General features: G+C 38.2%; 1 protein-coding gene across 2 annotated transcripts; it reads right to left on the bottom strand.

Annotated features, from left to right (window-relative positions):
• Positions 1-9,695: 9,695 nt before the first annotated feature.
• Positions 9,696-106,305, bottom strand: LOC114149506 (mediator complex subunit 13L). 2 transcript variants are annotated; one of them, XM_028025436.1, is made up of 31 exons: positions 104,819-106,305; positions 82,816-83,053; positions 46,314-46,398; positions 42,816-42,899; positions 31,186-31,331; positions 30,370-30,576; positions 29,404-29,568; positions 27,923-28,079; positions 27,714-27,818; positions 26,029-26,685; positions 25,016-25,235; positions 24,116-24,194; positions 23,887-24,002; positions 23,584-23,680; positions 20,719-20,933; positions 20,181-20,359; positions 18,970-19,898; positions 18,427-18,606; positions 17,923-18,152; positions 17,204-17,402; positions 16,839-17,112; positions 16,480-16,738; positions 16,204-16,392; positions 15,876-16,099; positions 13,949-14,091; positions 13,239-13,397; positions 12,748-12,912; positions 12,458-12,621; positions 11,710-11,874; positions 11,365-11,474; positions 9,696-11,251 (listed from the first exon to the last, which is right to left on the bottom strand). In XM_028025436.1, exons 1-31 carry the CDS (start codon positions 104,888-104,890, stop codon positions 11,119-11,121), a joined length of 6,345 nt encoding a protein of 2,114 aa, XP_027881237.1. In that variant the 5' UTR covers positions 104,891-106,305; the 3' UTR covers positions 9,696-11,118. The 2 variants fall into 2 exon arrangements, with proteins under 2 accessions (XP_027881237.1, XP_027881235.1); XM_028025434.1 differs by having other exon boundaries at positions 20,719-20,936.
• Positions 106,306-121,007: the final 14,702 nt, after the last annotated feature.

The raw sequence follows: 121,007 nt of genomic DNA on the forward strand, positions 1-121,007 counted from the left end.
ATATTTGATTAGGATTTGGTGCTGCTTAGTCTTATTTTTTAGATATCAAAAGTAAAGTAAAGTTTATTTAGTGACTATCTTGTGCATGAGCACTTTTTACATTGATTTGAAAACTGCAAAGTGATTAACAAAAAATAACAAACAAAATGTTCTACTGCTGAAAATATGAGACAAAAGATAATTGAAAAGATATTTGAACATAAGGCCGTGAAGACTCTATCTAAGCTTTTATAAGAAATGTAATCAGTTTTGTTGTTGTTTTTATTGTTGTAAAGTTTTTTTTTAAGAGATTCATCAGTAAAATTTACAAAGATACACATCTTTTCAGAGTTGAATGTCTGCTCTTTTTAAACTCCATTTGCTGTAGACTTTGACACAACCTGACTATTCTTCTTCTACGGCATCATCTGGAATGTTTTTTCCTGTCCAGCTGGTTCACATTAGCATTTTTGAACAACCCCACAAGTCAATCTTCTCTATTTTTTTCCATAATTTATTTTGACTTTCTTTTTTCTTTTTTTTTACAGAACTCATTGTGCTGCTATTCTTATTAAAAGTCTAAAAAACATTGTATCATCGTGTCCCATTTTCTTGCTTAATCAGCATTTTATTTGGAACAACTTGCAGCATTTATGGTACAAAACAATGAAATGGTTCTATTTTTCATATTCCTGCCTTTAATAGGCCTTGTTCATGAAACTGTGCCACTGATTTCACTACTTCAGTAAAACATACAAGAAGTTAATGTTTATATTAAAATGTTGAGAGGAGAGCAATACTAAGAAGTCACTGTATCAATGTAGTCTATTTGTGGTTATTAATAACAATAATCTAGTCATTCATAAAAAAAATATCTACTTTATTATTTTTGGTTTTCTTAAAATGTTAGATTTTCCACCTACCCTGTGTGAAAGACTTGTGGCACGCAGTCATCAAGTGGATTAATGCTCCTCATAGTTTTATATTCAACGTAAATGACGTATTGCTTTTTTTCCCCCAGTGATTTGGTGGTTTGAAAAAAAAAGGTATCCCTTTGAAGTCTGCAGAGCTTTTATCTTTCTCTATTTACACTGGCTAAAGTGTTAAGTGGAGTTCTTGTTTGGCCTGAAGGATGAAATACTCTGCAGCAAGAGATTTACAGGAAGCGAAATTGTAATTTCTAGCATGTTCCTCTCAGGCCCTTCTAACGAAAACTATTTATGTAAATGGAAAAAAGGCTAGAGATGGGAAGCACTCCCAGACAAAATCAGATGTTTTCTAAAGAGTGGCGAAAACTATTTATGTAAATGGAAAAAAGGCTAGAGATGGGAAGCACTCCCAGACAAAATCAGATGTTTTCTAAAGAGTGGCCGTGCTGAGTTGGCAGATGTTCTGTCACTTCAATGGGAGCTCCTTTAAACAAAAGCTGTCGATGGCTCTCTGGCTTGAGTGTGAGCCGTTCTGAGAGGCACATTTTTCTTGGAGCCATCTGGGAGCTGGCTGAGGATTTACTTGGATGGAGTTGTTCTACCGCAGAAGCACAGGAGAGTGAGAGGCACTAATTAAAATCAACATTGATGCCTAAGAACAGCCAATGAGCTAACGTCAGGGGAAGATATATTAAGTCCTTCAATTAAAGCAAAAAAAGAATATCAGCACTATTTGACCAAATTTAAGATGGAGTGCTTAACATAATTAAGGCTTATCTCATTGATTTGTGAAAACATACCCCATATCAATAAATTAGATTTGAAAAGTCTACAGGTTTTTGTGATGATGAAAGAAAAAAAAGGCAAAAGTAAAGCCCCAACCTGAAACATAGATCTAGACCTAAAATCTTAAAAATCTTGTTAATCAAACAAGTCTGTTTATTTTTGTTGTTGTTTGCTGCATCCTGTCTGACAGCATGACATTGAGAATTGCTATGTGAATCTGTTTATGTTAAAAGAAAGAGGATTAAACACATAGGCAAGAAACAGCAACACATGCAAAAATAACAACGACATTCCTGAAAAGCACAAAGTATAAATTTAACGTAAGATGTATTTAGTGGTAACTGCAGCACAATATAAAGTATATCTGTAAACACCTGAATCCAAACACCTATGAATGTGTGTTTGCGTGTGTGTGTGTGCCTCAGTGCACGCCATAAGAATAATTAACAACGGGTTTGAGAACCCACAGATCTATTCCTCAGGAGCCGAGGTAGAAATGCAATAGATCAGAGCAAAAGATTCTATGAGTTTTATACATAGACATCAAGTGTCACCACAGGAACATCATAACTATGGTGAAATATGGCAGTGCCACCACTATATTTTGGGTTTACCTTTCTTCAGACTCAGCTGCATCACGTTTCTAAGTTAAAAGGAATTATGAACAACTCTTAATACTTGTCAGTTTTGGAACAAAATATTTAGGTGTCTACTAGAAAGCTACAGAAAACGAGTGGTGTTGCTTTTTAGCATTGCAGTGAGTCCAAATATATGCCAAAATCAACAGGACGGTTTCATCAAAAGCAGTTTCATAAATTTAGACAACTTCTATTGTCAATGGAAAATGACAAGATCCCAACAAAACAAAATGTTTAGTTGTTACTTCATTCAGTCAGAAAGGATAAAGTGTTTGTGGTGTTCAGTTGAGGTTCAGACGACATCTTTATTTTAAAATTTCTCATTACTTTATGAGCTGAAACTATAGTTTTCCTTCACAAAGCCTAATTACACAAATGAAAGGCCTGCAACATAAACAACATAAAACTAAAATATATGAAGTCTTTGTTGTGACACTTACTAAAAGAAAAAGTACAAATGAAAACAGCGATGAAAACAATAAAGTAAAATTAAATTACCTCTGAGCACATGTTTATTTTTTTGTTATTCTGTTGTTCGTCTTTAGCTGTTTTCCACATGAAAAAATTGAGCGACCTTTTTTCCACAGTGAGACAAAGGGGAAGGTTTAATTTTGAGTGTTATAGAACAGTACTAATGATGTAATAAATCTCGTAGGTCTTCTTTCAAATTTGTTTTATTGGACACAAAAATACTCAGGAGTTAGAGTTGTGACATCAAAAGAAAATATATCATTAGGTCTATACAATCTTGCAAAAGTATCCACATTTAGACTTTAGACATTTTGCTACATAGAAACCACAAACTTCAATGCTTTCCATTAAGATTTTACGCAGTAGAGCAAAGTGAGCACATTGTGAAATGGTAGGAACACGATGCATGTTTTTATTTTTTTTTACTTAAAAATCCAGACTTTGGATTGTATTTGTACTCATGTACAAACCCGCAAATAAAATCCATTGCAAACAATTTCTTTTAGAAGTTACTTCATTATTAAATACAGACCATTAGTGTTTAATTTACTTGAAGTACGGCCTTGAGAAAATCAGAGAAGCTGTCAAGATCCCCAGTGTAACTCTGGAGGAAGCTTCAGAGCTCCACAGGATCTGCTTATAGGACAACAATAAGCCATGCAACAGACACAGCAAACGTGTGGATAAAAATGAGACAGAAAATGTAGCTTGTTGACCTACAAAAAGCTACTTCTGTTGTAAAAAATGACAATGCACATCAACCTAAATGCACTGTCTCCAAGACAGTGGTGGCAGCATTATAATTCAGTAGGCACAGCAAAGCTGGTCAGCGGTGATGAGAAAATGGATGCAGCTTATGATAAAGTTAATGGTGTACGATTTAATCGTAATTTATTTGCATTGCCACTCTTACTTTGTTGATATTTTTTGCACACAGACAGCAAAAGGACACTATTCAAAGCATTCACTGGTACTAAGCAAAGCTTGTAGAGGAACGACTTTGTACCTAACATAATACAGATATGGGACTTGTTTTAGAAATATAAAAACATGCTAACTTATATATGCAATATGTTAGCATCAATGACAGACAGGCCTTCCTTATTACAAAGTTCTATAGTTAGTATTTGTAATTATGAAGAAGAGTTGGATTAAAGTAACATGACAGTCAACACATGTTGACTCCGGGTGACATTTCAACAACAAACATGCTTACGTGTTTGATCATTTTGAAATAAATCAGATAAAATGTTGCATTAAAATATAGGTGAGGATCTTAACCTCTACCACCCACATTTCTCTAAGACCATTGAACCTTTCCTGACCTGAATGGCACACAGCAGGTCACCGATAAAGGACCCACCACGATGTCCACCCCCCTGCATGACGGCTGACTAAAGGCTTCAATGACAGACACCAGACAGAAAGCGACACACTGAGTTATAAAGTGTGTGTTATTCCTTTGCCTGTAACTTTAAAAGGATTAGAAGGCTTGATTTGCGTGAAGCTACAACCTTCAGCTGCTTATGCTTTGGTAGGAGAGGAAATAGCAGAGTGCATCGTAAGGCCCTGCAGAATTTATGTACACAAAAGATGGATCAACAGAGTGACATTAATTCTGTCCCTTCACCAAACTTTGCGCTGTTTATGCTGTTTCCTGAATCTCAAATCTGTACACACATGCATTTACATTACCACGATAATTACAAGTAGCATCAAATCAAAGCATTTTGAAATGACATATGATAAGCTATTTCAGTAAACTCTAAAATGCGACCATTTTGCTCTACGCTATTTTCCGGCATTCTTTTCAACCAGCGCAATTGTGAGTCAGACAACATGGAGTGTTTGAGCTCCTCCATTATGATCTGCTATTATGCTGGTCAATAATAATATTAGCTGTTTTTGTCTCTTAATAGATCTAGCATTAAAATAATGGTCAAGTTTTTGGAATTTAAGTTGTACGCAACAGGGTTGAGATGGGATTTTAGAACATTACTGCAAATTACAATATCTTAAAATATTATTTAAACTCCCAACTCAGCATCCAAAACCCAGATGACAGCAGGGACAAATAAACTAATCAGCTAACCATCTGTTTTCAATGTATTTGATGGAGACAGGGAAGAAATTGGAAATTTTCCTCACTGAAGATTTTTTCTGATGGATTTAATTTTACCAAGTATCAGGAAGGCGTTAATCAGCAAAGATCAGGTTCACAGGTTCTAAACGCTACGTGGTGATTTCTCAAAAAAAATTGAGATATCCTTTTGAACATGAATATGCACACCCAACTTCCTAAAAAATGTTCTTAACGTTCAGGTCATTTACATATCCCCCCCCCCAATTTTTAGGCGGACAGAACCAAAAAAATAAAGAAAAGACATTATAATCAGTCCCATGTTGTTTGCCCTTTGTATCAGATAATGCATAATGTTTAGAGGAGCCCAAGCTGTGCCACATATCCTATGTCAGACCTTTAGGCAGTATCCCAAATCTAACTGTCTATATACAGGAAGTGTTTCATATAAAAGCATGAAAGCTGCTGTCCTTCGAGGCAGTTTTACACAGAATAGTTCTTGTATCTTTCAGGGTTCCTCATTTCATTTCATGTATTTTCTTTTATATTCAACAATAACTGTCAGCTTAGGGAGGTGCACCTTGTTGAGATTTGTCAAGTATTATTTTAGGCACTCATTAAAATGTATTGCCCGTAACACTAAAGCTTCTATTCAAGTCTCAAATGTCTTCAAGGAGAAATGAATTCTGCTTTCCCTCTTTGCTGAGCCACATCATGGACACTGAGCTGAATCTATTGATCCAAGATTTTTTTTTTTTTTTTGAAGAACCTTGACGTCTAAGGTAGTGCACTGTTGGCAGGAGAGACACACTTGTAAAATGTAATTGACTTCTAATTGTGTTTCCAATGCTATGTCAAAGCGGCCCTTGGCCTAAATTGTCCAGTCTGTAGGCCATTTGGCAGCAAAACAGCAGTTGGCAAGCCACATTACAGGTGAATGGCCGTGGTCTAATAGGTTATCTGTGGAAAACACATTGCAGTCAATTAAAGAGTCCACTTCCTTCAGTTGTGATGGCCATTAGACAGGTCCACCACAACAAGTGACTCTTCAGTGGCTTTTACTCCACAGCTAGCCAATCCTTTTCAGTCATAGTGTCCTCGAGCTGCCCAGTCCCTCAAAGACATACTTTTTCTCTGGTTTTGTTGTCCACTAAGCTTTTTTTAGGTGGCTTAGAGACACAGTGTTCACTCAATGATTCTGCTTGACCCTGATGGACAAATAAAACCCTTTTAACAAGTGATTTTTTTGCTTCCACTCATCCTTAAATATTCTTCCCTGCTCACACAAAGGGAACACGGCTCTTACCTTGTTTTAGGAGGACATCATTTAGAATCATTACATTTGCACAATAAACCGATTCAAAAGTCCTTAATGTTTTCAAATTGTTATAACATACTCCAACAACCATCTAAAGCCCACATACATGTACACACAAAATTATTCTTACACATAACAAGCAACTTACTCTTACCTCATTTCCTATTTTGTAGCTATTCCGATTTTATCCACTGAGGACATTTTGGCTGTCAGTATTTAATTTTACTGCAACATGCAGCTTCCTGAAAGTTTGATTTATGATGCACACTTCCCCTTATTATTAAGCAGCTTGCACGCTGATCTGTGGGAGCTGAAACAGAAGACATTTCATCAGCTCTTGAGGTGAGCCAGCTGCGTGTTTATACTATCCTGCTGAACAAGAAAGACCAACGACATTTGATAAGATAAGATAAGATTTATTTTTCATTGTCATCAACAGATTACAACGAGATTGAGATTTGCTCGACTCGAGTTAAGATGCAGGTTATGTGTATATACATAATATACAAAGATAAAGAAATAAATAGTACAAAATGAGAAATAAATAGACATCAGAAGATGGCTGCAGCGCCTGGAGGTGTCGCAACAGAATTTACATTTTTAACAAAGTGGTGTCAAGAGTAGAAGTTCTTATGCCTTTGAATTTAGTGCCATGATTGCACTTTCTTCAGGAACTCTTCTTCCTGAAGAGTTCCTCAGGAGTGGCATTCATCAATTTTGTTTGCTCTAACAAACTTTCAGTAAATATTGGTCTTTTGCAAAGGTTGTTTCCGCATCCCAACTTTTTACACAAATAAAAAAAGAGGCAAATTGATAACAGGCCCTAATAACATGAGGTTTAAACCAGAAGTCTACACACGCCACATAAAAAGACACATGCAGCTTTTTTAAATTTAATTTTTTTTTACTGTCTTACATTAGGTCAGACAAAAGGTTTCTTGTTTTAGGTTGGTTAGAATTACAACAACTATTTCTGTTTGTTACGTGGCATAAATTTGAGAGATGGAATGTGTCAGATTTATTTATTAATACTGTTGTTAGTTTACAAATCACTGAATGGCTTCGCACCACAATACATTAAAGATCTGCAGTTGTTGTACCAACCTTCCAGACTTCTCAGGTCTTCCGGTTCTGGTCTGCTCTGCATCCCCAGAACCAGAACCAAACGAGGAGAAGCAGCTTTCAGCATCTATGCACCACAAATTTGGAACAAACTTCCAGAAAACTGCAAAACAGCTAAAACACTGACTTCTTTTAAATCTCAACTAAAAACCCACCTGTTTAGAATTGTATTTGAAATGTAATCAATTACAAATTTATTGATGGAACTTGACTTAATGCTGTGTTTTGATTATTGATTCTATGTTGCATTGTGTTTCTGTGTTTGTAATGATGTAAAGCACTTTGAAATGCCTTGCTGCTGAAATGTACTATACAAATAAAATTTGATTGATTGATTGATTGATTGATTGATTAATTTCTTAAAAATCTAAAGTTTACATACGTTTCCTCAGAATTTGGTAGCATTGCCGGCTGCCTGTATGAAAAGGGTCAAATGTTTTATGCCCATGACGTTCTGGCCCATTCTTGTCATATATTAGTGTAACTGAGCCAGGTTTGTAAGTCGCATTGCTCACATACAGCTTTTAAAATTTACCCACAAATTCTCCATGGGATTGAGACCAGAGCTTTTTGATGACCAGTCCAAAATATTTTGTTCTCAATCTACATTTAACCACTTTGGCTGTATGCTTCAGGGCCGTTATTAATTTGGAAGACCAATCTGCGCCCAAGCTTTAACTGGCTAGCTAACATCTTTAGATGTTGCTTCAATATTTCCATATAATGTTCTTTCCTCAAGACTCTATCTTCTTTATGAAGTGCTCCGGTTCTTCCTGCAGTAAAACAGTCCCACAACAAGATGCTGTCACCCCCATCCTCTAAAGTTGGGATGGTGTTCACAATGTTCCCTACAAATGCAGCGATGCTCGTCATGGCCAAACAGTTCCACATCAGATGCCAGGATATTTCTCCCAAAAAGGAAGGTTTTTGTCCCTGCATGCTTTGGCAAACTGCAATCTGCCATTTTAATTTTCTTTCGGAGTAATAACACCTTCTCACCAGCATCAGCCAGCATCCTCACAAGATCTTTGGCTTTTGTTCTGAGTTAGATTAGCACATTTTGGACAAAATAAGTTTTTCGCCTTCCTGAGCATTAAGGTGATTGGATATTCCCATCATGTCTACACTCGCATATAATTGTTTGAACAAATGAATGCGTCACCTTCAAGCATCCGAAAATTCTTCCCAGTGATTAACTAGTCCACCACAAATACCTCTGCCTAATATTGATGATTTGTTTTCAAATTCCCATCATATCAAACTAGAAAGAAGTATGTCTAAGGAGGCACCTTAAAATAAACCCTCAGGTGTGTCACCAATTAACTCAAATGTGTCAGTTGGCCTATCAGGAGTTTCCAAAGCCGTGACTTCATCACTTAAACTTTTCATCAATTTGCCATTGGAAAATTGATGAAAATTGTTTGAAAATAGTTTGAAAAGAAAGTAATGAGAACCAAATGTACCAGATGATTACTCTGTAATCATCTGGTACATAATGTTCTGATAAAGAATTCAAATTGATCATCAACGTACTAAAATTTGGATAAAGAACTTTATGTGCAGGACGGTTACTAAGTAATCATCCAGTACACAAAGTTCTAATTAATGAGACATTAAAAAATACTTTCATTATTGTGGCATAACAAATAGAAAGAAATGTGTTAATTCTAACTGACCAGATACAAGAGATGTTTGGTCTGACGTAACTTCAGACATTGAGAAAGAAAGGTGTATGTGTCTTTTTATTTGGTGTATGGACATTTCTGTTATCAAGAACTTTTGTCGTTATATCCACCTTCCAGACCACTCAGGTGTTCTGGTTCAAATCTTCTCTGCACTCCCAGAACCAGAACCAGACATGGAGAGGCATTGAGTTTTTATGATCCTCTAATCTGGAATAAACTTCCAGAAAATAAAAAAATGCTGAAACGCCAGGCGTGCCGTGGTGGCGTAGGGGATAGCGCAACCCATGTTTGGAGGCCTTGAATCCTCGACGCGGCCGTCGCGGGTTCAACTCCCGGACCTGGCGATATTTGCCGCATGTCTTCCCTCCTCTCCTTCCCCCTTTCCTGTCAGCCTACTTTCATATAAGGGACACTAGAACCCACAAAAGAGCCCCTGGAGGGGTAAAAAAAAAAATACTGAAACAATGAGTTCTTATAAATCAAGGCTAAGAACCCTCTTCTTTAGGATTACTTTCAATAGTAATAACTGGAATATAGAATAAATTCCCTTTTTTTCTGCAACAATATTTGTATATAATCCAACACTTTAACATTTGTTCCACGGCAAGTAGATCTTCAAAAAGTGAATTTCCAAATGAAAAACAATAAACAAATGTCATGTATTAAAAAGAAGCACTGAACGCAGCATCATTCTCAAGAGTTTTAATAATTTACTAAAAAAAGAGTGTAAAAGTAACAGATCACTTCCACCAAAGATAATCTGTTTAATATTCAAAGTGATGACAGATGTAACAAACGTTTGCACTTGTCTGTACGTGTGTACACTTACTTGGCAACTGGCTGGAATTCATTGACTTTTGCACATAATATCTCAAAAAACTCACAGCGGAAAAACAATAATCATAAAAATGATATGAATTACTTTAAAATAAACCAACCATCATGAAATGTACAGCTCTTAAAAAATAGCAAAAATAACCCCCCAAAAATCTGAAATGTGTATATACAAACATGCTTAGACACTAACAAATAGCAGACCGAGGGAGGCGGAAGAAACTGAGCCTTTTTGATGGTTTGCTTGACATCATCTAGGAAAGCCAATGAAATAAATGGGTCATTCTTAAAATATCTGATCAATTTGAACTATCAGCAAATTTTACTTCCTATTTCAAGTTTTGTCATTTATTTTTTTGGCTGAATATGAATACCTTATAAATATACAGCATACTGTATTTTCTGCATCAATTTAAGTTAAACTCATTAAATAAAAATGTCCGTAAGTTAAGAAAATAAAAATAGGACAAAAATGCATCATAAATGTGCGCACTTCTAAAGGGTCGGCTTTGCCCACCCCCGTCTCCATCATTAAGTGCCTGTTTGCGAGAGGTAATATATATTTTTGTATTTACATTTATATATATTTATTTAGATTCATATATATCAAATTCTAAGACATGATATAATCTGTATAAATATGGCATTTTTACAATTGCATTAAATTGACATTTCATTTCGCATCCCATGACAATGAACAGTCACTTGGGAAAAAAGGCTTTGTTTCTTTCTTTCATTGTTTTAAATATTAAAAAATAAGTCTCAATTCTTTGTAAATGTAGGCCTTACAATATAAATAACACATCTTTTTTTTTGTCAAATAGTTTCCATTGCGTGTGTATCTGCAACACTTTAGAAAGTGAGGAAAAAAGTGGCATCAAAACGCTCCCCCCTCAGGCAAAAACGTTTCCGCAACCAGCTGCAAGTCCAGTGCAGAACCGTAGAATCCATGTGTTTGTGTTGTCATGCAATCTGCTGGTTGCACAGTATGGAGTTATGTTGTCCTGCTCCGATGACCGTATTCACAGCCAGAACTCCATTCCTCAGATGCTGATGCGCTGCCCATGAAGCTTTTTTTTTTTTTTGGGTGAGCATATTTGGAGCCATCCGTTTTGCTCTTTGCACGCCACCATCAGAGTCACTACTGACCTCACTCTCCATATTTCAGCCCTGCCCATGAAATCCAAGTCTACTTCAAAGCAACAGAGGAGCACTGGCGCTCTCTGGTGGTCATAAAGAGGCACAAAAAATTGTAGACTCCCATAGGTCCACAAAGCTACAGTATGTTCAGAATGGCGTTATACATCTGGACCAGGACAGCAAGATGGACAGGCAGGCAGGACTGACGGTCTTGTGTGGCAGGCGTGCATGTAAGCCAGGAGAGGGCATTGTACTGTTCCAACACAAACCTGCAAGAGAAATATTCAGTTGTTATCACTAGAAGTATATAAAATTCTGACAATATTAAGGTTTATTTCATAGTTTAAAATCTAGACAGTGCTGGTTCGTGATATATATTTACCTTAAGACATCAGAGGTGGTCTTTGAGTCTAAGGGGTGAGGGGTCCGCTTGGTCTTATCAGATGGGATCTCATCTGACTGAGCTATGGAGATATGGTGGTGGAGAGATGCCTGGAGGGAAGAATCAAATTACAGTGTCAAATGCTTTTTCAAATGTTTTCAAACATTAAAAAAAATATATATTTCCTGCATATTTTCCCAGGGCAAAGAACCATGCACAAACACAGGAATACCCAAGGGAAATAAAGCCAGAGTAACTGGGGAGAACCGGCGCACTCATAGGGAGACCATGTAAAAGCTCAATCCCAAAAGCCCCCCAACAGTCTGCACGTTATGATTTCAGTACCTTAAGGAAGAGCGGACACTGGCTCTCAGCTTGTGGGCAAGATGCCCAGAACCAGTGAGGAAGTCCATTTGCCTGAGCGGTGGAGACGTAGTAGCCCAGAGCCAGCGGCTGCTGCTTCAGCTCCTCTGGAGGGTTGTCCCTGGACAGCAGGCGCTCTCCCTGGCTCTGCAGACACAAAGCAGAACCAGAAAAATTAGGACCTCATTTCAGCTCTTCCATTATTTATCCATTGATGATGGCATGGCCTACTTTTGTAAGCTTTTGCTATTAAAATGAGGGTTTATGTTTCTAACAAAACTACTATGAATTTTAATCTTTACAGTACGATGTAGAGGCTTTAAAATATACTCAGTTTAAATTTACGCAGTTTGTGTTTACAAACGTACCACGTGTGTATAAATAAACTAAGGAAAATCTCCATAACCTCCAGAGTAATTTAAATTTTGGCTTCCTCTGTGTCAGCATTTAATTCCCATGCATGTAACTGAACTATTGCTACACAAAATAAACAAGTTCACTTTGAAGATTTAAACTAATTCCAAATGACATTTTAATTAAGACAAGGTCACACAGCACATTACAGCCCATTAAAGTCTGGTTAAATAAAATTTTGGAAGCACATGAAAAGCCTTCTAAATTATGGGGAACTTATTTATTTTTAGTAGGCAATAGTTGAGTGTTTTTTCTAGGGATCATGTACAATTTCTATTCACTTAAATATCATTTGTATAACTGATCCCTGACTCACCCTGGTATGGTGAAAATGTGATCCCATTCCAATCCCTGATGGTGACCCAGGCGACGGCACAGGAGAGGTGTTGGGCGGTGAGTGAAGAGATGTGATCAGCATCATGTCATGGCCAATATCGTTTTCCAGTTCATCAGGGAAGGGAAGATCAGGGAACATGTCATCTGAAGAAAGAAACAAACAGCAGACAAGACTTCGAGTATCAGAATGTAAATCACTGTCCGTAGGAGCTTAGATTAATCCCTGTTTCAGTCACATTTAACACGATTTATATCATTATATTTCATTACCATTATTGTCTTCAGTGGGATAGGAGCTGGGAGCCAGCTGGGTGGTGGCAGAAGTTGGGAAGACTAAGATATGTGTGCAGGAAGCATCCTGAGGTGTGTTCAGCTGTGACGTCTGTAGGTTTAAAGCATTGCTGCGTCCAAACACAGAGCCCATGGTCACCGCATCTAGATGCAGAAAAAAAGGAAATATGATAGTGATTTTTTCTATGTTGTGCATATTTGCATGTGCCATTATTGCACATGCAATGGTGAGCAATGCTACAGATGAAATGATCCTTCTATAGAAGGATGTCACCCTGAAAAGCATGAGCACAGAGAGTACAAAATTCAGCATTAAAATGAAAAATCCAAACAAAGATTTTGTGGTACAATTAAGAAAAACGTTTAGCTCGGAACTGAATACAATTTATATTTTACGTTCACTATTAAAACTCACTGGATTTCTTAGTTATAATGAAAAAAGGAACATTTATTGTGCAGTTTCTACATACCTGGCATGATCACAAATGAGCCCTGGGGCTCCATGGCAACCAAGCAGGCACTGAGGATGGAGGGAGAATCAGCAGCTGAGATCCCACACACACGACAAGCCTCCCTCAGCTGCCGTCCAATTGATTGGAGGGAATGCTCCCCGAGGAGTGAACTCCAGTCTAGTTGGAAGATAAACTGAATGAGAAGTCTTTTTCTCCCCTTATATTCCATAATATCATCTTACATTGAGAAAGCCAAATGGCCTATAGTATCAAAGATGAACTTAGAGAGAGCAAGTTTCCCATATTTTTTCATGTACATTGCAATTTCATCCTAATTTTTTTCTTTCTAATTCTCTGTTCATTATTGAAATTTTGAAATATGCTTTTTTCACTATGACTTTATTGAAAATATTTTCCCACAAATAGGTCTATTAAAGCTAAATTTAAATATGGTAAAAACAGAAACAGAAAGACAAAAAAAAGAAGTAAAGAAATATATAAACAAGTCAGTAAGGAATTGTTTTTATTATAAAATCCCTATTCTATAATAGAGCTTTACATATACAGTACATACCTTTTGGTATTTATACCAAGCTTATACATACTTTTTGGTATTTTTGGTATTAAAACTATGTAATCCAGATAGACATAAATTATTTTTTCACTAGCCATAACTGATCACAAAAATTTTAACCATTAAAGACACTTTGTTCTGAGCACTTACTCACCTTTAAGCTCCCCATGACCCAATCTGCCTAATCGACCTATAACAATCCTCCAAGGCAGGGAGGTCATCTGAATGATGCCAATACACCACTCCCACACTTTCTGTAAACCCATCTTCCTTGCTGATACTTTAGGACGCCTCGTTCTGAAGTGAAGAAAATGTAGATATAGAGAATTACTCACATTAGTTACATTGGTTTGACATGTTGTAAAGAGCAGCATAAACATTAACAATAACTCTCTTTTGTTATGTTTCAAGCTTGGTATTATGAGCAAAAATCCAGTAGTGGTATTTGACAGGGTTGATATAACTCTTCATCCAAGGTTTCTCTGAGGTAGGTGCCGTGATGAGTTCCATTCAACTACTAAATTGCATCTCCAGTCAATGGGGAGTTAATACACTGCACTGTCATCACTGTAGGATACTACTCACATTCAGTTCACCTTGGCTAGATAGTAGTGCGGAAGTAAGCTTCTGATTTGAGATCCTTATTCAGGATTAAATTAAACGGTGCTTCACTTTTTTTTAAGTTATTTGGACTGCATTTGATATAAAGTCATAATATCTAGACTCACCAAAGATAGACAGGACTATTCTATGATGTACAGAGATTCTGTAAAACACAATTTTGGATTTGTAAAATCTCTATTCTGAAACTTAGGAAAAAGTTTCTCAATTTTAAAGTATTGAAGAGAGTGGTGCAGTTTGTAAAAGCAAAGGGAGTTTTACAAAAACATCAACAATGCTGCAAAAACATACTATTGGAAATGATTATAGCTATATTTATAAACTGGAATGTTTCAGTGTGTTCTGTTTAATCCATAATCTGGAAGGAGAAAGAACATAATTTCACCATAAAATAGCAATAGCCTATTGGGACTCATAAGATTTCTGACAGAGGAGTCCAAGAATAATTAAAATATTTATGAATGTAGTTCTTGCAGAGAGGTTCTGAAAACCTGGAAATAACAGAACGTCTTTCCATGAAAACAGTAAGTAATGCACTAAACCACAATGTCCTCTATAAACAAACACTACAAAACACTCCAGTGCAGAAAAAAACAGATGCTGCAGCCTGTTTAAGGTTTGCTTCAAAATATTTGGTCAAACGAATTAAATACTAGAAGAATATGATCTGGTCAGATGAGAGCAAAGCTGCCCTGGTTGGATGAGTGGTTCTGTATATCCCCCCAGAAAAACAAGCAGAACAGTTAAAAATTAGTAAGGAAATATGCAGGAGGGAACGACTGGTACTGTCAGACTTCATATAACTGAAGAAAGAATGAATGGATAAATGTACTTGTAGATTCTTGAAGATGAAAAAAGTATGAATTTCTAAGCAGAATAATAGTCCCAAACTCATGCTAAGTAAACTCTTAATTCGTAAAAAGTAAGTAGCTAAAAGTCTAATGATGACCCAGTCAATTAACTGACTTGTATCCGATTCAAAGTCTATGGAAAGAAAATAATTATATGGAGTGCATTGAATCGACACCCAGAATCTTAAAGATGTGAAAAATTTGGGTGCAAAACTAGATGAAAGTCACACCAGGGCAACTGCGACTAATTTCTTCATTCAAGGTCGGCCTTTAAGTCACTTCACAAAAACCCCAAAACTTTTGTACAGTGTGTTTCATAAAAGTCAGTAAGTGTGTTCAATACATATTCCAGCATTGTACCTAGAATTCATCTTGTGGATTCATTTGCTTTAATTTCTTGTAAATGTGTTTTACTTCGGTTATTATTGGCATGCAGTGTGAAAGGTCAAAGGAAAAAGGTTGAAACATATTTATTGAGAAAAACTTTGAAGTGATCAATTCTTATTTTGCCCACTGAATACATAAATATATAAGATTGCGTGCAGATAGAGGGGCTTTCCAGGGGCAACAGGCAAACAAGGACTGCCACTGCAGACAACCACAGCTTACCTATTGGGAACATCGACATTAATAACACAGGTCTCCAGGAGCTCCCCCTGCTGGTCCGTACAGGACACCAAGATCCAGCGTTGGTCATGAGACAGGCAGTATCCTACAAAGAGTACGTTGAATTTGGGTGGGACCTCGGCCCATATCTCTCCTGGTTCTGGATGCTTTGGACGGCTCGGCCCGAGTATGAAGGGTGGCGAATAAAGCTGGAGTGGTCTAGGATACTAAAAGAAAAAGGTGAAAACAGAAATATGAGTAAAAATATTAAAATATTGGTATAAGAACAAGTGAAAGGTTAGCTTAAATCAAGTTAAATTCTCATGCAGACCTCAGGGCTCTTCAGTATCGAACTGACGGTGGACACTGGGCCAAAACCAGTAAGCGACTTGATATACGTTTGCTGGGGTAGCAGCCGTCTGCACTGTGAATAGCAAGAGAAGGCCATGGAGCGGAGGTGTTGCAGGTACAAACGGCTTTCTCCACTCGCTGGCTGGAGAAGATACTGGCATGGCACCACCTGAAACACAGGCACAGGATGGAAACAAACTAAAACATGTGTCTTTAATTCAGAACTGCCATACTGCAAATCAAATCATTTTCCTACCTGTAGTACCAGTGCTGGTCTCATAGTCTCAGGCAAGTTTTGCAGCATTTCTGTGTAGCAGCGAAGAAGCCCGAGAAGCCAAATGCTTCCTGACTCTACTTCTTCACCCTCTTCTTCCTCCTCCTCTCGCCCTTCATGTCTCATTCCACTTGAACTGAGAAAAGCGTCGACAACATAAATAACAACTGCTGGTGGGTTTGCAATGCTGTCTGCTGAGTCAGCCTCAGTGGGGATGCCGATTCGTGTCTGCTCTGAGGAGCTGTACAAAGGAGCAAAAGAGGCATGAAGCTGAAGAACACTTGCTCTTGTTCAAACATAATTTAAATTGCAGCAACTACTCTGACACTCTGTCTCCTTACAGTTCAGCAGTATCCGCTGGTGTGTTCGCTGCTGGTGTGGAACCAGGCTGGCCCTTTGAATCACTGGATCCCCCTTGGGTTATTTCTCCGGGCTGACTTGAGATAGCTCCACCAGGGGTTGATGCATTTGATGCACTGACAGCACCTGAGGGTTGTTCTCCATCAGCACTCCAAGTTTGAGGCTGTCCAGAAGAGGATGTGTTGTTTACAGGAGGCTGCGGTTTGGGAGGCAACAGAAGACTGCTGTCTAAAGTCAGGGCTGCAAGCTGAGGGCCTTAAAGAAGAGAAAAAAAAAAATATATGGTTTATTTATTGATAGAAACAAATGTAAGAGATGAGAAAATAATCAGCTTATTAATTCTCACCTAGTTGCTGCTTCAAGGCATAAGCATATAGTTTAAGTTTGCTAATATTGTCACTGTGCTGCTGTCCAGCCCACTGTCCACTCAGCCACTGATCGACATTCAGCTCCTCCAGCTTTTCTGGCTCCACTTCCTGCCCAACTTGGACAAGGCCATCCTTGGATACCTTGGACAAAGAGCGGTGCTTTCCCAGACGGCACGTCTGCAGAATAATTCATTTTCACATTAGATAAATACATTACAAAAGTTGTTCATACTGTGCATTGAAAAGCATTTAAACTCCCTGAACATTTTTGTTTGTACTATGAAGTGCTTAACATAACATTAGTTGTGAACTGGCACTACAAACAGAATTTTCATATTTACTTAAGACTAAAGAGTTCTGCCAGTCTTTGCAAAATGCCCCAAGTGCAGACAGATTAGATAGGCAGCATTTTTGAAGTTTTGCTACAAATTCTCAGTGGATTTGAGTATAAACGTTGACTGGGTTGTTATACTACATCTAAAATCTTTGATTTTAACACTCCGTTATTATTCTGTTAGAAGATGGACTGCCACCACAGTATAAAGTCTTTTCCAGCCTCTTCTGGGATTTTTTTCAAGGATTAGTTAAACCCTAATTAACCAAACCCTACTCTAAACTCCTTCACAACTTCATCCTTGACCTCACTGATGTGATCATCACTCTTAGGGTTGCAGCTGCTGTTGCTTCTAATTGTTACCTCATAAACAGCACTGAGCTCCTGGAAGAACGCCTGTGATGCCGCAAGCAGCGAAGTGCTACTAGGACACACCACCACGTATGCAACGTCCCTCTGTCCTCCGTATGGTTCCAGCAGCAACTTTTCCCAGAAAGGCAAAGCCAGGGGGGACAACGCCAAGAAGTCTCGTTCTCGGTCATAGCCTAATAGCACTGTTGGAATTGGCAAGGGCTCTGGTGACTCCTCAGAACCTGAGACGAATACAGATTATTATATCAGTTTCAAGGTCACTTTTACATTTGGCATAGAAGAGGGGTTTCCAACTATCCTTCAATTGTAGGGTTGTGTTCCAGCACATCTGATCTAAACTGGTTGAAATACCTTCTCAACATGTTATCAAATTCTGCAGAGACCTGGTAATGTGTTGGAACACATCTGAGTGTAAAGCTTCAAGAGAGTGGTTCTCAAGGACTGACGTTTGAGAACCCTGGCGGTAAAAAGGTGTAGAAAAGGGCGTGAATTCACCGTAGGAGCCTCTTCCAGCCATCTTGTGGAACTGCTGCCAGGTGAGCGGACCCTGAACGTGTTGGATGTTTTCCCAGGTCCGTCCTGTCCTCTTCTTTTGGATGGCATCCTGCAGGAAGGGCTGCATAGACAGCAGCATTCGAACCATATCCTGTGATGACAACCTGCTCATGTCCACCACTTTGGAAAGTGCAAACACACACAAAAACACACACACAAGAAGGTTCATGAAAAGATGCACAAACATATTAACATTGATTTTACTGATTCATTCCAGACATGTCCTAAACGCTATGATGAGCAAATACACATTGACACTAGGATGAATCTGTGCATTCATCCATGTAAACATGCATACCCACCTACACATATGCGGGCACACATATGATCAATTGTGATCACATAATTGATCACATATGAAAAGAAACTCTTGTAAATAAATTTATACCAATCAATACATCTACTTTAATGGAATGTACTAAATTATTCTGTCACTAATATTAATACTAAATTAATTGCAAATATAACAGTCACTCTCCTTACCATTTGTGTGAGGCCAAGAATGAATAGCACTGCTTCTCACGACAGTGAGGTCGACTTTCCCTCCTGTAGGGTTATCCACATACTGCAGCCCCTGCTCAAAAGCATTGAAACAGTCCACACAAGCATCACTCGCATCTGCCCACTGCTTTTCAGACATCCAACTCTGGAGGAGCGCTCCCTTGCGGCCGTGACAAGATGAATTAATTGGAAGGTGCAACGAAGTCAGACAGGAAATTGGTTGGGAGCACTGTTCCTGAATAACAACCATGACCGATGGAGAGCCAGGACCAGTATCCTGGGACTGCTTAGCTCTGGAGTCTCCCATTGTTGGGTCCCGGCGACAAAGAGCAAGCCTCCGTTCGGCAGCTCTGCCTCCTTCAGAAGTCCGACCAAATATGTCAAGCTCATCCTCCAGGAAGAGCCCGGTGCCATGAGCCAGCCGCCGGTTCACGATGGCACTGAAGCCACACATGCAGCGGTACTGATCTTCACAAGTGGAGTCTGGGATGTACACCCCAACATCTGCCCCTTTCACATTCATGTTGCACGCACAGATGCAGCAGCTGTCAAAGTTACGATCCTTAAAGACGCTGAGGACAGAGTCTGAGAGCAGAAGGACTACATAGAGGCTGTGGGCCTCAGGGATAGGGGGCCCCGGTCTAGCTAAATGCTCCACAGAGCTAAGAGGCAGGCTGGTGGAGGGGGTAGAGACTGGTGAGCTGAGCTCAGTACCATCCTGCTTCACCGAACCTTGCCCTGAGCTGGCAGTATTAATTCCCCTCGGTGTACGTGGAGTCCGTGGAGTTGGCACGGAGAAGCGTGGCGTTGCCGGTGAGGGAAGGATGCCGGTAGTGGTGCTTACAGAGGCAGTGTTGACACTCATCTGGACATAGTCTTGGTCTGTGAGGGTGTTAACACTGGGAGTGTTCCTGTAAAACACACATTAGAGGAAACAAATAGTCAACCACCTGCACGATAACACCAAAAAGTCACATGGGTGTATATGCTTGTGCAACTGCAGCTGCAACCACATATTTACATGCATTGCACAAAAAGACAGATTATCTTTATTCTTCTCAATTCTGTGTCAAATCTGACAAATCTTCTGAAAAACTATTTCTTTCTTTCTTTTTATGCATTTTATGTAAATATTTGGTTTCAATTGTTTTCAAAAATTAGTTCTCAAAATCTTTAGGCCTATTGTTTCTTACGTGTATCCATCCTTGGTGAATGCAACATTCTGGGGATGCATGATGGGTGTAAAATGCTCCATTTTGGGCAAAAGCGCCCAGGATGGACGGTAGTAACATTGTTCAGGGATCTTGAGTGGCGGTAAAGTTTGGCTGGGAAGGCAGGAGAGCGGCGCAAACATGGAAGATCCTATCTGTGGCTGGAGAGAAAGTCAGATGTATGTTAGTTCAGGTTTTTAGGATATGTCTCTCGCAACTGCTGCTCAGGTCAGTGGTACCAGCAACAACACGTAGATGCAAACCCATAGTACCACTTGAGGGCTTAACATCCCCCCTGAAGTCCAACAGGCTGAAACCCTTAATTCATCAATTATACCTTATACAACAATACATGTACTTCTCCAAGAGTAAAATATTTATTAATAAGAGGGCCAGGGTAAGGGGTAAGGTTAAATGTCAAAGTAACTGGCTGGTTTATAGTAGCTTAAAGCATAATAGCAAAGAATTTCTGAATGGGAAAAGGACTAGATCTGTCTACTACAGTGAAAAAAGCATCTACCTTAATGTCATCCTGCCTGGGACTAGTCGCACCGTCCTCCATCTCCATCATGTAATCAGTGAGTTGGGTGGGGGCCAAAGATGGAAGGTGGTCTGTCACTCCGCTGGGTACAGGGGGCTCTTGACTGGGTGTATCTCGATATGGTGTGATGGGGGAAAATGCTGGGTGTTGCTCCAACGAAGGAGGAGTGGGGAACATTCGCTGGAGATCTGCAACTGCTAAAAGGAGACAGACATGAGGAATGAGATGAAACAGAAGAAGGAGAATGATTTAAAGATATTTAATGCAGAAGGGAAATTCTATCTGTAAAACAGTCTGGAAAATATATGGCCAATTGTATTGCAAAGATGTCTCTGAAACGTAATCCCTGGTTCTTTGATAACAGAGTGAGGTGTTTCATTATGGGAATCACCTCAGCATGACAAAGGTTACACTTTTACACTTTAGTGTAAAAGTGTAATTTTCTCCACAAAATTACTGGTGGCAAATTTGTTCCCTCTACTGTACTCTCTACATTCCCTTTTGTCTCCTAAAATTTCAGAAGGCAGGAGAATCCAGAGTGAGGGATCTTTTGCACATTTTTCTAGATTGCCCAGACTTCTGAGTCTTCTGAGTCCTCTCCCATGAATTCTTCTCCTTAGCTCAAACTTTTCTGTAGGACTTGGGCCAAGTCCTATAGAACATGTACAGTCATGGCCAAATGTTTTGAGAATGATTCAAATGTTAATATTTACAAAGTCTACTGCTTCAGTTTTTATAACGGCAATTTGCATATACTCCGGAATGTTATAAAGAGTGATCAGCGTAACAGCAATTAATTGCAAAGTCAATATTTGCCTAGAAAATGAACTTTATCCCCCAAAACACATTTCAACTTTATTGCAGCCCTGCCTTAAAAGGACCAGCTAACATTGTTTCAGTGATTGCTCCATTAACACAGGTGTGGGTGGTGATGAGGACAGGGCTGGAGATCAATCTGTCATGATTATGTAAGAATGACACCACTGGACACTTTAAAAAGAGGCTGGTGCTTGGCATCATTGTTTCTCTTCTGTGAACCATGGTTACCTCGAAAGAAACACGTGCAGTCATCATTGCACTGCACAAAAATGGCCTAACAGGAAAGAAAATCGCAGCTAGAAAGATTGCACCTTAGTCAACAATCTATCGCATCATCAAGTACTTCAAGGAGAGAGGTTCCATTGTTGCCAAAAAGGCTCCAGGGCGCCCAAGAAAGACCAGCAAGCGCCAGGACCGTCTCTTAAAAGTGTTTCAGCTGCGGGATCGGGCTACCAGCAGTGCAGAGCTTGCTCAGGAATGGCAGCAGGCAGGTGTGAGTGCATCTGCACGCACTGTGAGGCGGAGACTCTTGGAGCAAGGCCTGGTCTCAAGGAGGGCAGCAAAGAAGCCACTTCTCTCCAGGAAAAACATCAGGGACAGACTGATATTCTGCAAAAGGTACAGGGAGTGGACTGCTGAGGACTGGGGTAAAGTCATTTTCTCTGATGAATCCCCTTTCCGATTGTTTGGGACATCTGGAAAACAGCTTGTTCGGAGAAGACAAGGTGAGCGCTATCACCAGTCTTGTCTCATGCCAACTGTAAAGCATCCTGAAACCATTCATGTGTGGGGTTGCTTCTCAGCCAAGGGAGTCGGCTCTCTCACAGTCTTACCTAAAAACACAGCCATGAATAAAGAATGGTACCAGAATGTCCTCCGAAAGCAACTTCTCCCAACCGTCCAAGAGCAGTTTGGTGATGAACAATGCCTTTTCCAGCATGATGGAGCACCTTGCCATAAAGCAAAGGTGATATCCAACTGGCTCAGGGAACAAAACATAGAGATTTTGGGTCCATGGCCTGGAAACTCCCCTGATCTTAATCCCATTGAAAACTTGTGGTCAATCATCAAGAGACGGGTTGACAAACAAAAACCTAGGAATTCTGACAAAATGCAACCATTGATTGTGCAAGAATGGACTGCTATCAGTCAGGATTTGGTCCAGAAATTGATTGAGAGCATGCCAGGGAGAATTGCAGAGGTCCTGAAGAAGAGGGGTCAACACTGCAAATATTGACTTGCTGCATTAACTCATTCTGTCATTAAAAGCTTTTGTTACTCATAATATGATTGCAATTGTATTTCTGTATGTGATGACAACATCTGACATACACACATGAAAACCAGAGGGCAGCAGATCATGTGAAAATATAATATTTGTGTCATTCTCAATACTTTTGGCCATGACTGTAGACTGTTTCTCATGAGACCCAGCTGAAGTGTTTGTTGACCAAAAAGTCTGAGAAAAAGTTTTTTATCAGCATCCCTTAAAAACCAGCATTATGGACACACACATTAAGGATTCTTATGGAGGATTTGATTGCCCAAGGTGGCCCTTTTTACACCAGTTCTCTAACAGTAAACGTGAGCGAAACTGAATCACGTTTTCTTTGTTTTTTCCCATTTTGAAGAGTGGCTAAATGAAATGTCCAGTCAAATTTATACACAAAGAAAAAACATCATAATGGAGACAAATTAGAAGTTCATTGAGACAACTATAGAAAAATAAAGTATGAACAACACATTGTTTATTTACTTGCTGCTCTGGGGAATTTGATAAGGATGTTTCTTTCCTACGATAGGTTTATTTCTCCAAATAAATAAATACAAAGGGTTTGATAGCATCGAAGGTTGCGTTAGATCACAAATAATTGTTTTACACAGACAGGTAATTTGATGTAAACATTTTCCTTTATTTTTTAAAAAGATTTTTATGTCATTAGTGATTGCTATACAACAGAAGAGACAGAAGACATGCACCAAATGGCCCAGGACTGCAAATTGAACTGAGTATGTTTTACTTACTTGGAGGATAAGATACACTAACTCTTCCTTCTTTGCCACTGAGACGATCTTCTGTTGACAATAGCAACTTTGTTGAGTGTTGGTTTGGATAAACAGTCTGTAAGATATAAATCAATGATCAGTTTTATTATATAGTGCATTTTCTGCAGCAAAACTAGAAAAGAATACAATACTTTATTAACTTATTTTATTATATTTCCAACACCGATGGCACAATAAAACTACAAAAAAATCGAAAGCCTTGTATTGCCAGTAAACATCAAAATAATGTCAGAAACTAAAGGATAAAAGGGGATGTCTTACCCCTACATCTTCTTCATCAAGTATGTTTTCCAGATCTGAGATGTTGACTGCCAGATCTTTCGCTTCGGTTAGAGAAGGATTAGTTTTAGTGGGAGCATCGTCTTGACCCAAATCATCTAAAACACAAATAAAATCAGATCCAGAATTAAAATATATCCATGAGTGAGTGATGTCCAAACATGTGAAATAAAACACTAAAACATGGCAATGTTTGTGGTCATTTCCTCACCGGATTTTGGAGCAGAGTTGAAAATAGACATTGCATCTTTTCCATCAGGCAGTGAACCATTGCTGGTGATTTCCTCTCCCTAAAGAATGAGTTAGATAAGACTTTAGATTGTTGACCACAAAATAGAAAAAAAAATCGAAAGCCACAGTTTGTGAATATTATGAGTCACAGGGTGCAGCATCACAGTTCATGTTACTGCCATACAAAATAGAAATATTAATTTCAATTTTCCTTATAATTTTTTGCAAGAGTCTGTGGATTTTGTACTGTATACACTCATATCATACATGTAATTATGTCTATCCACAAACAATTACATCCCCTTCTCCTGCCACCCTAAAAAAATATATTTTTCCCCTCTGCAAGGACAGTAAGCAACAACATGCTCTAAAGAAATTGGCACAGAAGATGTACTGTATATCTAGTTTGGATTTCAGGATCTGCACCTCTATATTTTGGCCACTTGGGGGAGACAATTTTGGAATGTAATTTGAGTGTTTTTCTTACTTACACTCAGGATTAAAGTATTAATTTGTAAAACCAATCTTACACATAGCCTCATTAGCGTTCAAATGGAGTGTTGCAGCACCTGGTGAATTTAAGTCTGGTATTTACTTTCCATTTAGCTGCTTTTGATTTCACACTACCTCCTGAGGGAAATGTCTCAACCTTGTGCTGCTAAATGTTTGTCAGCACTTTCACCAGCCAGTCACTTTAGTTTATTTATTTGCTGTCACAGCAAGCAAAATTTCTGCCGTCAGAAAAAAAAAAACAACTTAGGTTTTCACTTTAGTTTTCACCATATTCAAACTGGTGAATTTGTGTAGCTACTTCCTGTGGCTTCACATAATAGTGGCTTTGAATTATTGTATTTAGCTTTTAAAATGTTTATTCTTTTACCTTGGCCTTCTGCTTGGTTTCTCGCCCTGAACCCTTGAACCTCTTGGACGAGGGAAACGGATACTCAATATCTCCTTCCTTGAAGTCATAAGGATCGTCCCCAGTTCCAGTCTCTCGCAGCGCCTCTACGCCCGGCTGCTCAAACAGGCCCAGAGCGTGGATGTGCTCCTCCACCTTCTCTTCTGAGATTTTAAATCTCTTGTGGCTCCGACTGTACAGTCTGGAAGAGACAGAAAGGAACAAGTGAAGCAGGAGTTTATTCTTTCTTTACATTATGTCCTAGCTTTTTTTGTCTTTATGGATCTTCAACCTCATGTTTGCAAAATAAGTTAGTTTTAATGCAGAAGAGCTTCACACCAGTAGCTGTATCTCTGCCATAACTAGCCTTGTTAGAGGTTTTGTCAATAAGATGCTTCCAACACTTATTTGCTCTCTTAACATCTTTCTCAAGTGTGAGGATCTACCGCAGTGTGACTCAATCCAACAGGCTGAATTGACCTGAATAGTGTGAAATCATGCCAAATGGAATGCAATAGCAATCAAATATTCAATTCTTAACTATTCATACTGTGCAAAAATAAGATTACAAATATTACATACAGTTGAAAACAGATACTTACATACACCAAATAAAAATACACACACATTTTTTTTTCTCACTGCCTGAAGTGAAATCAGACCAAACGTCTCTTGTTCAGGTTATTCAGAGTTATTGAAATTGTTTGTATTTGATAGAAAATTCAGAGAATATTTTTTTTAGATTTGTTTTGTAATGTTTTTTCAAATTTAGAAGTTTATATATAGTTCAAAGAAAATTACAAAACATCTCTAATAATGTTCTTGTTAAGTTTTTTGGCATTTAGAAAATCTAAAAATATGTTTTTATATTTCTAACTAACCTAAAAAAGGAGCAGTTTGGTTTGATTTAACTTCAGACAGTGAGAAAAAATGTTCATGGCTTCTAATTTATCTGGTTTCAATTGTATTTTTCCATCATGTGCCACATTTCCTACCTTTTAAATGCATTGTTTACAGTGGATGTTTCTGTCTCCACTTGCTCTAATTTCTCAGTGGGAAGTTCAGGGGGCCTGAATTCACTTTTGTCTGTCCTGGGAGTCCTGAAGCCTCTCCACCAGCCAGACCCACTCTCCCTCTGCCTCAGCTGAGCAGTATAGACCGCTGTTTCGCTGGTAACCACCCCCAGACCCGAGGCCCCATCTGGACATGCGAGCATGTCCACAGAGGCATCTAGAACCTCCGGGTCCTGCATCCGGGGGTGCGGGCTGAGAGTGGGCGGGAGTGGAGACATGGATGAATGAAGAAGGGACTCAGGGGCTTTTCTTTCATTAGAGAGAGACTTGGAACACTTGCAACTTGGCAGAGAGCTCAGCGGCTCCATTGGTGATTCAAGCGCAACAAGGGCACCAAGCTGGGGTCCTCCAGGTGAGTCCTGTTCCAGCGGGGACTCCTCCGTGACAGAAAGACGATGGTGAAAGGGAATCACAGCCGGCCTCTTTGACTGTTTGTCAGGCTTTTCCGGCCTCTCGCTTGTCTTGTGTTTTGGCACGGAGGTAGGGTATAATGACGGGCCTGAAGACAGTGAGGAGCTGGAACAAGGTTGAATGTTAGCTGTAGGTGTGGTGGACATGTTGAGCTTCTGCTGCTTTAACCTACAAAACAAAACAAAAACATAAAATTAAATATCCTCAACAGTAGCATAAAATATGTTTTACTGAATGTATTGCTATAAACATTTGGGTATGTTGTGGAAGAAGGGATCCTGATCATCCATCCATCCATCCATTTTCTGTTCACCCTTGTCCCTAATGGGGTCGGGAGGGTTGCTGGTGCCTATCTCCAGCTACGTTCCGGGCGAGAGGCGGGGTACACCCTGGACAGGTCGCCAGTCTGTCGCAGGGATCCTGATCAGATGACACTAAACTTCAACTTTTGGTCCTACTTAGAGAGCATAATTTGTGGTAGAAAATGAAAATCTTGTTTCCTCTGAGCGGTACGGGTTGTTGTGGTTTGGTAGGCTATTTTGTCTGTTTCCAAGAAAACCCAACTGGTGGAGGAAACACTCTCCTGAATACACCGGACCATAAAATCGTAAAGCAAACTGCGACAATCCCTGCTGTATCGCTCAATGGTAACGAAGCATAACACTACTTATCATCCTGAACAAACCAACCTATAGTATAACATTGTGGTGGCAGAATAATGCTGCAGATATGCTAATTTTCATCGGGGAAAGGAGTAACAGGTCAGGACTAATGGGAAGACGGATGGAGTCCAACTAGGAGTCTGTTGCAGCGGTGAACAATATTGTTCACTGAAGCTCTTCAATACCGTATTTAAGTTATTTTGCGAGAATAGTCAAACATTTAAGTCCCTAGATGTGAAAAGACTAGAAGAGGTAGACCCCAAAGACTTTCTGTAATTGCAGCAAAAGGTGGTTCTACAAAGTATGAACAAATTCATGCTACACTTTCAGATTCCTGTTTGTAAAAACTGTGAAAACCATAAATTTTTAGTTTGTGTTGTCTTTCACATAAAATCCTTTTTTCATATGGTAGACCGACAGCATTGCATTTTTAGGGGTGTACACGGTTTCAAATTAAATTAACATTAAAAAAAACATAACTTTGTTGAACAAAGTTATGCGGGTTTGAAAACTTCAGTTTAAACAATGTGTTACCTGGAGCAGCTGCAAGTTGTTCGTGCTCCAAGATCATTAAAGTTCCACGTAGCAACTGCGTTTGGCACTTCCTTTCTCTGTGACGCATCAGTTACCTGATTTGGTCTGTAGGGAAAAATCACATCCAGATGAACACTGGTTAATATAACCTGTCACGAGTATTAGAATAATAAGCAGAAAAGGAAGAAAGTAATTTAGAGGTAACTTACACGTTCTGAGACTGGTTGAGATAGCATTCCCTCCAGGCCTGGTGGACCACCTGGCAGGTCAGCTTCTTCCCAGAATGCTTTGGGCTGAAAGTGGTGATCCCCATGCCGCTGTCCGGTGTAGGGACATTAGAGGCCGAGGTCACAAAGCCACTGTCCGCTGGCAAGGAAAAGAACAGATACCATCCTCTCAGCGACAGAGTTTTAATCTTAGTCAGCAGTGAAAAATGTCTTTTTCACTTAGGCCCTCCTTTTCATTAATCTGTTAGCAGCTGAAAAAGTCAGGGTCGTGTGAAAATATCCAACTGGTGCCTTTTCACAATAATTTGAAGCAGAAATGTGAGAAGGTCAGAGTGTATACTATGAACTCTTGTTACACATTAATGGCTACTTCTGTCTGTTAAAGGTGGGTAGCATCATTGGATCGTTTACACATTAGTCACTTCCTCATGCTTCACACAGACAAGCCTGGAAAAAAGTGCTACAAAGGCTACACAGTATTTGTTTATTCGTGGAAAATTGGACCAGTGAGTACGGTTATCATCAAACTGTAACTCTCAGGGCATGTAATACAAAACAATATGTAATAACAATGCGACAAACCTTTGATTGACTACATACATTAACAGAAGAAAGGAGATGAACAGCACTGATTTTTCTCATGTTTAGCTTAATTCAACAGTTAGTGCTACAACTATTTGGCTTTAAATGCTCAGATGTTTCCAGCAGTCCAGGAGAGCAGCGCATACCATAGCAGAAATCTGAGTCAGCAAATGTTATTACATTTGAGACAAAGTTTATGTACCAGAAGAGCAGGTTTTGTCCTCACATGATTAAGGGGAACCAAATGTTACAAGCTAAATTACCAGTGAGTCGCATTAAAAGTAAATGTGAACAGTTTAGCAAACTGCTCCCCATGAAAAAGATAGGAGCTGGAGATTTTAATAAAGAATGTAGTGATTTGGTTCAAGCCAGAAAATTTTAGAAAAAAATAAAGCCATTTGCTTTATTCTATGTCACTTGATTGTTTTATCAAACAATCAACACCACAATAGCTTTCTTAATGTATTTAACTCCCTGTTAGAGAAGTATGTTGAGGCTGACCAGGAGAACCTCAAAAAAAGCTTGCTGTATGAAAAAATGTGTAGCAAAGTAATTAGGACAGAATCAAGTAATAGTGATAAACAGTAGCATTATTTTTGCTGCATGTATACAGCACTTATTTGATAGAAGAATCGCACAGATTGCTGGTGTATGCAAATGCATATTCTTAAATAACTTGGGGGAAAAAAGCAAGAAAAAAAATCAAGACATCCCGAGAACAAAGTTAAAAATACAATGAGACTAATTTTAAGTGGGCCTAACAAATCTGAATTAAACTAGAATTACCATGGAACAAAATACATTTAAAATACTGGATCTAGAAGTGTTTACTTCAAGCTGTTAATGATTTAAACCCTGCACCATGCATGTGTGTGTGTTACCGGAGCAGGGCTGCTCTGGTGACGTCGGCGGAGTCAGCGGCACGCTGCAATTGTTCAGCTCCTTGTTGAGGCCCAGAGCTGCAGGAACAGGTGGAGACTGCTCCACCGGTAGGTCCCCCTGGGCAATCAGCACAAAAGCAGCTGGGTAGGTCATCCTCACGCCGCCTAGGAAGGTAAGAAAAAGAGGGTTTGCGGCACTCATTTAACAACAAATTTATGAAAATCCTTAATAAATCCTTGCAAAGATAAACTGTGAGCAAAACATGCTTTCTGTTAGAGATTTATAGCATGTTCCCAGATTTCAGTATGAATGGCCACAAATGCACTCGCGCCAAGCAGTAGCTTTGTATTGCATTAATGCAAGCACAAGCTTTCTCACTCACTGCTCCGATAAAACATGATCAAATAAGAAACCTTCTACTTTCAGGCTTCTTCTGGCTTTCCTCTTTAGCTGTAAAAGCTGCCGGTATCCAAAAGAGTTTTAATTGTAATCAGGTCAAGTCAACGCTGTGGGATCAGACTGATTAGGCTGTAAGAGAGACTCCCTGGAGTTTATGGCTCAGCTTCCAGACTCTTCCTCTCTGCCTGTCTCACTGTATGCTCATAGCTTTCAGTCATCCCCCCTTCCAGGCATGTTGGAAGACTGAGAGGCTCATTGCAGTTAGAGCAGCACTTTTACTAGTTCCTCTGCTCAAACAAAGTCAGAGAGCAATCAATGAGATGTTATTGTCTCACCGTTTGCTTTGTGAAAGCAACATCACTGAAGCCTAATGTAATTATACATTGCTATTTGCATGCTGAAAGGTTGGCAGTGTTCTTTTGTATTTGCTGAAATAAGAAGGCTTGTGCAGGAGACTGTTTACTTTTATTTGGTGAAGTATCTCCCTTTGCATGCTGTATGTTCTTCAAATCTAGTAAATGTTTTTTTTTTACAATTTTGTGTGATATTTTTTCTTTTTGCCATACCTACGATGACATCCACTGCCACATGAGAGCTGCGATCGTAGGCTTGCCCGGCTTCCTTTTGTTCCTTCTCTCCGCTCCCCTCTTTCTGTGGAAGCACCATGGGATAGAAGTAGCTCCACTCCTCTATCAGCTTCAGAGCGGCGGGGTCACTCATTTTGAAGGCCTGCCCTGTTAGGGTCCCGCTCAGGCCATACGGACTCAAAATCACTGCACAGACAAGAGCAGAGCGATCAAAGACTGCAAGGAAGGAACAATTTAAAACTAAAGCGGTATAAATAAAACGGTTAAACATGATCCAAATAGGTTTCTTAATATGTTTGTGTTTAGATCCATTTTAGTATTTGCGTCAGCATAAATAACAGTATAAAGAATTTTTAATTAACTTAAATTTTATTTGAATAAGTTTATTTACTTCTATTTATGAAAGCAATTAGGAAAAAAGTACTTTCTAAACTAAGACACTTGTAGTTATCACAGCCTATGATATACATTTAAATCCAGTAATGTCAACTCTGCACTACACATGTGGTATACAGACTATGAAATATTATAAAGCAACTTTCATATTTGGTAAATATGTGGAAGAATGCATAATATACTCATCTTTTCACCAATGGCTGTTTTTTTATCTCCTTGTAACTGTTCAGCATTTTGTTGGAAAGTGCTTTATAAATAATATTAAGAATATTTTTTTAATTACAAGAGAGCAAAAGGCTAAGGTATTGGTAATTCTGATTTAAATATAAATATGTGTGTTTGGGGTGTGTGTGTGGGCGTGTGTGTGTGTGTGTGTGTGTAGGTGTGGGTGTGTGTTACCTTGCACCGGAGTGGAGGAGGTCTGTGCGAGTCGGATGTGGCGCTCCGTGATGTGGTACGCAGGCTGATGCTGGACGATCTCCACACTAGTGCACACGTTGCTTTCACCGTGCAGGAAGAAGGAGAAGGAGCAGGACAGGTGTTCGCTGCAAAAAGACGATTGAAAAACAATGGAATTAAAGGCAAAACGCATTAAAATAGTCAAAGCACATACACAACTTGGAAATCAAGCCTGTCTTTGAAAACGACTGGTAACATGGGTTTGCACTCCTGTCTTTGTCCGGTTTAATTACAAGTAAAATCACCTACACAATTTAATTAAGCTCAAATTAAAATGGAACATAATTACTTTTTAATTATGTCCAATTGAGATGAAGCAGACTGAAGATGTTAAACATGCCAGGTTTTTTAGGCTGAGATCTGACAGACGAGGGGAGCTTATCTACAGATCAGAGAACGCCGTCTGACAGCATGTTCACAAAACTCTACCACCACTGATCTCACACACATGATTCTTATTGCAGGTATAAATCCTCATTTGCGTACGACTGACTGCGATGGCTACATGTTTACATATTGCGACTCTCTCTTTATTAAACCAGCCAGAGTACAGTTCATCATGCATTGCTGTGTTTTTTTAATCAAGGAGGAGTAATTGTTGGAGCTTTATTGCAATCTATACAGCAGTGGGCGGGCTGGACGTCATTAACCGCCTCGACAGCTCCACTGATGTATATTTTTAATCTATAAACCACCTCACTACCTGGGTTTATATATATCAGAATTACAATAAAGTCAGCAGGTACTCTAATCGCTTTGTGATTACCCTGCTGCCTATGCAATATCCCCTTTGCCCTGAGGGAGTTGGACCTCCATTTGAGCTGTAATGGATCATCAAATTCAATAAAATGGCCAGTTCCACATGCGCAGCCAGAACTAAACACAGCCTATCTGTGCCCGATGTCTCAGTTCTGACTATGAAAGCCTCCAGATGGCGCTGGATTCACCCAAGAGGTTGAGAAGGCAAGGTTTTCTGCTTCATAAACACTCCTCAAGCTCCCTGAGAAAAGAAAAAAAAAAAAAAGAAAAATCCCTAATGACAGTAGGTGGTTCAAACATAAGCCTGCACAATCACAGGGAGAAGAGCACAGCTAAAGTGCATACATATGCATGCCTGTGATAAACTGGCTCTCGGGCACACAATGCTTTCTCACCCCACAGATAATATCCCAAGTGCACACACAAAAACTCAGTGGCAGTTTATCATCTCTGCAGTTCACATTTCCACAACACATGAGTCAAAAATGCTTTCAATGTCACTGCCCTCCAACCTCGTCCTCGGCGCATCGTTCCAGTCACACGAAGAGCTAAATATAGGTGCACAGGGAAGCTCGGGGAAAACAGCTGCAAGTCAAGGGTACCAATCTGCTCAGCACAAATACAAACATAAGCAAAATTAACAGGCAGGGATGTTCATCTCTGTCGCTTTTGTTTAATTTACAAGTAAAGTGAGATTTCTGTGGACTCATAGAGCTTCAAGACATTCAGGGGGTCCAACAAATATTGCATTTCAATTTTTTTCTTAAAAACATCCAGACATAAAATAAGATAGCTGTTTTAAATATTTAATATATATTTTTTATTATTTGGGAAATATTTCAGGCTTACAGTATGAAATCTGTACAGACTGTTGGATTAATGGATGAATGGATGGATGGATGTGCAGTTGTCTGTCCTGAGTGACCTGTAGAGAGTGTCCCACCTCTCGTCTAATTACCTCCAGTCTCGCCCCAACCTTGGGCTGACAAGTAGGTGTACAAATTGATTGGAAATTTTTTCCAAATCTTATTTTTTTTCTGACGTTATCGAGCCCTGGAAAATCAATTTTTAGACTTTTCAGTTGCTTTTTTTTCAGATCTGAGCCACTGATGGGTTGAAAATATTTTTTGCATAAATGTAACAATAATGCAGTGAAAATTAAGAATTAATAAAAAATGAATCTCTTTCCCTTGTTGATGCTTGCTTATTTATGTGAGATGTAAGTGTAGACAAAGACTTTAGGGTTTGAGTCAGATTGTTCCACTAATGCTACTGTTTGCAAAAAAATCAATGTTACAAGTCTCTCTGACAATGTTTACACAAAGTTTATGTACGCAATTACAGCCAATAAATTCATAAAGTCAACACTAAAGCACGACACTAACTCGTTTATTTTTTTTAACTGCAATAAAATGTGACAATTTGCAAGTCAGTGAAAAAGCAGAGCTACAAAAAGCAGCATCAAACTGCAAGATGACCCAGCTGGGAGATTGATGCTCCCTGTCCTTTTACAAAGGGCATTTTCCTGCACAGTAAGCGGGTGTGAGTGTGTGGACACACCGGGCTCCACACGTCCTCTGGGGGGTTTTGTTCAGTCGGCAGGCAGAAGTATGTGTGTGAGAACGGCAGACCAGGGATGTGTGTCTGTATGAGTACAGGTATTAATAAATGAAGAGGAGAGATGGCTGAGACATAACTAAGGGTTGACAGTACAGGAGAAGATGGGGAGGAGGGATGGATTGTGAAGAAAGAGAAGGAAAAGACAGCAGGACAAGAAGATGGAGACATGGGGAATTAAGTCAGGTGGGGGTATGCATGAGCAGGACGGGCACAAAATGGGAAAGTAGGGAGGAGTAAGAGGAAATTAAAGAGATAAGGAAAGGGAAGACCGGAGGAGCCAGACCAAAAGCAGTGTAAGAGACAGAGGAGGAAGTGAATAATTCAGTGCCACACACTGCAAATGCTGCACACATATCGATGAGATCAGAGTTTTAATAGGAGGCTACTGAGCATGATTTTATGGTGAAATCAATCAGCTAATGTAGAGGTATAGGGGAACACACAGACATTTTACAGTCTGTGTGAATCTGTCACTTGCTCTGGCTTCATGATATCTGCAGGCTCCGTCTTGAATTTTGCATACTGAACATTGTGTGCAACAAATCTACCAACAATGCCACGCTCCTGAAACTAGACAGGTAAAAAGCAAGCACATATCCAGCGGTCAGAGCAGCACGTGGGCAAGAAGAGTGGCTTGCATGCAGTGCCTTACAAAATGATCCATTGAAACATTTGACATGTCAAAAACCTCAATAAATTTACTTAGGATATTATGTGATAGAACAACATAACATTGTGCCTCAGTTTCAAGTAGAAGGAAATAGATCATGTTCTTTTTTTTAAATATATGCTAATTTTATATTTCCAATTATATCCAGGCCCTCAATGCTGCAAATGTACTTCCAATGTAATTTGTTTAAGGTCAACTTAAACATGGATAAAAATGTACAAATTCTTCATGCATGATGTCCCAAAATTGACCAAGAATCGGTTCTGATGGATCTATTCTTTGCATATCTGGTGAAGCAATTCAATCAGACATAAAAAAAAAGTAATGAAGAGATTCTGTATATTTATCAAAAGTAATATGTATTTTCTATGAAATTACATTAAAAAAAACTAAGGGTCATATTTATGAATAACTACACTACACTAATAATTATTCATTATTATTTTTCTAATAATTTATGTAAGTAAAAAAAACACAACTAAGCAACAATTTTAGCACTAATTCTACTTAGTACTGTAATCAGAGAACTTTTAGGAATAAAGTACCTTAAGATGTTCGGAGTTAACAAGGGCTCACAGCCTAAGTTGGATGCTAATATTTATCTCTATATTTTAATTTGTAAATAGAAATAATAAATGATACAAAGTGACAACTTCGTATTATCTACCTCTCTTTTCAGAAGAGACACTTTTTGTTGGTCACATAAGATCCTAATAAAATATATTGGAGTTTGTGGTTGTCACATGAGAAAATGTGAATTTAAATGGGTAGAAATACTTTTGCTGAACATCACTGAAAGGGATCGAGAACCAACGTGTGTCTGTTTAGCAAAGGAGGTGATTAAGGTCTGACGTGGATTATTAAGACACACAGCTGCACAGAAAATAACTGTTAAAATAGCAAGAAAGATTACTAAAACAGCAATCCACACACTAACCATTAGGATTACACACAAGGCTTATATCTCCTCCAACAGACCTATCTTAATCTGATGGCGCGATAACGGTGCTCAGCTAGCAACCACAGCCATGTGAACTAATCAGGTATGATAGTATTTTATCTGGATTCTCTTAAATCTGAGAGGTTAATCTGCTTAAACTGAACCTTGAGTGTTCCCCCGCCATCAGAGGAGCAGCTCCGTGAGTTATCCTCTTCCCTCCAGCTAACCCTTTTCCACACACACGTGTAGGACGCTCCACTGATGCTTGTGGACCATTGTGGAGGATGTTTACACTCTTGTAAGCTCTCGTGAGCAGCATGTGTACACATCCTATTGAAACTGCTTCCAGAGTGCCCCCACGATTGTTTAATTTATTCCAACACAAACAGAGCACCAACATGTAGACTCATTCTCGGGCTTAGTGCAGGAGAATCTAAATGCTACTGCATGTACACATTCTGCAGTATGCAGAGCATATCAGAAGCAACATAAAGGCAAAAGCATTAGGTTTGATGTTTTATTCAAGGGCTCCAGGTGGCTTTGAGGAGGACTGTTACCACAATGTTTATGCTACAACTAAATTTATATGGTTTCACAATAATAGGGAGCCAAGCTATAGAATAAAAGAAGTGCAATTACAGATTCAAGTACAGAATTCATGAAATTCAACATCCATAGGTTTTTATTTCATATACAATGCCTTCCTGTCCCACACAAAGTAAAACATCTCCACAGTATGATGCTGACAAAACTATGTTTCCCTATCTGGCCATGTGCAAAGACACTCCATGTTTTTGGTTGATTTTTAGCCACACATAGCGTTACACAGACTGCCCAGTGAGAGACAAACTGGTGGTGGAAAACCCAGTAAAATGATATGCTCAGCTGCCATTGTGAATGATAGCCTGAACAGTATTTTGTCAGATGTTGAAAACTTAGGATAAGACATTAAACTAATTTAATAAGACTAATTTAAATTTCTCCACAACTTTCTCCCTGACCTTTATCTTGTGTTCCTCTGTCTTCATGATGCGGTTTATTCACTTTTATTCTTTGACAAACTACTGTGGCTCTCACAGAACATTTGTGTTAATACTAGGACAGTTATGCACTTCATTGACCTAATAGTGGACTTTTCAAGGTGATCTTATTCAGTTATCATCTTGATAAGTGCACAAGCAAATGCATGTGGTGTTTATTGGATTTCTTTTTAAAGATACACATCTTCCACTACATTAAAAAAGACAACTTTAACTTAGTCTATCACAATGTTTTTATTTGCATAAAATAAAATTACTTCTTTCATAATTAATTGTTGGTATAGTTAGTCTCATAGGATCCTAATCAAAAACAATGTCAAGCAGTTTAACAACATTTGCAAGGTTCTGTATTGTTGTAATTTTAAAAAAATGAAAAGGATCTGGTCATGTCTCTGTGACTTATCATCATTCTCTATTCTGCTCTACATATTTTTTTCTTTCTTATCTTTAACATCTTTAACACAATAAAGCAAAGGTTTCAGCTATCTTTGCAAAAATGCAAGTTTCAGCACCTTACATGTCGACTCCTCAGACTCTCAGAACATATGAAAGAGTAAATGTAAAGGCACCAAATTTAAGAAAATCGTGCACTCATGCAAGAGTTGTGTTGAATTAATAAAGACAATGATTAAACAACACACACTAACACCTCTGCAGGAAAGATTGTGCTATGTCAAGTCAATCACTGAGCAATTGTGCAAACCTTTTGCACAATGAAAGCAATCATCAAATTCCCTGGGGATTGTTAAAAGTGGTGTAACTTTTCATCTCTATTCTTACAGTCACACATTATATCCAGTCAGTCACCACCTTCCAGTTCATTCACTCAGCAGCTACTTATCCATCCAGTCGGGCTGTCAGTGCATCTAGCAATCTGTGACTTGAAGGGGCATTTTTCTTGTCTGTCACTTTTCTAATTTAACCTGTCTACAACCGTTCTAACCCTTAATTACACTGTGACTTAAAGCTTACATGTTTTTACCAATTGGCAAATTGTCCTCACTTTCTCCTAATCACATCTGTCAGATTAGCATTTATTTAAGACTTAAAAGTGTATATCATCAGTGAAATTCTTGTTTTAGATAACATATTAGAGTAATGGAACACACAGAGTGAGATGCGGAAAATTAGATCTTTAAAAAAACCTTTATCTCTTTTTCTTTTGTATGGGGAAATGTTTTTCCTAAGTTTCTGAATACACCAGCGAGCGCGGAGCAAAAAATACTAAGATGAGCAAAATTAGGCCAGATAATTTTTTTTCTTTTTTTGCTGGCATGAATACTTTTCAAGTGAGTTCTTACAAGCTCTGTCTAGCTTCCTTTCCCTCCCGCCGATCTAAATTTATCATGGCATTTGTTTTGTGCAAACACAGAAGAGCAAACAAACAGCACCGACATCAATGAAGTTATTCCACAAGTCTAAATGAAGATGCTGTCTCTGTACCTGCGGTGTAGCAACACTGAAAAAATTAAAGACATGCTGTTGTGACAGAAAGCACACTAGATTTTTAAAATATAAAAATCTTGGTGGCTGTTTTATGATTTTTTAAAATTAATTTTATCATTTTATAATTGAAGAAATTTGTAAAACCCCAGTTCTGTCAGGTCAGCAAAGAATTCCTGAGATTAATAAAGCAAAAACAAAAGGCAGCTGCCATGTTTTTCATAGCAGAGAACAGGTCTGTTACTCTGAACTACAAATATTATTTATGCATGAGTTTATGGCCATTAGTGAAATGAAAGCTGCAATATAAAAAACACTGAGCGTTACACTTGGCATGCAAAGAATTGACTGAACTAATGAGGGAGACAGACTCTAATACATCCATTCAGCCGTCTATAGTGATGATTAATTTACGACCCCCCACCTTCTCTGATCCCCACCGCACCACCACCCGTCTTCTCCCTGCTCCCCCCGCTCCTCCCCTCTCTGATGCCTCGTCTCCCCATCCTCACTCTGCATCCCTGTAACGCTCTCCCCCTACTCGTACGTTCTTCCCTCGGCGTCTGATGCAATGTGTTACCAACCCAGAGAGCTTTCCTCCCATTCAGACACAAAGAGAGAATGAGAGTTGGGTTGAGAGGAAGGAGTAAAAGGGGAAAGCGGGGGGCGGTTGTGGTTGGGGAAATCATCTCCTGGATCTAACGCAACCTGCTGTGCCCAATGGACACAAACAAGATAAACACCTGATAAGCCCTGACAAAGACAGCTATGCCAAGGCACTGAAACTGGCACGGGTGTGGAAGCATGGCATGAATGCTCGCATCAATACGCCCCCTAATGGGGAGAAAGGGCACAGTGTAGAAGTAGAAAAAAAAGAGACAAAAGAGGTAATGAGATAAGAAGTCATTGTTAGTGAGAAATGTTCCCTCGTGGGCTGAAAATATTGCTGGTCGGGAATCTGGAGGTGTTCTCACACTCTCAACTTTGGGGCAACTTTATAACAATAGGAGCAAGAGGCGGTGTGGGAATATGAGTGGAGATAACAGGTGGATAACAGCACTTCTTTTGTGCCACTGTGTGGTACAAAAACGGTGTTGTAATAAAAATTCATACTCTTCACCTATGCAACGCACACACATGATTCAGGTTTGTTTTGGTGGGAGCTCTCAGGAACATTTCTGTCTTTCTCTCTCCGTCTCTCTTCCCATCTTTGCCTTCAGGATGTTCAATAATTCACACAAAAAAAGCAAGTCTGAATCGTCTCAGCAGGAGGCATGCAGCACATTCCGGCGGAGCTTTCGAAACGAAGAGGAATTAACATGATGTACAGAAGTCTCACTGCCACACACACAAACACATATAAAGGCCTGTGAAACTTCCAGAAGAGTCTCATGTTTATATATGCGCATACTCATGGAGGTGTCTTCTACCTTAATACTTTCCACTCCTGTTGCTCTATTTAAATTCATATTTTTCATGTATTCCCATGTTGAGATATTTCTGATTATCTCTGTCTCAAAATCCCTTCTACAGAAAATTAGAATATTGGTTGTACTTATTATTTCTTACAGCATTTTCTAATCTTCTCTAAAATAAATTAAAAGCTTTATAGTCACAAGATGACAAAGAACAAAATGAAATCTGTACGGTTTAGCTAACATAAAACATCCATGATTAATGAATATTGTCTTGGTTTTGTTGAGTAATAAACAAAGGACATTGCAACTTCAGGTGACAGAAACTTCACTCAAATAAAAAGGCTCACAATGTTATTTTAAATGTGGTTAGTAATCATGGAAAAACACACTTTCACTCAGGATAGAAAAATAATATTTGCATTGAATAGCCAGCACAATAAATATCCAGTGGACCATTAATATTCACTGGGGTTAGGGACCACAAAATTCTTAGCTGCCTATTTTATTAGCTCAAACGCCAAAGTAACTTAATATGCATCAACACAAACAGCAAAAACTGTCTTAGTGCTACTGCAGATGTTAACATCTACAGTCTTCCTTATCTCCATTCAAAACAGCAGTAAGATAAATGAATAGCATTCCTTGATTGGCTGCTTTACAAATGGCAACCAATAGTGTCGACCAGCATTGTGCCTAGGTATTTCATTTTCTTTAAATTATTTTAAACATGCCCTGCAAATGTAAGTTTTCCATGGATACTTTGGAGTTACATTGAGAAATCTGTGAATACGTGAATATGTGAATACTGAACTGCAAACTGGTTGTATTTCACTGTCCTTACATGTAACCCTCGCCACAGATTACACACTGTCATTATTCAATTATATTATTAAACTGAGGTTCAAATGGAGAACTTTTTGAAACACAGAGGGTGTGATCTAAAAATATTCCAAATAAGAAGTGCTAAATTACGTGAGCAAAAGAAATAATCCACGTATAATAAATGGACATTTTGCAGGCGATCTACAAGAATTGCATGTGCAATCAATTGCCCTGTTTCAATTTGAATTTTGCATGTTCTACTGCAAGCCACATAGTGTGGCTGACTTATTTAAGCCAGGGATGTGGCAGTAAGACAACACCTAAATAATACAGGACATAGGAACTTGAGAGGCAGGACTGGGAACCACTGTTTTAAAATATCCGGCCCTGATACCCTCCAAAAAAACCTTAGATATATGCAAACTGTATGAAATCCTTTAATTAACCTCAGATGTACTTGATTTTACACAATCAGATAAAGGTGTTTTTTGGTCTATGATGGTAATTATTATCTACTTTTCCATGATAAGAGCATGTAACCTAAATTGGATCCCCTTCAGACTGAATTCATTATTGAGCCCTTGTTGGGTTAAAGGCTACAAGTAATAAAACCACATTAAGAGCCTGAAAGACAGCAGTTAAAATTTTAATAAAGCTCCAATAAACAATTTCTGAAGTAATTATTCAGCTAGTCCTCTGTCCTGGTGTCCCTCATTTGATTCTTTGTAAATGTGATCAGACTGAGCGGAATGTTATGGAAGACTAGGACACTTTCCAACTCAATTAGTCATACCTTTCAGAAAGAAAAAATATAACCTTCATGGATTTTGCTGTTTTGGTTAAACTACATAAAAGTCTTATATGCTCTGTGTTGAGGAGTGTTTACGACATAATTAACAGCAAAGGCTCATCCACAGCTCAGTCTATTAGAGCAGGGTGGGAGCATGAAAACCTTGTTCTGTCTGCAGCCGCTTCCTCCAGCTGCTTCTGGGGTATCCCCAACTGCTCTGAGCCAACTGGGAGATATAATCTCTCCAGCAGGAGCTGTGTCAGGACTGGGACTCCCTCTCCACCGCTAAGGTATGTAATAGCAACCGCATCACAGCAGGAGCTGAATATAAACTCCTCCATCTTCATACATCTGAGAGGCTAGAAGGGCAAATGTACCAGCCATTACAGGCCATTATTATTGCATGAAGTCGATCAATTAAAAAAGTAGATCAAGGTTTAAGTGTTGACATAAATCCTCTTAAGTAGATAAATTTGCGGCTCCCGCAGCGTATTCCCTGGTTTTATGATGGGCTTGAGATTCATCCCTTTTTATACATACTTGTATATACGCATTCAGTGGGCCCTTCTACCTATTGAAACTCCAGCAGTCAATGCAATATCTGTTCAAGTTTCTGCCTTTCTTTGCTTCAGTCTGAAGCAGATTTCACCCAGACAGTGCCTTCGTAGACAGAGATGTCACCATCACATCAGCTCTGCACACCAAATTCCCCAGATATAAGCTGAACAAGTGACAAACACTCTCTCTCGACGTGTCAGGCAGTGTGCCTAAATCAGGGACTTCCACCTGCTCTCGGCTGCTGAACCTCACTATGCTAAGGCACGTCACGGCAGAGTGCAATCGTGTCAGCAACTTTCTGCAGAGACAGACCTCCCTGTGCATCACTTACTTTGCACCATGCATTGATAACAAAGATAATATGAAATACAGTAATTCTTTAAAGAAGCGCGTGGCTTTGCTGCCTCTAATCAGTGGTTGTTCTTGGCATGAACCACCTCTTTCTGTTATTCCTGACACGGTCAAACACAAATCCAAACAAAATAAAACTTTTATTTGCGTAACATCCTACCGATAACTAAGCTATGTGTTGTGATTTTTACTGAAGTGTGGTTCTAATGCTGCCAGTAAAGCCTTGAAAATGTTTTTTTATGCTTCTACAGTGGTAAGACATAACACAAGTTATGTCTTAGCACTGCAAACATGTATGAGTTGAAATGATCAAATTTAGTCAAAACGTATTTAAAAAAGGTAATAGCCTTTTGATTTATATGTTTTTACTCAGATACCAACTTCCGTGTCATCATGTTTCTTCCGGTACTTAAGCTGTGAACAACACAGCAGACATAAATTCCCAATAACAGGATATGCAAATAAGGAATGAAAACATAGTTGATGTGCAATTGACAACTATTTTCTCAATTGTGGTACTTCTCTTGTGGTCTGTCGCCCTGGGCAGATAGCCATATTACACAAATAAAAAACCGCCACAGCCTCTAAGCAATGTATTAGTTTTTAAAATGACACCACTTTGATGGCAAAGTGGTTTCCCAGCAGTTAGCGAACTCAACATGTTTCAAAGCAATTGAAACAGTGCTATGTCAGAGATGTGAGGAATGTTGCATCCTCATTGCCTGGAAAAGTGGGCAGAGTGAGCTGTGAAAGGGATCTATAATGCCTGAAGCAACAAGTTGAACTGTCATCACACCCACCCCTCGTTTTACTCTGTTTCAGTCTCTCTGTCTGTCTCCCATGCTGACAACACTGTTATACAGCATGACATGTGCAAGCACATGCACACACACACACACACACCCCTCTTCACTCAGGGAAAGAGAGAGGGAGAGCGCTAACCTCTGGACACCATTCACATGCTCTGTTTCTCTTTTACAGACTCACACCATCGGCCTGCTGCTGGAACATCCAGGCTTAACAAATACTGAATCACATGAAAGTCAGTCACACTGCCTCACAGAATGACATTACCGCACTTTTTCTTTCTTAGAGCATCACATGTACTAATGTCAACACATAAACCATCTTAATAAAGAGTGTGTATGCAGTTTCTTACCTGCTGCCCAAAGACTTTTCTTCTAGCTCATGTGGCTTAAAGAACCATTTTCCAATCCTCACGAAGCCCTTATCGTTCAAACATCTGGAGCAATGAGCAAAAGAAAGACGTCAAAATTAGGACATTTTTCTGACGTCTATGCATCATTGAAATAAGATCTAAATAATAGCAAACAATTATATATTAATTTCACAAGGTAAAAATTTTGATTCCAAGTAGAAATATTTTTTAGAAAATATTGTTTAAGCACTTTATGACTGTAACTGAATAATAAAGCAATTACCTTTTTTTCATGATTCATTTGAAAATGAGTACACTCATCCATACAGACATAAAGCTGTTGTAATCCAGCAGTAAACTCACTATGATTGTTTGTAGGCATCACAAAATCATAGCAAATGATGACAACTTTGAAATAATGGTTTGTTCTTTTTCACCTCTAGCAAGTTTAAGCTCCTTTCAGGTACCATTCTGAACATAACCCAACGTAAAACTTTATATCGTAACGAGCACCTTTGGCATTTTTCAGATGACGTTCAGAAGAGTTGCACTATGCCTGACAATTTTTTTCACACATTTTGCCACAGTCAATTGAGTCTTGCACAGTAGGGGGTGGGTCTTAATTTGGAATATCATCTACTGTTCAAAGGAAGAGAGTTCATCACGTCTCTGTTCAAACTTTCTTTTTATAAAGTTATTTTTGCTGCTATTAGGGGCAAATCGTCACACTGGCTGATCCAAACTTTGCAAATTGTTTTTAATATCTTTGGATTCACATTCAAAACATCTACCGGTATATGTATCCTAAAATGACATGGAAGAGAGTAAACCGGTGAGACGCAGAACAATGAGAAAAGAACTGCTAAATGAAGAGGCCTTTTTCTTCACCGAGCAAATTCCAGTATTATTTTGGGTAATTTTACTAATACAGTTTATTTGTCATTTATTATTATCATTACTGATGTATTACTTTTATTTCTATGCACTCTGAAAATCCACAGTGGAACCAGTTATCACATAGCGCTTTCATGTGCTGATCTCTGAGCAGATTAAAGCGGTGGGATACTTTATATCCACTAATAAATGATAATAAACTCAAAAGCCTGCTGCAGCGGCTCATAAATCTTTCTCCATAAATCTGGTGGAAGACGTTTCCCTTTATTGACTCAACAAAACGTCTGTGTCTCATTAGTTGATTTCCTTCAGACACTGAGCACCTTCTTGTTATGAAACATATCACTGAGCGCCTGAGCCGAGCCGTCCTAAACAACACGTCTGACTCATAACGTGAAAAAACATATTTATAACATTTAGCTTCACTTCTAATTTTATTAGTTTTCTCAATTATATTAATTACAATCGCGCTGAAATCCAGCAATATTTGTAAATCACGTATATTTATACGACAACATGGGATACTCATTAGATGCATTTGTGGAGATCTTTGCAGTTATACAAGAGCAAAGCAAAAGTGATCCCTCTAGTGTTGAAACAGTAAGCTATAAAAGGAGTCAGCTCCAAGGTAATAGGAAGGTTAATTCTGCCTTTCCCCTGTGATGATCACTGAGGCTTAACTTAATAGAGAGCAAATATGTGCTGCTTCATTTAACAGATGGCTCCGACTCAGAAAGGAGAGCTTTGGGTGCTTGAGCAAGTGATTCAGCGCACAGATTATAATTTCATTAAGATGAAACTTATGACAGAAAAGGTTGCATATATGTTTAACTTTCAGCTGTTGAAATGTGCAGTAAATAACTAATGGCATATTAATTTAGAGCTACATAATATTATATTGTGGGTCCGATGAAAAATATTTAAGTGCATTATGCTATAAAATACTTCCTTGGTGTTATGCATTGCGATAGCATTTCCTCCTTTTTTTTTTGCTTTATTTAAAGTGTAGTCAGTGTAAATCCCTTTCTACAACAATGGATTTATCTCATTCTTTCTCTCAGTGATCTGCAAATACCTATCCATTTATTGTTTTGAATCTGCCAAATTAAATAACTGAAAAACTACTGGACGTGAAATCCAGGGGAATTTTAATAATTTTTTATTTACTTGAAAATTAACTCTGGTTTGAAACCCACACAGCAAATCCAGTCAACCACAGAATGGAAATGAACCAAAGGATGGAAGTAATTCATGATTTACAAACATATATATATATAGTCTGAAAATATAGTTTGAAATCCCACCAATAACTATCTACGTGCTTGTGTGACCACAGCAACAGGTTATAGCCTCTCGTTCTTCTCAATCTTTTTCTGTCCCGCTGCCTTTGTCTCAAGTATGCAGAGCAACATGCTGATTGGCTTTTTGCCTTGCCCATTTCTCGTCTGGGGGAGCTTCTTGTGACAGCTCCTCAAACATGCAGCTGTTGTCTACGTGACATTTTTCAAGTGGCTTGGTACTCTTTTCAGTGCAAGGTGAAAAGCCAAACTAAGTAAAGGTGTAACATTTCTTTGCTTTTTGCTGTTCAATCTAAAACGTGTCCCAGACGGTCCTTGCATTACAAAGTCTTAAATAACTCAGCATTTTCCATATCTGACCTTAGCTTTAATTTAGTTATTTTATTCAATAACTGCTCCCATCAGCTTTTGGCTTTTTTTTTTTAAACATATGTTAATTCTGTGTAGTTGTTTTGACTGAGGAATTTAGATGTCATCAGTACCAAAGCTATAATTGATCTTTGTTAAGGCAATAAAGATCAAAAGGTCCCTGTTACCTGATCCACTACCACTTGTAGAGTATGTACTGAGACTTTCAATTCTCAGATTTCAATAGTTTCCCCCAAATTTTTTATTACTTATTGCTATGGTGGATCTTTTTTACTGCAAAGGTTTGAAGTTGGATAAAATTAACTTTCTGTAGCAAAAAGTTGGTGACCTGTGTCTCAGCATCGACTGTCCTCGTTCTTCCATGTGGCCCACAACTTTTTGGCCGAGATCCTGTGTTGCTTGCACTTTGTTATATTCCTGCCAACACTTGATGGTGGAATATTTAGTAGCGAGGTAATTGCATGACTAGACTTTTTGCACCGGTGGCGTCCTATGATAGTGCCACGTTGGGAATTGGCAAGCTCCTGGGAGCAAACCCATTTTTTCACAAATGTTTATAGAAGCAGTCTGCATGCCAAGGTGCTGGATTTTATCCACATGTGGTTGGAACCTCTGAATTCAATGATTTGGATCGGTGAGTGAATACTTTTGGCAAAACAGAGTAAGCTGTAAAAGCAATGGACTTGCATGCCAGGGCCAAAAAACACAACAGTACTAAGTTATATTTCACTAGCCTATGCTTTTAAGTAAGCCAAATCTGAGTTAAGTAAGTTATTAAGTTAAGTTAGACTTTGCTATTAATGTATGTCTTAAATTTGAAGAGTATTAAGATGTTCTAAAAAGTCTTAATAAAACCCTTTTTTATTATCTTAACCTTAAATTATAAGAAAACACATGGGATCCCCCTGTTATTCTGTTTGTTGATCATTGGCTTTACCTTTCCAGCAGGTTGTGTATGGCTTTGAACAGGAGGGTCCTGCACTCGTAGGACAGTCCACACTCCCAAAGCCCCTCATCAGCCACTGAAAAAGAAAAAAGCACTGTTAGAATTTATACGTCTCGCACATAATATCATTTAGAGATGGCGATATTAGAAATGATGATGAAGCACACATATTGCTTCTGTGCGCGTGTGTGTTTGTGTGAACAGGGGTTGCTTGGCTGTACAGCTGTCACACTGGCTGCTCTGACATCCCAGTCACCCCCCCCCCCCCTGCAGTTGTCAACCCTTGTTAGACAGACAGTGTGAGTGTGTCTGTTTTTGTATAGGTTGATACACATGCCTGCGTGCTTAGGTTTCCACATTCACACGACTGTTTTAGCTGTTCCTCTTTGCAATTTTGGGAGTCTGAAGGTTTAATATCCTTAAATCAACTTTGGCAAAGCCTGCGAGACATAAGCAACGACTACACAGATCTGTCATGTGAACAATTCTGCAGCCTCTCAGACTTCTCCCTGAATCCACCCCAGCACCCCTCCCCTCCCCCATTTGCCCTCCCCCAAAAGTGGAGACACACACACACACCCTGACAAAAACATACACAGCGGCCAGTTAGCAGTGTTTCTCTTTGTTCTTCGCCGTATACCTGCAGGGCTGCTGAAGAACTGGAAGATTGTGGGTGGGTGTTGTGTTTGCTGATAGGGTGGTGGCAAACAAACCAAGCATCACAGAAATACACAAGAAAAAAAAAAAAAGGAATGAGAGGCAGAGAGGCAGTTCGCCTGGGGGATGGGTGGCACAAACCCCACTAGATGTTTCCTCTTTTTCCTCCTGCCTCTTTTTTTTATCTCCTCCCTTATTTTTTTCTTTTTTTGATTATGTATTCCTTTCTATTCCCCTGCTGCATTGTTAATACCCCCCTCTTTGTTTTTGTCTTCTTCTTCTCATACCAAAGTGAATGAAATTTCCTTACTCGCCAGAATTACCCTGTAACCATGGAAACGCTGGCGGTGAGAACATGGCGCCCTGGCATTCAATTTCAACACTGGATTCCCTCCCTCCTTGCCGCCCCTCACCCTCCTCCCCTTCTCCTCCTTCCTCTGTTCTATTGCTTCCAACACCCCCTTTCCTACCCACCCCTCATTTACTCCTGCTTCAGGGCTCAGACAGGAAGCTCGCTCCAGCCAGCTCTTCCACAGCGGAGAGATACAGCGAGCACCATGAGCAGAATGCAAAGTCTCTGGAAAATCCAACTCATTAGTTCTCCCTGTCTCTACATCTTCTTTCTTTCTCCTTTTCTAGAAAAAAAAAAATACCAAACTTTTTTCTTTTTTCATCACCAACTCTCCCAGCTCTCTACCAGTCATCTTCATTCCCTCTCCTTGTGGCAGCCTAGGCGGCACACTCCTGACCCCCCATTAGTCTAAATCTATGTGACTCTTCACCCCTCCATCATTTCAGCACATCCTGCCAAAAAGAAACTAAACCCATATTCTTAAAGAGACTACCATAAACAGGAAAAACTTTTCACATTTGCCCCCAGAATTCCTGCAGCATTCAGCACGTGTCACCAATCTCAATAAAGTGACAGCACCATATTTTTAGGAGCCACATTTAATGTAGATTGCCTGTTTGTCTGCTTAAATCGCAGTTGTCAGCAAGCCAGCTCACTGCGCCATATCAATGCAAGGTGTGACAAATCGCTGTAGCAAGAAATTAAGGTCAGGCATCCACAAGAGCATCTGCGCACACAAAAAAATCATTACATATATAGAAAAATAGAGTGTGAAATAAAACATTTGTCTGATATTTCAAAGCAGTAATATCCCAAATGAGTGTGAAACTGACACCCCGTGAAACTGACATTTTTCCCAATAGTCAGCTAGTAACTGCCACATTTTTAGATGTTGCTTCCAGTTAATCAGAAGAGCAACGCAGTTGGCCCAGGGGACGAGCAGGCTGTAAACAGTAAATGCCCCGCTAAGTGCAGTGGCGGTTTTTATAGCATTCCAATCAATCATTAATCACAGATGGAGTTACATGAAATAAAACTAAATATTCTCTCACAGTATCACCCATTCCAAATGCATGTTACTTCAAGTTCAAAGTAAACTGCTCATGACTTTGGTTTCCATTTATGCTAATTAAATGACATAGGGATTATAATAAATAGCTCATTTTCTCATGCACTCATTTTGTTTTTAAATGTGAGAACTTCAAATCAACTCTCAATATTCAGTTTAGCTCAGCTTAATTCATTTCAGTACATGTAATTTACTTCTGTTTAAATGAGTTTAATAATCTACTATCTGTGTTTACCTGCTTTGTCCAATAACTGGATGTTGACAGGATTGGTGCCTCCATTTTAATTAAATTCAGTCTAATTTACAATTCACTTATATTTAATTAAGTTCAAATTAATTCAGCCCAATTCAGCTCAACTCAATTCAGTTCAGTTCTATTGGATTTTATTCAGAATCAGCTCAGTCCAATTGAATTGAATTCATTTCAGTCTTTGTCAATTTTATTTCAGTTCTTGTTTTATTTTATTCAACTTGATTTAATTAAATTCAGTTCAATACAACCCAGATCATTTCTGTTGTGTTTAATCAACTTCAGTTGAGGTCAATTGATTGTGTTTTTGTCTTTTAGATTCAATTACACCTCGGTTTAGTCCAATTTAAAATCTCTGAAATAGATTTAAATTTAGATACAATCTGGTTTTCTATATGGCCATTTTCCAGTTTGAATTCAGTGAAATTACAAATAAATTCAGAAATAAAACTAGTTTGAGGACATTTATAGCTAAGTTAATAGAAAGGTAGTACATTCTTTCTAAGAAAAAAAAGTCAATAAAAAAGGTAGTTTACAAAACAATAGCCAGCAGACTGCATTCAATCTTCATTTTGATTAAAGCCCCTCTCCTGAGCATACATTGAATGGCATGTAACAATGGACAGGGAGAAAAGTTTCCTTTAAAAAGGAAGAGGAAGTTTCTCCTTTTGATAACATCAGGTAATGAGAAATAATCATTCTGGGAATTCCCATTAGTCATTTTCAGGCAGAGTCAACAGTTATGTTAAGGCACAAAATGACAGACAATGTTAGTACCCACCCTACGGTCATTCAGAGGCTGGTGGATTACAGTTTTGAGACCTCAAATCTGTTGGGACTTTGTAATTTAGTGCCAGGACTTAAAATATTTGGAAAGGAGGAAGAGAGACGAAATTGGAAGGGATAGATCATACTGTGGGTTACACCTGGATTACAAAAAAACAAAATGCCACACAAATTAAAAGCTGCTAAAAGGGTCAATAATTTATAAAAATAAGCTCAATATACTTATAAATAGTTCAAACTAATGATTTAGACAATACATGCACTGTAAAAATGGATGACAATGACATCCGTTATCTTATTACTGATTCAGATCAGGTTTTAAACTACTAATCAATAAATCTTTCAACCAATGAAAGACATTTAATAATCCTCAATGAAAGTCAGAGACCAATCGAAAATAAATTGAGCCATTTACCACAATTGTTTTCTTTCAGTGTAGCACTTTATGATTTATGAAAATGAAAGCTTAGCAACATTAATGTGCTTTGGTAATGATGTTTAAGGCTTTAAGTACCGCTAATTAATTGAATTGATTTCCATAAATACCACGATTGCACAGATTTATTTTTTTTTTTGCATCCAGTTATCTGTACTCCTTTATATGTGATATTATTGTTGTGATTGCTTTTAGAAACCTCTAAAATTTGCTTTGAATTTATTTGTGCACATTTTACTTTTCATTCTTCACAGTGCAGAAAGATAACCGTTTCCTCTGCAAGTATCTAATGTAAGATCTCTTCTGTTTCCTGTTTTTAAGAACTGTATGAAAGACAAAGTTTTATTGATTAAATATTCTTTGCCAAATGTTTAAATTTAGGTGGATAAATAGATGGATATTAACCATCACATGTTTTTGATAACTCAAAAAGATCAGAGAGAATTTGTGTGGGATAAACATGCAGTAAAGTATAAAAGCTGACATTTTATTAATGCGCAGTAGTCAGTACTGTCACCCAAGGTGAATTCTCATGCAGATATATGACTTTGCATGATATATGGGAGTGAGGTCATGCTCTCACAGATGCATGTTTCCTTCACACAACCTTCTCCCCCCTCATCTTCGTGCCACAACGTTCTTTACTGCCACACCGCTCAAAACACAAACAAGCAGTGATGGAACTGGGTCGCCACTTCCACTCTTTCATTTCTTTTCCACCTCTCTTTCTCTCCAGGTCTAGCCCCAGCTTTCCACCTCCCTCATGTTTGTCCTCCAGCCTCTTTCTTCCCTTCTCATCTCCCGAATGTGCCCGTCTCACACCACAGGAGAGAGTGACCGCTCACTGCTTCAACTCTGTGGAAACAAATACAAAGACGGTATTGATCTGAGACGGGGAGAAGGCGAGAGTTGAGCTGTGACAACGCTCTATCTTGCACATGAAAGCCCCATGCCCCACGTTTCCTTCCTCCACTCCCCCACCCTGTGTCTCTCATTTGTTCATTTGTCTCAGATCGATAACACCAGGCGTAGTGATGTTATGTTGTGTCTTTTGCAGGGATGCCTTCAGCTCGAACTGGGAAGTATGACGTGTGTGCAAATTCACTCGTTGTCAAAATGCTTCTTTAGTAATTAGCTGCCCTGCCGCAGGTCTGAACAAAGGTTGATCTATTTTAGCTATTCGTTGAGGGCTCGGTGATTGCTCATTGTGCTTTCATCAATAAAAAGAGGGAGAAACATTCACAAGGTTGCACAGATGGGTGGGAAGCGAAACAGAGCAAAGATTGACACAAGGATGCAGGAATAAAGATGGTAATCATACATTTTTTTGATGTACTCATATTTTGCTCAACAAGCTTTTAGATTACAGAGGGAACTATAAATGGGTTTCTAAGTCTGAAAGTGAGGCGCATTTATATTTGCATTTATATTTAAAATAAATAAATACTAAGTTTTACAATTACAAGGTAAAAGCTAAACATAAATTTCTTTGGTAAAGCCTCAATGATTGATGTGTAAACACTGACTGTTCTTTTTGTTTTTGTCAGGCTTATATGCTTCATATCATCAAACAAATGTTAATATCTTGCAAAGAGAACCTGATTAACTACAAAATAGTTTTGAAAGGATGATATCTCGTTTATTAGGATACAAAAGCTCATCACTACAACAAGGGCATATTTAAAAAGTAATTACCCTATAAACCTTGGTATTAACAACTCCATCTGAAGTTTGTAATGAGTGGCCAATGTTTCCAACAGGTTAAGTTTTGGAGATTGGAGGGTTTTTGAGCATGAAGACCCTGTGTGAGGCCATGCCTCTGCAACTCAATCAGATTTAATTCCAGACTTTGACTAGGCCACTTCAAGACTTTCACCTTGTGTCATTCAGTGGTGGACCTGCTGTACTGCTTCAAATTGCTTCCCTGGTGTATAACCAAGGTGAGTCCTTAGTGATCTCCTGGATGAGATTATAATGATCTCTTGGGGTAATTTAGGTAGATGGTGATTCCTGGATTATGTATAATGTCTCTCACTTTGGTCACTGGACTCCCACAGTTTTACATACAGTTTTGTAACCCTTTTTGGTTAGATAAAGTGATAGACGTCAATAACTGTTTCGTATATGTTCAGAAATTTCTGTAAATCAGGACATGATGTGATGCTTTTTGAGATGCATTAGTCTGCATCGTGTTGTCGGATTATAACCATCAGACAACACGGATTATAACCATCCGTGTCGTTGGATTGTTATCCATGAATGATTTCATGATTTAGTGGCTTGTGGAGCAGAACCAGCAGTCTGAATTAGAGTAATTCTCTGAATGAATGAGCCCATCATCTGAACACTACATTTGAATTTACTCTGGTTACTTATGTCAGATAGTATTTGTTTGACTATGAGGTGTGACCAAAAAAAAAATTGTAAGGGTGCAAATACTTTTTTAAAAGTGATGTATCCTAACCATGTAATTGAATTGGTACAATGTAATCATGTGTTAAGAATAGAAAACTACTGATATATAGGAGAAACTGTGCACATAACCACACAACTGTCTGCGCTGCGTAAAGCCCAGAGTACATTTATTACAGTCAAACTGATGAGTATAGGTAGTTTGAGAACACCCTTAGGTGCTGGATAAGGTCTTAAGATGCCACACAGGAAAACTAAGAGCCCATAAAAGCTGACTGTTATATATCCAGAAACCATTTTGCAGAGTTTTTGAATCAGCACAAATAAAAGTAATTCTCCTTTCACATCATCAATAATGCTATTAAAGCTTTCAAGTGTTGATGTATTGGCAACCTCTTTTTTGTACATTTATTGACTTAGGTAATCACCAAATCACAGAGCAGCTGTTCTGGTTATTCAGTATTAGGCAGTTTGCAAACGGGACATCTCAGGAAAGGGCAGTTTCACGTGCAGCGCTCAGATGAGCCTCACAATAACAGCAGGAAGGCTGTTCAGGAGAGAATCAAGACATACAAGAGGGTTTAACTCCTGATAACATGCATCAGGGTCTGGGTAATGAAACAGAGCACCAGTACCTCATTATATTAAGAGTATTTATGCACAGAAAAAGAGCAAAGAAATGTAGACACTCAATATTCACAAACTAAACTGTCAATTCTAACTTGGAGGGAACTGAAAGGTAATCCACATTAGCATCCTCAGAAGTAAATAATACATTCCTATTGATTTCTGTGAAACAATGCACACCAGTGCAAGACTGTGTACTTTTTCAAACCTGTACCATTCAGAAGTGTCAACGTTACTAAATGAAGCAAATGCAAATACTGCTACATCCCGGCTAACGTAGCTGCACTACTACTGAGCTGCTTTGGACGTTCCTCTTGTTTTGTTGTATTGTTCATAAAAATATATTTAGAGGGAAAGGATCATGTTTTTATTATTATTGAGGTAATCATTAGACACAAGTGGAGATTCACTATTCATATTTTGACTGGGTGGAACTGAGGCTGTCCTGATTGTTAAAGACTTCTGGTCATATAGTTCCTACTATCATGTTAATAATTTTTTGTCACATTGTTTTAATGAAAACCACCCAATAGTAGAAGAAATTACAAGAAAACAACAAGACATTCAAAATGGCATATGCTCAATTTGACTGTAATTTTAATAAGCCATATTTAATTCAGTGAGATGATAAGGTAATTAATATGAAGAGTCTCTTTTTATTTAAATAGCATTCATACAATATAATGATCCTGTGAATTGATTACACTAAATTATCCCTTAACTTATCAGGCAACAAATTCATCTCCTTTTTCAAATAAACGAGAGGACTGTCTTTAATTTAGTTTGTTTTAATGGTGGAATTTTCCACACAATTTTTAAAATATTTACCTTTCATCATTTGCATTCATATAAAATGTGTCCAGCAGGTTATGAGGACGATAGGCCTTTCACTGGAATGTCAGCACACCTCTCTTGTTTTCATATTGATGAAATATCCTACAGTAAGGTGACAAAATAAATCATGAAGTATCTGTATTTCTAAATTTATATTCAAAGATGAACTCCAAAGTCAAAGTTGTCTGTGTTTCTATAACTAAATGAGAATAACATTTAAATTTTGACAAAATCAGAAGAAAACACAGAACTCATCAGGAAAATAAAATATTTGTTTCATGTTCATAAAAATCCCTGTTAATGTGATTTTATCCAATCCAATATTGAGCATAAAAAAGGTACATCAAGCAATGACTGTTTTAAATGAACTGTTGTTTTATAAGTTAAATCAGAATAAACACACAACTGTCATAATTATTTAACCTTAATGCATCAATTACAAACTTAACTCACAATAAATAATTCATATGTTCTGGAAAAAGCAAGCATGTCATTTGGCATATTGTGTGTTGCTTTGCACCATTAGCTTTGCATGTGCTTGTTAGGTTTTATTATCCCAATTATTCAAATCCAGGGTCAATTTGTCAGGTGGAACTGTTATGTACTGCAACTGATGTGAGATTTGTGATCTGCTTTTTACCATCTCTTGCTTACTGAGCCTGATATTTCTCTCTGAAGCTGTGGAAATCTGTGAAAGTAGAAATAAAAGTTTGAGGATGAGCTAGCCTTTAGCTGTTACTTTTTATTTACGGTTTCCAGGTTCAAGATTCATGTTGTGAAAAGAAGCTGGGTCAGTTAAGTAAGCAGCATCTAACACCGGCGAAGCAGAGACTGTACCTTTTACTGAATGAAGACCTCTAGTGCTGGTTTCTAACAACTCAGTCATTTCTCTGTCAAGTTTAAGCTTTAGTCGTGCAGGAGAAGCATTTTTATAATTAGGTTTTCATGTATCATCACTCTTCTAATTCATACAGATTAAATTTTAATTTTGCCCCATTATAAACACCAATGTGTCTTGGGGATTTTTTTTTTTTTTTTTGACAAAGTAACATAATTTAGTTATTGTAAAGTGGAAGAAAATAGCTTTTACAACAAAAGACCTGAAAAGTGCAATAATTCTGGAGGAGATTGAATATAAATGCGTACCAAACTTTTAAGTTTTTTGTGTAAAAAATATTGAAAACCACGTATAATTTTTATTCTGTTTCACAGGGATCTGCTACTTCTTTTGTAAGTTGGCATCTGTATTGCTTCCATCTTTTTAAGCATCTTCTTAAGTGATAAGCTTATATATAACATAAAAAACTCAAATAGAAGCAATTATATGACCACTAACCTTACAGCACTTTGAAATTCAAGCACATAAATATTGCATTATTAGCCTAAATATGGCTATGTGAAAGCATATTTAACATTGACAAATTTTAATATGCAAAACCATGTGACTATATTTTAATGATAGCAACAAAAATGTGTGCATGGAAGGCAGTGAGACCCAGCAGGCCTGGAGTGATGGAGAAAACCAAGAGCTGGGGTGACAGCAAGGAGGAGGAGGGGGAAGACAAGGGAAAGGAGGAGAAAGAGGAGGCCTTAAAGAGTGAAGGGATGAGGGGGAAATCTGGAATCAATTAGGTGACTGAGCTGGAGCTGCTTGCATAGTTGTGGGGGTGAGTCAAGTATAGAGCCAGTAGAAGAGACTGGGTGTTGTGCCATCAGAGTGTGCGTTCATATAAACACAAGCTCACAAAAATAACTACAGAATTTTCCAGCTTGACTTGTCAGTGTGAATCTTTTGTCTGCCTTAATCTTCTTTTGTAATTTATCCACCAGAGTCATGTTTCTGCCAGAAAAAAAAAAGACTCCACCTCTCCTCCACTGAGGTCAAAGCGGAGGGCAAGAACGGATGGCTGGCACCGATCCAGGCTATGTCAACACAGCAGCTCACACACTATTCCCTTACACAACTTCTGCTCGTTCCTTCTCTGCACCATATCTACAGCACTTTGTTTTGTATCACTGGCTCTGTCAATGGGGGAATTTGACTTGAAGGAAAAAAAAAAAGAAGAGAGAAGCACATATTGTAGAAAAATGGCTTGTGTCTTGCTGCGAGTGGAGATTTGGCATGCCGAGGCAATTTGAAGTTGCAAGCAAAAGCACGGAATATATCAAGTCTCAGCTTTAGCGAAACATGTATGGTCTTAGTGTTTTTAATTTCCTTTAGTGAATCATATATATATATATATACATATGTTTTATGCATAACAGAGTATGCAGACTGCACATCAACTGTACTTTTTTATCTCCCACAAGAGGACTCTAACTTTTCCTACAGGTACTACATATGTCAACATAATGTATTTACTTAATATAAACAAAGCCTGCCGCAAACAGAAAGAGTGCTTCATGAAAGATAATATTTTCTCCTCAGAGTTTCTGGTAAAATGTCTTACTCACAAGCAAGGCATGTCAAAAGTTCTGTTGTTGGCTGCAAGGGCAAACAAAGATTATTTATTTGATCCTGATATCAGTGGCGATAAAGCAGGTGACTTATTGTTCATGGGAATTTTCCCAAATCTTTCAGGCTAAACGGTTAGTAGCAGAGAACCACCGAGACTGATAATCAGATAACAAAAGCTGCTGCAGAAATGCACTGTAGACAAGCAATAATAGGTTTTTTGCTAACAGTAAAGAAGGCATGAGCAAGATACTGATATCAAAGTACCCCAAGGTTTTAAAAATATCAGAAATGCATTTTCTACTCTGTGCCATTTGCACTCTTTTAAATGCTTTGGATGACTACAGTTGTCTCTGACTCTATGCAGATGACCTTCCTGAGGCCCATTCAAATGGCTGCAATGGTTCCTCCAGAAAGCTTTGTAGGTGGGGCTGAAAAGGAGCAACTAATAATCATGATCTGGAACAAAACATCAAAAAGCCTGAGCAGAAATTCAGTTTTCCTTAGGTATGTTGTTAGAGCCAAAGTTGAAATTTAAATAATTTGAAAATAAAATGTTTGATTCTCATGAGTTTTTACCCTTGTCTTACTGCTACAAATCTACCTTACCTTCTAATGCTGTGGGAAAACACAATGATATAAGAAAATCCAATTCTGGCATCACTTTAAGATGCATTTTACACTGCAGCAAACGCAATTTGATAACGCGATAAACCAGAACAGTACAGATTTTTTGGCAGAATTGACACGTCAACTCAAATATCACAATTATAACCAAATAATACCAAATGTTATACTTGTGCTTCTCTATGCTACCTGCACTGATGAAAACTGACTTCCCTCAGCATGATGGAAGCTTGAAACTGAAAGTGAAGTGAGGACATGAGAGCATTAAAATGTGTGTTTGACTTAATTAGAAATTTTAGAGTCCACACTTTCAGAATCTGTAAAAACCTCAAAATGCCCTGGGGGAGGATTTGTTCCAAGTTTTGTCATGGCCAGTTACATTTATTTTTTTTTCTGAATTAGGTATAAAAATAAGAATTGATATAAAAACTTCTAAATGCAAATATTTTATCTGTAAAAATTAGTGTCTGTTATCTTAGCAGAATTTTTTTTTTTTGCATGCCTTTAAATTTTGAATAAAATAACTTAGATCTTGCTGCACATTTTTGTATTATACATTTTGTGAACAACCTGAAACTATAACAGCTGTGGTGTATCAAATGTAAGATTCTCTTTTCATGTAGATAAGGGGGTGAAAAACCACATAAAAACTAATTCAATTTTAACTGAAAAAGAAAACATTTTGACCAGCTTTTATAGGTAAGAAAAAAAAAAGCAGGCTGTTCTTCTGCCAACAATGAAAGTGCGCCAATTGTAAGACTTTGAAATGTTCAAGAAAATGGTTAGGCGGTTTAAGCTTTTTGCATATTTGAGGCCTTGAAACTAACGTCCCACGTGGTTCAAATTGTAAAAAAAAGAAAAGTACAAGGCACAGTGTCATGTCTTTACAGAGAGAAGCATGTAGTGACATGTCAAAAAAGAGAAAACAAGCATGATACACAGCATGACTTGGCATGTTATGAATGTATTTCATGAGATGCAGCTAGAAAGAAAGAGAGATATCTACAGACAAAAAAGGAATCGATAAGAAATGGGAACATGAGTGTTACTAAATAAGTGTATCAATAGAAACTGCACAGTTATCAGAAGATTAAAGCTAACGCATACAGTGAGTCTCTAAGGATAAAATATATTTTATCAACTCAAGAGGAAGGAAATCAGTGTAGGAAAACAGGAAATAGGGAAGAAAATTAATTATTTAAGACTACAAAGAACAATCACAAAGCGCACAACGCTGCAACATTTTGCTAACAGAGAAGTACCAGCTGCTTCCAGTTCAAATTTCACATCAGATAAACAAGACAGCGCATATCACACCATGCTTGTCTTCAAATTTTAACAAGTAATTGACTTCTTGTGCATGTTTTAACATACTTTTTTTTAAAGTTATGTCTAATTCAGTAAACAAAAATGACACAAACTCTATCATTTATTTATCAGCTCACCAGTTAGCCCAACACTAATTTGGAGAGATGCTGTGAGTGATTTCAGAGTTTCCCATTAAGAAGAGCTTGTTGACCGCATCATTTATAATTTACAGGGATATTTGATGTATTAATGTAAATTCAGTGATGTAATGAGAGAAACTGAAGACAATCTAGGTGAAGCTAAAACACCAAAAATCAAAAGTCAAATAAGATAGAATGTGCTGAAAAAGCTGTAAGAAGAAAATTTGATTTGAAAAGACAAACAATAACAGAGAAGAAACAACACTGTAAGGTGAAAAAAAAATAAACATAGTGGCAGATCAAAACTAACTCTGTATGATACAAAAATAAGGAGTGGGTTTGTGTGTGCTGCTGCAGATTCATTTCTTAGGCTTCTTGCCAACCCTGGCAATGAAAAAAGAGCAAACTGTGCAAAGGAAGGACTACAGAAATATCCCACATCCTTACATAATTTGACAGTCACTTACGTAGTTTATCCACCCCAGCACAGACTCGTTTGTGCACACAAAGAAGCACCCCTCACAGAACTTTTTCAATGTCCAAGATGCTGTGAAAAGATGTATGCTGAGTGCTAAGCGTTTCCCCTGAGGTCACAGGGAAATAAATAAGTGAATGGAACATGGTGTATGCACTGTTTTCCACAACAGACAACTCATACAAAAAAGCACATTTGTCTCTGTAGTCTCAAAGGATTATAATTAGCCTTTTGGATTTTAGCACAGAATCAAAAGAAGAAAAAAAAACTGAATGAAAATTAAACAAAAATTGGCCTCAGTACCAATCCTCAGTGGAGATGAAATGCAAATTCCCAGCCAAAATGCTGGATTATTCCTCTGTATTCCAGTCTTACTTTCAAACTAATCTTCCATCTGTGATTTAATGCCCATAAACTGACTGCTTGGTGTTTCTGACAGGATTGTTTTTGATTCTGTACTCTTCAAATATCCCTTAAAATCTGGGTCTAGTGACTTTCTTAGGGAATTGTGCAGTTAAGTAGTCATTGTTTCAAATTTTCCTTGTTAACTTGTTAACTATGTAAGCATTATTAAAGTAACATAAAATGTCTTTCAAAAACATCCCTATTCCTTAACATTTACACATTTTATCACAATGAAATTACAAACTTCAGTGCATCTTACTTGCATTAAACATGATAGACTGACGTAGGGTAGCTTATATCAGTGAGGCGTAAAGAATTATTACTTTTTTTCATTTTTCTTTTTACAAATAAAAGTCAAACATTCAGACTGAACAAAAAATGTAACTTTTTGGCCTACACACCAATTGCTGCGAGAGGGGGGAAAAAATCCTTTACATTTTCTATAAACAATTTCCACAGAGACACACGGCAATGGGACTGTCATTGTTTGGGCAATGCTTTTATTCAGAAGGTTGATTAGAGGTAGATCAAAGCTAAAAATTTATTGCAATGCATAAAGAAAACTTGTAAGAAGATGCAAAAAAAAAAACAAAAAACTTAAGAGTAAAGAGTAGGTTCTGGTTCCAGCAGAATAACAACTCTAAACATTTACTGACAAAGCTATAAAGGAATGGTTCATATCAAATCATGTTCACGCATCGCAATGGACCAGTCAAAGTTCACGCTTAAAGACAACAGAGAATCGGCAGCACTTTGCTGTTAACACAAATGCTTGCTATTACTGAGTCTGAGTTGTTTGGCGAAGAAGAACAGGCAAAAAAAATTAAGAAGTTTGTGGCTTAACATAATAAAAGCTCAAGAGGTGTAAATACTTTTGTAAGGTACTTTACTCGTGTGCATTATCTTTACAGTTTCAGGTTTAATAACTGCAGCATAAATTAGGTGTCAAACTGCCACCTCACGCTAAATTTCCTGCCGCAGTCAGTGTCTAATACGTTCTCTCAGGCTTAATCTCATTTGTCTGAGTTGACAGGCAGTAATAGAAACTGTTTATTTCAGCTTAGATAGCTGAATGAGGTGAGGAGGACTTGGTATTTGCAGTTTGCTTTTTACAGCAGCAGATGTTTATGATGACTCCCGTGGTGGTCTAAGTGGATGTGAAGGTTGGAATGTTGCTTTTCCAAAAACTTTTTAACCTTCTTCCAAACCACAGGTAAACATTGCAGAGGATTTGGAAAGACTTCTGCTCATGCAACAGCCATATTTGCCATTAAAACGAAACCCCCACCAGGATTAACTTTTTGAAGGTATCATAAGAAAAAAAAGCAATATGATGGAAAGGAAAGATTATTTGAAGCTTCCTTTATAAACAATCCTTTTCTAATTGTCCTTAGCTGTTTTTAAATAAACCTCAATTTGAGAGTGAACCTTGGCTGTACCTGTTCATACTTGTTTAACCCATGCAATTACAACAAATCAGACTCAAACTGTGCGTTGTGCAACTGCACCGTTCACACTAACACCCAACATCAGCCAGAGATATTAAGTGAATATCAAAAAAAAAAAAAACAGCAGTGAGGGAGTTCCTGAAGTGGAAGAGTAGAAAGTGAGTTTATCCTAAGTGGCTGTTGTTTGTTTTAAGCAATGCCAACTGAAGTGCACAAGGTCTGTCCAGGACCTTCATATTAAAGAGTGTTGTTCAGTTTGTGTGATCCACTCAGTCTACCTGCAAATGTCAAATGTTAAGCACCCAGCGTTGCTGTGGCATGCAAATTACACCAATTAGGCAAAGGAAAACTGTTTATCCTCGACTTCAGCTGATGTAGGTGTTGAATTACGACTGCTTAATATCATGTAAACAAGCTACGGTGAAAGGTTTTCTTATTTGCGCAGGAATAAAAAAAGTTTGGCAAGCTTTGCAGATGATGCATAATAAAGTGAATCATTTGCAGATTAAAGCATAAGAGCACGTTATCATTAATCACTTAAGTGTTTCCTACAATGACAGAGCAAGCCGAGTAAAAGGGAACCGTTCCTGTGTTGACCCTTGTGTTAAGCCATAGACACTTGAGCACCTCATTAGAAGTGAATGAGCCTCGAGGTGGGAGGCAGGGCAGCTATTGAGAGGCTTAACAGGACTCCACAGGGCTTCCTAACCGCCACTAGAGGCGAATTGAGAGAGAAACAGAGAAGTGACAAGCAAAGCTCGCTCTCTCTCTCTTTCTCTTTGTTTCAAAGATACAGCGAGGATGGATAGTTCTCAGCTCTGCCCTGGCACAACAAGTGGCAGTTCAAGCAATGGCTGAGTCGTCTGAGCTGGTCCCCGTCTGACCCTGGGAGCACTTGTGCCCAGAGGACACATTGTTTGTCAGGTTTTCTACTTCAGTCAATATTGAAAATACTGAACACACACACACATCTGTCCACTAATATCATCATCATAAACAAATTATAAGAATTTGTTTATGATGATGTTTCTTTTGTTTATAAGAAACAGATTCAGTTGAGTCAGTTTATCAAACAAAACAGCAACAGTTGTTGCTGTTTTGTCCAAATTAATTTGGGACTGAACCACAGTCCCAAATTAATTGGGACTGTGGTTCAGTCCCAATTAATTTGTCCAATAAATTGAGACCTTTTCAGAATATGTTCATTTATGCAGCACATGTAACATTGAAAGTTTCAACTACTTTAAACTTATTATTATTGAAATCTTTGTGATCAGCACAAAGAACCACTTAGTTGTGACATGAGAAGACATTACCTAAATTCACTCACTGCATTTGATAAAATGAAGGAACTGCATACTCATAGCAGAGGATATGAGGCAACATACGTAGGTTTAAGTCATTCAAAAGACACTCTTTTGTGTGTCCTAATTGTTTACACAAACAGCTGCAGAACCTGCAGGGGAATGAAAACCTGTTGTGGGGGCAATGATTCGCTGGCTTCTGCAACAAAATCAGAATCTCGACACTTGTGATAAAAATGCCAGGGGAAAAAATCAATTTAAATCAATTTGGCTCTTGCACTCTCTTGATGCACACTGAGAGTCTTCAGAAACTGCAGATATCAAAGAGAAACGGCTCATCTTCAAAACGCAGGCAGGGTGTAAAGAAGGACATTACTCCATCAATTTAATCCTCGATCTCCAATTTGAAACTATAAGTGCATAAAGCTCAATCCTTTCATCATTTCTGCTAATAAACTAACTTTACTTTACTATAGCAGTATTAATTTATATAGACCTTAGTTACAGTTAGGCATTTATTCATTTTTTTTGTCATGGATCCACACCAACAAACACAACTTACCATGGTTTATAATATGTGTTCAATATCTTTAAACTGTCAGATGTGACTGACTGAACTCCCCACTGACAGGAGCTTTTAAGATCCTATTGTGCATCGTGATTGTGGGGAAGATTGTCAGATAAATAATGGAGGGGAAATGTGAAGCAGAAGTGTACTGTGGGTGCCAAACTGTCAGCCTGAGGTAGCGTTAACATCTATAGGCCCATCTCAGCCATTAATTTTGCATATGTACAGGCGAAAGGTGGGGTTGAGCTGCTCTTGTAAGTGCCACAGTCTGTTCATTGTTCACTCTAGTCCGCATGTAAATGCCTGGTAAAGCTTCAATAAGATTTTTTTTTCTGAACACAGTTGCTGGATGTTGGTGTTAAATTGGTAATTAACAGAGTCTGATCATTTGTGAACTTATACATTCAGTATTTATCTAGTTTATAGTTTATTTACTGTGATTCAAGCCATAATACGTTCCTTAATGGGTATATTTCCTCATATCTTAGAGTTATACTCACACTTGTCTGATATAGTAAAAGCTTTTGGAGGCAGTCATTTATAAAAACAATTGACACCACTACAGTATGTATGCAGAGTTATGAAGTGTTATGAGGTACAGCAGAATGTGACTCAGTCGAAATAAACATTGCTATTGGAATACAGAAAGAGTTGAATGAGAGCTTTTACTTTTCTCAAAGATTTTCTATGCAGGATAAATAACAATGTTAAGAAACATATGGATTTCTACTCACTGACATAAAACAGTGTTTATTTCTTCAAAATACTTCTTGCTAAAAGTTTATTAAACCATTGTTTTAAGTATATGCAGAATCTTGGCTTTAAAAAGTAAATAAACTGTCATGTTGGACAACAATATGACAGGTCATGTCAGTACAACAACAAACAGCTCTAACAATGAGGCAGAAAATCAAGAGAGGCCACAGCATAAAGTTTCTTAGGTAGGAAAATGTGTAGTTAATGATTTGTTGTTTAAATGTATCTTATTCCACACAAAAAACTCAGGTAATGCCTATGGATTGTTTTTTCTAAATTATGTCAAAAAACAAGTTATCTTAACATTTCCCCAGCAACAACTAGATGTGGCAGCAAGTCATTTTCTACAGCATTCAGCAAAGTAAAAACATTTTACTCCACTCGGTGTCTAATTATACTGTGGTATCTTCACTTATCATTTTCACCTCATGTGTAGCATTAATCGAAGCAACTCTGCAAACCTAAACAACAAACTCTTGTCAAAACACATGTTGAATTTACAGTTTGAGTGACCTCACAGATGGTGTCTTCAGAATAATGTTTGACAGCTTTGTTCCTACAGAACAGCTAAACCCCTCAGGAGGAAAACAGAGTTATTGAAGTTTATGTAGGGGTAAGATTTCCAGCTGCTTCCATTCACTGCTATGGTGCTTTACCAACCCACAGCACAGCTTGCTTACAGCGCATCTGGAAACTATTCACAGGGCTTCACTTTTTCCACACTTTGTGATGTTGCAGCCTTATTCCAAATTTTATTAAATTAATCTCTTTCCTCAAAATGCTACGAACAAATACTCCATTAAGAGAAAGCGGGAAGCTTCTTGGAAGATTTCTGCTAATTTATTAAAAATCAATCAAGAAATTATAGGTATTCATGAATTTTACCAGGAAGCGCAAAATGGAGTTGTTTCTGTTGATCATCCTTGAGGTGTTTCTACAATTTAAATGGCATCCACCTGTGGTATATTTAGCTGAAAGGACTTATTTTACAAAGGAACACGCCTGTCTACACAAGAGTCAACAGCTGAAATTGCATGTCAGAGGTCAAACACCAAGAAAGAAATTAAATTAATTGTCTACAAACATCAGAGACAGGATTGTGTTGAGGCACAAATTTGGGGAATAATACGGCATCAAAAGCATTCCTTAATAAAAGGTACATGGCTTTGCCAAAAGACACCTGAAGGTCTGTCAGACAATGAGAAACAAAATTCTCTGGACTGATGAGACAACGATTGAACTTTGGTGTGAACGCTAGGGGACGAAACTCTAGTCCTTCAGGTATCTTTCTACAGCGAAGCACAGTGCTGGCAGCATTACGCTGTGGGGAATTTTTGCAGCACTCGGAACTGGCAGACTAGTCAGGATAGAGGAAAAGATTAATACAGCAATGTACTGGATAAAAACCTTCTGCAGAGCACTCCTGACCTCAGATTGGGAGGACGGTTCATTTTTCAGCAGGATCACTCTGTGAATGTCCTGGAGTGGACAGTCTAGACTTGAGTCCGACTGAACATTTCTGGAGAGATCTGAAAATGGCTGCACATATATCTCCCATCCAAGGTAACTGTCCCTGCATGCTTAAGATGCATAGCACTCTCTGCAGTTCTCATTTTAAACAACAGGCAGAGCTAATGAGGGAGATGTACAGCTAAACAGCAGAAATGACACAAGAAGTAGAGGCATACGGGAGTTAATTTCATCATACACACTGAATTAAACACCCAAATCAGCATTCATTTTAAGGATTTTTGTATTCATGCAACAGTCACAAAAAACTGACCCTAAGCGGGGTTCTTTTTTCCATAAGATTCCTGTAAAAACAAACCCTCCTGCTGCAAACACTTCCTGTTTTAACAGGCGCCACTGGTGGAGAATGGGGCAAGTTAGAAAAATCAGCCACCCAAAATGACAAAACCACCCTTGTGCAGTGCTGTTTGTAAGGCAGAAAACACCAGGCTTAAAATGAGCTTAAATTCACTGGTTTATTATGTTCCCTTTTTTCTTTTCCTTTTCTTAACTTATCCTACTTATGAAAATCAGCTCTTTGGCAGAGCAGATCACACAAGAAACAGTACAGGCACAATAAATGCGAAAATTATATATATTTAAAAAAGAAAATAATAGACTTTTATTAAGGCTGTGAGGTCTAAATTGTTGATCATATTGAGCGGAAACATAAAAGTCACTCTCATTTCCCCTCCTTACCTTATACAAGCCTCTACACTCATCCAATAATTTACCCCTCCCCTTAACTGTGTTTTACTCTTTCTGAGTCGAAGTCGACATTTAAAGACTCCTTCAACTCTCTTTTCTTTCCTCTTCTTTCTCATTTTAAAACTCCTTGTCCCCTGTCTGTCCCTCACTTTGTCTTGTCCTCTTTTCTCTCCCTCTTCTCCTCTGTACGATACACACAAAGCTCTCATTCTTTCAGTTTGTGGCTTTTCAAAACGCAGAGCTTGTGAAGGGAGAAGCCTTAGCTCCCACCCCTTCTCTGTGCAGCTGGGAAACTTCACCCCTGCCGTTGCATCTTTTTTTTCTCGTGCATGCGCATGCACACCAATACACACATGTGCAACAGAGGTTCAGGAGGTCATGGGCCACGCCCCGACCGCTAACAAAAGGGGAGGAGAAGAGAAGAAGAAGCGGGAAATTAGAGATCGTCCATCCTCGGCCACATATTTAAAAAGAAGTAAACATAACTCAGGCAATTTTTTCCCTTAATTCCTGTTCTCTGGCTCATTATCCTGACTCCCTTCTACTGCCAAAGGAAAGCATCAGGACAAAGTTTATTCTGCAGAAAAATCTAGTTTTTTTTGTCTTCTTTGTGCTGTGAAATTATCAGACACTCCACACCGTTAGAAACTGCCACAGACGAAGAACAGACTGATCCTTTCACACTGATCTGAGACTAGAGAGATGTGAACAGGAGGTGTGAAATTTTTCCATTTTCAAAAATATGCGTATGTTTATATATATATATATATATATATATATATATATATGTATATGTTTTTTTTGTTTTTTTTTTTACATTCTGGCAACACAGCAAATAAGAATCTTAGGGGGGAAAGAAGAAGCACGTGCAGAACACCACACCAACTGCATAACCAACTTGCGGAAATCGCAGATGTTCTCCTCTCCCGCAAAACAAACCACCTCTTTTCTTCTTCTTGAAGCATGAATTCACATCAAAAAACACACACTCCTTTTCTTCCCCTTTTTCCTGCCCGCTTTCTCTTGTTCATGGACTTTTTTTTTCTATCACTAAATTGCTGCTTTCCACATGTGACTCACTTTTTCAACAGCCTGAGCCAGACAGGGGGAAAAAAAGTCAAATCATGAGTCTATTCGCAGCCTCTCAGTTTCTTTAAATCTCTCTCACTTAGGTGAAGCTACATTCCTCCGGGGGGGGGGGGGGGGGGGGGGGGGGGAGCTCTTATAACCTCCACAGATCCCCCATTTTCTTTTCCAACAGAGTCGTTCCCTACTAAGACGTGTGTCGGCCTGGCGACCCAGTTCCCAATTGAAGGAAAATTTTGGGGAGGCTAATTATTCAGTCTTACTGTTTTGAGTTTCACATCTGAGAGCTTTTTTTTTTCAAAGACAAATCCTGGAGGAATAAAAGAAAAGGAGTAGGCCTTGATTGGCAACCGTACACCCACACCTTTTATTTGCCAAGGAACTGAGCGTGCTCGCAGACATCCACCACCCTGACATCAGAGAGAGCGACCCCCAAAAAAACAAGGCAGGAGGGAAAAAAAAGCATCAAGCACAAAAAAGCGTGAAAAGGGGGAGGAGAAGCAGGAGGTTGGGGTGGGAGGATTGAGAGGATGGAGGGAGGGCAACTTGTTGACATAGAAATGGAGATGGTGAGTCATTTTATTATTGGAAGACTGGGATTTATATTGTGTGATCATAAAATAAAGGATGAAGTCTAACCTGGGCTTCCTTGTTTTAGGTTTTATCTCACTTTTGTGGATGAAAAATACACTTAATAAAAACCTCAAATTAATGGAAAAGTGATTAATTCATGCATTACACATGCTTAAGATACAATACTGTTCCATAAATATTTCTCTTTGAAACAGTTCTGCAATCAAAACATAAAACTCATTTTCCTCATATCTCTTTCACTCACATCCCGTCTGTAAAACTCGGCTCTAATTGACCTGTCTTGGAGGAAGACTTGTTAATCTTTAACTCCACTCAGTCGAGTCCTGTTTACCAATTTATGACAGAAGTCACAACCTTAAATGCTTTCTAATAAAACACACATGGAAATAAATTACCACGATCACCTAGGATGTCAAATCAAAGAGACGGTGAGTCTGCTGTCTGGCACTTTTTTAATCTGGTTCATATTTCAACAAGGTATCCCAGTTGGTTTGGTAGAGTGTATTTTGCAGTGCAAAATATTTGCTTGTTTAATGATTCTACAGAAACAATTGGCCAAACTTCACTCTCCTTAAGTGCTGAGGAGTTGATATGTAACTAAAATCTCAATAAAACACATTAGAATTTGTAGCTTTAGATTGACAAACTTTGGAGAGGTCGAATACTTCGAAAGGACCCTGTACTCAAAATGCTACTTACTAAAACTTGGCAGAGAATAAAGTATACAGAACATTCTGATGCCTGCTGCCATCATTAAGAGTGAGCTGAGCGACGATCATTTAAAGATGAAGAGTGGACACTTTAGCCTTAGCGGTTTCAATCCTGGCAGCGATAATCAGGGAGGTGAAGCGGACAGCAGTCACATAACAACTGAGATGCACTCCAGCAAAACACCAACGCTGCCACTGATTTGAGGTGATTCACCAGAACAAGGCTGGTTGTAATTGGGCCGTGAGCTGAATGGGTTCCGTTTACAGTCAGTTAAACAATAGCATTCAAGTGAAATATTAATACTATTTTGAGTTCTGTTTAAGTTATCAATAATAACGATTTTTAAACATATTTTTAAGTGGCAGTGTCCACATATTACAGCCTCACTGAGCACGTAAAGAGGAACAATTTTATTCAGTTGAACCAAATCTGAAGTGTGACGATCAGCATTTTATTCAGATGGACATGAATTGGGCTTTGTGTTATGACACTGGTCATAACTTGTACAGTAATTGGAGGCTTTCCTTGTGTCTGGTGAAAGTATCTTGCTGCAGAGACATGATAACCAGATAACAAAGTAAGACTTAATGCCAAAACTACCTATTTGATTTACTTGAATCTTATTAAAGAGTTGTCCTGGAAAGCAAGACTTGTAGATTAGGCAGCAATGTTGAGCTGAAAGGCTAAATTTAACAACCAAACAACATCTTTTGAAGATTTTATCTATTCCCAAGCCGCTGATTCTTGACTTTAGAAAGATTTTTTTTTTTTTACTTTTCAGTCTCCACATGTTGAGATGAAAGGGAATATATAATGGACTCGATTTAACTTGAATTGAGTTAATGAAGTGACTTGTTCATGATTACTGGACAACTAAATAAATACCTTGATAGAGGAAATCAGTGCAGTTCTGCATGAACCACAGTATAAACAAAACCTAGCCCCCTACTCTCAGCTGTAAGCATTATATTTCTCATTATATGGGGCTCCCCTTTTAATGCACATGCATAAAAGCAATCGAAAAAAGCTATATTTTATTAAATGGTGCTTGCGTTTCCGCCGTCTCAAATTGCTTCCTGGTCAGCTGGCCATACGACCCACATCAGAAACTGCCCTGGGTGGAAGTAGTAGATTAAAGAGGTTTTTTTTCTTTAGCATTTTAGCATAACTTGCTGAAGGTTAAGAGAAGGAGAGCAAAGATTTGGAATAGATTTGTTTGCAGTTTGAAGGAATATCAAGCCTTAATAGCTTTTCTAAAAAACGTTTGCCTTAACCTTCTCATAGAATAAAGTCCCTTGGCCTGGACAGGACACACTCCCTCACCACCACCAACAGGTTGCTGTGCACGTCTCATCTCTTTACTTATAAGCAACACACATTGAGCTGTTCATAAATATTTCCAGTCATAAAACCAGAAAAAATAAGGATATGGAAACAGACAGCAGTTGACTGCAGGCTAACAAAGCAGATAATCACACTATTAGCCTGCTGACATCAGCTTGTTAAAGTATCAGTGAGCCTTTGAACATCTGAATGATACGCACATTTACTTAAAACTAATACTGAACTTATTTGTTGTTTATCCAACATTGTTGTTTAAGTCTATTCAATAAAATTTACAAAAAAACCAAAAGGTAACATTATTATAACTGTAGGAATAAATATGCCATATTATTAGAGCAGCATGTAAAATGTTCATTGTCTTTAATAAAAGTAATTGGACCATGGCATATACATTTCTTGGACTTGTTATTTGAATTTGATACTATGGTATTTTTGCTTGTGGTGATTAAACTTGAGAATCTTACTGCTCCTTCCCAATGAGAACAAAAGAGCCAAAAGGGAAGTGGCAGGAAGGACAAAAGTCAGATTAGATGACAGTCATAAGTTTTGTCACAAGTTATAACTGTTAAATATTAGCTCAGCCTTCTCAAAGTCAATGACATCTGCCACTAATTTTGTTAAATTTATAGAAAGTTGGGCAAACTGAAATGTGTCATTTTTACTCCTTTATTCATTACAAGCTCAAAGAAACAAATTTAATTTTTATTCTTCATTTATTCTCTTACCGAAGCATGCTTAAATTAATTCAGAAAAAAGATTTTTAGTCATGATTGAAGACGACGCAACTGTGTTAAATACCTGTCTCTAATGAATTAATTACCTCATCTGCAAGGAGAAAAAAAAAACACGTCCTTGTGTGTTCACATTTGCTGCCGTCTAATTTCTTAATTCTGAAGAAAAAAGGCACAAATGTTTTGAGCGCAGCAGAGGCGTAGATTGTCAAAGCCAAGCTTTTTTTGTAATGTAAGCTCTCTCAGGTGCATATAATTAGAGCAAATCAAGCAGGAGCATTTATCTGGAGCAGAAGTTACGCCCTCTCTGTGAGAAAGCACTTGACTGTTCCTTGTGTCAGGATTTGATGCTGCTACTGCAAACACTGAAAAGAACCCTTAATAAAACTTTAAGCCCGCTCAGTGTAGAAAATGTAAATCCAGAATCGGTCGGGCAGAGCCGCAAAAATAAACAGGAAATTATGTATGGCGCTTTAATAACTGAGCTTCCTCTGCCGGCAGATCCATGACAGTAATAACCTCAATCTAACCTGTATTTCTGAAGCAGGCGGCTGCCGGTGGAGAGGGTTTGTCTCCACAGGCCAGATTATGAGTTCACAGCCAGACATGGACAGATGGAGGCAGAGGTTAGTCCTCCCTTCTGTGCTCTGCCACCCACACACGCACACACACACACACACACACACATATTTGGCAAGCACTTTTTCACATGACAATTACCTTACGACCTCTGCCAGCCCACACACACACACTCACGCCCACGCCCACACGCACACACACTTGGCCAATTACGAACACACTGAAGGAATGATAACAGTCACAGAGGAGCCACTCACACAACCTGTCATGGTGTGCACATACACACTCTACAACGCCTCTAGCTCTGTAAAATATGGCAAGCATCTCTGTTTCTGAAGGGCACAGTGCCCATCTGTAGCTCTAGCACAGAGAAGACAACCAGACTGTCAGAGTATTCCTGTGTTCCGTATTTATTAGATGTTTTTCTTTTACCTTATTTAAACCCTTGCAAAAAAAAAGAAACTCTTTCTTTCTGCTGGCTGATGAGATCTAATCATTGTGCTGATAATGCAAAGTTGCATTTTTATTCCCTCCTAGCATTTCTCAATTAGCGCTCCCATTTATGGTAACTGTGATGACAAGAAAAATACACAGAATGAGGCTGATGATATACTGTATATTTTATAGTCAACTACTTTGCAAGTCTGTATTATACATATAATTCCCAAAATTTAAAATGATATTTTTTCTGCTCAGTCTCATGTCTATGGTGCCTGGCTTATTCTCCTTCAGATTAACTTCAATACACACAGAGGCTCTCAAAAGGTGTATGGACTCTGTGTAGAGTGCCAGGTTTTGTGATGTAAAAAAAATTGCAATAAATTATTTAAAAAGATTTATGATATAATATCACAATTTGTTCCGTAAGATTTCTAAGAAAATAAAAAATAAATCTATTAGGTGGGGAATGCAAAAAATAAAAAGGTTCAAAAGATTGGTTGCATAAGTTTGCATGCTCTTTAACCTGTCAAAATACTTGTCTGAGGTAGTTTCTGATTTACTTTCAGCAATCATTTTTCTTGAATTTATACCTACCACCTAGAAGGCAGAAACTAAAGATCAGACGGACCTCATTGTTGAAGTGTTTCCGTCAGGTAAAAGATTTGAAAAGTTCCATATTTTTAGTTATACAACATGGCTCAATAAAGCCAGTCTTTGATAATCAGAAAAAAAGGTGGGACATTATAAAATAATGAACATTATTTCTTTAGTTGTGTACTACATGTTCTTATGTTTTGTCACTTTACAACTGCTGTCTTAAACTTAAAGAAGTGCAAATTCGTGAAATGTAAAGGATTCATCCATGCAATGTCTATATTTGCTTATTTGTGCAGTTTTGTTTGTGTGTGAGTGGAAGAGGTGAACATCTATGACTTTCTCCCCAAGTCACAGAGAAAGTCGCAGATTTTTCCAGACTCTCCAAGGTTCTCAATCAACTTCTTCCTCTACAAGAAGAATAAAAGAAACTCCACAATATAATGCTGTCACCACCATGTAACATGATGGTCTTGATGGTTCAGGGTGATGTGCAGTGATTTGTGAAAGCCAAAAAGATTAGATTTGGTCTCATCTGACCAGAAACCATTTGTGCTGAGTCCCTGATATGGCTTATGGCAAATCTCAAATGCACCTACTTGTAGCCCAAAGTACCACACTCTACATGTTCTCTAATTTGGTAACTTTTAAATGACCTATTATGTAAAAACCACATAAAACCCCCATTGAAACATACTGATGTTTATGGCTTTAACAAGACAAAATATAAGAAATGTCAAAGCAAATGCAAAATAGTAAAGCTGAATTCTTAGCTGTGTGAGTGCTCCACAAAGATCTTAAAATATGTGATAGATCACACTTTAATTTGGGAAGCACCTGCTCCACATGGCTTATTGAATGGCTCTCTAACTCTCCCTTATGTTCCTGCATTCACCTATATCACATGCTGTTTCAGTGGCACATAGGAGAACCACCAGCAGTGTTATCAAAGTCATCAGCTCTTAGTTTTCTGTGATTGAATCTCCTGAATAGGTGATATTTCACCCACACTCTTTCTCCGGCTGTTCGTTTTATTCATCCATTGTTAAGGAGCAAATTTGCAGGCTTATAAAACAAACTGTCACCTCATTTTTCAAGGATCAAACAGATGCTTTTATAAAGATTTGTGAATTAAAAAGGAAGAATAATTTGGATTTCATAAACTGTGAACTCAGTGTTAGGGTTGCCGTGGCTGCAAAGTAGTTTATGTGTTGCTCATTGACGAGGGCGCATAAACAAGGAAGTGCATCTGCAAATTTAATGACTGCTTAAATTTGGCAGACTAAAAAGCTCCTTCGATAACAAAAGACATTCCAAAGAGTAAATAAACCAAAGAACTTTACACCTGAAAATATAGCTGTTTGCACCATTAAGCAGATTAAGAAACTGCTGCAAGAAAACAAGCAATATATATATACAGACAGGACAATCAGTAGAAAGTTTACCAAGTTTCACCATGCAAAGTGATTATGAAGCTAAAAAAAAGTAAAAGAAAAATCATTAAATCTCACCATTAAAAAACTGCAATAATTTTTAGAGAATAAAATTATGCTGCACTAAAACATCAAAAATATTTTAAAGATTTTTACACATCTTTTCCATGGGTGTCAGTGAATGTGGAACATGAAGAACAAAGGATGAGGAAGCCTTACACTCCATTTAGATCCAGAGTTGTGACTCAAGCCGGGGTGTTTAGGTAGAGTTCAGTTAATGAGTCATCTTTAAATGTGAAAGTCGCACCACAGGAAAGGACGGAGACTGGGCAGCTGCTATAGCGACTGGGAAAAATAATTTGGGTTTTGCACCAAAACAGAGAGGAAGGTGTCCAAGTTGTGACCTGAAAGTACTTGTTTCAGATTTTAGTAAGTTCCAACAAAATTGGAGAATTGAAACTGCATTTCTGTCTGCCAGCTGATGGATGAGAGAAGACAATCTGCAGTGATGGATGCTGTCAAATTTTTAAAATGAAGTAGACTGAAGCTGTTAAAATGTTGGTTTTGCAAAAAGCAGGCACAGAAGAGAACCTTTAAAAGGCTTTGTGTTATACAGTATAACATGTAGCCTAAGGAGTGTAAATGCAGTAAATGCATCAAGATAAACAGTGCCCTCCACAAATATTATTATACAATATAAGTAAATTGTGAATAAACCTTTAAATAAATCAGTCTTTTTAAGGAGTATAATCTCATATTTTATACAGATCTCTAACAGTGGAGATTTACCTTCTTTACTATCTAAACTTGAATCCTTTCCAGTCTCGTCACATTTTACAGGTGTTTCAAGCTTGTTAATTACTGCTCTAACTACAGAAATTAGGAAGTTTTTCTAGATCCTCTGGCCCTTCCCCTGCATATTAATTGTTAAAATTCACATGTCAAAGTTCAAGTCTGACTTGTTTGGAAGAGTATTGAAGAGATGCCACAACTCTTCAAAAACTCTTCAAAGAAAGATAATAAAACCAAAGTACGGATGCCTGGCCATAAAAAGTGCAATGTGTTTGGTCACAAAAACCTCTAGCAAAGTGTGAAATGTGCATCCATCTGTTTGACAGTTAAAGCTTGTTTTACGATGGTCCATACGTGAGAGAACAATTCAAAACACAAGAAAGAAAATCAACAATTAAATGGTAAAAAAAAAAAAGGCCTACAAAAACGTCCTTTAAATCATTGCTGCTAAATGTGGTTCTACAAGCTGTCGAGTTGCGGGGTGTACTTAGTTTTTTTACTCGCTGCTTTTCCTCTTTGGCTTTATTTTTATTTAATACTGCCAGCATGTAATCTGTGTGTATTTTTGTACCCTTGAATTTTAAATCAGTTCAGTACCTGGTAAAACCAGAGCCTTTTTTCATTATGTCCTGATACACAAAACCTGAGAATTGAAGCCTCTGTGTGTATTGAGGATGGATTTTCTTTTTTTCTATATCTACTGAATTAGTGTTTGTTTTCTACTTATAAAATCCTTCAAGTTAAGCTTTGGAAATGTGCAAATTTCTAGAAACCCATGCAAATCTCTGGAAAAATCACCGGCTTACGTCCTCATTTCATATTCGTTATTACCTAAAATGTACATTTCCACAGGTTAACCAGATAAGAAGCTAAAAATGCTACATTGCAGAAGGCTAAATGGGTTGTTATTTGGTTCTACTGGACATGTTTTTGGTTGGTGTGATGTGGCGGCTGGCTGCAGACAGCCGTGAGTCTGTGACTAAGACCTTATCATAGTTGACTCAGACACGTTTTTCAGCTGTTTGTCTCAAAGGGGAGGACCGGTTTTATCAAATGATACTGCTTGTTATAACCATTTACAAGGTCAAAAATCCCCACATATTTCCACTGTCATGTGTCAGAATAAAATAAACTGGATTTCATTAACTCTTTCACCCTTTTATTTGACTCTTCAGTCTGTAAATGTGTTGATTTGTGTCAAAATGAAAACCATGTGTGAATAGAGTTGTGGAGGTTCACCTCATACCAGAAACAGCACCACTGAAAGTCTTAACCTGAATCAACAATCGATTTAGCCAGCATTTTTTATAAGTATTTCACAAATACCTGTAAATTATTTGAAGAATAATTACAGGTGCAACAATAATCAATCAGAGATAAGAATTGGTCAATTTCTCTTGATTGAGAAATCAAGTCCTGTGTTTATTTTTATCCTATTTAATTATTGCACTACAGCTAAGAATCCCACTATGTTCAGGCTGACAACACTTCATTTAATAGCGGTTACTTTGGCACACTTTTCATAAACTTTCATAAGTTCATAAAAATCAAATACAGAAACTAAAAAAATCAAAGATCCTGCTGGACACCGTTTTTCTTTTTTTGCGTGATAATCATTGGAATGGATAAATCAAAATAGCTGGAAATGTGAAAGTCTTTATACTGGTCTCTATTTGTTTCTTTTGTTCTCTGTTGGGTGCTCATTTTAACAGTTTTTTCCTATGGCAAATTAAAAGCAGATTTGAAGAAGTCCCAAAAAATACTATATTTTTAACTGTGGTCAGTTTCAAAGAACTTTAGTCATGATTCTTCAATAAATTACTGAATAACGAAACCTACAAAAATACATCTTTGATACTATTTTGGCTGGAAATGCAACAAGTGTCTGGAAGAAAAGATAAAAGTAGTGAATCGAAATCAGTCTACAGTTTTGTGTTTAAAAACCTCATTGCAGAGCAAGCTTAAAGCAGAAATCCAGATCCTGTAAATGTATCTTAGTTAGTATCAGTGTCTTTTTCCTGCAAAAAGCAGCTAAGGCTTGATTAAAAGGTCCTTCAGATTCTACAGCAGCCATTCACTCCTCACGCTGATTGTAATTTAAGGTTAATACAGAAAGATTTGCTCAGTTCAAGTCAGCTAAAAAAACACCAATGTTCATTTGGATATTTTCTAAATAACATGAACACTACTCAGTAAAGAACTAATTCTCATAAATTTGGGTGTAAAACCCAAATTTTGATGCACAATGCAGACTCTTATTGTAAGCATAATCCTCAACCACAAACACCAACAGTACAGACATGGCAAAAAAAAAGAGAAAAAAATATTTCCTTATTGTGAGTTGACAAAATTGAGCCGAGTTCTCATTTGAGATGGAATTACTAAATTTGTAAATGTGAATGCACATTTACTATTGTAAAGTATAAAAATGTGAAACGATTTCTTTTAGTTTGACTATATCAATAGCATTAGCATAAGTAAACCACAGATCCCTATACCATTGCTAATAGTCTGTACAATATTTAATGTAATCAGTTCTGATATGCTGTCAGAAGAAAAAAAGAGATCATTTAATATAGTTATTTTCACTTTATAAAGACAAAAAATTCTTTTGTTTCTTTCTCCTTTAATTTACACCAGGGACAGACTGTCTTCAATGCAAAAAGGCTGCACTGCATGACGAGTTCATTCATTTGAACTATAATTATTAATCTCCAGATGCAAGGCACATTAAGGTGGCATGGTTATACACGACTTGTATTAGAGAACTATTTTACAAAAATTTCTAGGGATACCACTCTAGAAGGAAGGACAAACTATTCCTTCTATGACATTCACGCACTCTTTAATAAATCCTTTTGTTCTAATTTTTCTGTCTTATGAAAATTACTGGCTGCTTTCAGAAGACGGGAAAGATTTCCCACAATTTCCATGTAACAAACAACGCTGGTCTTTGAGAATCCAACACTTCCGGCACAAAATATAAGTACATGAAAGGGAAAACGACAAAGCGATTTTCTTATCAGCAGAGTCTTAGGAGCAGATCTCTCCTTGTGTGAGCATTAAGTAACCTTTAGTGCCTTGGTAGTGTTATTTATTACTTTATTGATTGTTAGATTCTATAAAAGCATATCAACATCAGAGGTCTGGCATAAAAACCACTGGCGAGCCGCCATGCATTGCAATGGGTTATTCAAATTATATTACTGGATTAACCTGTGTGTTTTTTGCAATCATTACAGAATAGAAACAAGCCAATAAGCATTCAAGATGCCAAGATAATTAAATTTTTTGTATACTGAGTTTTGAAGATACTGTGAAGCAGTTCTGTTTGAAGCTGTAAAGAGGTCCAATTATCCTGCACTGTGACTTTTGTCCAATCATTTACATTATTATTGTTGGTCAGCTCTCTAGTGCAAAAATGCAATGAACAACTTTCACACAATGGTGGTACTAAAGGATAAATAAGAATCATTTTATCTTTACCGACACATTAAAATGAGAAGTCTGTTTTTGTTCATGTCATGATGCACAACATTGTTTCTGCATGTGGATGCAAATTTATTAGATGTTAATTGATACCATTGTGAGATTACTATACATCTATCCATTTTATATGCTAGTTTAAGCATGTGTGTCCACAACAGCCTGCTCATTTGGGTTATGGCGTGTGAGTGTGTGTGTGTGTGTGTGTGCATTCATATTTATGTCCCCCTGTCCAAAATATGTCACTTTCTCTCCGGCTGCGCTGGCAACACGCTGATGACTCAGCCCATTCAACACATTAATCCTGTTTCTTCGCAAACTGTACTCAGCCCACGCTGAGTTTTTAATATGCTGCATATATTTCAGACCATCTGATTTCAGGAAAGCAAGTCCATGTGAGCTGAACTTGATCTCTTAAGGCTTTTCGTTAGGAGCCATTACAGTGCTGCGGTGGCAAGAGCTGAGAAAAAAAAAAAGAGGTAATACTGGGTCAAAGTTGTGCATACTGTCAAAAATATCTCAGAGTCATGATCTCTCAACCTGTATCGACATTTACGCAACTGCATCGAATACAACACATAACTAGGCATTTGCATAAACATTCGTAGTCTGACTTTAATACAAATGAATACAAAGAAATTTGAAAATGAACCACTGAAAAATGGGAAGTTAGCAAAACAGACACACAGTGAGTTTCTAGTCATGGACACCAGTGATAAAGTAAGAGCAAAGGGAAGTGGCTGAAAGACTTATCATGCTTTACTGTGTATACATTACTTTGTTTTATAACTTACCATAAAATATATTTCATAACATCCCTAACAGTCATTATTTCTGCTATTCAATTGGCCTAACAGAGAATTTAAAAACTGCTTTAAAAGCCATACCACCACTCATAAATAATAATATCACACTTTAATTATAGTCTTCAGTAAGAATCCAGAGGTGTTAAATGTGAATTTTTTGCACTTAAAAAATATATCTCACAGACTAACGGATGAATCCTGATGAAAGAGGGCAAATTAATTTTATTGAGCTAGACTGGGCATAATTTTCATGTATAAAAATTTCAATTCGCAAGTTCTTAAGGCAATACTTCAGTTATTGGTACACTACTGTAATGTTAATTATGTTCAGTTTTCTAGTCTTTTTAAGCTCTGGACAGATATCAAGTAGCATTCGTCCTAAATCGATAAATATGTACCAGCAGGAAGTTGCTTAGAGTTATGTTTGTTTTGATCAGACGTTATAATGCCTCACATTTTATAAGAGTCAACCAGCTCAAGATGGGATCAGAACCATGATAGCAATAGTGTGTAATATGAAAGTTTTAGAAGTCAAAATAGAATTAAATGAGGGATCTTACCATTTGGCCGTTATCCCTTAATCGATTAAAATAATTAGCTCAACTAAAAGATACTAACTGATGCACAATGTTTAGGTGCAAAATGATTTGCTTTTGGTTACAAAAGTAGATTGGGACAAAAATGTAACACATGAGTATCAAAGAGTGAAGGAGCAGATTATTATAGGGTTTGTTTTGTTGTTGAGATTTTTAGTTTTTCTTCTAATGTTTTATAGAGATTCTAGTGCAGATGTGGCGTTACTCTTCGATTTACAGGTCAGATTTAGTTACACGTCAACATTGTCCACATATTGAAAAATAAAACAAGTTATTTATCTGTGTGTCTAAATTAAATGTAAGTTTCTTTAATTAAGTACAAGTTTAAATCATTAGATATTCAATGTAAATTGCATTATTTTAGGGCCTGTTGGAGTTATTATACATCTTATTGCCAACAATCCTTTATTTTGTGTAAAATTCTGCAGTCCAATTTTGCACCATTTTGTAATGAGTGTTAAGTAACATCATGTTACCACCCAAGCAATTAAGCCTTCTAAGAATTTTCCAGACGGACATCAGTCTTCGCCTTTTCACACAGAAATTTGCACTGCTTTAATTTTCATTTATGACTCAAAACATGAAACAGCCTGCTAATTATTCACACAGCGACAGCTGTTGCCGTTCTGTCAAATCTGCATAAATCAGCCAGTCGTTTCTGAATGGAAGAGCGTCTCTGTCGCAGGAATTAACTCACACAATTTGTGAGTGGATATGGCATCGATTAGCAACAACAATCATTAATTTGCTGCAACTGGTTCCTCTAGATATTCGTTCTGAAAACCTCTTAGGTCTTCATAAACAGAAAACATTGAATAGTAGTTGACGTAACCTCTCACAGGAGCTGATGTACATGTTGTATTATTAAAAGCTCTTTACATCTGTCTAGTCCAGGGGTGGGCAATCCTGGTCCTCGAGGGCCGGTGTCCTGCAACTCTTGCAAGTCTCCCTGGTCCAACACACTTGAATCCAGCAGCTGAATCACCTCCCAAGTGCAGTCAGGTTCTCCAGAGTCCTGCTAATGACCTCATTATTTGACTCAGGTGTGTTGAAGTGGAGATGCATCTAAAAGTTGCAGGAGTCCGGCCCTCGAGGCCTGGAGTTGCCCACCCCTGTAGTCTGAAATTACTTACAAGATGTATATGAGAGCCACATTTTTAAGAGAAGCTCAGATTTCTAACACTAACTGAAACAACAGCTGATCATGAAATGCATGGAGATTATTAAGACATATTCTGCTGCACTTGAAAGACAGCAAGGCACCATCACAAAACCAGGAGATAAAGATAAAGTTAGAGAAAAAAGAAAAACCTCATGAAGGAGACAAAAACAAAAACTGAAGGAAAGAGAAGCAAATACAGCAAACAGATGTTCAGGTGTGAAGCTTCCTAAGTCTTGATAAAACACTGATATTCCCCATGTTACAACTGATTCTAATTTGGAGAAAATCCAGCATCTTCTTAATTAACAATTACCAAATCCTGTTCACACCCTAAGTGCTATTTAAGGCGCTTAATGGGAGTTATAAAGAAAAGCCTGTGAGATTTTACAAAATAAGTGAAGCAGTCTTGTTATCATCACTGAAAGAAGATGGTGTGTGTCTGCGGGATTGTGCGAATGTGTAGGTGTCTGTGTGTAAGTGAGCACCTGTTATTTTTTCCAAAGCATTTAAGTTTCTTTAGGAAACATAAATGTTTCCTAAAGAAACATTTATGCAAATACAAGCACACCCTGTAGTAGTAACACCTGTTTTTAGTTCAACTTTTCAGATACGCTCAGGTTGAGTGTCATGAATCAGAAACTGAAAAATCCTATCCTTTTCTGATCCGTGAACATACCATGCTTAAAGGCTCGCAGATTGCACTAACACAACTCCTTTTCAATAAGGACTACTGAGCAAAGAAGAGTCAAAGTTAGCTATTTTGGTATAGGTGGGCTGATAAAAGATGTAACTGTGTGATATAGACATGTTCACCCATGTCTGTGGTTTATTCAAACTTTAAGATAAAAAAAAAAATACAACAAAGTTGCTCTGCTTTATCCTTTGAAAAGTCAAAACAAGTGTAAAGGTCCATATTCTATAGCTAATAGACAGGGAAAGTTGTGTTTACAGGTAGCAATGCTAACCATGCAAAGCTTAACATTATTAGCAGTAGAATAAAAAGTCAAATTCATATATAATTTTTTTACTATTTTAAAATATGAGTCAAAGCCAGTTTTAAAGAGACTATTAAAGAAAATTAATGGACACTGAAGTTTGAACAATGATAATCATAGTTCTTACAAAAAACTGTGAACTCAGCTGCAAAACTCTGATTGGTGTTATTATTAGTCCAATGTAAAACATAATTCTTTGTATGTGAGCTTACCCTTATAAAAACTTTCCCGCTGCTACTAAATGTGTAATAGTATAAAGTGCTTTGGGAATTTAACTGGAAAAGCTCTATGTAAGCTTAGTCCATTTATAAGTAGTAGATTTGCAGTCGGTGAGCTTTAACAGTATTCATTTCAACAACCAACTTTGTACTTAGAAATATGTACTTTTTAATAACCTAAACATTACAGCAGGTTTTGAAACAACAAAGCTCAAACAATATAAGATTACAATAAATTTTTCCAAAAGCAAAAAATTTTCATAAACCCAAGACATGGGGGGGAAAAAAAGTCCTTCACACCAATCTTCTGGTTACGTCTTTATTGTCTGAATGAATAAACAGACAAATAAAATCACACTATTTGAAAGCAGTGACACAACTGCAGCAGCTCCGAATCAATAGCCATAAAATGTAATAGAATTGTCTCAGTTATTATCAAGTTTAATGGACCTCAAAGAGAGTCATAATCAATATTTTCGGCAGCCATTAGCAGCGCGTAATTTGGTGAGGTAATGCTAAAATTTTGCCCTCCTACATACTCGTTTTATGGCTTCAGGTAATGAAGTTTTTGCTCTCAAAATCAAATCGCTACCTCCTCCTCTCGCCACACTGACTCATTGTGTTATTATGATAGTTAGTAGCCCGTGTGGATCTTTCAAAATCAATAAGAACGACAAAATACATTATTCAGGGAGGCCATTGTGTACCACTGCAGGATGGTGCACTTATTTGTACGTAAGTACAGCTTGATGCAAATATAACTCTCTGCTGCTCATTTGTACAGAGTAAAGGACTCTCCCTGCAGCAGCAGTTAGAACATTTGGCAAATACTTACTGCAGCCCCTGAGAGGCCTTTTCACATCAAGTCAGCTTATTAGGTAACTGATGCTTCAACCTCTCAAACCAATATACCTGTTTTCCCCTCCTGGCTGTTGTTCTGCAAAACCAAGCCCATTAGAATCCCTCTCCTTTCCCCCCGTCTCCCACTGTCTTCCTGTGGCTCGGTCGATATGTTGGACAGCCATACAAGTGCGCAGGGAGATAATGCAAATGTCTCTATAAATAGGGACAATAATGCTGACAGTAGCACTCTCCAAAGTGAGATATCGCAGTGTAATTTTCACTAACACGCACCGGCACAAATCCAGGTATCTGGTAAACAGTAGCAAGGGGAGAGAAAAAAAACCCCAACTCCGTCGCTTTGTGCTTCATCACAGCGATACTCCTGAAGCAGCACAAAAATGCTTGAGTTTGCAAACCAAACACATTTCACATTTATGCTATATGAGGCTCAAAAACAGGAGCGCGCCACAGAAAACAGATCAATGTCTCCAGAACATCTTGAACAAACAGCACAGCAACTCCGATCTGCAGCCGACTAAATAACCTGAATATTGACTTTGCTATATGTTAGCCTCTGCGGCTCATGTAGTGTATTATGTTCAGGCACACTTTAATGCTTAGATCCATTTGGCACTCAAGCGGCTCACATCCCTGGCATGCACCTCCATATTATATTTTTTTTGCAGCCAGTTTTTCATAAAAACCTTCTAAAACCACAATATAGCTGTATCCCATGCAATATTTCCCCAGTCTATATAAGCAAGCGTAGTGTAATAAAGAGCAGCCATCAAATTATGCCTCGTGTACAAGCTTCTAACCCAAACTTTGAGAGCACAATAGAAGCTGAGGTAAAGACCGATGGGATGAAAAAATAATTGAGACGGATAGAGCAGAGCTGCGAGCCTCGTCCTTCATCTCTGTCACACTTTTTTCTTTCCCATCCCTTGCTTTCTCACCTTTCAGCTCATGATGAATGACATCAGAGAAGTCGGGCTCCTCGCCCCACCAGAAGATCCACAACTCCCTGGCATCGGGCTTGATCTTGCGTCGCCACACACACAGCAGGTTGGCCTGCACGCAGTGCATGAAGCTGCGCAGAACCGGGTCATCCTGGGCCGGGGCCGAGATCACGGGCCCGTACTCCCCGCCGCTGCAGAAGCTGTAGCGGCGCCATTTGATGCCCGTCAGCTCCGCCTGGAAGAGGAGAGTAATGATTAAAGCATTGCAGCAGTGAATGTTTAGCTATTCAACAAGCTAAAAATTAGTTCTTGTTAGGCAATGTTATCACTACAGTCTGTTCAGAATAATTTTTGCTTGTAGCTGTGCGCTTGTGTGTGGTGTTGCTATTATAAACAGAAAGATGCCCCAAGTCAGCTTGAGCACAGTTACCAGACACACAGAACAATAAAGCCTTATATAACACATCTTGCTTTAAGTAAACCTTATTTTTCCAACAAGTAGTCAATGAAATGGTACGGGAAAAAAACTCCAGTGTAAAATCTTTTAAAATATTCAAATTTTACACAATAATATCCCTTTGAGTTTGACACTAAACATTTACCGGTGATCAAAATATGTAGGCCATGGTGCAATGAGGTTATAATTAATAAAATGTCAGATGTCACAGATAAGTATACAAAGAAGCTGAAGTTTTCAATATTAAACCAACTGGTTGTCATTGAGAACATGACGCCACTGATGCTGACAAGAGACAAAGCAGAGTTATGACACATGCTGTGCATGGATGTTGCTGACAGAGCATACTCCAGCACTTCTCTAAACTGTAAGACTGTATGGGTGAAAGTGACTACAGAGCAGCAAGCACTGCATGAAAAATGGGACTTTCGTTAGGATGCGGCCATCTATATTGCCATGGAAGTTCAGCGAAACAGCTGTGCCCATCAATCAGTCAGTGAAACGATTTCTGCAGGTTTTCATTGATAGCAAAAAACACCTGCTAGTGTGGACTGTTAGGTAGAAAGTAATTAAAGCTTAATTTCTATGTCACTGATGTGTGTTGCACTTTAAAGGCTCTAAATAAGACACCAACTTCATATTATTAGCAATTATTACACTTATAATACTGGACAACACAGCTGGGCACGTCTCATTGTCACAGACCTTCCATATCAGCAATATAAACATTCTGCAGAGCAAAACTGATCAATCGATTTTCCAAAATCAGGGGCTGCTCATTGGCTGGATGAAGCCCTGGGCAGTGAGCCACATGGCAGAGTGACTGACACTTTGAGTCCTTCTTTGGTTCATTTGCTGCCAGGCTAATGTACAAAGCACTAATGAATTCATTATTATCTCCAGAAGTTTTCACCTTTCCAAACATTTGTCCACAACCTTTACAAAAATGTTACTTTCCTCACAACATTCTACTGCAACAAAATGAACTTATCACAAGGACACAACAGCTTAGGAGCAACACAAGGTTGTTGTAAAAAAAAAAGAAATAGGAGAAAAGGAACATCAGCCATCTAGTTATTGTTTATCAGATGCTTAAGAGGGAAGTTTTATTATTGTATGTAAATACTCCATAAAGTGTAGCAGGAAACTGAAACCGAGCCAGATGCTGTCATGTGTAGATACACTTGTAATGAACATTCCTCCGTTGCGTTTGTGTATGCTTCCTAAGGGGCAGGATAACAGTTTCTAAGCATGCTGTGAAGATCTTTAGAAATGTGGACTCCAGAAAGAAAGCATCAGATCTCTTTATAAACACACACAACTAACATCAGGACAGCCCTGAGACACAGCTGCTGCAAATACAAAGATCAATTTAGACACTTGGTTACATAGCAGTGAAGAGAAGTATTAGGAAATTATGGGAAGGATTTCTGGACGTATCATAACACATATCATACAGTTTGGAAAGACCAACCATAAGCACTAGGCATTCCTGGAAGTTCCTGAAAAATATCTAATAATTTAAAGATTGTTGTGGCTATGCAATTCTTTCTGTGAGAATAAACCAGCTACCTCACACAGCACTGGGGTTAGGTTTCTTCAAAAGAAATAGGACTTCTTAAGTGAAGTGATGAAACTATGAACAGTTCATAATTTCAGTTTTTGCTCCAAACCTTCAGATTTTAGCTATAAATCCACAAAGCATACACCCAAATCAAAGAACTTTGTGAGAGGACAATTATTGTCTAGGAATAACCTATAGGCATTTAGCTTGGTGCTAAATTTTACCAGAAACCTGTGATGTCATGAAACCTGTGATGCCACCTGCAGATGGCTTAGAGATGTCCTTATAATCTGAGGTATTCAGACAACCTTTGCCAGGCAGCGAGTGCAAATGTTGCTAAGTCTAGATGTTGGATGCTGATAAGTTTATGAGTGTGCAAATGCAACCAGGCCACTTCAGCTTTTTCATTCCGTTGTTTCTCACGGATGTCTCTTTTTTAGTAGAACTGTACATCTCAAATGTCACATTATATATATATAAAACATTTTCAGTGATTTATCTTTTAAATTTTTTTGTATTAAAAAAACAACAACAGATTTTTCAAAGGTTTACAAGACTAAGTGTCTTGTAAATCCATTATCTGATTTTAGTGTGAAGTCTGCTTTTTCTTTTTTTTTTTTTTTACATATTGTGCTTTCAGATAAAAATGCTGATCAGACAGAGCTTGTTTCCATCAATAACTCCACAGTCGCTGTCAGCTTTTGCCCTCTTCCTGTTTACATGACTACAAGGCTTGTGAAAATGTTTAAGATCAGTCAGTGTCTCGCTGATAAGCTGTTAGAACCTCGCACACGGCATCGCTTCACTTGAGGAAGACTAAATAGTGTAATCGTTGCAGAGGGAGAGGAGGAGAGAGACAGTAAGGCATAAAAATGGATATGAAAGGAACAGCTGAGTGAAGTCAAGCTGAAGAACCAGCATGTTGACTCATGAAGGAGGAAGAAACAATACTATCTGGATACTGTTTGTGTTGCTTTTACCAGTAAAGGATCCAAGTTACAAGTTTGCATATGCTCATCAAAGCTAATATTTACGTAAAATTTTGACTTTTAGAAACCTCTGATTCCTTTTTCAGGGGGGAATGACTATACGTAATACATATTGCACACGGCTGAGGTTTCTGTGGATTTTCTCTAATCCACACATTGTCAAAATTATACATACATGCTCAAATAAATACAAACATCCCCCTCTAATATTTGGTTTCATGTCACTTAGCAAATTGCAGAGAAACCTCATGGCGTTTGTAGCCATCAGTCAGGTTCTTGCAAAATTCTGGATAAACATTTGACAGCTTTTCTTGTCAGAACTTGGTAGATCTCTCCTCCGTTTGTTACTTTCCTGGTATTCATTATTGGTTTTCAATGCAAGGTCCATAAATTTTGCAAAAGTAACATATCTGTGTTGAATAAGACACATGATGCTACCAACAAGACGCTACAATAAAACTTTTCTCCAGAAAGTGACTGCACTTGGAAACTAAGTGACATTTAAGAAAGTATTATTAGGAGTGTATGAAAAGTTTTAAAACTGTGCAAAATACAAAAAAACCCCATAAAATTCCAACATGTGCACCCAGCTCTTCATTTTAAAAATCACTGAAGTTATATTTGAATCTGGAAAACAAAGAATTCAAATTCATCAGAAAAATTTTATATGGATTTAATGCCGTTGATAAACATGGAAGTAGATGTCTTGCTACAAATGTATTTTTTTCTGTTTAATCAGAAACAGATGCCTACTCCATTTTTTTCCATGAAAACACTCTTGATCCTTCTGTGCCTTGGAAACTTTTTACTATTTTTGTTTGTGTCTTTGTGTGTGCAACTGTGCATGAATGAGTGTGGTTCACAAAAGGCATTGCAGAGCAGGAAAGAGATTTGGCATGCAGGGGCGGGGGAGAAGTGGAGGGGCCGGGGTCTCTCAACACTTTGCACTGCCCTCCTCTTCTCCCCTGTGTCCACCCAGCTGTGAGGATCGTGTTTGGCACACTAGCCTGGGCACCGAGCCATCCGACGACAACCGAGAACAGAAAAATACTGACCCATTTTCACACTAGGACAGGTAGAAAGAGGCAGCTCAAAGGAAAACAAAGCCTGCAGAGTGTTTGAGTGGATGAAGAAAAGCCCGCTACTCAGGTTTGATGATTGTGGAGGAAGGCACTAAGCATGATTATGTCAATTTAAGTGCAAAAAAACAATAAAAGATCTGCATGAAACATTTGATTTCTACAGATCTAACCTTCAATTGAGCATCCTAAAGGTGAGCACACACTAAGCCGTTAGCATGACCCCTATGAGCATCCAAACAGTAGAGTGCACCCATAATTACAAGGATGTCCCTCCTGTAATGACAGCATGTGTAATGAAAGACATAAACATTGGCACTGTGATAAGCCAAGCACTAAAATTAGCCATGACAAGGTCAAGGATGCTGTTTGTCCCAAAGCAAAGAGAAAGACATCTGCTTGCACTGCCTCGTCACTCCCAGTCAATGTCAAAAGTTCCTCCAGTGTTTGGCGCAGCTGTCTGCCAACCACTGAATGCTAAGGCAAAGACAGGGGTTGAGGGGGGCAAGCAAGACATCAGGAAATATATTCACAGCTAAGGCACACCAGTTGTGTTAAAAAGCAAAACAAGCTCTCCTTCGAACTCATTGATAAATGGGCCTCTCCAGACATGTAAGACAGAAAATTACTCATCTCGGAAACATATTTTTTCTCTCTCTCCTGCGAAACGGGAAGAGATGAGAGAGGAGCTGTGCTCGTTTCAGCTAGATTCCAACATCAGTCGGATGATGATAAGATATTTTAGAAGGGTAATAAATATTATATTTCAATCTTCTTCCTCTCGTTAAGGGAATCCATGAATAGGCAAATATGCTTAATTAATAGTATTTCACTAAAACTGCCTAAGCTGGGTACCAGATCATGATATGCGTGCAAACTGGTTGAAACATCTCAAGATACATCTCTCAGAATCTATATGATGCATGTTTTATGATCATAGTGAAACATTCCCCTTTCATGACACGAATGTGAAAAGAGTCTCATCCATTATTCCTCACTGTCAAATAACAATGTGAAACACTTTTTTTTTCTTTTCATTTTTGTAGTGTAGCAAAAGAGAAAAAAAAGGCTCGCTGTTAGCAGCTTATAAGATCATTTATATTTCCTGGTTTAATCGGTGGCCAGAGGCTGTGCAAACACAGGTGCTGTGTATTTATCGGCCATGTGGAAAATGCTGTCCTAACACCCTGCTGAACTTCTCTGAATAATTAGCAGGGGCACAGTTGCAGGAAAGGGAAAAGAGCTGCAGTTACATGCTTGCAGGCAGCATCCAGACACGGTAACGCCGATGCTGCACGCCCACATCCCGCTGAGCAGCTATGAGAATGAGCAGAACAGAAGTGCTTGAAAAACACTTCTGTGTTTGGGAAGCAGAGTGGTTTTCCAGCTGATGTACAGTCATGCATCAGAGAACAAAGCTGAGATCCGCCTGCCGATTTATGTTAATTTATTGCCTCTCGCAAAGGTGTTCAGGAATTTGACTTTTCATAATATTTTTGCTATTATGAAACACAAAGACTTGCATAATTTGGTTATAAAACTGTATCCCACAGTTTGAACATCTTACATCAAATGTGATGCTCACTGTCATCCAAAAATAAGAAAAAGTAAAGTCGTAAAAATTTGAAAAAAAGATTGTTGAAGTAAAAGTAATAAGAATCCTTTTGTGCTTTGTCCATGCAGTGGACAAAGCAAACATGTGGAAGAAAGCCGTCTATTGACCTTTGGCCTTTAAAAATCCACCCTACACATCTCTCTGAACACACCATCCCTACAGTGAAACATAGTGGAAGCAGCATCATGCTGTGGGTGTTGATTTTCTTTCAAAGGAGATGGATGGAACTACAAACAAGTCAATTTTGAAAGAAAACCTTTTAGACGGTGCAAAAGACTTGAGAAAGGACCAGAAGTTCACCTCTCACCAGTAAAACAGCTCCAGCTAGAGTTACAATGGAATGTTTTGGATCCATTTATGTCAAAGTCCAGACCAAAATAAAATCCAGAATTTGTGGCTAGACCTAAAAATTACTGTTAAAAGATGCTTGACATCTGCAAAAATCTGCTCCAGTTCAAACTCTGGGTGTGCAAAGCTAGTAAAGAAATTCCCCAAAGGACTTACAGCTGTGATTGAAGCAGAACATGGCTCATCAAAGCACTGACTGAACATCACACATTTATTATTCGTACTACTCCTTCCAGTTCAAACTTTTGCACTTCTTTTTGTTGGTCTGTCACATAAAATCCAAATAAAACACATCAAAGTTTGTTGTGGTGACATGAAGAATGTGAAAGGTTTTAGGGGTATGAATGCATTTGTAAAGCATAATAGCTGCATGCTTACACGACTGTGTGCAAAAATAAACATCAGTGTCAAATTATCTGATAACAGACTGCCAGTTCTCATTTTGAAACCATTATCACTTGTAACACATAGAAGAAAATCTGTCAGGAATGTAAATTCATTTGACTGAATCTACTTAGAAACAGATGCAGAGCATTTACAATACCAGTTAAAATATATTAAATAGAAACAAGCTTTAATTTATCCAATTAGGGGTAATAAAGACAGTGTGAAAACAAATTAAAGTGGGTTATTTGCCATATTTCAGGCAAATACTACTAAATTGAAAAGGCATTACATCATAAAGGTTGATATGAGAAGAAATAACTTGGGGAAAAAAGTCCTCTGTTTGAAGTCAGTTTATTTTTGATTTGCTTCATGTTCCTCATGATCATATCTCAGTCCCTGCTGCATTTCACTGTGCAAGAAGTCAAAGATCCTTCTCTGCTTCTTAAAAAAGCAGTGGCATAAAAAGGAAAAGACAAATAAGGTGGTGGATTGTGTTTCTCTGTCAATAAAACCTGAACTTCTCTAAGCCCCGTGTTCGGCAGGTCCGCCAGTTCAATCTCTGATTGAGTGCAGAACCAAAAACAAGAGCTTTTTCCTTCAATTGCCAATACGGACTGGAGCTTTGACCTTACCCTCACCTCTATTATCTACCTCGTCTTCACTCTCACTCTCATCTCTCAGCACTCTCTCGCTGTCACAGATGCCTATTGAATACGTGGAGAATCTTCTGCTCTCTTTTTTTGCCTTTTTCTAGTCCTCTTTATGTCTTTTTGCAAAGTAAACACTGAAGGAAAAATTAATATTTTTAGGCTAAGAAAGAGCAAGTATATATCACACTGCCTCTACAGTATAGCATTCAAAGAAAATTCCAACAAATGACAACATTTCTATCCTGTTGCACTACATTTGTTTTACAAGTAGTTCATCAAACCTCTGACACCACCGTGAGTTCAGGATGTATCATCATTTCTATCCCAACCATGCTTAGATCTCAAGGTTCTAGTATCGTGCCTATAATCAAAAGCTGTTCATGTGTGGCATATTTTCCTCACACAGAAACTGGTGTGAGGAAATGAACATGAGGAAATAATCCAACTAGTGATTAAAATATTTGTCGTTCCAATAATCTTGAAAGGAGAAGGAAATCTTCCTGTAGACAGCAAAGACAGAAAGGCTGAGAGAACAGAATCTGTGAAATGCACCTTTCAGAAATGGTTCTACAGGATGAAAACATTTCAGCTCATCTTGTTTTGTCTTTCAAAAATCTTTGCCACTTGAATTGAGGTTTTGAACAATTCAAGGTTCCAGCACACTGTATATGTGAAGTGCTTCCTGAAAGGAATTAAGAAGACTTTTGTGTCCCTGACTTCATTTTAAAGTCCCTATGAGTCGCTGTTAATGCATTTGTTCATTCATCATTCTCATAGTTTACCTTCTTAAGGTGGAAGCAGGAGACTGATCCAGCTGGTGTCAGGCGAAACGTGGAATATAACTTGGGAAGCTCACTGGTGCAACACACAGGCACATGAGGTAACCCACCAATTACAATCAAACTCTCTCTTAAACTCTATATAAAATCAGTAAGTCACTAAACATGGATGTTTTTAAAACATTAAAACTCTTAACTCTGCACAGAAAGGATTGCACAGACAAGATTTGAAGTGGAAATCTCCTCCTTCTGTCAGAGAATTGTCTTGATATAAGATGAACCAAAATGTGAACTCTTTACTATGCATGAGGAAAAAGCCAAGAAAATATGTGTTTGCTTTGCTTATGCGCTGCTTAAGGCCTACACCTTACTGTTCAAAAATCTGAGGTGCTTGAATCTCACCGACAAGCACACTCTCTTAGTCATAGCCTTGTTGGCTTAGCTGTTCCAGTCAGAGAAATGCAGTTTGGACTATGTCCTTATAAGGAGCGATGATGTGTTGATTTGCACATTTATTACTCATAGAAGAACTGAAAAAAAAAAAAAAACAAGCTAAGTGATTTCTCACCAAGATGTTGATGCAGATTCCTTGTTCTTGTAGTTCCTGAGAGATAAATCATCTAAACGGGGATCTCCCCATACTCTACTTTTCAGAAACAATCTTCATAGTCGTTTTTCTTCCACTCGCGATAGTGCTCACCAGTCTCTTTACCTGCTGTGTTTGTCACTTCCTTTTAAATGGGACTCTCATTGTAACTATCAATAGGAAGTTACAATCAAGTGGGGAATAAGGTAAACGAGGTATACAGTAGACCATCTACTCATGGTTCAAAATTGTGAATTCACCTATTTGAGTATTTTTCAAAAATCCACATATTCTAGTGGATTTTCACTAGATTTCTTTCAAAGAAAATATTCAAAACATTGAAAAGAAAATGCAGTGTGGGAAGTTTAAATAACTAGGCGCAATGCTACAAGACCTGCTATTGTCTGGCGTTTGCAAAGCAGCTAATCCAGAAGCACGATTTATTTTTATGTGGGATCATAAAAATGGAGATAAGAAAGACCACTGATATTAGTACTGTTTTAACAACTCTAGTTGCATGGAGAGTAGAGTACTTTGCCTAGTGTCGTCCACACATTGAAATTACGCACTAGTAGTGGCTTGAACAACATACATAAACAGCTAAAGTTTTACATAAACTGAGCTTCTTAATACAGAAAATAGTCGTGATACGTGCCATTAAAGCTAGGAGCGTGGTGACTGCAGTGTGTTCATGCCTATGTGAGCATAAGCTACACTTTTCACAAATCCTGCAGTTTGGAAAAATCTCTGGTCGCAAAAAGCCAGTCGGAAACAATTTTCCCTTGACGTTAAGTTCTCTCTCTGCTATAAGCACAGCTGTAGCAAACCAACGATCCTAAGCTTGTGCAGAATGCTTACGCCAAGCGGGGTGCACAGAGTGTGATCAACAGCGCTAACACCCTCCTTCTGCCTCTGATTGGTTGCTTCTGACCATTCTGTGTATTTCTGCAGATAGCAGTAGCAATAGTGACAGTTTTGAGAAATATGTTTAAAAAAACAACATATTTTTAGAAAAGTTACATACTGCAGCTTTAAGAGCACTGTCTTCTTTAAGCAACCAACTGCAGGCTAGCTACCTGAGCAGATATCCTGACTAATTAACCACCTAATAACAGCTAGTTATGCTTATGTTACTCTTTAGAGTAACATCTTATTGATGTGTAACACTCTGCCCAGTTAGTCGTAAAAAGCAGAAGCATAAAGAGTTTCTTCAATTTGATTGTGCTAAATATTTTGGTTTAAATTTTTGGTGTTAATATTGTGAAACTATTCTTTCTCATGATTATCATGCTTACTGTGAGAATGTCATGTCAGCCCAGCCCACCCGTCATTCTGCTGTTTGAGCTTTCTTACGGCCACAATTCAACGTCAAGTGCAGCTAATGCGACTGATCTTACATCTGAGTGAGTTTGTGGTTAATACGGCATCCCAGCAGATGTGCTACTTCTAACAACATGAGAGCCTCATCCTAACAAAGAAGCCACTTTAGCCTATTGAGAGGGAGACTATATCAGCAGTTTTACATACTCTGGCACATGCAAAACACTTAATATGAAAGGTATCCCTTTCTCATCCATGTCTAATCTGTTTAGATGCTTGAGAAACTGCTCATATCCAGGGGAAAACAAGATCCGTTAAAATAATTTCGTTAACAAGTTTATTATTTCTAAGTGATATTATGTAATTATAATTGCTTAGACTTCAAAGTTTGTTTCTTTTACCAATACCTGATATGTGTGGCTTACATTTAGTTCACTGTTCCTCATTCTAGCAGTGCCAAGACTCAAGCCACCTACTTGCAATTTTATCATATTGATGTGCGCCAGACTGTTTGCTGTTCCTTCAAATAAAGTAATCAACAAGCACGACGCTGGGTTGGTTTTAATGTGAAAGAGACTACAGACAGACAGCACATTATCTGCACAATCTCGGCTTCAGATGTTTTGTTTGTGGTGTCAGATCAGACAGTTGCAAATGCAAAATAAAAAAAAAACAAAAAAACAATTAAGTTCTGCATGAAATCGCATTGCATTTTGTTTGTGCAGCAAATATATCCAGTTGGCCCTCGTCCTTTATTAGCCTCTGCTAATTTGTTTAATTTTTTTCTTTAAGATAAAGAAAAACGAGATTGTCTGAAGCAAAGTCTGCACAACTAACACTGAGAAGTCACCAATTAGAACAGCCAGTGGCAGAAATAAGACCACGCATCGACTCCCTCCCTCCCCTTCATCAATTAACCCGATGAAATCAAATTAACCCACAAGGAGCCGTACTCCCCTATGGCATTTTGCAACACAAATCAAGAGCAACGCACATTATCACACACAGGAGGCAGGAACAAAAGTGATGAAAAGCACAATGCGTGTGAAAAAGGAGGTTTCTGTGTGGTTGCTGTGGACGCCAAACAGATGCCTTCCCTCTACCTTCTGCCACCACCTTTAAACGTCCCCCACAAAAACAAGGGGCTGTCATTTGATCTGTGCTCTGCTGTAGCATCCAGCTCTGGGAGGTGAGCAAGCCAAGCGACCTAATTAGAGCGAGCGAGGGTCCCAGGGGCTGAGTGACGGATAGACCTGCCAATCACGCGACAGAAAGCCCTTCGCCGAGCCACGACTTCTCTCACCTGACACAAAGAGAAGCAGGCGGCAGGAGGAACAGCGGCGGAGGAACCAATAGGATGCCACAGCCATTAGCAGAATAAAACCGACTGGAGCATCGGGGACAGTCAGGTGGTCTCTGCTTAAATTATTCACATGGTAATAAACAATTTTGTTGTAATTTTTGTTAAACTAGAAGCAACGAAGGGAAGAGAGATGCAGAGAAATAAATAAAAACCCAGAGACACAAAGAAGAAAAACAAGAAAAGAGGAAAAACAGTTACTAGGCAACATAAAACATCTGTACGAATTCAGTAAGCTCAAGTTTAGAGATTTCTGTCGCCAGGGTTACAGTAGAAAAATAACACGTTAAGTCCCTTACAGTACTCTAAAAATCTGTGTGTATGTGTGTGTGTGTGTGTGTGTGTGTTGGCTTTTCTAGGGCAGAACAAAAAGCTCAATTTGTTCTCCTGCAGCTGGAATTCATGAGCTCAAATTTACCAGATGATTATGGCTTCATACAGCAGGATTACTGACTCAGAGCAGTTAGAGAACTGCTTAACTTGTGTTTAAAAATTACTCTGGTAATTTTAGTTCAATAATTGTGCAATTAGCACTGCATGGTGGCTTCTGAATTGGCCACAAGAAGCAGCCAGTTTGATTGTTCTTGAAACTGGGCAAATGGAGCAGAAGCAGAATGAAAAATGTCTCATTTGGCTTCCAATTTCCTGCATTGATTTTTAATTTATTTATTTTTGCTGCACAAAAAAAGACAGCAAAGCAAAAGTCAGCATTTAATTTTCTTTTCTTTGCTATCAAAATATCAGTGGAAAAACAGTAAATAACCCTCTGTAGGAGCATGCAGGACGTAGTCTGGGCCGGCCTGTCAACATCACCACAGGTCACACCTGAACAAGTTCCAACTTGCAACTCGCCCGACTGCTGTCTCAAATCTGTTGTTTACTTACTAACCGGGAGTGGCTGACAATCTGAGCCTTGACGCTAGAAGTCATCTGACGAGCAATACAAATATGCAAGCAATCCCACAACCTATGCGCCTCACAATATATTATTCCCAAGACAACTTTCTCTGCACCTGTCTGTGTAGATCACCCTAGAAAGCCCAAGTTCACTCAGTCACGCCTGTTCAGACACTTCCATAAAACCTGTCTGCATCTCTATTGTCCTGCACTGCCCATTCATCCTGTAAAGCAAGCCAGCACTGAAATAGAGCTGTACAAATTTTCATTAGCATCTGAAAAATCATGAGCGTCTGTCTTAATTCACAACGGGAGAGAGCGCCGTTCGGCAGAGCAGAGAGAATCAATGCAACACAAATGCTTGTGAATCAACCGTCTGTGTATAATGTGTTTGTTCTCATCAAGCACCCGTCCGATCGGTTGCGGATAATCTCTCAATGGAAGATCAACACGTGATAATTAGAATTTGCAACAGCGCGCCAGGCAACGTTAATGTTTTTTGTTTCTCTCCCCCTCTCGTTCCGCAGAGCTGACATCCTTTAACCTGAGAGCGCTCTAACTGCTGCTGAATCCCAGCCAGCCATGATAACGGCAAAGCTGTCTGGCTTGCAGAAAATATTTGCCCAGTTACAAGCGGGGCAGTATCTCCCATTGAAGAAATTGTCCTTGTCGATATGCAGGCAGTCAGGTGAGGAGACTGAAAACAGGTCTTCTGCAGACAATTCCCTGAGTTACTCCTGTTTGATCGCAAAAAAAAAAAAAAAACAGATTTGCACATTTTATGGTTTTAGAAAAGTGTCTTTGAAAACAACACTGGGCTTCAGGAGTTAGGCTTCATTAGAAGGCAGTGTAGCAACACCTTGAGCAGGGCTAGCCTGACAACTTTGCTACCATTTAGACCCCCGCAGGTTCCAAGAGAGATTAAAGTTCTTCAATGTTGTTCACATATACAGGGGCTGTAAATGTTAAATATCAGAAACTAAATGGGACAAAATTACTGAAAAAAGTCTGAAAGGGAAACGAGAGGAGACACCGCCAAGAAAAACATTTACAAATAAACTTTTTATTGATAAACTGACTTAAGGTAAAAATAAATTGATATTTATTTAATGTGCATATCTACAAAAGCATGCTTGAAGTTCTGGGAATTATTCACACATATTACAGTTTGATACTAGAAAATCAGTGAGATTTGATAATTGTTGCATACTATTAGCAATACAAGCCAATCCCAACGTATTTCCCAACATATTATGAATTCAAATAATATAGCAGCATGTTTACTAATGGATGTATGGACTAGCACTACAAGTTATGAAATGTAAGCTGTCAGTAATGTAAATAAAGACCTATCACTTCATTTTACACATGAGGCAGCCATATTGGAGTTAGAATTATAACCAGTACATTAAAAAATAACAATGATGCTGACAAATAATATAAAAACATAATTTATTCAACCCATAAAATGGAAAGCTTAACTTATATGTCTTAAACCCCAATTTGCGCTGGAATAAGTGAGATATTTAACAGCATACTTTATTTAGCATGAGTGATATTAGCGGTTAGTATGCATGTCTCGGCTAACGAGCTGACTTTCTCGCTATCGCAGGCATTTGATGGCACCACTTCCCGCCCATTCCTGCCAATCCTTGTTTCACACACAGCCTTCTTTCGCCCTGCACACATGCTGAAACACCAGCAGGCACTAAGAATAGAACACAGCTGGCACTGCAGGGCTTACATATTTCACACTCAAGCCACCATGCTCAAAAAAAAAGGAAAAAAAAAAAAAACTCCAGCCCATCCTGTCCCAATTCCAGCACCGGGACCAGCGGTGGTTCCCCTCCCGCCCCGCGTCTCCTCCTTCCCTCCCGCTCTCCCCACTCCGCCTTTGAACTGTTCTTCACCTCTGTGGCAGGGCTCTGACAAGCCTGCTGCTCAGATAAGATCCATGACTACGCTCCGGAGAATTTAGCAGAAAAGAGATGTGTTGTAAAAACAGAAGTGAGAAGATCCCGGCCTTCCTGTTTCCAGCTTACACTCCACCCTGTTTCTCTGACCCACGGCGAGGCTGACTCACAAATCATTTTCTTTACAGCAGCCCGAATGCCTGTTTTTCTCTCTCTCTTTCTCTGAGTTACAATGTTCAAACTGTCGGGTTGTTCTCCCATTGCGATGACACGGAATTCCCACAGCAGTGACAGGGGCAGATTAGTAGGAGTATACCTCAAATATACTCAAGGTGAAGCCAGCTCTATCTGTCTGAACTGCAAGCAAGCAAAGCCAAGAGCACGGGTTGGGCGTAGGGGGTGGATTGTTTAGTGCGAATCAACCAGATGGAGATGCTCCGCGGGGCATGCAGCAGAAGACAAAGATGCTGCCTTGGAAACCTGCACTTTTTGTTCCCTTGACGGTGGCATGGTCTCAATGTCACCTGTAATCCACACCGTCGTAACATTTACATTTCAATCCAATTAAATCAGAAAATTCCCATACCAGCAACTTGTTCTGAGTGCTTGTATTCAAAATATTATAATTATTTGTATACAATCATTACTATATAAACTGCATTAATGCCGCAGGTGAGAATGTATAAAAAGCCTTAAAATCACTAAGAGATAAACGATGACAAGCAGGATAATGAACTATTGATTTTCACTTCTGGATTTCACTAAATACAAACATTTATTTTCACTGAAGGGAAAAAAGACAGAAAATTCTTTGTACTTAAGTTGATAACATCACAATAGGCACAAGAATGGAGCTCAATCAGCTGGCATTACGAGACATAACACCAGTTAACACTTTTGAATGAGAATTGTAATTAAAAGATAAATAATGACAAGAAATCTAGGAGGAAAATCCAATATTTAGACTCAAGCACTGCACCATATTTTATTTGATTTTACCAGAGCAATGTGTACATGGGAGCTTGTTTTTCAGGGGGTAGATGCCATATTCCTTAAATAATGTGTTACAACAAAATAACAAAAATTAAGAGAAAAACTGACCATGACATGTCATCAACTTCTCCACAGGTGACAATCTGTTTCCATAATCACAAGGCTCTTACTGTCAGTTTTAAAATGTTTATTTTACTGAATTAATACAAGCATCATTTACGACAAATGGATACCAAAATAAAGCTTTTTTTATGTATTGGTATAGTTTTGTTTGTTAAAAAGGTTTGACTAGACCTTCACACATTTACTTGGTAAGGAAGTAAAATCCTGCAAAATTAACAAAATTCAGGAATAATTGAAATGATTTAAAGAATTCATCTACAGAGAAAAATCCCTAAAATTTTCATGTTTATCTTTAAACATAAGATTTTGTTTATTCTAAACAATTTTTTAACACAAAACACTTAACAGTTGCTTTTCAAGCACTGAGCAGAGGAAGGTGACTCCCCCTCTGCTCTGAGAGGTTGTCATCATTTCTGCATTCCTAATGTACCTGCAACCGCTTCTCAGCATGGTTTCTAATTAGACATGCAGATGGTGAAAAAAAAAAACAAACAAAAAAAATACCACAACAATTTCAAACAGTGTATGGTCAGCAGACGAGCTGGGAGACGGACAGGTTTAAAGAAGATGGGTCCACCTGCTTCATCGCTCTCGCTGCAGGACTGTCTCTCAGTCTCGGGTGGCCTACACCCAAGAGCGAATGTATAAAATAAATGAGAATGATCTCATGGGAGGCTCTGGTGACATCATATTAGATGAACAAATTGACTCTCCTCTCCAGAACAAGAGGCTCCTTTTTTCAGCTCTGTTCACCTTTTTTTTTTCCCCACCAATTTCACAGTTATTTTGCTGCGTGCAACCTGAATGTAACTGATGAACAACAAGCTAAAAAAGGGAAACCTTGAATCTTGATCAAACTGTGATTTATCAAAGTGGCTTTGTCTTGGAGATTAATTGGGCATGAGAAATAAGAGCTGCTTGAGTATTTCTTTTGCATGCAGCAAAAAAAAAAAAAAGCCATCGTGTCGTGACATATAAATAAATTTTCCTTACTTAGCACTGAGCACACAGTCCATTTTTCAAGACAGCAGTTGCCTAACTGATTATATTCAGCCTGAATATCTCTGGTTAAATATAGACTCTTTTTTAGACTAAGCAGTTTTACTCTTTATTGCACAATTTATAAATCAAACTGTAAATATGTAAAACACATATTTCCAAAGTAATGTGAGAATCCATTTCTCTAAAGTCTGTCATAACTTAGAGTAGTTCATTTTTGGCCTAATGTTTAGAGCCACAGGCAATTTCAAGATTGCTTCTTCTTGTCTAGTACAAATTAATGTTTTTTTAAAAATTTGTCTATAAGCCAATTTAACACAACTTTTAGCAAAACTATTTACTTTTATAGTCCCTAGCAACCTGTAAACATTGACAATAAGTGTCTTAATACTAACTTTATAGTCCCTAACAACCGGTAAACATTGACGATAAGTGTCTTAACACTAACTTTATATTGTAAGCAGCTTGAGAATTATGTTTATCTTTAAATTTGATTGTGGGTCTAATTTCAAGTAGCAACATTTTAAATGGACCAGGTCATTTCTATAAAACACTTTAAAAACTTATGCTCTGAAATGGCTCTATAAAAATTAATCATCTATTTGTCCATTTATTTTTTATGTGTTTACGTTGATGTCTATTTTATACTTTATCTTTTAGCTTCATAAACTGCATTTTATGGAGAAGTATTCGTCAGTTTGTACCTTTTTAAAATTTCTTCTTTTACACCCAACCTTTTCCAGGTACGTTTCATACTGACCATGCATCAAATTGCAACCTATAAATAAAAGTTTCTAGGTTCTTTTTTTCCTGTAAGAAATGTGGTTATTTGGCTTCCACAAATATCAACTGCTTTCTCTGGGTTTTCAGAGTTATTGTTGGTTGATTGTGGTTCTTATTTCATATTATTCCTAAAAAGGAGTCAAAATCAAATTAAATGGGCACGGGTGTAATATAAAGTCTAAATTTAAATTATATGTGAAGTCTGAGTAATATTATGACTATGTATCTCTACATTTCAAGAAAATAATTAACAAAGAAAAATAAGCACATGCACCACATAGACTGTATTTTCAATTGGAAAAAAGAGAAAGCAACACATTTATTTTTTTTAATTACCACTTTCCTATTTAAAATGTTTTATCCATTTGTACTTAAGTGATCATACATGACTATTAAATCCTAAAATGCTATAACTGAGCCTGAAATAAACCTGACCAAGGTAAACACTGAGACATTTTACAGCTAAATACTAAACAGTCTCAAGGTGACACACATCCCCTTTAAATGTACTTTATACACAATATCTAATTAAGAGAATGGCTTTCCAGTATTTACACCTGATATGTACTTTCAAACATTTACTAAAATAATGTATTATTTCAGCTGGAGTGAAACAGGGCTCTACAAACCTATTCATATTTTTCAGTGTAAGAAAACACCTTTGTTCTGGATTCAGCTCTCCAATATCGCAAGAGCACAAGCATAACTACATTTCTAATGTTTCCCAGGTTTGCATTTACTCCCAATAATTCATCAGCTCAGCAAACACTCTGTCCAAGCACTGCCTCTTTCTCATCCCTAAGCATCCCTGCACCCTCCACCACCATTAATAAGGAGCAAATGCAAACAGGATGTATTAAAAAGGCACCACTCCTGATTACCTGCTTCTCCTTACAAGCCATGGCCACTCACCTGCCATAAATCACCACACTGCAGCTATCTCCTCAAGCCTCATCTTTGAGCACTTTATTTCCTCGCCAGAGAGTAGCATCATCGTTATACAAGCGAAGATCGCTGTTGGGATACAGTTGGGCTAATGAGCACCTCCTAGTTGATCACATTAGACCTCTACATGAGGACACTTAATTACCAGCGTTGCACTCCACGCACCTCTGTTGAGAGGAGAGGAGAAGTCCCTTAATTAAGGTCTACTTCTGTTTGCACAAACCTGCATCGTCGGGATGCGGGGTTTATTCACAAGCCCAAATATGGGCGATAAAGGGAGTGGTATATGAGTGCGCGTGTGCAAAATGCAGCACGTGCTGCGTTGTGGTACATATGTTTGTGTGGGCACCGGGATTTTTCCCTCTCCTCGCTACTTGTGTTTGTGAATGCGTCTGTGTGTGTATAATATGATGGCTGTTTGAAGTTTGTCTCCTGAGTCTGCGTGGTTTACAGTGTGCTCAGTATAAACACACGCACACAGTGAGGCTTCCTGTGTTGTGTGGCCTTTAACTGTCTCCTCCTTGCCTTTCATAATCAGCCTGGAACTCAGTGTTAAAAGGAAACCTGCCCAGTCCACAGAAAGATGTTTGTTTTCTCTGCCTCTCTCTCTGTGTCTCTCTCTCTTTCTCTCTTTTTCTCTCCCCCATTGCAGTCTCCCTCTTTAATTTTCTCTCGTGCTCTGTCTCATTCTTTCACTCTCAGTTTCTTGCTCAAATAGGCTGAGGCTTGCAGTCAGGAAATGCACATCAGTCATAATACTTTCCTAAAATGAAAACAGATTCTGCTGCAGTCCTTCAGCCTCTCGTTGAAAAACCTTCCTCCACCCTATTCCCTCCTTCACTGCCACTTCAACTCACCAGCCCCGGCTCTTTTCTCCTACTTACAAGGGTCTAGTTTGCTTTCTGTCACAGATGGTTGATCACCAGCACACAAGACAGTTGTTCTGTGGGTTGTGTGATTGCAGACGATCCAGAGTATCTTACACAGGCCTTGACAATAATCTGCTGTTGCCCCCATAAAGTCCCCTCAATATAGGCACTTATGCTTTCTAGTTAGCTGTTGTTTTGCTTTTTTCTTTACTGTTGTGGGGTGCAAATCGGTGTGAGGAACAAGGTTAATGCATGCTGGAATGCCGTTTAACAGCCTGTCAAGAATTTGCTACAAGACCTTTATCTAAGAGTGCAGCCATCATGACCTACAGGGAAAGGTTAGGAAGTTTCCCACCTTATCATCTGTGGAACTCTGACAGACAAAGCTAACATCGCATTAGCATATTTTCTGAGCCAGTGGGCCATCTAATGGATGGAACATGCTTACTGAGGATTAATATCATTTGATTTTTTTTTTTTTTTAGCTTTCAAAGCATTTAATGTTGATCTGATGGCTTAAGATCAGATCAACATCTAACGCCATCAGAAAGGCTGCATGCTGGTAATAATAAGATTCCAAGAAATTATAATGAAAAAATGTGTTGTGTTTTGTTTTGTCCAAACTTCTATATTGTGCTTTCTCAAACAATGTGCATATGAAAAAAATATTTTATGGCTTTTCTTGTAACTTCAGTAGCATATTATTGCCTATTTTACTTCCTCTTGTTGTAAAATGTGAAACTGCATTAAATTCAGCCATGGACTTTGTGTCTATGTGGATTTATAGATGCGCTTCACAGTGGAAGACAGGATGCTGTAGATTCCTACGGTAAAAACTTTACGTTTGGATCTAAGTCGGAAAAAGTGAGGGATCACATCTGTGGCTTATCATTTTTATTTTGTAGATAAAAAATATTACATTTTATTAGCATATTTTGTGAACAAGTAGGTCATCGAAAACAGGCAACATGTTTCTGTACAGTATTTATTTTTAAATGATTAAAAGTATTGAATAAAATAAAAAGAAACAAAATATCCCGTTTATAAATTCAAAGCATTAGAGGATTCTATATCAGCTATAAAAATAAATGTAAATGCTACATGGTGCCAATAGCAAACTTCAGATATATTTTAAGGTTAACAGTTGAGGTACTACACAATATTAATGTGTGTTTCTTAAACATGAACAAGCTAAAGACAATGTAGAAAGGTAAAAGTACAAAATTTAAATATTCCCCAGGTGAAAAAGATCTTAACCCAGATATCAGAGTCTATAATATTTAGTAATCTTGCTCTTGCTTGTCATTTACGCAACTTTAACTGACAAAGCTTGCGTGTGATTCCTGTATTTGAAAATCAAACATGTTCACTGAGAGAAATTATAATTCTGTCGAAAACTAACATCAAATACAACATGAATGATCTAATGCTAAATATCGTCAAATCATTTTATGATGTATGTAAATGTTATAAAAAATAAATATTTACAGTTTGCAAGCTGCCAACAAGAAGCTTCAGGGGGATTATAATAGAAATAGCTTAGCTGTATTAGAACAGCTTTCTCTAACAATGTGCCAGCAAGAAAAGTGCCATGTTTAAAGATTTCTCTGGTAAAAACAGAACTTCACTTATAGATCAGTCTGAATTAGAGATCAGAGTGTGAAGTACTGACTGATTTCGCTTTCCAAGCCAAACACTCTTCATCCAAACCGTCAGTATTGGTTCAGATCAAGAAGTGCGTCCATATTTTCTGATAAACACAACTGCAATAAAAACTGTTTTATTTATGCCGATTTGCCACAAATGGAAACAACTTTTCTTCTGTAACGTATTTGCAGAAAAAAGAAAGAGTTCCTTATTTATAAAGACTGATGCCACCCACACCACCGACCCTTAAAGTGTCAACATCAAGATACATGTTTCGCTGCTGCGTCCGTTTCAAACCAGTACACACGGTGTGCTTTACAATTTTGTCCTGTCTTGGACTCCCCTCTAGGAACCCCGCCAGTTAGTAACCGCCGAGGCACTTGCCAGTCATAAATATTCTCAACAAGCCGGCTGATGGATGGTCTCTTTCACCCTCAGTTTGAAAAGGATGTTCATGATGGCCAATAAAGCTGCAGTGAGTGAATGAGAGCTTTTTTTTTTTTCCACAAAGGGAATAGCCTCCTTTGTCACCGGATGAGACGGTGACAAGGACACAATCACAGTTTTCAGCTGTGTCAAGCTAGGAAAATTTAAGATGCACAATGCTGCATGTGCATCAGAATCAGTGCAGAGGAATTCATGCAAGAAGCTTCTGAATAGTTAATGATGGCACTTTAAAATTCCTCTCTCCCTGGTGTCAAATATGTATGTTTTTTGAACAAAAGTTCTGCTCAAGCCCCAAAATTTCAAAAGAAAAAAAAAAGTCTGTGTTTCTAATTGAAAACATTCTCTGGGATGTATTTAAATAGCTTTGGTGTCACATTTAGTGCAGTGTAACACAGTCTGCTGCCGGTTCGCAACCTGCACCATCACCTGAAAAGCCCTCAGGACCCCTATGTTGTTGTGGTTCTCGGCAGTCTGAGATCAGTCTCCTGCATGCCTTTACACTTGACTGCTTACTGTGGTAAGACAGCTAACTCTCTGATTGCAGGAGGAAAACTGTGAAAAACACGACGCTTTGTCGCCTGCAACCTCAAAACCAGTGAGTTCTGCAAAAAAAAAAAAAAAACATGACACTGCACGTATGAAGTCCAACAGAGTTTTTGTTTTTTTTGCAGCTTCCGTTTTATGCATGTTATTGTCATAAATTTTGAACTCCTTTTTTTTTTTTTTTTTTGCTACTCTTCATTGCTCTTCATGTCCTGCTGAAGTAATTTCACACATGTTAACCTATTTGTTCTTCTTTCTTTCAAACCAAATGAAAGAAACCTGAGATAATAAACAAAGGCTTCTTCCTTGAGAGTTAGTTTCTTGGCACTGCAATAGAGTTCCAGGAAGATTTCCAGCAAAATGATTAAGTACAAGTAGAGGATGCTAATAACAATAAAAATCTGGTGCTTTTTGTGTCAATATGTGCTTGGAACACATTGGATCTGCAAATGCATGCAAAGAAACATCCAATGGAATTTGTTAGAATTTTTGTTTTAATGAGTTTTTCTTTATAGGTTGCACAGAAATGATTAATCTAACAGGTTTAGTGGTAAAATGTGATAGTTTGCATGTCTGTTAATGATTGCCCAATAACAACATCACCAATTGGTCCACCTTTGTACAGCAGGCAGACATATAAGCGTGCCTCCCACGGTCTCATGACCTGTCTATCATAGCTGGCCGAGCATGATTTATTGATACTGTACCAGAGAGAAGATGTTGGAGTGGCAGTCCTCAAGGCTTGCCCCGTTAGCCACCCAATTCGCCGTTGCAGTCATAATCGTCCGCCTTTGGGGTCGCGAGCGCAGGGCATGTCGAAATCCTTACATCGGTATCCAAACACCGATCAGGGGTGACAAATCGGCTCCCTTTTACGAGTCTTCCAAGAGCCGCGGATAATAGACTCGGGATGGTCGGTATGAGAGAATGGGCGTATTCAAAACGAAGTGCACAATGCATCCATAAAGCCCGTGCGTATAAATCCAAGCGTGTGTTGAAAGAGCGGGGCGAGCGAGAGAGAGGGAGATGATGTGGGGAGCAGGGGGGTGGGGGGAAGAGAGAGAGATCACAACATTGTTACAATCCAGGTCAGGCGATTCCAAATGCGATCACTGTCATATAATAGATCCATTTCAATCCACGCACAGAGGAAGATCGGCTTGTCTCCAAATCAGTCTTTCCGCATGTAGTTTCATCATTAAATCGCCCCGATCCATGAAAAAACCACTCCTTTTCTCCTCCTTTCCCAGAAAACAGCCCAAATATGTAGAAATTCTACGCGTCAAAACTTTAAATAGAAACGCTGCCAGAAAAAAAAAAAAAAAGATCAACTCAATTAAAAAAAAGGCGATTGCTATGCAGGATATCTGATTCCGTGTGCTCCACAAGATGATGCACCACTTGTGATAGTTTTTGAGAATTGCATGCGCTATTTATAGCCCTTCTTTCTCTTTGCCACAACCGTTCCTCTCACAATGTAAGCCAGTCTGGCTCGCACAAACACGGCGCTGCGAGCAGGAATATTTAATCCCTCTGTTGCTTCTGAACCAAACGATCCGAGGATCCCGACAGCTTTATGAATATAAAAACATAAAGACAAAAAAGAAAAGAGAAAGAAAGAGATCCACCGCCCCCCCACACACACACACTTCTCCTCCTTGTTCTGCGTTGATCCTGGCGGACAAAGTCAAGCGGGTTCCCAGCAATAACACCCAAAAATCATGGGTTAAACCATTCAGGCAAGAAGAAAGAAAAAACTACTCTGACACTCCACCAACCAGGAAAACGAGAAGCAGGCGACTGCTGTAGACGGAGGTTTGAAAAAATCCTTCCTTCCTTTCAGTTTTATATCATTACGAAACGTCCTCTCAAAGCCACAAAAGCCCCAGCGTTGCAGAAAAAAAATGTCAGATAGGGCTTTTTTTTCTTTTTGCGCGCGCGTGTGTGTGTAAATGTGTACACTTCCAAGTCAAAAGTCACCCTCCTCGTCTGGCGCCGATTCTGACATAAAGATTACGCTGAACGGCTGCAGATCGCTCCTTCACAAAGCGCGCATCATCCGTGTATTTTGTCGAGAAACCTGCGAATGTTGATTTAAATCCTCCAACATGTGCATGATTTCCTCAACCGCAGCGGCTCCTTCCTCATTGTTTATCTGTCAGAGTGCGTTATTATACTGCTCGATGGGCGTGCGCGCAGTCTGAATGTGTCTCTCTCTCTCTCTCTCTCTCTCTCTCTCTCTCTCTCTCTCTCTCTGTGAATGCGTGTGTGTGTAGGTTTTACTTGAGCGTTGAAGCTTTTCTTTTTTTTTTTTTTCCGCGAACCATAGTCCAGCCTACAAGGCATTGTAATAATGTAATGGCGGTCGGAAGCGTGTACTACAGAGACTCGCCTTCCCATTTGGCCAAGTTTGCACTCACGTGACCAAAGTCTGGGATTACAATCCTGTTAAGTATCTGTTTGATGAGACGCTGGGTAGCACGATGGAAAAGCCCATCTTACTGGGAATCCTTTTAAATCCCATCTATCCCCCTTTTAGCGAGTATACTTTCTAATATTTTGCTCAGTATTCTCATCACTGCGTGGTGTCATTCTGCATGCATCCGTTACATAATATAACACTTCTCACAACAAGAGGGTGTGACAGAATAGAGGTCAGCATGACTTACTTAGCTTACACTGTGTTTCATAAGAGGTACAGAATCTATGTAGGTTAGTCTCAGAAGCTGCAAAATTCACTCTGGAGAAAAAGACAAGATCTCTGCTCAAGATCTGGAGCTATTCAGGACTTAAAGACAATAAAACACAACGTCCTTCTCTAACCACCCTGATAACCTAATTTATTCACCAGACAAAATTAGGATTCATGTTCATCGTGGCACCTGATAGATGAGAAATATCTTGCAGCAAGTGAGCATTTTCTCTTAAAATGTGTTATGTTAGAAGGGACAAAAGAGGCATTGGAAATAATGAAAGCACGTTTGACAAAAGCTAAATTGTGCTGCTTATATGGCCAGAGCTTCTTCAAACCTGCAAATCTTGTGGTTTCTGGTCTTTAAGATTCAGTTTTAAAAGTGATCCTTGGGGTGGAGGGGAGTATTGGTTCATCAGAGAAGAAGTAGTCAATCCTGGTTCTAATAACATTGCACGATGAACTACAGTTTGTTGTAAATGGAAGTTTATAGTTTCAGATCAGAGTGCCTATGCTGATCATGAAGCAATGGACGACGGCCTTCCATTTTCTAAAACAATCCCTTTCTAAGTCAATGTACAATGTTGCAGTCAAGCTGAGGCACTGTGGGGCTTTGGACTTTGTTTCATTCAGAAACTTTGGTTCCTGTCATCCAGTTGGATGTTACTTTGACATATATCACCTAACTAAGCATCGTTGCAAACCTTGTGTATTTTCAGAAACAGTTCAAAAAGGATTTGAAAACAGGTTTAAGATGTTTACTTTGTGTGCAAATTTATTAGACTCACAAGGATGCTCTGGATAAACAAGCAGAATCTGTGGAGGCCCCACAGCCTGAGAGACTGTTACTGGCCTACAGACTCTTTTCCTACATTCAAATTTAAAATCAAGAAATAATCAACAGTGCCGAGAATTTCGATCACTTTCTTTTCCTTCATGCCCGGAGAGAATGGTGTTGCACCATATGATGTAGCTGCCTCTCCAGAGAGACTCTTAGTCTGTTGACAGACTCTGAATTTCAGCAGTCTGGAGCTGGAGGCTCTGTCTTGTCCTCCAGCAGATTTAATGTAACAAGAATCTGAAGCTGGTGAAGAAACTGCTTTGTGGCATAGATCAGTTCTTTCAATGTATAAAAACTTGTGTTCCTGACTTTTGCTGATTAAAGCATTAAAGTTTTAATGAAGAACTAATTACAAACATCAATTTCTGTCTAATTTAAGAAAACACAAGTTTATAGTTATTTAGAATTGACGGCTCATGTTTCCTGTCATTCAGGCAGGACCAACAGCTCATTAAGATCTGCAAGTACCGTATTTAAATTGCTGGCTATTATGCATAGTTATAGATATTTGTATTAGAAATGGAACTTATCGTGTATTTTTTCTGAACATTACGTAATTTCCCTACTTTTGAATCCTGTTTTCTAAGACATGTAATGTTTACATTATAAACACTGAGTGTTTGTATTTTTTTTCTCAATTTCATTAATTCCACATTTCATTCCCTTACCACTGACTGATTTATTTTCTTTCACCCAAGTTGAGTAACTCCAGACTTTAATTTCTCCACATTTAATGTCTCCATAACACTTTTTTCTTCAGCATTTAGTGATACCATTGTTTTCTCAATGGTGAGTGATTCGATAAATTTTCTCTCAGCAGTAACTCTAATTTGTGTTACTGACACAAAGCGATTGTAGATATTTTTTTTCCACTTAAAAAGAAAACCCACTGTGATGTATTATGGTTTTGCGTGGTTAGCTGCCAATAGCAGCTTTTTCGTCTTTGTGCTCTTGCTACAAATGACTGACTGAACGTGATTCAAAGGGATTCTCTGGTTTTGCCCGTGGTTGTATGCTAATGAGATTTGGGTGGGGATCAAAAGAATGAGATTGCAGATACATAACAAGATTTGCTTTCTTGTTTCAGCCTAAAGAATGTGTATTTACATGATGACTGCATTCTCTTTAACTACTATGGGAATGTTTCATTCTATGTCTGCAAAGAAAACTGCCAAGGCGGCAAAACTGTAAAATGTTCTATTTCAAAAAGAGAGAAAAATGAATGGAGATTTCAGTTGTTGTTTCTGAATAGCTTAAACTTTTTTTTGTATGCTCAGCATTTTTAATCCAGAACTACTTCTTTTTTTTTTCGCACAGGAAGTTTAAGTTCTTACAAAAACCTGAACTGACACTTTGTGTGCAGTCAGGCATTGATGTCAACATTGGGTGAAGGTTGTTGAGAAGCAACAACAGCAGAAACTGGAGTGTCAGGTATCTGATATGATTCTGTGATCCAGCCCAAAATTCAAGCAAATATTTACAAAAATTCATTTGTTATTGAAATTTGTTTTCCTCCAATAAAGTGCTTGGTGATATGTTCTAACATTTTGCATTAAATGTTTGTGAAAAACGTGAAGTAAGATTATATTGACCCAGTATTATTATTAATTATAAACATATGCAATATGTTTAAACTAGTATTCTCTGGTTTTATTTCTTTATTAAAGTAATTTTCATATGTAGCATATGAAAATTGTGCTACATATGTCAGTATTAATATTAAAGAATATTATTCTGTCAGTAAGGTCACTTTATGAAACCTTTGATCTAAAATAACAGAGTTTGTACCAGGTACAAGCCGGCACATGATCTGCGACCTCTTATTTCTTCAAAAAAGCAGGGGACGTGGAGGAGCGCTGGTAAGGGAGGGCGAGTGGTGAAAGATATGAATCAGATGGATGAGCAGGGGCTTAGTCTGGCGGTTATTGATCCCTCTGCTCCAGGAATGATCCAGATCTCATTTGGACACTTTTGTCTCCTTTTGTTCGAAACATCCTCAGCGGCTTTGAAAAGACTTGTGCTCGGTTTGACACACTTGGTATGGAGCTGATGGGATGAGATGCTTATCGGTTTGAATAAATCTATTTCAATATGCTGCGTGTTTTCACTCATCAGGCCCCCGCTGACTTCATCTGCGTGAGGAGAAGAGATGCATCTTTGTTCTGATTAAAGATAGCACAGTTGTCCTGACGCTTTGTTGAGACAGTGTGACGAGATTAAGCATATTCATATCTAGACACAAGATGAAGATATTGATGTCGATGTAGATAGACTGAATCATTGCCGCTTAATGCGGTAGATGTTTATTTGCAGACAAAACTGTGGCTTAAAACCGAGCATGGATAAAAGCCAAAAATAAAATAATAAAAACACAGAAAATACAACTGTCTGCTGAGAACATTACTGCATTGCATATTCATGAAGGTATACAGTGCCTTGCATATTTATCACATTTTGTCACATTACACCTCCAAATTGTATTTTAGGTGGTAGACCAACACAAAGTAACACGTGACTGTGATGTGCTAGAAAAGTCTTTAAATATCTTCACAAATGAAAATCTGAAAAGTGCGGCTGCATTTGTATTCAGCCCTAAAAAGTCTGATACCCCTAAACAAGTTAGGCTATCACCTTCCGAGGTCCGAGAACATGATGGAACAACTTGCCTTATTAAGACCAACGAACACACCAAGCTGTGGAAAAGTTTGGAGATGTATGAAGAAATTCACACCTGCTTGTCTTGAGACAGAGTCGAGACAAGAACTTTGTGGTAGGCAAGACAAAGGCTAAAATCAAACTAAGGCAAAAACTAAGTCCGTGATGATAAGAATCCTGTTGTTACTCCAACTTTTCGAAGTTAAAAACTTGGTTGCATTTCAGTGCAACAAGGAGTTTCACAGCAAATTGTGGTTAAAATACATGTTGCAGCTGTGGTCTTGAAACCAAGGGTACTACTTGAAGCTCAAGTGGGGAATGTGTGAACCGGACAACTGTCAGTTGTGCCATCTGCAAATTAGGCCTTTACAAAGGAGTGGCATGAAGAAAGTCAAAGTCCTTTTGCAGTTTTCAAAAAACCCAGCAAACAGGTGGAAGAAGGAGAAGTGATCAAATGGAACAAAACTTAACTTTCTGGCTTGCATGCATGTTGTGGGAAAACTTTTCTAAAGATGAGGCAATCCTGGAAGAAGGCATGTCCTACGCTGCACAAAACTTGAGTCTGGGGTACGTGTTCATCTTTTAGCAGGACAATGACTTCACACATACAGTCGGAGCTGCAAAGGTAAAACTGGTTGACATCAGAACATTTCCATGTATTAAAATGGCTCAGATAAAGTCCAGAGCTGCGTCTAATTGAGAATCTTTGGTAAGACCATAAAACACTCTCCATGCAATCTGAATTTGTAATCATTATTATTACAGCAAAAATGAGTTCTACAAAGTAATAGGATTGAAATGCTTACCATGCTTTTCAGGGTTTTATTTTCCTTCCACTTCACAATTATGCACTGCTTTGCATTCCATAAAATCCCCATAAAATGTAACGATGTATTGTTTCGCAAAATTACAAGATATGAAAAAGATCAAGGGTTATTGCTTTTCCCAGGCTCTGTGAGTGATACTCTTCAACTCTTTAAAGCCACAACTACAGAAAAGTTCAGATTTCTTTAGATACCAAACTGTTCAAACACTGCATACTTTCATTAATTTGCTTTTTAAAATTATACATGCCACATTAGACTTTTGAAGTCGTGCAAGAATCATAGTAAACCTATGATGCATGCCCTTTACATTTATATATATATATATATATATTTTTAGCAGCACTTTTTCTTGATGCAGAAAATTTTTGAGAAAAGTTTTAACATTATATAAGAATTATACTTCCCAGAAACCCTTTTATCAAAACTGTACACGATTTTGAGGCAAGGATTACCGGTTCAAAGCAGTTTCCTCAAAAACATACAATATGTGGCCAAATATAAAAATACTGTATCTGACTTTAAGCTATGTCAGAGTAAGGATTTTGTGACATAGCCGATAATGAAACTACTTTCTTACTTTTCCTTCTGCATAAACATGACTGTGATGGTGAGTGGACAAAGAAAGAACCAGGACAGAAATGGAAGCAGATGGAAAAAAATTTAAACAGCATGATTGGAAGGAATTTATAATGTGCATTCAGCAATCTGACAGGGAGACAAACAGCTGGACAGTCCTGCTTCCTGAGAGTAAAACCAGAAGTGGACCGAGCAGTTTGGAAAAATAACAACAACGAGCCGCTGACAGTCTGGGACGCCTCAGACCTGCAGACATTCTGTGATTTAAAGTCTCTCGCTTTCCCTCTCTTTTCTGGCTCTGCTATAATTTTCCCAGCTGGAATGATGGATGAGGTGGTGTCAGCCCATGTTCATTATAATGCACACCATCTATTCTTCTCAGCCGCACTCTGCGCTCCAGGAAATGCCAGAGCAGTATTGGACCCACGAAGAGAAGAGGAGACTCCCATATGATTTCGTGGGGAGAATTTGCTGCTAGGTGTGTGTTAAGTCGGCGCACAGTAATCCATCAATCACTAATGAAGATACTTTTAGGCTACAGCTTGCTCTTAAAAGGAGCTTTGCTTTTGGTGAACAGCCTTTGATGCCCATCATCTCCCTTGCAATATGCTCATGTTGAATTAATAATATTCAAGACCTATTTGCCTCAGTTACTTCAGTTCAACTAAAGAGAACTTGTTCCCTTGTTAATAATTCCTAGAATTTTTTTTTTTTCTTTTCAAAATGACATCTTAATCAAAGGATCTATTAGAATTCCTTATGCAAAAAATGTAAATCCAAAATGTAATTTATTTATATTGTTTTTGTTTATCTTATATTACTCCAGCTCTGTCATTAAGAAAATACTTATTTTCTTTTAAAAGTTAACTGTTCTTGCTTTCAGTGTAATATTTCAGGCCCTCCTAGGAGATACTTTTATTTCTAAACACAGAGCATTTTACTGTGTAACGGTTGTCTTTTTTTTTTTTTTTAATCAAAAGTCCTCCTGTTTGGTTTGGTGCCATTTTAGTGAAAATATGCAGTGCTTTCCCTGAATAATTGATCAAGCCAGGAGCATATGTTGCTTTAAAGCTATGTGTGTCACTCAGCTTTAATAGCGTCTTCACAGATGTACAAGTTACTCATGTCACATGCACTAACTGAAGCTTTGATAAGAGGCCTGAGAGTCCCTCTGTTTTGCCTGCAGGATGCAGCATTCAGGGGTTTTTTTTCTTTCAAGATTCATGTTTTTGTTGTGTCATATCACTGATGAGTTTTCCACATAGCCTCAGTTCATCTTAAATGACCCTTGACTCAGAAAAGACAGAATTGTTTTTGTAGATTTAGGGTTTACTTGAGAAGGCAGCAACTTAAGTATTTTAATTATAGCAGTTTAAAAACATTTGTGTTCCTATTTTTACTGGTTTTGATACCCGCAAAGATATTTATCTGTTGATTTTCAAAATGTTTTGGCATTGTATACACTGTGCACTATATGCAATTTAAAAGCCCTTTCTTGAAATGATATTATGAAGCGCCTTGAACAAAGACTAAAAGTTGCAAAGGAATTCATATCTCTAGATTTTTTTTCCCCCTAGATTTTATCACAAAACAGTACAACCACAAATATTAATGTGTTCTTCTGGATTTTGAGTGAATCCGGAAGTGAAGGGAAAAGGTTACATTGTTTTCAAAAGGTTCTACAAATAGAAATGTGAAACATTTGGCATAAATTTGCTTTGAGCTCTAAGTTAATCTTCAGCTGCAATTTCGTCACCAAATTTATTTATATATATGATTTTGCTATTCAACAAAGCATTGACTTTACTGCATCGTAGCTCTGGCTGAGTGTTTAAAATTGATGTATTTCTGGAAGGTGAACCTCTTTTGCAGCCTCCAGTAGCTGCGTCCTTCTTCCTATTGAGTTTGTTACTTTTCAGAAAATATTTAGAAGATTTCAGAACAGTGTCATTACAGATTCATATTTATGTGAATGCTTGAATTAAGCCCCTTGGTAATTATATTAAGATTATGTATTTCCATATATCATGCAACAAGTTAGATGTCTATGTATCAGTCACAAGTTCTAAGTCACAAGGCGTCCAAACCCTGAAGCAAATTATGCCTTATCATATAGTTTAGTCTCTAACCCTCCTGCCATTTTTTTTCTGATTAATCTAAAAAAATGCAATGACATTCACATGCCATTTTCAATGCTATGTTATTTTTTTTAACTACTAAAAGAGAGGCAATGTCTGTGTATTATTGTGTTGTAAAACACAAGGTAGATAAGCTTTTCTTTAATGGTATATGAGGCCAGTTATTCTCTTAAATGAGAATCTATCTTGCTTTACAGGACCCAAACATATAAGATCTTGGTTCAGTAAATATTTAATGAAAAACTGAAGAAATTTGCTATATCAAAGATAAGGTACGACAAAACAGGTGTAAAAAAACCCAAAACACATCTGAACTGACGAAGAGTTACAGATAAGGCAGAGAAGATCATGATAAGGATGAAGAAATGTAACTAAATCCTACAAGCATTTTCAAGGATAGACAGAATCCTTTTTTTTTTCAAACGACAAACAAAAAAAGAAAAGTCAGTACAAGACTTGTAACATTTCTTTCAATACAGCAAAGTGGGCAAATCCTTTTTACATTTCATTGATACATTGATTTTTCAGGTTCTCTTTCTACTTTCTTTCATTTAATTGCTGAGCTGATTAAATAATACACAATAAAATCAGTTTCTACTTTTTAATATCAAAATGTGAAATTTTGGAATTCTATGAGTGCTTTTAGCTAGATGATTTTAGTCCGTGTGGCAAAAAGCTAAACAATAAATCAAGGATTTAATCAAAGACTAAGCTAGAAGTTTTGAGAAATGTAAAGAAGATTTTCTTAAACTGACGCTAATTTAAAGAAAATCTTAAAGATCAATCTTTAAGATTCCCTCCCTCATTAAGTGAGTGGGAGGAACTTTTTTTTTATCACATATCTTTGCAGATTTCTGCAAAATCTCACTGTCCTTTTTACTGGATACTGACATTTAAAAAAAAAAAATCAAGGCCATGTCTATTTCCAAACATCTCTGGTTCTGAAGAAAATTGCTATTGGAACGATTCCCTTTGAAAGCTGACCCAGCGAGGATCTCCGTAGGAGGAATTATCTTACCTTCGACCTTTTAAGGATTCTATCTTCCAGCCCAGTGCCTCCATGTCTGCCTGTGTTTTCATCATACTCTGCTGCATATTGATCCCACGATGAGCAGGAGACGTGTTTACAAGCTGACCCAAGAGATGGGAAATGAGATGTTATTTAATGAGATCAGAAAATTAGCAATCATACAGCATCTTGTTTGATTTGAAAAACTCACTGAAAGAATAATAAAAAAAAGACGTTGCTCAGAAATGTGATTAGAGTAGAGTAGAGTAAATTTAATAAGATTGCAAATGCAATTAAAATCTTAAGTAACAAAAATAACACAAGTTAACATATTGACTTGAATGGAAGCATAAGTTATTTAATTCCCAGTTTCTCCAGTAAAGCTGCTCTCACATAATTCAGATTCTACTGCACATTTTAACCTGCAAACAGCAGAGTGTCGTCCGAGCAGCGTTAGGCGGCTTTCAGGAGAAAGATTACTACAGATACAGTGCTTTAAGTGACCAGCCGGCATTTCCACTTGGCTGCGCCCTCTGATGCCACCTGAACAGGCTTCAGCAGGAACCTTCAAGGTCCTCATACATAATGCATCAGGAGAAGGTCTGCTCAGTTTTCATGTCCTCCTAATTCATTCCACAAAGAGGCTGCGGTCTACCGGCACGCAAGGTGCCCAGCTCGGATCACAAATCAGAAATTTTCACTTTACACCTGACACTCCCCTCATCCCCCTCTTTAAACAAGTGCTATCATCAGGTTGGTTTCCATTCATCTTCAGAGATCAAAATGTTACCTACAGTGCCTCAAAAAGTATTTGTTTACTCTTAGACATTTTTAATTTTTTCACGTTACAACTATATACCTCAACAGGGTTTTATTTTACCCTCAACAGAAAGTCATGCATAAGTGTTTGGTGAAATGAAAATAATTAATGTTTTTCTCTTTATTTACGTATAAAAATATGACAGGTGTAACAATCATTGGTATTCAGCTTCCCAAATTCTGGAAGAAATATATTTTAAATACAATTACAACATCAAATCTTTTACTAAAAGACAGAAAAAAAAATTCTAAAAATTGAAACACATACTAAAAGACTTTTGATAAATGCTTCAAACTTTAGAATTTCTAATTCTTTGTCTAATGCCACAATGTTAGACAGACAGAATGGCGAGCTCCTATGAATAATTTTTTTTAACATATCTCTACTTATTCTCAGTTGGGTTTGACACAAAATTTCAGCACACTTTCATTCTTAGATCTAAGCCGATCAATTAGTTCTGACTAAATGCTTAGGGTCATTAACTGGTAAGAATATGAACCTCCACCCTAAAGTCTAGAGTCTTTTATAGATCTCACTAAAAATACAATCAAACTTCTTTTGTTCTGTGATTTTGTAGAAAAGTTCAAGGGCATTTGCAAGACATTGTAAAATACAACAAAACAATATTACTAAATAATGTCCTAATTTCATCCCCATCACAGGTAAAGCCTTCGATAGAATCAACATGGCGACTTATCCAGCATCATTCTCTATATTCTTTGTCTTCCCAATTCAGAGACACTTAGTGCTATTTATTCGTTTAATGCTCAGTGACACTGCCGTGGCCTTGGCCATCATTTTTTATCCTGCCCTCTGCGTACTCCTTTTGTGACTGGATTTGATGTGCTGCAATTGTCTTTTGTTTCTCTTTTGCTCACAGCATAAGATCATTCATGAAAATCAATCCAAGCCAGGCCCCATCATCTCCATGCGTTTCAAAACATAGCCTTCTGCTGACCTCAATAAATTTACCGGCGAACATAAAACATTTCAGTTAATGCCCTCAAAGTGGCCTTTCCACAAACACAGTCCTTCTATAAACGGGGCCCACTTAAAGCTTTCTGTGTGCCTGCGTAGACAGAGACTGGTAACATATTCACTAACGTCGCATAATAGAATTGGGACCCATTACTTATAGCTAACGATGCCATGTGGTTCTTATATTTTATGGTATTTATGGAGCAAAGTCCTGCTGTACTTTTATGTAAAAGTCAAACAATAAAAATTCACAATAGGAACTGTATGCAGAGATCAAAACACTTTGTCAGGAGTATTTCCTATTAATGTAACCCAGTGTGCTTTCTTATCTTATGAAACGTCAACGTCAGAGCAAGATGTTTTATACAGAACCACAGTGAAGCTCGCATTTGTATTTCTACATAAAATAATCAGAACTTGTCATTTGTTCTTGGGTGTATTCATAATTAAGGAACAATTAAACCATATAATGTGCATTTAACACCAGAACTTAAAATGTATATACATTTAAAAAGTCCCAAGTTTAGAAAAACAAAACAAACAAAAAAAATCACGGTTTTTATTTCATCCTAAAAATTTGTCCGAGAGGTCCAAGAAGGTTAGAAAAATCCCTACAGGAAATTGTGCGAAATTTAAAAGGTTGGATTTTTCTTAGTTTAGAGCACAAGTATTCAGTTATAAGATGAAAATAGTTTAGTTCAAGACAATTTAAACCAGTTTTCATAGATGCCAATATGTCTTATAAATAAGAGACACTGTGAGCTGATGTATACTTAATTATTCATACCTCAGTCAGATTTAATCTGAATGTATCTTTTAATTTTACCAGCATGCTAATTCTGAATGGAAGTAATATTACTGTTTTAGAGTGGCCCAACCAGAGTTGAAAATTGAATCTGATAGAGAATCTGTTGCAGGAGCTAAATATTAAAGTCTTTGAACGTCAAACACTTGAAGCTAATTCCCATTGCTAGTTCATCAATATACCAATGAAAACTTGCCAAAAGCAGCTCAGGAACCACAAGAAAGTCGGATTCCTGTAATACCAATAAGGATATTTCCATTGATTATTGAGAAAGGCATCAATACTATGCATTTACCATTTATTTTTTTGAACTGATACTCTTTTTTTATCATTTTATTTTGAGTGCTTGTCTCAGTTCTTGCTTCTTGGTTAAAGGACAAATAATTCTAAATATAAATCTAACAGGTGTAATAGTTTTGGCTGAACTGATGGAATAAACAGGACCTGTACACGTCTTCACCATGCGCTGACCTGTTGTGAAACTCTCTTATAAGTACCATGCAATGCCTCATATTTTAGAGGGAATTTTATACAAAACAGCTGTAAACGACATATACAAGCCTTGGGTCTCTTTACTTACGTTGAATGCTTTTAATGTCTAACCCCTTGCAGCAATATTTCATCTCTTGTTGTGCAGCTACAACATATGAATTGTGGACTCCTTCTCTGGCTTGTTTGTCATTAATTTGACCTTTTTTGTGAGGTTAATTTTAATTTTATGTATTTACTCTGTGTGTTATCTACATGGCTCAAAGACTAGCATCTGTTTACAAGCCTGTTTGCCTTTGCCTCCCTTTTTGGCTAAACATTGTTTCAGGCCTCCTTCATTTTTTTGCATCTCTTGGTGGTGGCTCAAGTAATTACAAATTGTAAATAAATTTGTATTTTTACCTTAGTATGAACTAAAAAAAAAACCCTGTACATTCATTTCCATTCATTCATTATCTTCAATTGAGAGTGCCTTTGGCAAGAGAACCATCTTCTTCAATGTAGTCTAAAGTAACTTCTCTTGCTTTTGGCAAATCACTTCTGCATCCACGTCTACAGTGATTACAGTCGTATCCATCAGTCGTTATGTGGCAGAGCTGTCTCTTTACTTTCAATTCACCTGCAGATATTGCTTGGTTGTTTTTTGTTTTTTTTTTTCTTGCTCTAGCAGCAGGTTATCTGATAAATGATTAGATCTGAATTTGTAATCAACTCTTGGCACAGAAGCACTGAAGAAAATGGATTCTCCATTGAATCACTTGTTAGCCTTAAGCAGGACAGCTTCCTTTGAAAGGAAAACTAAGAACAAAAGAATAAGGGTGTGTGCCTGAAGTTTATAAAGAAAACAACCATAACTACACATTATCTATACAGATTGGCAGGTAGCATAAAATGTAGTGCAATTCATTATTTTTTCAGGAGCCTTAATAAACCCCCCAAAAAACAAAACAACAATTCTATTTAAAGACCCCTTCAAAACTCAACAATAAACCATCTGACTAAAGCAGAAGATTAGAAAACAAAAAATTGCTTTCTGAGTGCGCATCACAATGAAGAGGAATGATGAGCATTAGCTAAAACAACAAATCCTAATAGATTAAATGTTTACATGCCTTGGAAAATATAAAAACACCTTGGAAAAAAAAATCTAAACCATGTGTCTTTTTCCTATCACTTCAAGTTGGTGCGTCATAACCTGGTAAATCTTTGATTGTACTTTAGAGTCCTAGAATTAGCAGATAATATCCATCCATCCATCCATCTTCTTCCGCTTATCCGAGGTCGGGTCGCGAGGGTAGCAGCTTCAGAAGGGAGGCCCAGACTTCCCTCTCCCCAGCCACTTCTTCCAGCTCCTCCGGGGGAATCCCGAGGCGTTCCCAGGCCAGCCGAGAGACATAGTCCCTCCAGCGTGTCCTGGGTCTTCCCCGGGGCCTCCTCCCGGTGGGACGTGCCCGGAACACCTCACCAGGGAGGCGTCCAGGAGGCATCCTGACCAGATGCCCAAGCCACCTCAACTGGCTCCTCTCGATGTGAAGGAGCAGCGGCTCTACTCTGAGTCCCTCCCGGATGACTGAGCTTCTCACCCTATCTCTAAGGGAGAGCCCAGCCACCCTACGGAGAAAACCCATTTCGGCCGCTTGTATCCGCGATCTCGTTCTTTCGGTCATGACCCAAAGCTCATGACCATAGATGAGGGTGGGAACGTAGATCGACCGGTAAATCGAGAGCTTCGCTTTTTGGCTCAGCTCTCTCTTCGCCACGACGGACCGGTACAGCGCCCGCTTGACAGCAGACGCTGCGCCAATCCGCCTGTCGATCTCCCGCTCCCTTCTTCCCCCATTCGTGAACAAGATCCCGAGATACTTAAACTCCTCCACTTGGGGCAGGACACCCCCCCTGACCCGGAGAAGGCACTCTACCCTTTTCCGGCTCAAGACCATGGCCTCGGATTTGGAGGCACTGATCCCCATCCCGGCCGCTTCACACTCGGCTGCGAACCGATCCAGCGAGAGCTGCAGATCACGATCTGATGAAGCCAAAAGGACCACATCGTCTGCGAAAAGCAGATAATATATTTACTTATATTTTCTGGTCTTTTAGAGATTGTTTTCCCAATTGATGGTGTACAATGATGATATGTTAAAATGTCATGTGAATATCAATGCTTTTCTAGGCAGGTCACCTTTTATTGTTTGTGGCAGACATTTTAACATCCTATCAGGAAAGGTCAAATAAAAATATAGCAAATATTGTGGCTCTGTTTGAATTTACTGCATTTGGACTTGGAGCTTCTAGTATTCCTGCTTTGATGAATTAAAATTTTGAAGGCATAATTGTAAAATAATCTAACGTCTGCACATCAGTGGCTTTGCTGCCACTGATGTGCAAAGTCTGCAAAAGTCTGAACAACTTTTAAACTTTTGAAATTGTTGCATTCTGAAAATGCAACAAATTTTTAAGATCTTCTGTCCAGCACATGCCATAAAATCTGGTCAGTTTGATATTTATCATAGCTTATTAGAAATGAAAAGACTAGTTTTGCATATGGATATTAGGGTCAGTTGTGGGGTGCAAATGAGCAGCTGAAGGGTTAAAAAAAAAGAAAGAAATGGGGGAGACAAGTGAGAAGGAGAAAGGGAGGTCTTTTGGCCACTTGTGGCCTTCACAACACAGGCACAAATCATAGAGGGACATGGCAATTGGAGTGACAGATGAACAATGCTAGCGTTTTCCAACCCCCTGTGAACAGGCTCATCCATCACAGCAAGGGAGATTAATTCAATTCATCAGCTTTTTGTCTCCTTGGGCCCCCTAATGCCACCTGATATTGCTCAAGGAGGACTTATAAATGTTTGTGGGTTTGATCTGTGCTCGCTTGCCTGACACTGAATTAAAACATTACTCTCTACTCTTAGCAGTACACTGGTTTTTGCCAACATTCTGACAGTCACTTCTGCCATAACTCTGATCGAGATGAAGTTGTATGAAGTCCAAAACGTTTGCCAGAGGCATCCAACAAGACATTAAAGCGAAGACTAAAAGAGGACGGACTGATGGGTCTAAGAG

Source organism: Xiphophorus couchianus, chromosome 8 (assembly GCF_001444195.1).
Source record: "Xiphophorus couchianus chromosome 8, X_couchianus-1.0, whole genome shotgun sequence".
NCBI lineage: Eukaryota > Metazoa > Chordata > Actinopteri > Cyprinodontiformes > Poeciliidae > Xiphophorus > Xiphophorus couchianus.

What these genes read in the sequence shown, in the direction of transcription:
- LOC114149506 (XM_028025434.1), bottom strand. Translation starts at nt 104,890, where the DNA reads ATGACTGCAACGGCGAATTGGGTGGCTAACGGGGCAAGCCTTGAGGAC. An exon ending in TTCACCAAGGATGGATACAC is followed by an intron (nt 19,899 to 20,180) that starts GTAAGAAACAAT and finishes TGTGTTTTACAG; the next exon opens with GAACACTCCCAGTGTTAACA. An exon ending in TGCCTTGAAGCAGCAACTAG is followed by an intron (nt 17,113 to 17,203) that starts GTGAGAATTAAT and finishes CTCTTCTTTAAG; the next exon opens with GCCCTCAGCTTGCAGCCCTG.